Raw genomic sequence first — 144,179 nt, forward strand, 5'->3', positions numbered from 1 at the left:
GATATAGTATGTAACATCTCATTTCAAGGAAGGCTTTTTCAAAATCCTCTTCACATCCTGATTCGTAGCCATCAATAAAGTCGTCTGTCTGTCACTGTTGGGAGCGAGTGAATCACAAAAAAACTCTAGACAAGCTTTCACGAGGAGGGAGAGTGTGGCCTTCACAGTCCTAACCTTACCTTAACTTTTGAAATTGATACTATACTATTGAAACTATTTTAAAATGTAAAAACCATATTGAAGCCTCCAGATTCAGGATTGGAGCGGCACCATGACAGTTTTTGTAACCTGAGGTTCAAAGATGTCACCTGCAATCAGGCAATGCATATGTGTTTTCCTTTAAATAGGAGTGTAATTTACACAATTGACAGCATGTTTCATTGAAGACCTGAAACTGGCTATTGAGTCGAGGAACGCCTCAAAAAAACGTTGACTTATGTTTTAACTAAAATGAGAATTTGTCCAGATTGTACCCGGCCTTTTGCACTGTCAGTTGAGATTGGCACCAGCGCCACCTGCGACCCTCATGTGGTAGAAGATGAATGAATGAGAATTTGGTTTATTTTCCCTTAGACTTCCTGGCCTTCACTTTGTAAACATCCGTGATTATAAACAGTTTATGAGACACACACTTGCTCAGTGTCTGGCTGTGAGTTATTTCCTCACTCAGACATTATCCTAAGATCTGCCTGAGGGAGACGTCCTGGAGAAACTTCTGCAGATCTTTGCGTCCTCACACACAGAGCCTCAGACAATCTCTGGAAAATGAGTTTATTTGAAGCCGCTTCACTAAACTGGAGAAAAGATTTGAAAGAATTGCTACCCGATCAAGGTCAAGGGTCACGTTAGATCACATCTGAGCAAAATCGTGGGTCTTCACTCGCCTTTGAAGCTGAATCTCAACATAATCATCGTTCACATCCTTAGAGCTGAAGAATATCAACAGTCGCATCAGCAACAACGGATATCTGTTTCCTCTGGAGTCATTTTCTCAACTACTCTAACTAGAACACTTTCACATTGAGTGAAAACCACTTCCCCAGCACAGTGAATGCAGTGAACTGATGAAAATAAAAATCAGTCACACTTGTGTTTCCATCTAAACTCAAGAACATCTCACAGAGCACAGCTCACTCACAGATTAAGCTCCGGGAAACAGAACATATAGTCATACAGAAATTAGACCAAACTGTGAAGGGACACAAGGGAGCAACTTGCAAAGCAGGCTGAAGTCAGACACGCTTGACTTGTTCTGAACATCTGCCTCAAAGTGAAATCAATCAATCTGAATTTATAGGTTTCAATTTTAAGTTTGAATCATCCTTGTTTTTTTACTTCAAATGTTGAAGATAAACAGGATTTTCACATTTGTCACAGACTGCGTGACTCTCAGATGTGAACAAACATTGTGATCAGTGACATTCCCAGCGGCGATCTCTGACCTTGTAAACTTCCCCGTACGTTCCTCCTCCGACTCTCAGCAGGATCTCAAAATCGTCCTGAGGATTCCTGGTGGAGATATCCAGAGCTGCCCTGTGCTGGGAGTCCATATTCAACCAGTGCTGATACTATTCTTCCACGTGCATGTCTCTCTCTCTCTCTCTCTCTCTCTCTCTCTCTCTCTCTCGCAGTCTCACTCTCTCACACACACACACTCTCTCTCACACTCATTCACTCACTCACACAGACATACACATTCAGAGGCATTTATATCTATAAACAATAAAGCTGATGAACTCTTCGAGGTGAGACACAGAACGAAGACACTCACCACACACACACACACACACACACACACCTTCCTGTTTCTGTTTCTTGCTGTCAATCTTCCCTCCCTCCCCTGATCTCTCACACCTTCCTCCCCTCTTCGTTCAGACTTTTTTTTCTCAGGTAATTTGCATAATCCGGTTTCTTGTTGAGTTGGTGTGTGTGTGTGTGCATGTGTGCATGTGTGCATGTGTGTGCGTGTGTGTGTGGTATTTATTGTTTTCTTTAATGTGAATGAGTGAACAAGTTTGTGTTAAAACGTTTGTGAGAATCAAGGGACAAAATAATGTAAAGATGTGCTAAAATGATGCAGTTGCTGAGGTGCAGGAATAAAGGTTGAGGTGTGTGTGTGTGTGTGTGTAGCTGTGTGTCGGCTTCCTGTTCAGAAGCATAAATAAGGGGAACCCGTTACATCCTGTTGACTAGTTTTAAATGGTGTTATCAGTTACTAGTCTGAAAATCAGCAATCATGTAGACTTTTCACTGACTAATGTTTGAAGTCAGTGTGAAAATCACTGGTGTGTTTGTTGAAGACACAGCTGAGGATGAGCCTGCAGACCAAGAGTCATAATGTAATGTCACATAATGTTTTATACATTTTTATCTGAATAGAGTAAAAGTAGTTGAAGGAGGAATTAAAGTGCTCTGGCTGCAGAAAACAAGACACAGTAACGCAAACTTTGATGATTTGAAAAAAACACAATGCAGCAAAGTACAGAGGTGGAGAAAACTATTGTGCAGCCAAGTCTAATCATAATCAAACAGTGATCATCGAACGTGACCTTTGTGTCACATGAAAAGTCATCTGTATATTTTGGTCTGGATTCTCTGGAAAGCTGATGAGATATTTATTCTGGGGAAAATAGGAAACTTAGTCAAAGATGAGATAGAGATTACATGACAATACGACAAAAGCAGCTGAGCTGAGAGTGTGTTTCCCATTCAAGGGCTGAGAAAGAAAGAAAAATAAAGACCACATCTCTTTTGCCATCACATGACACCATCTCCACCGTTTGACATTTACACACCCTCCTCTCTCCTCCTGCTGTGCAGACAAGCAGCTGTCAGAGCGTCACTGCCTACACTCTCACATCAGCCACGAAAGCTTACAACACCCACATGTGACAGACGCACAACACAGGCCGGCTGACCACAGATAACTGCCTCAGAACGAGCAGGACGGATGAGGTCACTGATCGGGTCACATTAATGTCACTGAACATGGACCACTACCTCAAAGCTAACAAAGATGCCAGTGTTAGAAGTCAGCAGGATAATATAAACATAGAAAAATTATCAAAAAAAAACTTTATTTAACTATTCTATTTTCATTTCTCTGTGAAGGCTACACGTCTCAAGCTCAATCATACAATCTTCTTTTATCCCCATGAATATTTTACTTTTACTACTATTTAAAGAAAGGGACATAAACTAACCTAGAGAGTCATGGATGAGAACAAACACTTACCAGTCACAGACAGCATAAGGCAGGACATCTGGTTACTGGTAGAAGCTGGTACCACGAGGTCAGGGACGTCTCTTGTGGATTTCTTCCAGTCATTTTGCTCCAGAAGATACATGTCACATGTTTTGGTTTTTGTCTCCACTCATATTGTTGTTTTTTGCAAGATATTGATGAATCTATTTTCAAAATATTGACCCTGAAGTGTTGCTGTTGAACATAGTATGAAAATATATAGTTTGTTTTCCCTATTTACTCTTACACAAAGACAAAGCAGTACTACATAATTATTAATTTGATTGTCTTACTTGGTTAATCACACAACAATAAAGCCGAATGTTATAGCTATGCAAATTAATAAATCATACAATATATAAACCTAATTCAACACTGCACAAACAGAAAAGCGATCCACATTCTAAATGTATTTTCTGAGTTTGATATCTGGTCGACAGATCAGTAACCTGGCTCTTTCTTCACTTTGTCATTTAGTTCTACTTTTATGAACATTTATAGCTGTTTTGGTATGTTGACAAAATAAAGTTTTCTTTCAAAACTGAACAAATTAACCAAACAAATAACCCAAAAACTATGTCAGCTTTACAGGAAAAATAAGCCATTTGTACGTTTATTATGAAAGTATTTTTATATTGGTTACAGTTCTTCACTATGACCACTAGGTGGATTATACTGACGTTACCGGACACGCAAGGAGCATTCACACCATTTATGTGCTTACCGCCCCCTAGTAAAATTTGCGGTACACAACAAAGCAATTTCCGGTGAATGTTTTCAAAATAAAATGAGAACCCCACATTACTTCGAACAGAGAGGGGGAATAAAACGAAAACCACGATAATAAAACACAACTTAACTTGACTGACTAACTTAAATGTTAGTCAGTCAGTCTGTGTCCCCAATATCTACCAACAACACGAACAGCAAAGCTCACGTAGCAGTCCCTCGCTAATTTGGCTCCGTGTTCTTTCCGTTCCACCCTGTTCGCAGTCCTTTCCGTTCCGACCACCTCCTCTGCCCGGTGCCTTGTCTATACAGCGGCCCACGTGTAGATATAATTCGATTTTTCCTTCTAAGTTAACAATAAACATTTGGACCAGATGTCGTCGCCTATCGAGCAGATGAGGACGAACGTGGGGAAGCTCCTGCGGGGCATCGACCGGTACGGATGGTCCTCATACTGGGCAGATAACTATACGGAAAAGCTAACTATAGCTTAGCCTATTTGCTAATGCTAACCTGTTCTGTTGTAATGAACTGTTACTTTGTTCCCTTTTTAAACAAGACTACGCATAGAGGAAGTATAACCCGTGGAAACTTAATGTTTTATTTATCATTAATAGTTTGTTCCGTGTTGTGTTGAACTTGTGAACGCGTTTTATGGTGAAAGTCTGCTGCATCTTTGTAATCCGGTAAAGTCTGAGATGAAAAGTAGTACCAACTGTTTCCACAGTGCAGGTGCACAGGTGTGTTCATACTTACATCCTTTGACCCTGACCCTGCCTGGAATCATCAGGCAGTAATCTTATTTATGTTAAGGATACTAGTTTGTCTTGCAGATACACTTCAGCAGCAAAAGACTTTACTCACACGATAAAAACACTGATTCTCAATATTTATTAAGTATTAAGCTATGTAGCAGCTGTATATTTTTTCTGCTACTAGTCACACTAGAAATTAAGATCGAGACAGATTTTTTTTCTCAAAATGTGTTGAAATTACTGCTTCACTTTCCCCCCTTGAAACGTTTGACCTAAAATGCTATGAAAACAGAGTCATTGGCAACCATTACACATGTGCGTAGGAGATACATTTTCCTGTCTCTTCTCTCAGGTATAACCCAGAAAACCTTCCAACACTGGAGCGCTACGTGGAGACACAAGCAAGAGAAAATTCTTATGACCTGGAGGCAAACCTGGCTGTCTTGAAGCTGTAAGTCTCACTGTCACTATGCAGGGAACTAAACATTCATTTTGCTCTACTGCTTTATCTCCTTAGACAGGTCGCAGTTTAACATACGGAGATGAACAAACACATTCACAATCTTCACACTCAAACCGATATTCAATTTAGAGTGTCTAATTAATCTAATCTGCATGTTTTTGGAACATGAAGGAAGCTGGAATACCCAGCGAGAACCCACATTCACACACAGAGAATTATGCAAACTCCTCACCAGCTTGGCTCTTGGTCAAACCTGGATCCAAACCAGTTACCTCCTTGCTGTGAGGCAACAACTGAGGCACTTATAACAACCAGTTATTTTAAAATTTAGGAACATTTATTGGTTAAGTGGCAGCTGAATATCCCTCACCTCAAGCTTCCCTTTCAATTTGCACCACCTTGTGGCTGCCTCTGTTCACTCACTCACTCATCTTCTACTGGTTAATCCTCCACATGAGGGTAGATGGGGAGCTGGTGGCAAATTGAGCTGACATAGAGAAAAGTGTGTAATTATGGTCTTGACGGTATGTTTTCTCTCAATTATTTAAGCTTTTACACTTGTTGTTGCTCTATGTTGTGATACGGTAACAAAATGAAAGTCTATAATTCATGATTACGACATACTGTTGCACAGAAACTGTTATCGCTTTGTCACCTGCCTGTGCAGGTACCAGTTCAACCCCGCCTACTTCCAGACTCAGGTGACCTCACAGATTCTGCTGAAGGCTCTGACCAACCTGCCACACACCGACTTCACTCTCTGCAAGTGTATGATTGACCAGACACACGTATCCCTTTGGTGCTGCTTCATGTGTGATGTCACCTGACGTGCTTCCAGTTAACTGTCTCACCTGCAGTGTAGCTCTGACCAATTAGTTCACATCCTCTCTGTAGAAATTTCCTGTGCAACTGTAATAATTCACACACACAGGTTTGACTTATTGTCCCTTATTTAATGAAGCTTAATGTTTTGTACATGAAAACTCAATGTTTCTGAAAGAAAAAACGTATCTTTAATGACTATGTCCACTATGCAGTCTTGGTGTAAAATGTAGTGAGTCATGACAGGTTTCTGTTTTAGGAATATTCCACATATGATTTAGATTTGTGTGTGCGTATATAGTTCCCAGCAGTGGGGGGAGGGGTGGCGGGGTGGTTGAGTTGATTTGTCGGCCATTTCCTTGACTACTGTGTCGCAGCAAGAGGAACGCCCCATCAGACAAATCCTGTACCTGGGGAACCTGCTGGAGACATGCCACTTCCAGAGCTTCTGGGTATGATGCATGTATGCACACACACACACACAAATGCTGCAATTATGCACATATTGGCAGTTTTTTTGGTATTCACATTTGATGAAAATGGGTAGAGATTGACTGAGTCAAATGCATTCACTACGGCAGGGAAACGTTGGCCAAATCTTGGCAAGGAGTGACAGGCAGCAGGACACTCGCCCACTCAGTCATTGCAAATTATACATAGCTTTTCCTGCTGCATTCTCACATGTTGTCACATGCAGTGTTCTCTGAGAAACGCTGTGATGAACAGCAGAGTCAAACTAAATAAACAACACAATAAAGGAGTAAAAACAGCAAGTGGAGACACGGCACACAGTTATTTCTTATATGAACATCCCCAACTGTTAATTTGATAAGATGTCATAGGAACAAATTATAAGTGAAAATATGTTCTTATGACGATTAAAATCTAACAGAAACCTTTTGGTGTCGTTGTCCTTGAATCTGTTAAACCTGTAATAAAGTTACAGGAACAGATCAGGTTTTATGTTGACGACTAATCCATTATTAAAACAATTTCCTCTTGCTGATCAGAGCACACCATCCTTTATTTTCTTACAGTAACATGTGATTGTTTGTTTTTCCAAGCTTGTGCAAGACTTTTTTGAGTCACTGTCATTGAATTGTGTCCATGTCTTTGTCGTCCTGACAGACGAGCCTGGAGGAGAACAGGGAGCTCATCGACAGCATCACTGGGTTTGAGGACTCTGTTCGTAGGTGTGAGTGTCACCGTCTTCTGACTCAGTATTTCCTGACAGTAAATACCTGCTAATGACTTCACTGAAAAGGTTGTGGACAGAAAATAAGGAAGCAGCCGTACCCAAATACAAGAGCTGCTAATTATATGAATGAATAAGATGTTTGATCATCTACTTCTTCTCTCTCAGTCATCTGCCATGTTGTGGGCATCACCTACCAGACCATTGAGCACCGGTTACTGGCTGAGATGCTGGGAGACCCACTCGGTAAGACCTTTGACCCATGTCAACACAGTCTTCAACACATGTCCCTTCACTGTGTCAGATAGTTCATGACCTGTAAAATCCCTCGGATCCCCTGGTGTAAATACAGAGTTCACACCAAGTTCTGTTCTGTCTGTCTGAGGTTAAAACACTTCTCACTACAGTGAGACAGTAAATATGGAGCCAGAGAGACAGGTGTGAACAGTGTTGCTACAATTGGCTAAGTGACACAGCACAGCTAACAGATTTTACAGATGATTGGATCATTTATAAAGTGTCTACCGACACAGTTATTAAAAGATAAGTCATTAAAAGATTGTGTGTCCTTATAAAGACACACAAAATGACAACATTAAATATGAAGGAGATACAAGTTATGCTACTCTAAAGAGACAAGATGTAATAACCGAGAGAAATCAAAACATCTGAACACTAATCTGCTAACATACAATGCACAACCAGGTGTCCTCAGTGTCTCAGGCTTTGTGACCTTTCAGGAATTATTACTTGCTTAGCAGGGACTAAAATATTTAAATTTAGGATCTTCCATTTAGTCCCTGGGATGTCAATGTGCGCAGTTCCTGGTAAAATCCTAGTTCTGGTGAAAGTTCCTGTTGTGGGTTCTCCCTTTTAGAAAAAGCTGTAATGCTTCAGTAAAGATTATTTATATATTGTTTGATGTCAATACTGAAGCAAATCGTCTAATTGTCCCTCTGTCTCTGTGTGTCCAGACACGCAGGTAAAGGTGTGGATGAACAAGTACGGCTGGACCGAGAACGAGGACGGACAGATCTTCATCTTCAGCCAGGAGGAGAGCGTCAAGCCCAAGAACATCGTGGAGAAGATCGACTTTGAGAGTGAGTGTTGGCGTTATGTTAGACATTGAAGCATACTTTGGACAGGAATTTAGAGATTATAACACTGGATTAAATTAACAATTTGACACCCCTCTCTGCACCTCTTTTCACAGGTGTATCCAGCATCATGGCTACATCTCAGTGATTCAAACACACTCGTATGTCGTCATATTACACACCAGTCACAGCAGAATCAACCATTTGTCATCATAATAAAACTTTTCTCAATAAAAGTAATTTATCATTTCCACTCTGTTTGTTCAGTTATTGGTGCTATTCTCTGAAGGTTTTTTAAACATTATTTTTTTATTAAACTTATATCAGAATGTATTTACGTCCTCACAGAAATAATTATTACACTACCGTGTTTGGCAACAATAATAACTGAACAAGTGGCAAACGGTTGTGATGTCACCCACAAGAGACATTTTGCAAATGGAGGTTTCAGACTGTGACCCACAATCAGGCTCCTGTTGGATAATACAAGCTGTCAATCACAGTGGGGTTCAGTCATGTGCCGTTCTTTATTGTCTCCTCTAATTGGGAACATAAATGTCAAAGTTGACACCATGTGCTATTGAAGAAGACCACAAAACTGGCGATTAAGACCATTAACTCCTCAGGAAAACATTTTAATTGACTGGTTCATCCTTTAAATATCTTGGTGGAGGATCTGCTGGGAAAGTTCTGGTTCATCCACACAATTCCTTGTTGAAAAGGCTAGTGTGCTAATCCTATAGAACAGGGGTGTCAAACTCATTTTTGTTCAGGGGCCACATACAGCACAATTTGATCTCAAGGGGGCCAGACCAGTAAAAATAGCAAAATAATAGAATAATAACCTATGAACAACTCCTTTGTTTTACATTTAATGAAGGTTAATTTTACAAAACATGAAATTTCTTGAGAAATATAAGTGCAATTTCAACAATATCGTGCCTAAATTTACTATTTACACAGCACACTGGATCTATAAGGGCACAAACATTTAGTCACGGGTATCTGGAGCATTTGACATTACGTTTAGATTAGTGTGAAATTTTAACAAATTCATCCTGTGGGCCGGATTGGACCCTGTGGCGGGCCGGTTCTGGCCCCCGGGCCGTATGTTTGACACCCCTGCTATAGAACATGTACGAGTCAGTTTGTATCACCGTGTTGGCAGGAAAAGCCTCTGTAAAAATTAAATAGTTTGAAGTCAGACTGTGGAGATCGAACAATATATTGTAAAACCTGACAGACTGAATAGAAGCAGCCCTTATAATGTTCCCGGGTTCTATTCATGAGTATAGAAATGGAGTGGGTGAGTGTTGCATGATGGGATTGCGTGACGCCAGCCACTTGCTACTCCCAGATTAAGAAGGAACCCCTCGTAATTTCTAGAATATTCAGGTATACTTCAGCAGGAAGCCTGGTGTCACCTTCCGGAACCATATATGCATCACCTAATTCGGCGGCGTCATTTCTGTCCACTACCTTGCGTTCATTGCTGTCAGATTTGGCCATGTTCCTGTCATGAACAACCTCTGTCAGGATTGGCATCAGCGCCATCTTTGAGGTCAAGTAAACCACGTCACTACAACCCTTGTGTGCGACCCACTCTACTGTTCTTCCTCCTTCAGTCTGTGATGGTGCTGTGCTGCTCTCCTCCTCTCGTGCTGCTGTACACTGGCACTTATCAAGTTGCATGCACTCTGTTGTGTTTCGAACAAGAGTGATCATTGCACTTAGAGTGTGGTATTCCATGCAGTCACACTCGTTGGCCGTGCCTCCCAGATGCCAAGGGTTTGAGTTCAGCTTTTTCGCGACGACGTAGTTCACTCGTCCTGCTGTGTGTTTAGCCAGCAACCGGCAGAATTGGTTTAAGCTTGCACACTTGATCAGGGGAGCGCCGTTTACACATTGAGCGAGAAACTCTGACAGAATGTTCTTCATGTTAGAATGGATGTAGTCCTCATCCACACCGAAGAAACAGTGGTTGCTCTCTACAAGTGAGTAAATGTGCTGCAGTTTCTCAGTCCACTCTGAAATGAAGGGCAACATCTGGTCAGTGACGTACCGCAAGACCTCATTAACGAGGAGTAAGCACAAATCCACCAGCACGGTTCTTTCCAGTTGGCCTTGCTCCTTCGATCCCACCCCAATGGAGTGACTGCTGATCAGTTTGTTGAGATCTGGGTTGGACTTGAGGTGGTAAAGACACATCAGTTGGTACTTTACAGTGGCGATCAGCTTGAGTTCTGCTCTGTCCATGGTTGAATCTGACCAATCCCACTCACTGGAAGTCCATGATTCATTTTCTCAGAGACAGATGCCACTTTCATTCTTTGATTGGTACGGTGTATGGGTTGCACATACAGATCAAAAGGAGATAATGGACAAAGGACAACGTGTCTGTGATCTGTATGAGTTGCCATGGTTACAGGGAAGGTCTTGCAGATCAAAGGCAGTGAAAATATTAAGAAAAGACACTTTTTCTTGACTTACTTTTTGTTTTCTTCTGCTTATGCTTACATCTTTCCAAGCTGCCAAGTGTCTTTCCAGTCGTCGGCGGCCTATTCACGGTTGTCAGAAAGACTATTCCTGGTTATCAGGTAGTTCTTTAATACATCTTCTGATGCACCTGAACACATCTTCAGTGAAGCGAATGCCACCTGAACACGGGCCGTGGTCGATGGGTTGTCTGAAGGACTGTCTGCTATAGAAAGACCCTGATGAACCCAGGTTACATCACTGAAGATGTGTTCAGGTGCATCAGATGTATTCAATTAAACATATTAAACAACTGTCTTGTGTGTTTTGCAAGAACATATGAAGGAATACAGTATATCAATATATTCTGTTTTAATAAATAGTTCCAATACAGTAGACACTTGGTCACAATATATTGAAATAATGTAAAATAATCTATTAAATAATGATGTTCAGTGTGGCAGCTCACTAATTGATGTTGTTCTTTTCGATCAATATCCACTTATTCGCTTTGTTGTGAACTTTTGATTGAATCTGACAAGAAGTAAAGACATAGACATTGACTCCACCACTGCAGTAGACCATGGTACTGTATCCTAAACTTGTTTTATTAAAGTTAAATCAGAATGTATTTACTTCCTCGCAATGGAATTTTTTGTTTTGCTATTTTTCCCAGAAATAATCACACTTCCTTGTTTGGCTGTTTTCTTATACATGGATAATTAGGAACATTAAGAGCTAATATGAATCAACAGCACGCAATCACTCACTGACTGAGGTGTTGTGTAATAGTCATTGTCGTATTGTGCTTTCCTTGACTTTGTGTTCAGGGGTGTGATAGATAATGGGTAATTCACGCTTGTTCCACTGCTCAGAAGCATTGAAGCTTCACCCTCCATAGAGAAAATAATCAATAGAAACCAAACTGTTTGTTCCTCTGATCTCATCCGTCAGGTCAACACTCCTGAGCAGTTCAGGAAGGATTCAATGTAATTTTGAGAATCATCACATTTGTATGTTTAAATATTAAAAATGGTCAACGTTGAATTATTCGTGAAAAATAGATTAGGATTGTATTCTGTATCCCAGAACCTTATAGTGTTGTTTTATAATCCTAAACTCATTAGCCATAATTTTAAAATCGGTTTTCTATTTTAATAGAGTGACTGGACATTACATTTACATGTATACATGCATAATTATTATCTTATAATGCAATATAACTGCCATTTGTTTAGTACTTTTACATTTTCTTCTATCATAACATACATTTATCCTATATATATGTGTGTGTGTGTATGTATATGCGCATACATGTGCACATATACACGCATATACACAATAATGTGCACATAGGTATACATAGGTATGTGTTTGTGTGTATATATATACATATATATATATGTATATATATACATATATATGCACCAACTCTATGTATTCCTATGCATGCAGTCCTCATCAGATACACATACAACAACATCCACCATGAGAGGATGCTGAAAAGCTTTTAGAAAGCAGTAGTTAAAGGGCTAGTTCTATTTTTTCTAAATGGGAACATACTTTACAAAACTGACATCATGTGCTGAAACTTGTGATTGAGATCAATAATTCAAATCAAGTGAGAAATAATAGACCTAGTTTCCCATAGATTTCCATTCAGAGTTCTTCATACAACCAGCAGAGTCGCCCCCTGGTGGCTATTAAGTGTATAACTACGATAGAACGGTCACCAAGGCCAACATGAATCTATGGAGGGTGCTGGTTTGATTGTGTTGGCAAAGTTAAGAACAATAATAATAATACATTTACACAATATTGCTGAGTGAAAAATGAAGGTCAACAAACTGGAAACCTGTGGGAGTGTCTGACCTGCATTGCCTTCATTACCTCAGGTGAGCGTCCACTCCCAGGGGGCGTGGCCTCTGTGTACGTGTGTGATTATTACCTGCTCCAGTGAGAGCTTCACGCATTCTGGAAACGGAACAAAAGTAAAACAATATATCAAGCCGTGGACATGATAAAGTCTCCGAGTGTGTCGTCTGAGAACTCCTTCGACGATGTGGACTCGGTCTGCTCCGACGAGCTGCTCGGCTCTCAGTCCCGCCGCTGGCTGGCGGACCTGCTCAGCGGAGACATGCCTCCAGAGAGCGGGGAGGTGAGCGCGGTGGGGCGGGACGGGCTCTTCGTGGACTATCACTTCCCGCTGGGTGAGCTGGAGATGCAGCCCGGAGTCAGGTGGAAGCGACCAAAGGTACATTTAAAAAATAACAAACCTCCTTTATTAAGTGCTGTTATCCATTGTTTCATTTCATTTGAAGTAGAGCTCCACGATATTAGCAAGTCAGGCGATAAGATATACATTGTATGAGTATTGTATATGCATATATACAACATATGTGTATAGACAACACACATACAATGTATATTAGACATACATTTAAAGTTACTTATATTACAGTGTGGTTGTGTGTATGTGTGTACATGTAGTACATGAGTGTGTGTGTGTGTGTGCGTTATTGAGATTCAAGTGACTAATTCACTGCCTAAGAAGATGCTGTTTAACCAGTATTATTCTTATTATTCTTATCCCCTTTTAAAACCTTTTTATAGTATGCTAAACCAAACCACCCCTTAATATATTATTAATAGATTATTGGTATGAATAAATAAGAATCTGGGGGGGAAAAAAGTTGTATTTTAATTAAATTGAATTGCACTGTCCATTCTGGTCTCATTTATCTGCCCACCAAGTTTTGCGGAATGAGGGCGTTGTTGAAACCTGGTCCTAATGAGGCAAGACCTAATTTCTGACAAACAACACTCTATTTTTTTAATTTTTTAATTGTGGTTAAGTCAAGGTTTGGCATGAAGTGGTTATGGTTAAGTTGAATGGAAGTCAGGGCGTGCGTGTGTAGGTTCTTGTATTTGTCGTTTTGTGAGGACCAAACATGTATACACTTACATGTTTAATGGACTCTTTGGGGTTTAAGTCCTGGTCACAGACAGACACTCAGATCCCTCTGAAGGTGGGTACAGTGTCAGGTATGCACGTATCAGGCATCAGGCAGACACCTGTTGTTGTGTGTCTTCACCTCTGTTTGTTGCCTCAGGATAGTCTTCACTCACACAAATAACTGCAGGTCAGGAGGAGCTAATGAATGTGACGAATGCCTCTTCTCTTGAGTTAAATAAATGTGTGACACATTTAAAAGGAGAGATAAAAACTTCTTCACGTTATGACACTGAAGTGGAAATGAAAGACAAGCAGTTTAAGATAAAACAAGTGTCAAAGGTTGCATTTATAACATTATTCTTATGAGTCATAGCACTTTGTTTTTTTCACTTTCGCTTTAAAAGTAACTTTCATTGAAATTGTGAAAAATTAAGGAAAGTATTTCATCATCTTTCAGTCCTTTAAAAAAACAACAACTATCAGATAAATCTCCAGGATGTTTGTGATGGATTTCAAAGCATACGTGTTGAAACTGCAGAGAATGTTGTCTGAGCAAATGCTGAGCCTCTCCATCAATATCTGAAGTTGAATCATACATTTGTTCTTCAGAAATAAAATCTATTCTTAAAGACCTTTGTCATATTTTAAAAACAATTATTATGAATGATAAAAACCTGTAGGATTATATAACTGAAGAATTAAACAGAACGCAATACGTATGTCAGTTGTCAAATGAACCATGGTGTACTCGAGTTACCACATTGTTTTATCACCACCACAAAGTCAAGCCAAAGCCATTTTCATTAATTACAACATCCTGTTTGAAAATGAATGCATTTCTGGAAGTGAATAAATGTTATCAAAACAGCTGAACATAATCCAACAAACCGCCAGAGAATGTGACACTTGTGGCCTACTTGTTTTGCCCCTGGAGCTGTATATATACCATTTAATTAGTTCCGCGTCCCAGTGTTTGCATCTGACGACTTACCAGCTGTTAGCTGTTTTGTTTGAGACCAACGCCATCTTTGTATGTTCAGCACGTCAGTGACAGATGTGAGGAAAGGTCGGAGAGGTCATACGTTTGGCCTCTTGTCATTAATGAAACTTTTTAAGGGTGTTGCTGTTGAAAGTTGCATCAGATTTCTCGTATTGAAAAGGAAACAGCAGGCTTATGTTAAATATCTCCTGTGATGTTCACAGGTCAAACACAAACACTTTATGTGTGGAACGTAAAGTGAACTCCTCTGGCGTCTGTATGAATCCTTTTGTTCATCGTGTCACTTAATTTCCAAAATACACATTATTCCTGCTTTACTGGTACAGTGGAATGTCACTGCGCTCAAATGTAAACACAAACTCATTCTACAGAATTATATGAAGACAGACGAGTTGTCCTGAGAAAGTAAACTCCCACAGAGCATTTACCTGTCTCAGATTAATACAAGACAAGACAAAAGTAACAAAAAGGGAAAACGCCTCAGCACAGCCAGAAAACACAGTGATGTCTTATAGTATGCAGTGGTTTTTCACTGTTTTTGCTCATATGTATATTTATTTTTAGAGGAAAGTCAGTTTGTGTAATGTATCGTCAAAAATAATGTGCTTATTGTTGGAATATGTCCCTTAAATGCAGATTATATTGTACACGTGTATGTGTGTATTTGTCATTTATGCTGTGATTATGCTGATTATTACTAATATTAAAACTTTAGATCCGTTCATAAAAGCAGGTTTAAAGCAGTAACTGAAGAATTGCAGTAACTGAAGTTTAAGAGGATCATGGGTCAAATAATTAGTTAATAAAATTAATTGATTTAGTGTTTAGATCTTTTCTTGGAAATATTAATCCTCCTGTCAGACTCTGGACAAGACAATTATTTGAAATATTAATGCCACATTTTTACATTGATGGCATTAGCCGCCACTCCCTTTGTCAGGCCGCTCTCAGACAGGTTACATCCTGTTTTGTTTTTCATCATCTCATTTTTCTGTCTTTCATTTCTTCTCTCTTTTTTTCCTCTGCCATTATACTCACTGCTGTTCCCAGGAGATCTGTCCATCACCTCAGTTCATCATTAATGGAGCTACACACCTGGACATTCGCCAGGGGAAACTCAGTAAGTAGAATACACCTGTGGACATAATGGGCTCATTAAATAAACTGATGCACTCACAGTTGAAGGATCCAGCAAGAATAGATTCGAATGGGTTCTTTCTTTGTGGAGTTAGAATGGGCTCAGGATGGGCTCCAGTTAATTGGTGAAGGTAAATTGGTTTTGGGAGTGAATGTTGAATTGTACGGCTGCAACGATTAGTCAATTATTACTAAACTAATCGTCAACTACTCAACTATTTATCAAAAATGAGTAAAAACCGCTCAACTTCAGTTTACATTAAGAGGAGAAACAGTTCATGATTCTTCACGTCTTGATATTTGGCATGGATTGATTTTATGTGAAGTCATACTTGTACCGTGATTAGTATTGAATAAAATATACAGAGAAAACATGGAGAGGATAATCACAGCTGCTCACAGAGGAGGATATAACGTGAAAATATTTCCATATCCTCTGACGTAAACTTGTCTTCTTCAGATGACTGCTGGTTTCTCTCTGCCATCGCGTCGCTTGCTGTGCACCGATCTCTGCTCATCAAGGTTGTGCCTCTGGAACAAAGCTTCAAGGAAGGATACAATGGTAGCTTCACCTTCAAGGTAAATACCAGAATATTCCCTGACATGTTGTCTGTGTTGCACAGGTGTTGGTGTCATGTCTTGTCTTGTTGGTGATTTACCTGGAGTAACAGTAACAGGATTAGGAATAATTGTATGTATGTATGTATTCCTGAGCATGTTTCATGGTCTTTATTATAAAAACGTGCGTTTCACACTCTGTGTAGTTCTGGCAGTATGGTCAGTGGGAGGAGGTCAGGATCGACGACTTGTTGCCGACTCAAAACAACAAACTGATCTACCTCAGCTCCCCAGACCGCTATGAGTTCTGGAGTTCACTGCTGGAGAAGGCCTATGCCAAGTGAGTGTCTGTCATTGTGTGTGTGTGTGTTTGTATTTATGTTTTAATTTATTTATCCTTTATTTAGTCAGGAAGAGCCCATTGAGATACAAATATTTATGGGGACAAAACAATTTGAGATATAAAACTCACAACAGAACAGAATATAAAATCTGACGGGAAGCAGTTAAAAGAGAGTAAAGAAGAGAGACATAATAAAGTAAAGTGCAGAAGTATACAGGCCATACAGTTTTCTTTCATGACGGTCCATGTGTGTGTGCACATTATTTCATTTTATTACAGATACAGATTTAAACCTTTCCTTTCCACTTTGTTTGTGTGAAGGTCTATGAGAAACTCCTCACGTGAAACCTTTTCGTGAAGCTTTCCTATGGTCTCAATCACTAGTTCTAGGTGCTCACTACACACTGATGAATAGCCATTACATCAGGTGTAGACAGATGTAAAGTAAACTAGCTGTCAGTCAGACCCACCCAAATACAAGTGATTGGAATAAATGATCAGCAGTGCAGAACATCGTCTCTTTTGTTTTTATAACCTCCTCTAACATCGAGATCAAATTACAACATTCCCATGTACACAAACAAATGTCAGAAGGTAAATTCACACATACTAGAAAGTGCTTTTTTACCCTTTTCCTTTTGTGAGCCTTTGTGTGCAGAATAACATGCTGTCGACCCCTATGTCTTATTGTTGATCACTTGATACCGATCTAATGTTTTCTACCTCCCTGTCCCAGGCTGAAGGGCGGCTACAGAGCTCTGGACATGGGCTTCCCTCATGAGGCCATGGTGGATATGACAGGTGGGGTAACTGAGGTTTTGAACATTTCCTTGTTGCCTCAAGACCTCCCTACCATCCTCCAACACCTGCTTTCTAAAGGAGCGCTCATCAACTGTGCCAACTGCCAGGTATGGTGGCACAGGCGTGACAGCATGAAGACTTGAGAACAAGTTCCCTCTGACATTTACATGCTATATATGTGATGAGTCATGTATTTTCTTGCCCTGCCTGACTGTGGGAAGATGTTTTGTTCCTTTTTCCTTTAAGGGTGCTCTGGAAACAAGGAATGAACTCGGGATCATGTTCAGACATGCTTACTCTCTGACTGCAGTAGAGAAGGTAATCTCAATGGTTTGAACAAGTGTCAGCTGAAATTCTTCTTTTCTATCTATATTTCTTACAGTTTGACTCTAGCAGGCTTTGTTGACTTTTATGGGTTTAGATTAGGTTGTAGAATAAATCCCATTGTTACAATTAACTACAATTTAATTAAACAATCCTGAGCCTTTTTTTTGAAGGAATCCTGCTTAGTGTCCAGAGGTCTGGATCTGGAAATACTCCGTAGTTTGCTGTTTTACATATGATGACCGCAGTGGGACATTGTCCGGGTCAGATACTTTAAGCTTGGGGAATCTCTGGTGAATCCATGTAAGGGCTTGGCGGTTGGATTGAGTATGCAGGGGGCAAGACACTCTCTCATTCACTGGATGTGGATCCTTGCCCTGTTCTCACATGAGATCACTCAGTCATTAACTGTTGATTATACCAGGGAGAAGGCAGGAGGCTTTGCGTTCATGTGGCAGAGAATATAAGTTACCATGTAATAGAAAACTACTGTGCAGTCAAAGGATTGGTTAAGTTCAAGTAAAGTTAAAGTGTAGGCGTAGCGAGGGATCAAGACAAGTTTGGGTTCAATAGTTAGTGGTGTTTAGAGATTTTAGGGAGAAGTCTAAAGTTTTCCAACGTCTCAGATTCTTCTCAGTGTACAAGACTCTGGACTGAGATTGTCTTATGTGCAGAGAGGGCAGACGCCATTCCTCATTTGACGAAACACAGACATCTGGAAGCGGCCTATGTCTGTACAGTAGTGTTGCTGTACATGACTGATGCAGACCTAGAGGTCAGTCAGTAGGCAAAGGTCAGTGAGCTGAATTTAATTCCGGCTGCCATTGACTGCAAGTGAAGGTGGATGAGCAGCAGAGTGACATGGACCCTTTCAGATCGGTTTAAGATCAGCTCAGCTGAGTCTGTGAAAACTTCAATCATTAAATAATGTATGCAGGTAGGTCTAAGGTGACAGGATGAACTTCTATCTGGTGTGCTCATTTTAAACGGAGATCCAAGAGCTATGTTATCCTTTAATTGTGGTGTCTGGGTAAATGGAGTCAGAATGGGTAGATGAATGAGGTATGACAACATTACCATTCAGACTTCATTGTTGAGTTTAAATGGAAGATTTGTATACCTCCTTAGTAGAAACACTGATCCTTCTTTGCCTTTTCTTTCTACTGCTCTCACGTGTTCTGTTTTTCTTTGTCTCTGAAAGGTGAAGTCGGCACATGGCACAGAGGATTTAGTGCGAATCCTCAACCCCTGGGGAAACACTGAGTGGGAGGGGCCCTGGAGTGATGTTAATGGGTGGGTACACACCCGCATGAGCCAGATCAGACAGGTTTACAGCATGATTAGTATTGAATGATAAAGAAAACATTTTGCAAACCTGCAGGATTAATATAATCTCTGTTTCTAAATCTCCCTGAGATGGTTGGTTGTTTGTTTGTTTCTGGTTGTTGTTATCGGTGTCTTGGTCTGCTCAGTCTCATGTTTGTGGCTCTGTTGTTTCCTTGATTTAAGTTCAAGTTCAAGTTCAAATTCAAATTAAATTCAAAATTGACAGTGATCTGTGCTTGACTTAAAAAAGAAAACGTGAAACACACAAATGTTGCTAGTTATCCATTGTGGGGGGAAGTGAAGCCAATTTCGGCAGACACTGGGTCAGAGGCAGGGGTCACCCTGGTCACTGGCTAAACACAGGACTATGTTTTTTAACTATGGGAATAAGCCAGAGCACATGAATATGCAAACTCTACACAGAAAGACCTCAGTTGAGCTGTCATTTGAAAATAATCAGGCTGTGAGCCACCTCTGCTGAGCCAGTTGGTTTGCTTTTAGTCTAAAATGATTCCATGTGTCTTGACTCCTGTTGTTGATCTATTTGTCTGTATTTACATACAGTATTTGATATTTAATGATCTTTCTGTACACTGCTCCCCGTGTGTGTTCAAATATCACAAGGACAGAATCAGATGATTGAAGATGACTATAAATAGATAATCACCCATGTCATCTATGTGATGCGCAGGTATACACTGTTTACCCACAACAAAAGGGCCAGGATTTCTTAATAAACTTCTTAATTTCGGGGTGGAGTGGCTCAGTGGTTAAGACCCTACCCTGTGTGCGAAAGACATCATGGTCGCAAGTTCGATCCCACCCCTGGCTGATTGTACTTAATTCCATTGTAAGTCGCTTTGGATAAAAGCGTCTGCTAAATGACATGTAATGTAATGTAATTTCAAAATTTGCATTGTCACATATCGTCACTGGTTTTTGGCACTTGAGCAATTTGTTTTTGCGAATAAAAGTTAAGGACATTGGTCATTTTCATTAGATAACTAGTAAAATATAATAAAACATTATCATGTGCACTCCAAAGTTAGTCTGGTTCCCTATTATCATCTCTGAGTTTATGAATCCTGTGGTAAAATGGTAGATAATATGTAATATTTTGTGCATAACTAAAAACAGTCTCCCTTTCTTTTTGTGTCTTCACGTCTCTTTGCAGTCCAGAGTGGAACAGAGTGAGCCCTGAGGAGCAGAAAAGACTGCAGAGAATCAGACGGGAGGATGGCGAGTTCTGGTAAGTTTGTGTTGTCCTTGTGATTCAGCGTTGTCTCCATGTGACATGCATCATTTACTTGATTCTTGCTTGTTCATATCCGCCCTCTGTAAACATGAAACACAAACTCTGCCCCGAGTTTCGCCAGGAACCACAAGGCAAACACGTGTTTCGTTTTGAAACACAGTCGTATAGAAGCTACACAAACACAGCTGCTGTTACACTGTGCACCGCTGACTCTGTTGATTGAGTTGAACCGAGACAGTGGACTAAGAAGAATATGTGTTCTTTCAATCAGGATGTCAATATCGGACTTTCGACAGCAGTTTGAGGTGATGGAGGTGTGTCACTTGTGTGAAAACTTCAAAGATTCAAGCTTCAGTGTGCAGCCATGGTCCTGCATCATGCTTCATGGGAACTGGGTGCCACGCATCACAGCAGGAGGTTCTCCCCGAGGGGGTAAAGCAAATGATGACACATGATGTTTGATAATATCACCGTCCAAAACTGCCTTTAGATCATCTCAACTAAAGAGAGAACGGTTTTAAATTTGCACAATTGTTACACTCTTGCGCATTTCCTCTTTCAGGAGCATTCACAGAAAGTAATTGAATGTTACTGGTTTCCAGGCTTGGTTGCTAAGACCAAAAAGATAATCCCCTTTTATGCCTGTTTAGAATGTGAACTGTTTGTATAGTATTTAGTCCGATGTTTCGAGTTGAGTCAGGCTTATTTGTTCTGTCTTCAGTAACAGTTTTAAACAGGTACTATGTCTGTCTTTCTGTCTGTCGACCCAGGTCAACCTAGTTTACGGTGATTAGGTAATTCACTTGCTCCAGGCTCATTTGGCAACGCCAAAACACTGAATTACAACATTTATTTGCAGCTGTTGAAAAGAGAGGCACAAGAGCAATTTTTTTACTTATGTTCATTTTTTCATTGGACGTTCTATATAGTTGTGTAGCAGTTGTCTTTTTGTTTTATTTATAGTTATTTATACATTTATCTTACACACTAATTTATCTTTGCTATAACATGAAATTAATTTGTCCATCTTCCTCATCACCTGGGTAAGATATTCGGTTGTTTATGGCAATGATTTACTAAACAACATCACAATGGACATCACCCAACCATAAAATATAATAACGTTCATGTAAAACCATAACATTTCTATTTCTTTGTCACAAGGGATTGATTACAACATCTTAAAAATCTTTGAATATTTAAAAAAATTGTACAGTACAGCAACATGTTTATAGTTTATCTCCAGACCGAAAGGTCAATAATAAGACATTTGACAATTTATCAATTACAAGTTAATGCAAAGTATAGCATGAGAACTGTGTGTGTACTTGCTACTTTAGGACCTTTCCTGGAATAATGGTTAAAGTTAAGGTTTGGATTACTGCTTTGTTTAGGCTGTCCAAATGAATAAAAGTCAATGCCTAAAACTGTTTGTGTGTGTCACCAGGTTGGTTCTGGCAGAATCCTCAGTTCTTCTTCGATCTGTCAGAGGTGGACAGTAACAGCGCCGGCTCCCAGACCACCTGCTCTTTTGTTTTGGCCCTGATGCAGAAACATCAGAGACGTAGACATGCAGACCTTGCCATATCCCTGCATATATTCCTGGTACTCTCTCTAACACACACAAACTTGTTTTTATATCTTATTGAGGACACATCATTGACGTTATTCATTCCCTAGCCCCTTACTCTAACCTTAACCATCACAGCTAAGTGCCTAACCCTAATCTAAACCCAAATCTAACCCCTGACCTGCTTCCATCATAGCTACAAAGGCTTTTAAAAGTCCTGGAAAACACACATCACAAATATCAATGTCTGTGAACAGAAATGTCATATGATTGAAGTCACAGTTCAAGTGAAAGATGTTCAATGCCTCAGCTTTTAAGAGTAAAAACAGCAGCTTAATCTTCAGTTTGAGTAAAATATACTGCATGTTAAATTATAATCTAAATACTGTGTGTACATAATCCTCTTCACACTAACCATCTTGTTATGGCTGATGTCCCAACCATTTGCCGCTCTGCGAACAGACTGCATCAATAGTTCAACATCAGATCACAGGTTTGTATATGCACACTGAGTATAATTCAGTATCCAGTGCAAATACAATACCAGCCAAGGATATTGATATTGATGATATTATAATTATTTGAATTTACCTTAAACACTGAGTGATGCACTGGAGACGTCATTGTAATAGAAACAGACCTGCTATTTACATCTGTCCTGAATTACGTTAAATACAGAATACATCCTCAGATCTGATCAGAAACCACATTTGGAGGTTGCATTTGACCATATTCCTGCACTGCATGAACACAATTCAATTCAGTTCAATTCAACAGCTTTATTTATCTCCGCAGGGCAATTAAGTTTGCACACATACAGCAACTACTCAGTACCGCAGGTGGGCATGCGCAGTCGAAGCAAGTACAAATTTATTTAAGATATAGATATTAGAGAATAAACATACACATTAAGACTCAAGTTAAACATACCTGACCTGTGTTCTTTTAGCTGTCAGCCACATTTAAAAGCCTGATGGCCGAAGGATTGAATGAATTTGCAAATCTGTTTGTCTACCTTGCCCCCCCGAGGACACATTAGTGATCACCAGCTCAGCTAACATCCTCTGATGCCAATTGAGCAGTTGTGTTTCCCTTTCTCTCTTTATTATTGTACGGTCTTGGTCTTACTATATAAAGTGCTTTGAGATTATGTATATGTGATATTAGTGTTGTGTGCTGATCAGAGTTGTAGTTCGAGTGGATTTTCAGATTTCACTCACTTAAATTTAGGATGGCTGCTTTAGAAGATGACGGCAAATTACATCTGGTCTTAACAGTGGAATATCACTCTCATCATCTGTTTTACTTAAAACCACAATCGCCTGAACAGGGACTTGAACCCTGGACCCTCAGATTAAAAGTCTGATGCTCTACCGACTGAGCTATCCAGGCTCTTACCTTATTAATTTAGACCTGTGTGATGTTTCCTATTGGTACCATAATCATTATTGTTATGTGTGCTGATGATTTCACATACTCTAAATCAGTGCCCTCCTAACAGGCACAATCGTCAAAGACATACCTGTCTTCTGAGGACCTGAAGATTCGCCCTGTCCTCTCCTGCCCTCATTACTCCACACGCAGGGAAGTTGTTCTCCGTGGCTCCCTTCCTCCAGGTCGCTACATCATCATTCCTTCCACCGCTGAACCAAATCAGCAGGGCTCCTTCCTTCTGCGGGTGCTAACTGAACAGGGCAACACAGCCATGTGAGTCATTGGGTCATCTGTTAATTAATTTTATAGCCAATAAGTTTGACAATAACAACAAAACTATATTCACCCATAAATAAATGAGTAAATTAACACTGTACTATGTGAATTTATTTCTGAACCTCTGAGAATGTAAATTATTTAACATCCTCATCGGGCACACAGCAGCTTTGACTCATGACCTCACCATAATGGTTTTGCATTTTCTTTTTTCTGTGGTTACAAATGATGATTCTAACAATAGAATTTGATCCTTTTCAACAGTGCAGCTCAACAGCCGACGCAAGACATCTCCGTAGCAGAGGTAGGAGACAAGTTTAACTGGTTGTCGTTCACACAATGAAGTTAATGTGAAAAATAAAAGGCTGAAAAGTTGGACCCTATTCAGATCTGATGAATATCCTGGGTGATCAGGTTACAGGTGTGAAAGTACTCTTCACATCTTTATGTCAGATCTGATATTGTGTATTTATCATAAGCACAGCTGTGGCTTATTGCAGTCTATGTCAGTGAGATTATTCTATGAGCCTTTGGACCGTCAGTTTAAAAGGCCGTCCAGGCTCCTGTAAATAAGTATGTTTTGTTTCCTATCATGTGCCCGTGCTTCACGCATGAATGTTACTGATCAAGGTATTATTTTGGTGGACTACAGAAAAACATTTGACTTCAACAGCAGCACTAAACAAAGTGCTTATTTCATTGCGTGATTTACTAAATAATCCTAGATTAGCACAGTTTATAGTGTCTGTGTTGTCTGTGAATGGCCCAAACTCCTGCAGATTAATGTCTGTCAGTGCTGTCATGTTAGCTCTTTGTCACACTTTAAGGGTGTGTCCACTCCCCACCCAGTGCATGCTGGGATAGATGCCAGCAAGCAGATTGATTTTTGATTTTTACTTTAACTGCCAACTGAACCACGATGTCATGGTAAGCTGATTTTCTTTCTGCAGCATTCATATCCTCACCAGGCGGCTCTCCCTCCCCCTACATCTATGAGACAGCTTTTCTTAAAGCACTCCAACAAGGTGAGATTTATCTGCAGAGCTAGGGTCAGTTCACATCTGCAAAAATGTGCCCTTGGGTGGTAGAAAGAAGATTCATGGCAATAAATATGTGAAAATACTGGCTTCAAGTCCCTGTTTTGAATGTAGATGTATGAAGAGCAGTCTCTCTCACTCTCTCTCTCTGTGTACGCTACATCTTGTTTTATTAACGTTTCCTGTTTTCCGTTCATCAGAAGGAGGTATGTAAACCAGTGCATCTCTACTCCCTCCTGACTGAAGCCATACAGGGAGGAGGTCAGTGACGTCTCGCTCTGATTTCTGTCTAAATATCTTAACAACCGCGCAAACGGTGAAATCACTTCACCACGCGCAGCGTCACGCGTGTTAAAATGCTCTCTGATGATTTTAATCTGTTGTCTTCAGTGTTGGCCGGCAGTGAGAAGAACCTGGCTCTGGAGCACTGCAAGAGCCTGGTGGTCCTCATGGATGTATCCTGGAGAAAATACACTTTATATTTGACACACATTTCATTCAATTAAGTGCTTGTATATTTTAAAATATAGAAGTATGAATTACATTTCCACATATGTGTGTATTTACCATCAGGATCTTTATTTATACAAACTGTAAAGTGCTTACCACATCTTTGAGGCTATGACACAGGTGGCAGTCAGTTAATTATACTGTCTAAACCTTTTTGACTCAGAGAGCCATGCAAAATATTTGCAAATTTATTTCAGTGAGAGCCATATAATATATTTTAAGACTGAATTTAACTAAATGTGAGTATAATAAGCCTCTGAATTTATTCTTTTAAATAATGTTGTTATAATACTCACCATTAATGCGACTTCTGGTTCTTGTGGACCCTTTTATTGGCAGAACAGCAAGACTTTCTTCGCGCAGTGTGTCACCAGCAGCATATCTTGCAATCACACTGTACTGCGACAAATGACTTATGTCTGTTGACTCATCCAAAGCCAGGGAATAGAACGGTGCTGCATTTATGTCATTCACTTGCGTTTCCTCCACTTCCAAAATCGATGGATGGATTAAAACAAGTGATAATATTTTATGTTTTATCTGAAAAGCCGAAATCTGCGAGCCAGATGCAATCATCAAAAGAGCCACACCTGGCTCGCGAGCCATAGGTTCCCTACCCCTGGTCTAAACATATAAATACTCCCTTAAGTAAGAAACTTGAACTGACTTTAATTAAAAGTCTGATCTTATACAAATTGAGCTTTTCAGACTTGATACATTTTGAAATAACACTCACAGACTTCACTGTGACTTCACTCATTCTAGTAATTCTGATGTGTTTCTTTTCTCTTTATACCAGAAAACGTTAGTTCTGTTTGCTTTAGAAGAACACGGCTCTCCTTCACTCTTGAGTAGAATCTCAGTAGCTGTGTATGTTCCAGATTTGTCACTGTTCTGGTCTGTTGTGATGTGCCCAATTAATTTTTCCTTGACTTCCGTGGTTTATCCAGAGCCAGGGCATCGCTCGGCTGAGCTGGAATGAGTTCCAGGGTCTGTGGGATAAGATCAAGAGGTGGACGGTAAGCTTATCAACACACATGGATACAACATGGATACAATTTGTTATTATTTACTTTATCCTCCACATGAGGGTCGCTGGGCCAATCCCAGCTGACACTCTCACACTGACACCTACAATTTAGAGTGTCCAATTTCCCTAATCCCCAAATCTGCATGTTTTTGGACGGTGGAAAACCCACGCACACACGGGGAGAGCATGCAAACTCCATGTAGAAAGGCCCTTGTTCCAACCATGTCGCGGACCTGGGTCTTCTTACTGCAAATGGAAAGAGTCGAGTGCAACCGACATAATAGAACTTCCCTCACCATTCATTTCTGTATTGAAAAGCTATAGTTGCCAGGAAGTAACATTAACACAAACAAAAACGGTGCTGCTTTTTCATAATGATGTAGACGTACGGGGCTCATTCTGAGATAACAAATATACTGCTAATCTTAGTCTTAATCATTCTCTGTAAAACCATTCATGTTGGGGCGCTCGTGAGCAGGACATGGCGTAAGAAGCATTTTTCAGGGCTCCTGCAGAATTAACAACATTTTGTCCAAAAACAGCTAAAAAATACGTGAAACTCAGCCCAAACGTTTACGAAAGACAACATAGGGAGGCAAACAGCCGAACTGCACGCAGAGCGTCGATTTGAATGGCGGAAAAGCTTCAACAATACAAGTTCGACGGCCAAGCTAATGCTAACAGCCAACGGACTACTAGAACCACGAGACAGCATACACCACGTGTGCCAAGTCAACCCTCGCCCACCCGACCTGGATACTCCACCATGGATGCCGAAGATATTAAAAAAGAGGTCTTATCCTCCTTGAGGGGAGAGATTTCTAAAATCATAAGGAACGAACTAAAGAGTGCGCTGTCGGATGACTTTAACGCACTTAAATCGGAATTACAAGGGATGAGGTCTGAAGTCGCCAACAATATGAAAGCAATGCGGGCAGAAGTCGACCACATCAAAACAGACATACAGGATATGAAGGGTGGATTATCAACATGGTCTGACGAAGTGACTTCGCTGCAAACCACGGTATCCAGCCTTAAAAACCAGGTGGCAACTCTCAAAGATCGATGTGAGGACATGGAGGGAAGAATGAGACGGGGCAACATCAGGATTGCAGGCATAGAAGAGCAACCGAACTCTAGCTCCCCAACAGCGGTCGCGAAAATCATCAGAGAAGTCCTACAGCTGGACCGGGAGATAAAGGTGGACCGCTCACACCGCACGCCGGCTACCAGGAATCAACGAGACCGAGAGAAGTCACGGGTGATAATTGCTAAATTACACTACGATGGAGATGCCGTGGAGATCCTACGAAAAGCCCGGGACGGTGCTCCACTGTCTTATAATGGTCACCGCATTGCCATATTTCCAGACTATACCGCCAGTGTTGCCAAAGCTCGAGCTGCATTCACGGATGTACGGAAAGCACTTCGAGGTCGGAAGGAGATCCGCTACGGCTTATTCTATCCAGCCAGACTTCGAATCACACACCGGGACGAGGACAAGGAGTTCGTGGACCCTCAGAAGGCCATGGACTATGTGAAAAAAATCCTCCCAGCAACCGAGATAGAGGGCTGAGTGTATCCTTACCATGTGTGACAATGACAGTAGGAACCGGTTATGATGAGGAGTGACTCTTATATTATGAACGATGCTTTGTTTTTGTTTTTCTCCTCTTTCTCTTCCCCACTCTGTTATTATTCCGGTTCGCCTGTGAAATTTCATATGGAGTCATTAACAGTGCAATCCATATCTCATTTAACATACACCAGCATGCTCCATGAGCAATATAAGGTTATAGTAGTCCTCATTAATATCATTTATCCTAAGTTTCTTAAAGTAAGAGTAGACTACTTCAAACTCCTTTTCAGAGCTTGATTATACAAGTAATTTATGTTTACAGAGCTGTAAAGAGCTGTTTAACTTGATATATTTACAATATGCAGGAGCCTGAATGAATGAATGATGATCATTTTCTTTTTACTTTCTTCTTTCTTTGTCCTAGTGCACCTGAAGTACAGTCCAATTCAATCTAGACTGTGCACACTTGCTGCTTACTTAGCAGTTAGGGACAAGGTCCCAAGTACCATCACATCTTTTAATTATAGTTATAACTGGTTCTGTGTTCTTGTTCTGGTCCCTTTGTTCCCCAGGGTCCCTGAGTTATATATAATAACAAAGTCATTCCCTCTATTCATCTACAGCACTATCTTACTTGTTGAAGTCAAAAAAGCCTTACGCAGCTGCAGCATCTGCCTTTGTTTTGTCCACTCCTTTTGGTTGTATTATTCGATCACACTCCATAAGCAATGTCTTATAAAATTGGGACATGGCATACATTATGTCCACTGCTGCCTCCCGTTCCTCCTCAGAATCGAAGCAAAAATTAAAATTTTGTGATGGATAAGTTAAAAATCATAAGCTATAATGTGAGGGGTCTTCATGGTCCAATTAAGAAAAAGAAAATATTAAACCAGCTAAGACAATTGAACTGCCAAATAGCATTTTTACAAGAAACGCACCTGTCAGATGTGGAACACGAGAAGTTAAAATCATGGGCAGATAAAGTATACTATTCTTCCCATCGCTCAGGTAGGAGGAAGGGAGTTTCCATCCTTATACACAGACAAATAAATTTTACAAAAACCTTAATGCATAAGGATACAGAAGGGAGATATGTTTTAGTTAATGGAGTAATTGACGGTGTAGAGGTATCCTTAGTAAATGTGTATGCACCCAATGAAGATGAGCCCGGATTTATTAAAACATTGTTTAACATAATATTAAAGTATAGCACTGGTTTACTGCTACTGGGAGGGGATTTTAATTGTGTAATGTCTCAGCTAATGGATCGGCAACCGCCTTCTAAAGCTCCCCTGCCCAGAATGAGTAAAATGCTTAAATATCAAGTTACAGAAGCAGGTCTGGTCGATATATGGAGAAGTAAGTTTTCGAGAAGTAGGGACTTCACCTTTTATTCAAACAGACATGCATCTTATTCTAGGATAGACTATTTTTTCACCCCAAGAGCAGATTTGCATAGGATAACAGACATTGAGATATTGCCTATTACTATTTCTGACCATGCACCTGTTTTATTGAAATGGGATATAGGACACAGACCAACAACTAAACAATGGAGGCTCAACACTTCTCTCCTTAATGATAAAGAATTTATTTCCTTTATTTCAGAAGAATTCAAGATATATCTAGACACCAATGCCTCACCAGAAACCAACCCCCTAATATTATGGGATTGTGCCAAAGCATATATCAGGGGTCGTATCATTTCGTTCACATCTGCGAGGAAAAGAGAGAGGGGGGCAAGACAGCGAGAATTGGAAGATGAAATAAAAAAGTTAGAGGATAAACATAAACAATCTGCAACAACTAGTGTCACTAACGACCTAAATGCAACTCGCAGACAACTTAATAGCCTCTTATCAGAAAAGGTTGAGGGATGCTTAAGATTTACAGGTCAAAAATATTATGAATATGGAAACAGGGCAAGTAAATTATTAGCTTTTAGATTGAGAAAGCAGCAATCCTCAAATGTTGTACATAGGATAAAATCACAAGCAAATATGGCCACTAAACCGAACGAAATAGCAGGGGCATTTGCAGAATTCTACAAGTCATTATATAAGAAGACAGATACATGCGATGACGATGCAAAACTATGGGAGTACCTAAAACATATAAAGTTAACTGAACTAACACACTCAACTGCTGAGGAACTAGATCAGCCAATACAGGAATTGGAGATAAAACAGGTGATTTCGACATTTAAGAATAGCAAAAGTCCAGGTCCGGACGGATTTGTAAATGAATTTTATAAAACCTTTAAAGACCTGCTGGCACCCCTGTTATTAAAAGCATACAGTCATGCCCTAGAGTCCAAAACTATGGCACCATCTTGGAATGAGGCAACCATAGTCGTAATTCACAAAGAGGGTAAAGACCCCACCGATTGTCAGTCTTACAGGCCAATATCTCTGCTAAATGCAGATGTGCGTATACTAACAGCAATCTTAGCCAGACGGGTTAACAAGATAATTACTCAAATTATACACCCTGATCAAACGGGGTTCATCTCCGGAAGATATTATGGCGATAATATAAGACGTTTACTAAACATAATGTCCCATCAGAAGGATAAGAAATTAGAATCAGTGATCATATCCTTAGATGCACAAAAGGCATTTGATCGTGTGTCTTGGCAATATCTATTTCAAACACTTAAACGATTCAAATTCGGCCCCAATTTTATAGATTGGATACAAACACTTTATTCATCCCCACAAGCAGCTGTTAGGGTTAATGGATACAGATCAGAGAGATTCACACTACAACGAGGATGCAGACAAGGCTGCTCTTTATCACCTTTGCTATTTGCTATTAGCATTGAGCCACTAGCCCAGCTCATTAGAGATGATAATAACATAAAAGGAAATATAATAAATGGAGAAGAACATAAAATATCACTTTATGCAGATGATGTCTTGTTGTATCTAAGAGAACCCATTTCCACTATACCATATCTTAAGGAGCTCATTTCCAGGTATGGGTATTACTCTGGATATAAAGTTAATGTGGACAAAACAGAGGCTATGGATGTGAATAGTCTGGTTTCAGTAAATGTTAAGTTACAAAGTGGATTTAAGTGGCCTAAAGAAGGCATTAAATACCTTGGTATTCATATACCCCAATCCCTACACAATCTGTATGATGTAAATTACAATAAAATAATTCGGCACATTAGCAGTGACTTAGAACGCTGGTCCTCACTTCCGCTCTCCCTATTGGGGCGTGTGGAAAGTATCCGTATGAACGTCTTGCCTAGGCTATTGTATTTATTTCAGATGCTACCAGTGGAAATTCCTAAAAGAACCTTTGATGATCTTGACAAAATGATATCAAAATTTATATGGCAGAAAAAACGCCCCAGAATTGGACTTAAAACTCTACAGTCACTGAAATCTGATGGAGGTCTCAAACTTCCACACTTAAGATATTATTTCTGGGCTGCACAGATGAAGCCACTTATAGTATGGATTCAGAATGATACCTGTACACGATGGCTTAATATCGAGAAAAGTATGTGCCCAGAACCTTTGGAAAACTTAGCCTTTTTAGACGCTCCTACGAAAGAAATGGCAGACTGGACCAAAACCACTTTAAAAATCTGGAATAAAATACGGTCAGCTTTCGGGGTACCAAGGGTACTTTCATCATTAACAAATATTGGACTTATGAAGACCTTCACTCCTAATAATTTAGATTTTGGTTTTAGGAAGTGGTCAGCTCATGGCCTCAACTATCTGCACCAGCTAGTCAAGGATGACAATTTGAAAACCTTCGAACAGTTGAAAAATGAATTTGATCTTCCCAGGACAGATTTCTTCAGATATTTGCAGCTGAGATCTTTTCTGATGACCCACAAAGATTGGGGAAAACTTATAAGACCTACCCCTATAGAAAAGTTTCTCATTTCACAAATAAGTCATGGAGATAGGAAAATAATTAGTAAATTATATAATATATTCTTATTAACAAATGTACATACATCTGAACATACAAGATTGAGATGGGAGGCGGAGATGGACAAAAACATATCACTCGACACTTGGAAGGAGATATGTACTGAAGCACACTTTGCTACAAACTCGAACACATGGAAGGAATTTAAGTGGAAAGTAGTTACCAGGTTTTTCAGAACACCAGCTATAACATCTAAGATGGGACCAGCGCATGGTAGCTCATGTTGGAGGAACTGTGGCACTGAGAATGCTAATCACACCCATATATTCTGGCTGTGTCCCAAATTGAGCCTATTCTGGAAGGATGTTTTTGATGCTCTCAGAGAGGTTTTCAAACGGGATATTCCACGTACCCCCATAATAACATTATTGGGAGTGATTCCTGAGGGATTAGAAGGAAGGGATGTGAAATATCTCTTAAACATTTTGCTTACAGCAGCATTAAAGTGCATAACTATCAGATGGCTAAAGCCAGATCCTCCTACTTACAATGTATGGATCCAGAAAATTTGGGACATTTACCAGATGGAGCAAATTACATATTCACTAAGACTTCAAAAACTTATTTTTATTAAACGATGGAAACCTGTCATAGCTTTGCTAATACAATAAGTTTGTAGTATTAGACTCTTGATCAAGCATATGCATTACACATCACCATCACATCATGTAATTTGATACCTAGAGTGGATTTTTTCTCTTTCATTTATGTATTTATTATTTTATTTATAAATTCCTTTAAATTATTATTAACAATATGACCATTCTTTGTATTGTATTGTATTTTATTCCATTTCTTTTTTATTATTATTATTTATTTTTTTTTTTTTTTTTTTTATTATTATTTTTTTATTTATTTTTTTTTTCTCTCACTTTGGATTTCTGTAATTGATTTTATGTCTTATTTGATGTTTTGCTGCGCTGCTTTAAAAAAATGTACATAAAGGGAATGAATATGTTGTGCTGTCAAAATAAATAAAAATTAAGTTCTAAAAAAAACCATTCATGTTGCACTCTTGTGCTGTTCAGAATATTTTTCACTTACCATTTTAAGTAAAGCGAAAGAAATGATTTATGCCCATTATTGAGCACTTAGTAACACAAGTACAAAATGTACCCTAAACCTAAAAAGCACTACATAATTGTGTAGACCTCTGCAAATATGACGTTTATTTCAGTGCATGGGCAGTTTGCTCATGCTCTCAGTGTCTGAGTGCTGTGTGAATTCTCTCCTCAGGATATTTTCTTGGCTTTTGACAAGAACAAAACGAAGCACCTTGAGTATCAAGAGGTGGCTCCTGCTCTGAAGGCAGCAGGTAGGACTGAGGACACACTGTGACATAGATGAATACACGGCACTTAATAATGTTTCCCATCTGCAGTTAGTGGTTTATATGTAACTCTATGTAAAGAGAAATGTGACCAACAGGGGGCGCCATAGCACCTCTCTTTTTTTGACATTGCCATACAACATTGTTCATCAACAAAGTTGGAGGGAACTGGTGTTATTTTCAACAATACATGATAGATTAGGAGTGGGATTTTGACCAAAAATGAGCATTTTTTGTTTTTAAGACATGATATTTAACACCACACCATGTCTTGCTTTATGTAAACTTTTAGTGTCGCCTGGATTTAGTTGTTGCTTCATCAGGAAGCGACTCAGGAAGAGTGTTGACCATTATTGTTCATTTCACTAGATGTATTTGACATTTTACCTTTAATATACTAGATGTGTTGTTTAATATTTTCATTTTGTTTTTATTTGCATAGTCTCAAATCCTATAATTAAAGTTTCCTACATTCTTTATCTTTTGCCAGTCACCCATTTGTTTGATTGATTAAACTGTGTTTATACTAGCATGTGTGTTTACCCTATCAATACAGAAGTAGTAATTCAATAAAATTAAGCATACAGTAAATTAACTGAAATATTTCTAATTATACTTGTGTAAAACATGCATAATCACTGTTGACTGGGTCTTTTCTTTCCTCTGCTTCAGGGATCATTGTGGATGAGTTGGTGATGCAGCTGGTCGGACTGAGATACACAGAGCCTGACATGACCATCAGTTACCCCGGCTTTCTGTACCTGGTGATGAAAATGGAGACCATGATGCGTAAGGGAAACTTGATCACGTATAAATCACTCACAACCAAAATAATTTGAACCTTCCTGCTGCTAATTACACACGCATTTGACCTCAGGGAGAACAGAGGAGGAAGTGAGAGGCAGAAAGAGAGGAGAGGAAGGATGAGTGAGGTGATGGAGGAGGTGTGGGAAAAAAGATGGGAGAATATATGAGAGGAGGAGATAATAGAATATTTTCATGTGCATGGTAGAACAGAGACGATGTTTAGGACCCTATTGCAAACCACTGGACCCTTTTGCTTTTGTTTAAATTATCAAGTAACATGTTAAAAATAATGTGAGAATTTCACCTGGCAACAACAACAACTTAAAACATACACTGTGCGTAGTTTGATTTGGTTCATGAGAGGACAGGACAGTGAGTTTAAAAAGCCTTTCACAGTCAATTCTGTCCATAGACCTGGTTTTATTATCCGTCTTCAGTGGTCTGATCACACATCTGTGCTGTCAGTGATATCGAGATTTTGTTCTTGATGTCTTGAATAAAGGGGCCGGGACACCAGATGTAATGATAACGTAGAGACAGGAGACATATCCAGGATGCACTGAGTGTGAACAGATCACTGTGAAGTGTTTCATTAATGTTTATAAATATGTGTATTTTAAAACTTCTATCGCCTGAACAGGGACTTGAACCCTGGACCCTCAGATTAAAAGTCTGATGCTCTACCGACTGAGCTATCCAGGCCCTATGTGGGAAACAACTCAATTGCATTCTTCGCACGGACAGTAATCATTATCTGTATATCTGGGCCAACCCTAGAAAAATGTCCCAACGCAGTAAACATTTAAGGGTTATCACAGTTGAAGGTTCCTCTGTTTTTGCTCTTTTTACAGACAAATTTCAAGCGTTCGACATGGCAGGAATGGGAATGATAACCATCAGCTACAGACAGGTATGAACACAGACGCAGTAACAATGTGTGTGACTTTGACTCCTCCTCCTTTATCTGCAATACAGAAAATAAACCCAAGTGTTTTCTCTTTGGTTCCAGTGGCTCCACATGACCATGTACAACTGAGCTCACCTGGTGCACTGACACGGATTCACCGGGATTTGATTTGTTAAGTCTCTTGTTTTTATTTTTGCAAGCATGATGCCAAAGATTTAGATTTTTTTTTATTATTTCATACTGTACATATGTGAAGTAGAGAAACACATGTCAAACAAAGGACTGGGTTTGCGTAAATATTTCTTGTGCCATTAATTTCTCCTCTTATATGGTGTCATCATGAAGTCACACAGTAATAACAGAAAACATCTGTTATTTAAAAATATATTGTCATGAGTGAGGAAGGTTTATGATGATTCACTGTGTTGCGAAACTTTCAGCCGATGTCTGACAGCTCTGAGCTCAACTCTTATCCATGGTCCAATAACGATTTTATTTTTTACTACAGGTTAAATGAAATTAAATGTATTATATATGTAGTTTTAGCTTGACCGAGTTAAAATAAAGAAAAAAATGTGAAATTGCATGTGTATGTGTTTTTCTTCACTTTTCTTTATCTGAATTTTTGTTTCTTCTTTGGCTTTGTTAATTATGTTTTTAATTAAAATTAAATTTAAATGAGTCCCTAATTTACTCAAAAAAATCAACCTTTGACCTCAGAGAGATGTTTACACGAGTGTGTCAGACAATTGTTGAGCTTCTGTATGTAAATGTGTACTTATTATTATTATTCCTGGGCTGCTCTAGTTATGTTTTTTCTCCCCAGCTTTTCTTTTTCAAGATCAGCCTCCACAGTGACCCTGACCACAGGGAATATTATGAGAAGCGATTGTTTGCTGAAGTCTAGTATGTGTAAATATCCGTCTCCAGCATCATTCTTTAAAGTGAGAATGGTCAGTGATACACATACCAGAGGTTTGTGTGTGTGTGTGTGTGTGTACTTGTTACCTCTTTAGGAGCTTTTCTGCTATATAATCTGACCTTGTCAGGACCAGTAGTCCTCATGGAGACCAAAACCTGGACCTAATGAGGCAGAACCGTCTTTCTGAGGACCTGCTGAAGTTTAGGCTTAAGGTCAGGGATGGGCATTGGACTTCTAATGAAGGTTGTGAGCAGTTATTCAAAGGTTATGGGTTTGTGTCCCACTAGAGGTGACTCTAATTCCTTCCTCATTTTGGGACTAATAAAGGACTCTAGCTGTGCCAACTTGTGTGTGTGTGTGTGTGTGTGTGTGTACATATATATATGTAAACTTATGTTGACCCTGTCACGAGTGGTACCAAAACCTGGTCCTACTGAGGCAGAACCTAATTTCTGAGGAAAGTTAAGGATAACTTATTTGGCAAAGGTATCAATGTAGAGTCCTAACAAAGGAGGGAGGGATCTCACAAATCTGTTCACTGTCACATTTTTAGGGACTTATAAGGACAAACCGTACGTCCCGTTCCTGTAAAGCGAAGGCATATTTAAGATTAGGGTGAGTCTCAAGGAAATGAACGTAAGTGAAAGATTTCCTCTGAAGTCATGGAGACGCTCTCTCTCTTTCCCTGTGTGTGTGTGTGTGTGTGTGTGTGTGTGTGTGTGAGAGAGAGAGACGTTTAAGGGTAGTGTGTAATAATCACACATCAGCCACACCCTAACATGCTGTCTCTCAGATTTCCTTATTGCATTCATATAATACATTTGAAAGATTACACACCGGTGAAGAGAGCTGACTTTCAGTTTGTGGTGCTGTTAGCTTTGTGACATAACATTTGAATAGTTCACCAACATACAGTATAATGTATTTCCAGAAAGGAAGTCACTGATAGATAAATAACAGCAGTAAGGATAAAGTTAAAGAGCAGGTTTTAAGGGGTTTAAGAGAGTTTAAGAGGTATTTGTCTTGTTTTTGCACAATCATATTTAAATATGTTACTGTTATTCATATATGTAAATAATAAAATAAAATATGACTTTTTTTTCCATGTTGTTGTTGCATCAGTATCATCAGCTACATTTGAGACTCACTGCCTCTGTCCAGTCTCTTATTATGCACAGTTAATTCATAAATGGTTTGTTTCTGCAAATGAGTGCACAGCAGCAGGGAAATGATGATTCCTACCTGTTGTGACCAATCACAGAGCTGCTAATGGTTGCACTGAAGTCTATATGCTGCTCTGGGCTGTGGTGACACTAATCGACCAGGACAGCCTGAGCATGACCTACTTCTGTAGGTGGCTCCTGCAGACAGGACGGTCACTCTGAGCCCGGCAGATGTAATGGATGATACTGCAGTGCAGGCTCTCCTGTTTTTATGATGTCACTCCTCTGGGTCAGTGCTTCTAAAATGTTTGCATCACAACTCTTTATGGTCACAGGCTGCACACAAATCATCCATGAAAGGCTGATTTTCCCTGACTGTATTGTTTGTTTTTTTATTTCCACTCATCAGGCTGGGACACTTTCAATAATGCAGATGTTTGTTTCTCCCTTCAGAAGATGTATGTTCAGCATCTTCTTAACATACATTTGTTTTAAAGTAATTACCAGATATAATTATACCTGTAATGATTATTGTTTGTTCTACTTCCTTAAGTGGGTGTGGTTCTTGATGAAAGTGAAACATCTTATGACACCTTCTCAGTAACTACTACTCCAACTACTGAGCAGACCCACTGGTACAGAGCTGAATGGAAACAAACGGTAACTGGAATGGCAGTAAAATGTCATTTACAGTTGCAAAAACACAGCACAGAAAAGCCTAGTTGGGATTTTAGTATCAGAATCAAGAATGTTTCATTGAGCCAAGAGGATTTTTGCAGTTTAATAGTACAATTACTGAAAAGGAGGATTTTTTTTAAATAACATGTTAAACTGTATGTAAAAAATAACCTTTAGAATTGGAAACTATGCTTCATGTTAGATGATGATTTATGTATTTGTTTTATATGGAAGTTCTGAAACTTCACTGGTCAAACACTTGAATAGTTTTCAGAGTTCTGCAGCTATAATATTTCACATTTATAACATGTCGTTGTCTCAGCAGCTCACGTACAAACGCGACCTGAATATTCATAAGGTGTCTGGGGCTGGAGAGGCTGCATGAGATTTACACAGATACATACATTTATAACAGGAAGACGTCGATGACGCCTTCAAAATAAAATATCATCGCTTAATTTGAGAAAAACAAGTTTTTAATTTCATTCTTATCACCCAGTGTAACACTTGACGAAGAATTAAATAATCATGAAAAACATAAAACATAAAAAAACATATATAAAAAAAATAAAAATTATCAGATTTGTTTGGCTGGTTTGATCAAATTGTGGCTTAATGAAATGAAGAAAAACATAGAGGTGAGTGAGTATGGCAGCGATCTATCTTATTGTGAAGGGTCTAACCGGAAGTTTCGCTGCTCACCACGGGCAGCTTGTCGGTTCTTCCCGGCAGCCTCTCGGTGCAGAGGAAAGCTTTTCTTCTCACAGCGGCAGCGGGGCTTTCTCACCGCACACACCGGCTATTCATCACAGGAAACCGCGCACTCACGGCCCAGAAAACAAGGACACTTTCTCGGTCGTGTACCCTCCCCGTCCCTCCTTTCAGTTTTGGGACGTTGTTGCCTCCCTCCCCATTTTTTATTTAATTTTTTTTATTTAGTACGTTTTCCCTCTCTGACAGTGTCTCTGTGGCGTACTCAGGTTTCTTCTGCTGACATGGTAGATTATCACGCTGCCAATAACCAGTCGTCGTCCGGCGCAGTGCAGACCTACATGGAGCAAGAGAATGATTGGGACCGGGACCTGCTGCTGGACCCGGCCTGGGAGAGGCAGCAGAGAAAGGTAAGTCGACCGGAGTCGTGCCCAGCTGGGCCGAATCGAGCCGGGCTGAGAGGAGGCGGTGGCGGCGGGCGGAAAGAAAATGGCAGGGGAGGGATGGGATGGGATGGGATTGGGAGTGGAGGTCAGAGCCAAAGACTACGGGCCTCGGATTTGCTCTATAAACCCCGCAGCTGCACCCACCACTGTCCCACTTTATGTCACCCATGTCCTCCTCACAGCCCGGCTCCCCCTCTCCTCGCCCTCTGCGTCTCTTTCCACTGATCAGTCGCTGATTAGCTTCTTGTCTGAGACCGTGAATGAAAAAGAACGCGGTTGTAGCTGCTGTTTTTTTGCTTTCTGTCAAACGTGATTTATTCCCCCTCATTCTCTCGCTCTCTGACCGGAAACAGGTCGCCCCATTGTTGCACGAAAAACCTAAATAGTGATTGTGTGAGTGAAACAGCGTGTTTGTGAAGGGTGTAGTAGAAGCTTGGCCCACTTGTCTGCTGCTCTAAGGCTGATAAGATTGAGGCGAGGCTGACAAATCTGACTGATACCACCTGGTTCAAGGCCGATATTTAGACTCCGGGACTTTGATTTATCCAAGTCAAATTAAGACTAGGTCCATTCTGCTACATTTTATTTTGAAAAAGGTGATTTCATGTTTAAAAAAGAGAAAAGTTTGTGTGTTCAGATGAGCATTTCAGCTGCGCTTCAGAACACATGTGAAATGAATACATATTCACTGTAATTGTGTTGCTTAGTTTCAGAAAGTACTTCCTTTGAATGAATGGCCTTTCATTTACAGTTGATATTCAAGTTTTTGAATGATAAGAACACCCAGGAAGTGAGCGCAGAGAAATGTGTCAAAAACTCGGTCACCTTTTGTCTATTTAGACTCAAACACAGTCTCGGAGTTTTGAGCCAGCAGTGTTTTTTATGCTATCACTGTTGGGGCCTCTAAAATACAAGGCTAGTGTGGACAGAGTGAATGTTGAGTAAAAAGGAGTAGTATGGGTGTAGCCTGATGCTGATCTTCAGGTAGGGCAAGCACCTTAACACAAAGCAGTGCAGTTCAGTTTGGTTTTTCAGACGTTTATTTGTGTTCAGTTTAAAGTCGTGAAGGGTAACGTAGCACACGTCCATTCAGGCTGCTGTAGAAACATGTTGGTACAAGATGGTGGCCATCGTAAAGCAAGGGCCTTGTCTGGAGAACATAAAGTGGTTTATTCTATGCCTGGAAAGAAACCAATTGGTTTTTATTTGAAAGTGATTTATACAGCTATTGCAGTCCAACCTCCCCACCCCATTTACTTTAAAGCTACACTGGGGTTGACATGTCTAAATTCTATAGTGGAGAGTTGAACTGCACTGTTTTGCTCGGGTGAAACATAGCTTAAGTCATTGAAACAAATTCCAGACATTCTCAAGAACCTTTTCAAACCTCAGAGTATTAGAAGCATCACAGCTATGTTAACTATTTAAAAAATCCATGAGAGAGAACGACTGTAACATGTTTACAGATGCTTTGACAGACCAACACCTTCTCCACAAAATTCAGAACTTTTACTATTGGAAAAGATGTTGTGGCTAACATGAGCAATGCTGCATTGCTGTGGTTATATTTGGTGTCGCATAGAGTCTGAAAATTTAAGCAGTTAAAAAATCTGCAGTAGAGCAAGTGGGCGTTCAGTTCTGTGCTGTGAAACACAGGAAAATCTGACACCAAACCACTTGGCACCACATTGTGCACAGAGTCCTGTGTGTTTCTGCCTTTGGCCTAATACTACCCCAAACATCCCCACCGCTGTACTCTTCCCCCGTCTTCATCCATCTTCTCCTCATCCACCACTCTCCCCTTCTTGTCTTGTTTTTTTGTAATAGATGCTGCTGAGCTGTGATTGATGCCACTGTGCACTGCAATACTTTACAACCTGTGTGCACTTTCCCCCAGGATGGCAATAAAAGCCATCCACTAAAATTTACTAGACTAAGGTGACCTAGTTTTTAACACAGCATTTCTCCTTTCTCCTTCAGGCAGCCTCCATGCTGAATGAATATACCCTCAAGTAGAAAGCAGTCAAAATTCAGACCCATCAAAGGCATTGTGTGTTTCACACTGGAAATGTTTAAAGGGGACAGACGAGCAATCCTGATAAAATGTATATCATAAACATACCTTCATGACTTTACAACACCTCTGGTACATCAGATTTTTTATGCTGTTAAATCTCAAAAGGGTGTGGAGAGGCAGTATATCGAAGAGCAATTTGAAGAATCACTGCTCGACAGTGTTGAATGATTTGAGAGGGTGTGTATTTGTGTGTGTGTGTGTGTGTATTTGTGTTTGTCTGCTAACCAGGCTAAGCACCCTAATTGTTCACTAACCAGTCAGATGACTGGCATACCTTCCATTGGTGTGACAACATACCGACTTGCCAACATTGAAGTTTGCATATTCATTCGGCCACTCAGCGGTTTAGCCGTCATCATGAAACATTCCTGCCATTGATGAGGATCACACCTGGTATGTTCAGTCCTCAGTCGCTACCTGATGCCAGTTAAGTCAACTGTGCAACCTCTGCATATTTGTCTCACAGGGGTCAAAGTTTTTCTTCTCTAAAGGAAACTTTATCCTGCCAATCATTAACAGAGTGAGGCTGGTTGTGTAAACCTGGGCTGAGGTCCACTCCTGCATTCCCGACTGCACACTCATCAGTGGATGCTGATGGGTGTTTAGTGGACTGGGGAGGGGACAGGCTGGGGACACGTCCCACTGTAAAGTTTGAGCTGTCCTAGTCGCAGCGAGGCTGGGAGAACTAAAGGCGAATTCCTGCAGTGTATTCACGCTCACTGTGCCAGTTATTGCACAAAAGGCAGCAAACGCCTCCTGCAGTAACATCCAGGGAGAAGTGGATCTAATGAGTGTGGGAATGAGCTTGTCCTTGTAATGTGTATGAGGGGGCGAGTCTGTAAAGTCAGAAAGGGGAGTGGTTTGTCAGTGGCAGGTTTTTCTATCACACTGACTTTTGCACATTCACCATGTTGAGTAACACAAGAGGGGAAAAAAAGACAGCACTGCCTCGTGTGTGTTTTCTCTCAGTACAGGGACGGGAAAAAGTGAGGAGGGAGGCAGTCAGATGTCATGTGACGAAAGCCTCATTTGACATTTGAACTCAAAATACTGTGTAACTATACTGTGCAAAGATTAGAAACTTTTACACAGTAGAAAACATGATCCGCACAGGCAGAGCTCATCTGTCTTATCTGTTCAGTAGGAAGATATTTGGCTCCAAGTCTAGCTTGTTTTAGGAGTCTCTTGTCATTTGGATATTTCCGTGCTATGCAGAGTTGAACAGTGTGAGTGTGTGTTTCTTTGGCAATGACTTTGTCCTTGCGGTGTGTTTCCAGTTGCGCATTTGAGCCACGTTTCTCAACACCCCAGAGTGGAGTGGACTGAGCCGTGCAGAGTCCAGTTAACAACAGTTTGTTACAGGCAAAGCTTCCCTCCTGACAAACATGTTATTAAGTCTCTGTGCTCAGGGATCCACCACAGGTTCAGACATGTCAAAGTATGCTGTGACGCTATCATATTGTAACTCTCAGTGTGGCAGTGCTTTTCAGCGACAGTTAGGCTTGACATTCACTATTTATTGTGTCATGATTCAAGGAGAAAGTACAGTGAGGTGGGTGGATGAGGAGTAAAGTACACAAACCAAAGGGTCTGGCATAGAAGGCCTCATTTGTCAAGGTGATGCATTTTTGAAATCACCGGCACTTGTTCTGATATTCCCCTCTGATGCAGCTGTGTTAGGTTAGAAACTGTAGACGGTTGTCCTTCATGCAGCCAATGTTCAGTGTGTGGCCACTATTAAGTATGCAAATCAGAATAGTTGTGGTCCAAGCAAAATGTAACTAGATTCATATCAGAGTTGATGCTTTATTCCCAATCTTTAGTTTGCATCAGGAGTGTGCAACAGTAATCGTAGAAGCATTCCTCTCATAAAAACCAGCTGTGTTACAGTGTGCTGACTGACTGATGTCTTATCTGTTTTATCTGCCTTCATTTATATACATATACTGACAGTCTCTTTGCATGGCTGTGATGGAAACCGATTGTGATATAGACTCACAGCTGCACAGATTTGTAACATTTGTAAGAGATGGAAAGGTCAATGGAATAATGTGATTTTATGTGATGCTCTTTTCTTTAAAATGACCTCTTGAGGTCAGTTTGTGCCTGTTTTGTATGGTACATAAAAGAAGAGGAAGTACATTTGAGCACTTTGTTCACAGTAGCTGACTGAGGAAGCGTACTTGTCATGGTGCATTAAATAAATGAATAAAAACAAAAGAATTTTTGTTAATATTGTCCATGTCATGTACAAGCCTAAGCTATTTGCCTCATCTTAGATGGAGGATGCTATAGCACCGGGTTTAGGTTGGCTTCAGTTAGTTTTCTCCTGAACTTGATTGGGTTTAGTCTGAAAAATGTGGACTGGGCTATGTTCATTTGTGTTTATCATCAAAGAAATATTTTTGTTGCTGTTATTGTATGTCCAATGTCACAAAGTACAGAGATTTTGAGTTAGTCCACTGACCACCATTACCTCATCATTATCTTCACGTACATCACAGACAATTCTTTTCCGTTGAAGTCGAGGTGGGCAGCAGGACACAGTGTTAGTTTGTTCTTTTAGCGCCCACTTTCACATGCTTTCTCAGTGAGCAGGCAGGCCGCTCTGGTTCAGATGGTCTGCGTTGGCTCAGTCAGGACAAGCAGCGAGTGACATTTTTTTTCCAGGACAAATAGACCAAACAATGCATCCTGCAGGCTTTACTACACTGGCTAAGATCTGGCTGAATAATATGTGTGTGTGGATGTGTGTGTGTGTGTGTGTCTGTGTCTGTGTGTTCGTGATTGACTGCTCCTCTGGAGCTGTTGTAATTTAGCAGCTTAACTTAGTATTTATTTATTTTTTCTGCCTCAGGTAAACTGTAAGGTCAGATAAACACATACTGCTAATGTTTTTGAAGTTTTTGTACGCAGTATCATTGGTTGATGGAATTTTTATTGAAAGTTAAAAACTGACAAGACAGTTAGTTCAGGAACAGGGGTGGAATTGTAGGTTACCTCATGATACAAGGCAATATGAGATATGTGGCAGAATAATGTCGTAATACAGTGATTCTTAAATTGTTGATATATTGCACGACAATCATGGTGAGTGAGTCATCTTTGAACTGGAAAATTGTTGGTTCAATTCCTGGCTCCACTAGTCTACATGCTGATGTGTCTTTGGCCACGACACTTGAGCGTGACAATGGGTATGAAAGATCTGATAGAAAATGTGCGGCACGTAAATGAACGTGTGATGAAATTAGAGTGAATGCCAAAACAGTAGTGTCAAGCAGCTCTGACCATTTACCGTTTTCCATAACACTGCATCATGACATCTGTCAAATGAACCAAAATAAGATGCCGTTACAAATGTTAAGTACAGGATTTGGCGAAGTTGCATTCTCTTCACTGCTATTTGCCAGTATCAGTGTCGACGTCTTCAGCCTGTTAACATCTGTTCTGTTACCCTCATGTCTGTGATAATCTCCACCACCAGGAGTAGTGACGATGTAGTGACACTGGGGAGTCGATCTGTGAGGAAATCTGTTAATGGTGCCATATTTTTTCAAATTAAAATATCCATATCTGGAGCCAGCATATTGGTACTCATATTTTATGAGTCGGGACATGGATATGTTGTTATATATTTTGTCTTACCCCATTCAGGAACAAATTAGACAGCTTGCAAGAAAAGACGAACTTTATGACTTAATTGTTTTAACATTTTTTTTCCTAACCATGTATTTTGGGGTTGTGAGATAATGGAAGTTTCGTCTTTGGTCATCCCCTCACAGCCAGCTGATTCCAGGCCAGCTGTGGGAAAGCCCACTGCCTCAGCTGACCGCGGTCCAGAATCAGCTTGTGGACCTAAACAACGAAAGCAGTCAGTCAAGCAGACGGGCAGCGAGAGGACAGAGCACAGAGGAATGTCACCCCTCTCACCCCCCTTGTCTTTTTCTCTGTTCTGCCTTTGGTGGTGGTGAGAGAGCATGCAGGGGGAGACATTCCTTTGGTGGCCCATTATAGCCTGCTAGGCTAGTGGGAGGTGACTTTTTGCTAAAGGGGGGCGGGGTGTCCTGTTTTTTCTGCCCAACTAGGGGGAAGGGAGGTGGGCGGGTGTAGTTTGTCGGATTGCAGATGTGGTCAGTGAGGTGGAGACGAGAGGGTGAATCCTCCTCTGGGGCTGAGTGTGCTCACTCTCTTGGGGGATGCTTTCATTTCCAGCCTGTTACAATGTGGCGGAAGTTATGGCGCCAAGTGTTGCTCTGAATATTTGTGTGCAGAGAAGTTTTCAGGCACCACCACCCTGTGTTTGAATGAAAACAGTGTGGCAAACTTGATTTCACTGTCCAGTCATTTGAGAGGCTGTGGCTACTGTGTAGCCCAGAGCTGTTATTGACGATGGCCGGCTGTAAGTCTGTTTTTGTGCTGAGGTGGTGAAGCTAATGCGTTTCTCTTTCTAAGAGATTTCTTCACGGTCTGTTTCGCTCCCATTCTCCTTGTGCATGTTTCATTTTGGGGCAGAGAGGAGGACTTGGGTGCGTTCAAGTGTCACTGCAGCCACAAATCTCTGGATTCAGTTTGTGGCTGATAAAACTTCAGCTCTCTCACTAACTGTGGTTGTTCACAGGCCTACATCTTTGCCATTGTGTATAGTCATGGGGATTACTAAATGGCATTTCCCTCTGATGAATTGAAATTGGCAACAACAAGGACTAAGAATTTCCTTTTGGTTGGCTGCCAATATTCTTGTTGATGGTTTTAGCAAGAAGCTCAGACCCCACCTCCCCCTCTTCACATGTCTCAAAGTGTGTCCTGAACATGGCTTTTAAAGGAGTATATTGACTTCATCTGCATCTCTTTTTGATCCACATGCTGCTGCCTTTAAAGCACTTATCATTTAGTTGTCTATTGTCTTTCTTTCTTCAAACTCAGAGGGCAAACGGCTGAAAGCTTGTGCTGAAACCATTTGATTAATATTACTTCTTGCTTTTAGCTTCACATATGTGTACATTTGTTGGCGATATTGTAAACTAAACTGATTATCTTTTAGTCAAAGTCTTTATTAGGCCCAAATAACATTTTGAATATGTTGTCCAGGCCACAGAGGCCTTTCTCCATATGTAGATTAAACAGTTCATGCAATTAACTTGCTGCCGTTGTTGCAGTAACTACATAGTTTAATCTGTTGAGCTCTTTGTTGATGTGCTGATGCTCAGATCACTATTCTAGCAGACTCATCCCAAGGGGACTAAGGTAAGAAAATAAATGATCATAAAGCGAATAGACCAAACAATTTCCAAACTCCAGAAGAAGACAACAAGGTAGACAGGTAGAGACAGTGAATGTAAGAGCAAGAGAGAGGTGGGGCTATGACTTCACTGTTTTCCTAAAGAGGTGTATTGGTTGTATACATGGAAATGCATGGGTGGTGCTTTGAAATCAGAATCAGAATCACCTTTATTGGCCAAGTATGTGAACACATACAAGGAATTTGACTCCGGTTTAATCCAACACACGCTGTATATTAAACGTAAACATCAACATAACTTAACATACATTCAACAAAAGTGAATAAATAAGGTGAGCCAGAGGTCCGGTCTATTTTTAAATATATATATTTATGTATATAAACGGTAAGGTGCAAAATAGTGAATAAATAAATAAACTGGTCAAGTGTTCAGTAGTGTGACGGCCTGGGGGGAAAAAACTGTTCTTAAGAAATGTTCCTACTCCAGGACCCGTTGTCCAAAATACTGGTTCTGTGTTCTGTGTGCTTTGTTTTTCTGTGTGTGATTGTGTCTCTGTAACAACATGTGCGCTCTCATGCAGACCCAGTGCGTTTGAGAATGTGGAGGAGGTACTGTTTGTATGAAAGGGATGTGTGTTCAGGTGTTTGTGTTTAAATGCCTGTGTTTATGTGTGTGAGGTTGGGGGGACCATTATATTATGGCTCTTGGGGAGGGGGCGATGATTGCAGTTTTAAAGTGAGGTTTTGCCCTCCTCTAGCTTTCCAGCAGAGACACATTAATGTGGGTTTGTCTGTCTGTGGCTGTTGGTAAACACAGTGCAATTAAACACCTACTGCACAGGTGTGTTCTTGCATGCCTGAGTGCTTGAATTCGATTACGATTTTTCCTGAAGTTATTGTGCATCATCTTTGGTTCATTTACCATACAGGGAAATATAACAGTGAAAATGACAAAGCTGCAGTTTACAATAACATCACATCACATCACACCCCCGCCGTCTGTGGGTGTGTAATTTGGCTGCAGCTATGATGACAAAAAATAAATAACACCATACTGTGTTCACCGCTGTGGTTTCCAGATCACACTCTGCACAGTGCTCTGAGAAAATGAGTTTATCTGCAAATGTAAGATATGAAACAATATATCACCATTATCATTGTGGCCATTTAATGAGATGGCAGCATGAAAATGTGCCAGTGCTGTGCATCCCCAGCTTTGTGAACCTGTTGTCTAATGTGTCTTTAACTATCTCTGTGGACCCTTTCCTCTCAGTGCCGTCTCCATGGCTGCACAGTGCAGATAGTGTTCATACATGTGTCTGCAAGGCTGCAGCCTCTCTCTGCTTACAGGGCTATGTATTTTTGGCAACAGTCCTTCACAGCTCTGCTGTCTTCCTGCAGCATAGAGAACGATAGTGTGTGCATGGTCAAATTCAATGAAAACTAGATATAGAACTAGAAGATAGAAGCAACGGTGTTAAATCTTGTTTTTACTTCTACTCTGGTTTGTCTTCAGAAGCAACCAATAGATATGCATTGCCTACACAATCACACTTTTTTCAACCTCTTTATGAAAAGCATATGAAGGTGTTGGTGGGCAAGCTGCTGCTTGCTGTTTAGATGTTGCTCTTGACCAATGGGAGATTTATTTTTAGATGATTGGTCTTATTGTTCTTCCTGTGTAGCTCACAGTAATTATATTCTTTGTAATCCTCCGTGTCTCTTTGCTGTTGACTATAAAAGGTTTTTAAGGGAAGGTGTCTGTTCTTTTTATAAAATGGTTTACTTTCTACATGTTGGACAGCATACTTTCATCAGCTTGTGTGTGCGTGCGTGCATGCTGAGGATGTATTTTTAGCGTCTGAAATTGTCCTCAATCTAATCGGTCAGTGTGACCGTTCAGCAACATCTGCTGGAGTGGACAGACCCCACGACTCAACAAAGAGATTATCTCCCAGCTCTCATTGCCAGATTACACACCAATATGCCATCAAAGTAGGAAATGATACATGTAGCATATCATATGCATGAATGTGGCTGCTGATTTCTGAGTTTGGTAATGAATTGGTAGTTAATGAATTGTTAGTGGGAATGGAGACACCAATAAGAGAACTTGTATCATATGTATCAAAGTTAGTGTCATCAATATAATCTATAATGTTTCATTGTTCTCATTTGCAGGAGAGATTATCTTGCCTACACAGATTTAGGGTAAAAGTGGACCAGAGGATTATGTCTTTAATTCTACCACACTCTTGCACCCCATAGTCAGGTATGGAATGTCAGCATGAAGACAACAATCTGACTGGTTAGTTAAAATTTCCTCATTCATCTCATTCTTCTTTCATTCTATCTCTTATACGTTCAGATAATATAGAAATGAAGCCAGTGTCAACATGACAGTTTAAAAACAAACAAACAAACAAAACCCCTCATTTGTGTCTACATGGGTTTGATAAATGTTACTTAGCTGCCGGAGTTGTGCAACACTTCTTATCACTGGTTGTGTAATATGTGAAATACATGTCATTAGAGGTTGCGATTGGCTCCAGAGTGTGATGGGTTGATTATTTGATTTGTTTGTCTGTTTTGGATTTAGATGGACTTAGTTTCATATGTGTAGCCTCATTGTATCGAAGCTCGTAATGTATCGTATAAAGACTCTGAAGAGTCTGCTCAAGTCCTCAAGAACTGACAAAGTAACGCTTTGTTACATATTCAGATGTGTGTCTTTGTGATTTTGCACCACCCCTACCCCACCACTACCAGTTGTAATCAGCATTTATTTTGTGAAACAGACAGGTTTTTATCAGTAGAATCCACTTGTGAAACTTGTCTTGCCATTTTCAGGTCAATTATTTCCATTTATCTTCCTTTTCATGTGATATGTTGCCGTTGTGTTTCTGCCTGCCTTGCCACCATCACTTGTGATGTAAACGCAATGTGGGCAGTGCAGAATGTTTCCATGTGTCACAAGATTAAAATCACCACTACACTGAGAGTCGTTTCAACTCATTTGGCAATAACTTGAATGAAAAAAACATTCAGTTGTATTTAAAAATTATCTTTAATTAGATGACATGTAGAGTGTTAAACAATTTAAACATGAACAGGATGACTAGCATAGATCAAAAGCATGCAGAACTAATGTATAATCTTAGTTTTCTTCTGTGCATTCACATACACATGGCAAACCACGTTCTTCTTCTAATAATAATAATGTTGTTCCAGAATTATCCTTGATGCACTTGTGCATGCATGGCCACACCTAAACAGGTTCTTCTCCCTCTGGGCTGGGTGTGTGAGTGACAGACGGAGCACAACAACAGGCAGTCTGGTAGTAAAGGCTGAGCTGGGACACAGTAAGTCGTCATGCTATATCTGGGACATGTATGTGCACACTCAGCAGGCATCTGGAGGGGATGTTGGGCTGATTTAGTTAGTGCTACGTTCATTCTGAGAGTCACACATCTGTGATCGCAGACCACACCAGGCCACAATGAGGCCAGCTTTAAACAGTCACTCTGATCATCTACAGTTCTTCACCAAACGGTTGCCACTGCAGGATTGTTCCACCCTCCACCATTAAAAATTATTAATAATCTATGTTCAAGTTCTGCTGGATAATGCAGCTACTTGACAGTAAAACTGGGCTTGGTATTAAACCTTCATACTTTTTCAGAATGAATGTGATTAGCAACCCTCACTATGAGAATCTGACAAACCCTGGCACTAAATGTTAAAAAAAACAAAAGCAACATCAGTGTTTGCCTTCTTTTCGCTGTCTCTTGCGTATCATTGTATGTTATTTATTTGTCATTTGTGACCTGATTAGACTTATTATATTATATATTTTTATTCCAGTCCATTGCATTTGTCTTGTGAAAACTGTCTGAATTTGCTCCGGGAATCACCTGCTGGCAATTGTAGGTATTTACAAGAGTTTGTTGTGGTCTCATGACAAAACCCTCTCTCCTTCACAATGAGTTTTCAAACATTGTAACACAAGTGACAGTGAGCAGACAGACCACGGTCAAACTATGTGTGTGTGCTTGTTTCCTCTGCGGCTATCTCTGATTTCCTCAACGAGCGTCTGTTGTATTATTTAAGAGCTTTCAAACTGGGGCATTGGGCAAAGAGGTGAAGAGGAGAGGCCTTCTGGGGCACACACACACATGCATACATGCTCACAGTGAGTGTACATACAGTTATTTAAAGTGCATTTCTGTGAGATGTGCAGCTAACACAATGGAGATAAAAGTGTTTTGTGATGTTGCTTGAATTTGACTTTTTATAGATATGCACTGCGAATGCTAACTTATTTCAATTTACTCAACATAAACAAAAGAAAACACAACACTTCTTGAATATTATTGCCCTAGAAAATGATTTCTGACATTGAAACGGTACAAATAAAAACCTCATAATACTGATATTTAAAAAAAAAAAACATTGGAAGAAACAACAGAACAAAATTGTGAAAACCGTCATTAGTTCAGATGATTTATGTAGAACCTTTTTGAATGGTTCTGTACACGAGGAGCAGGAACATGGATGAATGGATGAACGAAGCAACCAGTGTTGGTTTCAGTGCACATAACGGCAACATTAAATATTTACTGATTGTGCATGGCCTTCAGGTTTCCTGTGCTGCTCTCATTTAGAGCGTGCACGTTCTGCTCGCAAGATAATCCCACTGTAGCAGCACTACTTCTCTGCCTCGCTCTTCTTTACCACAGTTGTTAAGGAAACAGGCTCAGAATAAGAAGTCTCTGGAGTGTGTATGCTGCTATTTTGAGGAGTTTGCTTTTGACCATTGGTGTTGTAATGCCAAATTGTTTTCTGTGTGTGTGTGTGTGTGCTATATAGTGGTTTAGCTTGGGGCTCTGTCTACTCAATGTTGGGATGCTTCTCCAGCATCAGCCTTTGTTGATCCTCTTCATAACTTCAGTCTGTTTTAGTTTTGAGCTCCCTGTGAGACTCCACGCCTAGAGCTTCTATGGGGAGACAATGGATGGGTGAAGGTTTTCGTTCAGGGCTGTGGAATCACATCTAATCGGTGTTTGAGCTCAAATATGATGATCCTGGAATGATTGGTCAGTCTCTGGTCATGGGGCATATTTCCCCAAGGCTGGAAACGAACTCTAGATCAGTTGCAGACGTCTGGTTCTAGACCACTTTGTTCACATTACACTGAAGGATTTTTATACCCCAGCTTTAATGTGAATTTGTGTTTTTTTTTTACACTGTATCTGAATATTTTGGCTCTTGTTCATCTTAAAAACAAAAGAATCTCATATTATTCTGCACCATGTGAAATGAACATTTAAAACACATGCAGACAAACACGTTTTTTGGGGAGATTATGCAGCCTGTATGTGTAAGACAGTATTGAGACGCACATGCAGGCCAGCAGAGAAATGCACTGAGCTTGAGACAGATGGCTGAGGAGCACTTACTGCAGGTTCACTGCCAGTTTATGCAGCTGAAAGGACAGACGATCCAGATACACTGCTCCTGCTGAAGGCCTCAGGGTCCGAAATGAAAATGGAAAACGGGAGGATTCTTTTCGTCTTCCCTGGTTTTTCTGTTGTTGTGTCTCATATTTTACCCAGTGACAGCAGTGAGAGCAGAACATCTTTCCAGGAGGTGGTAACATGAACAAGATGGAATAATAAATATTGAATGTAGTTGGCTATTGATAAATCTGACTACTGGGCTCATCAAAGCTGAATTTACTGAATAAGACGGTAGCTCTGGTGGAAACATATGAGACAGGGATGGAGTGAATTGAGTTGTTGATGAGTGTCTGCAGAGCTGTGTTCATTCTCTTCTTTCAGCTGGAGAGAGAGAGAAAGAAAGAAAGGGAGGTGCTGAGGTTTCTGTGGTTCCAGATATAAAGTCACCACTCTGGCAAACAGTCAGGTGTGGCCTCTGAGGTGTGTTTGACACTTAATGTGCCAGATGACAAATCAAGACAAAAGAGAATTACTGCAGCCAATTGTATATTCTTCTTTTTATTTGGCATTTGCCTTTGTTTGACTTGACAGGTTAAACACAAGAATTCAAGATGCCCGTCTGTCCATACAGAATAATTTGTCGTTTTATCTTAGTTGTCAGTTCATTTTCATGAAAGTATTTATTTATTCATTGTATAAAAAAAATCCATTTGAGCTGTTGTTGCCATTAAAACTAGAGTTGACATTTCAGTCAAACCAGCAGCTACAGCAGAACGTTGCCTGCTGCTGCTCGTCTTAATGTCAGTCAGGAAAGTCCTCTTCCCTCACCGGCACCAGCCACGAGCCTCCTCTCCTGTCTGATCCAATCAAAACTAGCCCGAAGAGGATTATATAGCTACCGTTCCATCAGCTAACAAAGACTCCTCTGTTGGCTGTCCTCTGATTCACAGCGCTGTAGGGAGTGCACAGTGGCATGCATGTAGGGTGAACGCAGACCCTGGTACCCTGCAGCAGCTTCACAGCAGAACAGTCTTCTCTGTTGTATGTGTGAATGAGCTCAGCGCTCTGGTTTTGACACCGCTGTAGTGGAGACACGACGACTCAATGCTGTAGTGTGAGAGTCGTGCTGCGTTGTTTCCTGCCGAGTGTGCCGTTATCGCAGGACTGCAGTTTCTGTGCTGACACGTTTGAACACAAATACAGTATTTGCTATTGATTATTATTGCCCTCACTGTGGTAATAACAGTATTAGTTAATAGTTGCGTTTCACACCTTCCAAAATGTAAAAGGCTGTTCCCTGGGCCAGAACTCACCACTGACATCTCAAATCCATTTGATTCTGAATCACAAAGTCTCTCTTTCGATTTATTCTTCAATATTTATTTTCCAGTCTTTGCTTAAAGATTAAAGGGATTCTCTGAGAACACGTCTGTCCTTTTAAATCCAAAATGAAACCAGACATCTGCCTTTAGGCTTGGTGGTTCCTTCAGTGGAGCTCCTGGTGGTCACTATCCCTTGCGTAGCTTCATCTGGTAAGACCAGCAGTGGAACATTACCCACAGAGAACAGGCGTTTATGAATCAACTGTGTTTTCGTATTCAGTCAGAATTTTTTTTTTAAACCCTGCTTAAGCTAAACACCCCCAAGACAGGGGTTTTGGTTCTAAAGTGGAAGCTGTGATATCCGTCTAAGTCTGCATCTTTTAAAAAGCAAGGGAAATATCACACTCACACGGCCACTACTGTAGAGCTACCGAAAATCTAATTTGAAAGCAGAGATGCAGAACCACTTGCTTTAATGTGTGAAAAAATGAGAAGTGCCGATTTCACCCACAGAAGTCTCCTTATTCTTTAAAGTGGAAGGAACTAGTTGAAACTTGTTGTGCTTTAATATGTGTGTACAAGAGGAAGGGTTTTTTTGTGTTTTTTAACTTCTTCCTCTTATTTCTACACCACACTCCTTTGACATCCATCAATGGCAGTTATTCAGAATAGTCAGAATCACTCCCCTCACTAGGGATGGATATTTTTAGGATTTTATCGATATCAATACTGATATCGTAATGCTTATTGATGCACATACTTATCAATACTTTTACTGATACTTTTCTATAATTGATGTTGAGGAAGTGAGTCCATACTTTGGAGTGCTTATTTTTATGATGGCCAGAGTAAACAACACAGTGCGATGTCACATATAATAATGTCAGTCCAGACATATTTCAGTATCAGTTTAATTGTATACTGTAGTTACATCCTATGTCTCATTTGTTTTTATCATAGTTTCATAGTTGGTTCCGCTGTTTATCCATACTGGATGCATAGTTGTTTTTCCTTCAGACTGATGGGTTTAAGAGGGTCAGATTGACACTGAATCACTGTCCGGACATGCTTCTGCAATCCATGCACATGGCATGAAATCACTGTATGAAAAAGTTTTTTTTAGGATAGTTTGGGAGGAGTGTGTTGTTGTATAAATGTGAGTTTGGGCAGTGTGTGGGTTCATGATCATCCCTGTGAAACCATTTTAGGTTTTGCAAGTTGTTTGTCTGTCAATGTGAAGGATCCTACGAACACTGTATGAAAGACAGATGCTGTTTACATTCTAGGTCTCGGGGAATTTCTTTCTTTTTTCTATGAAATTTAATCAAACAAATTGCTGCTGAGTATAATTGTTAGTTACAGTGATATATGCTGCAAACAGACAGCAGTTTCCTTCTAGTAGCATCACAGATGTTTGAATGAAACCGTCTGACTGGAAACCCCTGACCGCTACTCTCTGATGTGACACTCTCAGCGGTTGATTAATGTCCATTTGTGTGGTGATTTGCTTTGGCATCCTCCTGACTGTGTGTGTCAGACAGGAGTACAGCCAGTGAGTCATGAAGCCATAGAGGGCAGGGTGAGCTCTGGAATGTGTGACAGATCTGTGTGTACTTGGATTTGTTACCTCTTTTAGGACCTTTTCTAGTATAAATCTTGACCTTGTCAGGACCAGTAGTCCTCATGGAGACTAAAACCTGGTCTTAATGAGGCAGAACCTGGTTTTTGAGGAACTGGTTAAGTTTGGGGTTAAGATATGAGTAGTGGTTAAGTTAGGGTGAGGCAATCACCAATTATGTATATGGTTTGGGATAACACTTTGTTATCGCTGTCCAAATGAATGGAAGTCAGTCCAGTGTCCTAAGATGAATAGCTGGACAAACCTCTGTGTGTGTGTGTATGTGTATGTGTGTGTGTTGCATGGGTCATCAACAAGTGCAAACTCAGAGGAACAAACAATGTGTTGCTCCTTGTACTGGATCTGGACCCTCTTTCAGCTCCATTTTTTACGAGGTCTCCTTCCTTCCTCCCTCCCCCTTCCTCCTCTCCTAATGACTCGCGACTTCAGGAAGTCTCTGAAAAGTCTGGAAACAGTTTGAATGATTTAACAACATGACCTTATCTCATCTGATCACATTTTTCCCACCATTAATCCCCCCCAAAAAACAAAAAAAACGTGATGACTGTCCCAATTTTATTACAATATCTTAATTTCCGCAGTAATTGAATATCTTAAATAAAAGGTTGATCTGCGTCCTGTCATTTTAAATAAGACAGCCAAACTCTCGTGTGACAACCAAACTGTCAAAAAGTCTAGAGAAAACCATCATGTTTTTGTTCCATTTTCAATGACCAAATAAAGTGAGAAACCTGCAGTAATTAACCAAAGCTGGAAGGTGCTTGTGCTGAGCAGTAGCACTTTAAAAATGTTTTATTTCTTTATTTCATCTGCGTTAACCTGCCATCTCACTTCCTGTGTGTGTTGCCTTTCCTGTTTGTTTCTGCTGCTTCATAGGAAGCAGTGTGCGAAGAAAAGAAGGTGTTTGTGTGTGTCATGTTTCACATTCCTGCACTTCAGTGTACACACACACACACACACACACACCGCAGACATGTAACTTAAAAGGATCAGTAGTGTGATCCTGAAAGTGTATGTTTTTCTACATACATCTTAAAAGCCTTCATTCTTATTCAATTGTAGTGTGTGTGTGTGTGTGTGTGTCAGCGGGGGGTGGTTGTGCACCTTGCTGCCCTGTTACATCACAATTGTCGCTGTGACAAGCAGTTGAATACGTTGCCTTATAAGGTGAAAGCGTACAAGGAGGAGGGACAGGAAGAGCCTGTTACCGTGACAATGCTGTCAGCTGCCAGGCAACAGGGCCAGCCTGACTCTCCCGTTTGGCCACATTTTTCTTTCACACACATACCCACACACACTTATTCCTCTTCATTTTCCATCTTTAATCTTAATTTGTCTCAAGTGATGTATGATTCAATTATTTAATGGTGGTGGTAATTGGTTTTTAATTTTTGGAAAATATTTTTTGTGCATTTTCAGTTTTTGTTGTCTGCGTTTCCCACATATTGTCATATTGCTATTGTCATCAGTTTTGTACGAGATCGACTCACAAGCAGCAAAAAAACTCAGAATGCCACTTTGGTCGAAATGCCAAGAATGATGATTAATAGCTGTTGAAATATCGTGCTTCTAATAACACACACACAATTTTCAGATCTGCTTTTAGTTGTTTTTTTCCCATGTTTCTTTTCTTTCTCCACCCTCTGTTCTCTCTTTCTTTCCTTGTACCAAGAACATCATGGCGATGGAAGCCGGTCAACCTCCCATCATCTTAATTTCGAGTTGTGTGTTTGGTTTTAGCTGATGAAGCGAGATGAAGTGATGCTGCCAGCTCAGCTGCTTTTGTCTCGTGTCTCTGGTGTGTAGACAAGTTTATTTTTTACCCTGTAATGATTAAAATTACCCAGTGCTGCTGCTGAGTAACTCTGTCTCGGGTGCTGAGTTTAGCACTTACTAATTTTTATCTATAGTGGCGTATTCTCACGCAGAAGCAGACTCACACACTTGACAGTGATGAGGAAAGACGAAGCATTTTATAGCGTTTAAAGATTTGTCTAATATTTGTAGAAGGTTGAATTGCCCTGTGACTCTTGCCTCTTGATGTGTACAGTCTCTCATGCTTGTACTCTGATAACGACTTCTCCTTTTTGACCAATAACTTCCTCTAACATGCTTCAGTTATTTCAAATGGTTTTTATCAGTCACTCTTTCAAATAGACTCATTAGTATGAAGAAAACCTCTTCAGGAGAAAAATACCCTTCTCTGGTTTCCTCAACAAGTCTGTCGGGTTACGACACATTTCCCAAAAACAAAGGCCTGTGTTGTAAAATAGTTGCGTGACATGAGAAAACAATGATACAAAAGGATTGACATCTTTGTTAATAACGCAATATTCCTCATTATCAAACTGAAAACTAACTCTGGACATATACTGGTCTGTGGTCTGTATTGATTGTACAGGTATTGTGTAGCAGGGAAGTTTGGAGAAATGTTGAGATTAATCGATCAGACGTACACCATCATCAGGAAGAGCTACACTGCAGTGAGCATTGGTGTCCCGTGGATTCATAATGTCAGATGTTGGCACATCAGATTTGTTTAATAGAAGCTGTTTTTGTTTATACGTATTCATCGAATAAAAAGCTTGTAAATAAAAACAACCCAACTCAAGAGTCCAGTGCGATACAGATTACTGTGATGCGTGTGACTGTTCGAGCTGATCCTCTTGTTTAATATGAAGGTGATGATGAGCAGTTAATGCGGCAATGTCCAGCAGATAGTGAGTTGTCATCATTTATCATGATATTATCATCACACATTTATTTCATGTGCTCACTCCCTCCCTCCTGACATTTAGGGTTACACTCTGAGTCTACATCCACACACACACACACACACACACACACACACACACACATAAAGAAAATAACTTTCACATGTTTCCTGAAACACACAGTTCATAAAACATTTCAGCTCTATTCAGCCCAAACAAATTCCCATAATAATTGAATCTCTTGATATTTTTCTGCTGGTCTCACACAGACTCGATTGCTGCTTGTTGTCTTGTGCACCACACTCGGCATCATCTGAATGTAATTCTGAGCCTAAACAAATCACATTAACATTGAATATTGTATGAGTGGGTTTATTTATAAAAATAAAAGTACTAGATAAACAGTGATTTCCAGTTTAAAGCTGTTTTACATGTCAGGTTTATCAGGTGTTCCCCATTTTCCCCAGTAGTTGCACATCTTAAAACACCTTATCATGCATCACGTATACTAAAATGTGTGTTTGTGTAGTTTATCTCTGGTTCGTTGTCACACTCTGTGCCTGAGAAACATGCTAACATATTTATCTTAAGTTGGATAGTGAAAACAAACACCTTTAGCTGCTGTCATTCAGTTTGGTGTCGAGAGAGCTGCAGGCCTTTTAACACAACTGGTGGATTGGTTTAGTTTCCTCCTGCCTGCTCTGATTAACAACATAACCACAGAACTGTCCTGGAGATCTGGAAAGATTCAGCCAGCAGTAAAAAAAAAGGCCGACACAAACAGCTGAGGCCTGGCCCTGCCAACTGCTTTCAGGCCTGCCAAACTCCTGATTGGGACTGTAAAAAACACACACACACACAAAAGTGTGGATGTAATAATAATGACCTCATCTCATTCAGTGATTGTAGGGCTCTGGTTTTGTAATGGGAGGTCAGGCTGGTGAAAGAAGAAGTTCTGGCTACTGGTGGTTCTTACCGTTCAGACCGACTCCTGTAGGACAACTAGAAAAATGTTGACGTTTGTCAAGGTCACAGACCTGCCTGCTGTTTCTCTCTCTTGACTTTTGATAATCTAACCTGGTTTGCAGCCAAGCGGAGGCTTGAAAGGCGAGAACTGAAACGTCTCTCTAATGATCTCAAGGTCATCACTGTTTAAGTTTCTTAGCCAATAGGAGGCTACACTTCAACAAAATGGAACTGATGTACCTGTTAACCCTCTTATCAAAGGCCCGCCCCGTGACTGTATTTCCTCACAGGCAGGGTGTGCGTTGGTCAGCAGGTCGATGGTGACAGACAGTCGTTAGATGTGGTCTGAATGAAATTATTGATTGTGTTTATACACTACTGCAAATGTTTTCTTTTTTCCCAGACGACTATATTCACTGATGGCTATGTGAATGTCGAATTTTGACATAAACCTGCTTTCTAACTTTTCTAACTGTCGTCTGTGGTGCATGATCCCCTGGCAGGTTCCAGGTGTTTGCCATAGCTGTTGCTTGGTTTTCAAGAGATCCTTATCTGGATTAAACTGTGTACAGAGCCAGGATTAGAAAATGAGGCCTTGTTGACGGCAAAGCATTTATTTTACCCAGGAGTTTTACCTTTGTTTAAATGAAGGGGTGACATTTCAGAGATGATTGCTAATATTAAGTGACATATTTGGAATAAAGCAGTTGAAGCAGGTGATGTGTTTGTGAAAGCTGAAGTCATGCTTGGCTGTATGTGTCAGTTTGAGAACCTTTCCAAACTTGTGAAGCGATTGTCCGGTTGAGTCATAAAGCTGCTGCTCGTGGGCGACATTTAAAGCCCTTGATTGTAAAATGTGTGAATCTGCAGCACCTGTTCATGTTAACTATACCACACCTTTTCATCTGAACTTTTTCTGTGTCTGAGGTGTGGTTTCTAACAGTAAGGACTGTCTGTGAGATATTTATCAAGTATGTATTTTACTCTACAGCTTTCCGTGTTAACTTCATGTGGTTAGCCTGTGAAATCACTTGGCCTGTGAGAATACCTTCACCGGAGGCACCATCAAATAACATTACTGATATAAAGATGCCTTAAATGTGTGATTATGTCTTTTTATGCAGTATTTTCAACCTTACTGGCTTTAATTAGGATGAAGAATATAATCCAGATCAAGTTGGAGAAACAGGTAGAATGCCATTACTACTACTACTACTACTATATAAAGACATAAACCCTGAGCTCTGGAAAGTTAGGGGTGGGGGAAATGATCCATTAAGTTAACCATTTATTCAGATATGAATGAGGGTTAATTTTAGCCTTAGAAATGTCAGTTCATTGTTTTGTTACAGTTACTCTGTTGAGGCCCTCTGACTCTACTCCTGTTTCTACATGAGTCACTGCAGTTATTTGAATCATCACTGTGGGTCAGTGCTTTACAAACCAACTGTTTACTTTCCTTGTAGAGCCCATTGTCACTGTGATGTGACAGTGGGCTGTAAAATCCTCACAAGGCTGCCTTTTCACAAGCTCTCACCTCTTGCTCAGGGGTTAATGTTTTACTTCTTGTACAGTTGGATATATTTACTGCATTCCTGGAGAATTAACATGGACATCCTCCGCCCCCGCTGCTTCCTGTGCTGTGCCTCTAAAGACAGGAAGTGGACTAGTTGGCTGCTGATTGGCTGACTAAAAGAAGTGATGGCGTGATATGAGAGAAACAGATGCACACTAAAACTGAGAGACACTAATGCTGAGTAACGCTCACTCCCTCTTTTTGTCAGTCGACTCATTCTCTCGTGTTGTTTTCTCTCATCTCTTGATCTTATCCATCTTCCTTTTCTGTAAAACGTCCTGTCTCATGATGTGTGCGGCATCACATGCTGTTAGGTGACGAGGGAGTGGACAGGAGGAAGACAAACAGTGAAATGAAAGCTTCATATCAGCTCAGAAAAAGCACATTAACCTCTTAAAACTGCTACTACTCAATCACGAGTTTCAGGACTTCTTCAGTACACCATGATGTCCATTTTTTTAAAATGAATGGTCACATTTAGAGATGAGAAAAAGCAGTGGATGCTTTTGGGTGTGGCTAAGGTAGAATTGGTAGTGTGTGTCACACATGGTGACCAGTCAGGGCACTTGAACATGAACATGAAGCTGGATAAACTGCAAAGCTTCAAAACAGCAGTTCACAAACCAATGGCTGCTGTCATGATAGTTTGACACTTACAGGTTAAAACAAGGGAGCACACATTAAATCTGCATGTACTTAATATAACATAGAGTGGTTGATGGTCATCACTCTTTAAGCTTTAAAGTGTCCACTTCACTGTAGGTCAGAGGGACACGGTGCTGCCAGACAACCCCAAAATGACTGATCTGTTACACTAACATAGATAGTTTCAGGAAATTATGAGACAATGACCTGAGCTGATCCACAAAAGAAAGGAGAGGAGTGAAGTGATGCAAAAAGAAAGGGAGTGAGCAGCAGGAAGAGCATAGCTGACATTCCTGGCATCTCTGTCATGTTCAGCAGGGTTGATGCTTGGTCTCCTCCATCTTTCTCTCCATTCCTCTCTTTTACCTTCTCCTTTTTTCATTCCCTGCTGTCCAGACTTGGCACAAAACAAAAACAACATTTTAAATGATACAGTTTTCCACATCACACAGTGAGCATTTATTGTCTCTGAAATGTTTTAATCTGGAAAGTCATGATCATTGATTCATTTCTGCATACAGACAAATATAGAACAATAGTTTATTATATTTGCTTAACAAACACAAACACATTCATTTAATTAATCCCAGGAAGACTCCCAGCCTGTGATTTAATTTCTCTTCCCCACCCGTCTTCTCCTAAACAAAAGAAATCATGCTTTTTTTATTAGGAGTCATCTTAGAGAAGGATTAAATACAGGGTGGGACATTGATACGGCAGTATATTGATTTCCTAACCCATGATATACGATGATTGGTACGTTAATGACTCAAAAGTGTCACTATTTTAAAACACCTCCTTAAATGTTTTTTTTTTTTTATGTATTTATGTTTTTGAGCCTTAATGATCACACATTTGTGTCAAATAGTTTTGTAGTGAGACACAAATCAGTACCGTTATGCAACTGTGGCACTGTGTGGTGTGGAGCAATGTGCCCCAAAGTCAGCAGCCAGTTTTATTGACACACAGCAGGAAGACATGTCCTAATGTTGAAATATGCAAACACAATGGGTTAGAAGCAATAAAAATGTTGTAGAGTCTAACGTCCAGTGTATAAGATTTTCGAGGGTTTATTTTGGGAACTAAAATACACTACCCATAAATATTTTGTAATAAGTGTATATGTTTTTTGTAGCCTTAAAATAAGCTTTTATACATATTTAGTCAAAGGGTCTTGCTTTATAGAGGCTGCCATATTGTGCCAAACATAATGTGCACTTGAATGAATACTTTGCAAAAGGAGAAGTGAAAACATCCTTTTTAGAATGTGAAGGCCACCGTACTTTAGTTTCCTAATGTGTCACCAATTCTTACACACTGAACCTTTTTAAATGTGAGGAACTAGTGCAGTTATTCATTTCAAGTGTCTTTCCATGATATTTGTGATGCACATAGTATTAAAAACCTGTTGATACTAAAATGAGTTGAAACATTCGCAGGCCTTGTTCAGTTTGACTTTGGCTGGACTCTTGAACAACAACGACAGGAAGAGACGTAAATAAGTGGACAAATCACCACATTGCTTGACACTTAACCCCCTTCCCTCCTTTTCGCTGCCCTCTTCCTGCCCCCCCCCCTCTTCCTCTCAACCTCCTCCAACAGTTGCTCCTGATTTGTTAATGGAACATTTTTTTGCAAATGAGACATATGAGATTTTTTAAAATGTGTAAAGCTTTAGTAGTGTGAGGAAGATGCAGCCAGTGGTGGTTAGGTCTCTGTATGTACGTAGGTATGTATGTGTGTGTGTGTGTGTGTGGTGTGAGAGTCATTTCAGCAGTCACTGGTTCTCTGGTTACTCGGTCTGCTCCTACACACTTGCCTCAATGAGTCCTCGTGTCACGTCTCCTCTCACTCATTTCTTCCATCTTCCCCCGCAGCAGCAAACTCGGGGTCAGAAGGTCACTGGCCATTTATAAATATCACTCCTCTTCCTATGCCTCCATGATCTTTCATCTTGACAAACTGCTTTATTTTATCCTCTTATCCCACATGCATCCCTCTGTGATCTCTCATTTAGTGTTGCTCACACCTACTTTTTATTTTAACCTATTCATTACATGAAGAGTTGATGCATTTCCTGTCACCACATTACAACAAGGCTCTTTACCAAGAACATAATGCAACTTCAACTATAATAAATGCTTTTTATTTACATTTTACTCTCTGTGCCTAGCATTTTGTGATATTTAGGGTTTGGGTTTAGGGATTGATGTTTTTTCTAAATGTGTCACTTTACTTATTATCCTCTTTCTTTTATCCCCTCTCTTTTTTTAACTTTTATCCCCTTTTTCTTGCATTTCCTCTCCCTCCCCTGCTGTGTTCCTTCCCACAATCCTCCCTTTTCTTCTGTTTACCTTGGCTACTATTTTAAGGCACCCCTGGAGAGTTGTATGTCTGGCTGGACACAGTCGATGGAGCTTGTTGAAAACAGTTGGTGTTAAGGTGTTGACTCACACTGTTGCATATGTAAAAGGGCATCAGGCCGGCATGTTTTGTCAGCTCACTCTGTGAGGGGTGTGTGTGCTCTCTGGTGACACATTGTCCCCATATTATAGTTCTGGTTTCCTGACTGTACCTGTCAGCACATGAAGCAACAAGAGGGAGGCTCCCTCCATCTGTGTGTGTGTTTGTGTAAATGTTAATGATCACCTGTCCAGACTTGAGAGGATAATTAGACGAGAACAGGAGTCTGCTTCGTCAGTCTTCTGCCCTCTCCTCCTCCTCCTCCTCCTTCCTGGCTGCATTGATTCATGGTAAACAGTGGTCACTCTCTGGTGACCACTAGTATGTTGGACATGAACATCCTGGCCAGCTCTGCGTCTCTCTGTAGAACCACTACACTTGGCTTTGGCACTGCATTTCAGTTTTTTATCATTAATCATTTGAGAGATGCTGCCAGTTTTTGTGGGAAAATGTCGCTCTCCAAACAGCTGTTTACTTATTTATGCAACAGAGCCTGGTTCTTCCTTTCTCCGACTGTCTGTGAACACATTCATGTACCGTAATCTTACATTTATTGTGATAATTGTTGATTTTTTTTCCCATGAGAAAGTTTCTGGCCATATTGCTCAGTCCTATTTTTAAGTTAATCTCACAGTAAACTCAGTGATCTTGTTGTGAAGACGTTGTTTGTCTGTTGGTTTGTTACAGAGAATAGATTTGATAATAAAATGGAGAATATGGTTGACTGAATAAAGAGTGTATATCATTTGTGTGAATGTTCGGCCCTGATGTTGGTGAATTAGTTACATAGTTGGTATGCACCTGAGGTAAATGGATTACTCCAATGGTTGTACATCCTACATCTATATGTATGCTGCTGAGTTGAGTGCAAAAACACCAACCTGTCCTCTGGAGCATTTGAAGCAAAAGCCTGTGACAATAGCCAGCGGTGCTACTGGGTTGCACACCACAACCCTTTTTTAATTGACGTCCCTCTAAGAATAGGAGGCTTTGTGTCAGACCAGGCCAGACCAGACTAGTAACTGAGCTTTATTCACGTGGCCAGACCAGCTTGGTTTTGGCTGAACTGAGTCTGGTTGAGCTGTCCAGTTTAGTAAGGCTTTGTCCAAGTCCCTTGAGGTTGTACCTCCTGCCAGCATGTCCACATATAACTCCATTTTACTTGCAGTATAAAACTGCTCTTTGCCATTTGCTGCTCTTTTACATTTGTATTTTCATTGCCTGACGTTGTGTTGTGTCACGCCCATGCTTCACATTCATGTAACGGCCATATTTACACATCAGTCATTCTGTCAGAGGTGCTGAGCCTCCGGGTTCATTCTTCCATCTCTCTTGCATTTTTTTCCTGGTGGTACAATCTCACAGGGTTGCCAGGTTATTGATTATAAATTAGAAAATGAATACAGAAGCACAGAGATTGTCATTTCTTGGCAGCATGCTTCATGTCATGCAATCTCTTGTTTCCGCTGTCTGAACTCACCTCGCTGCATGTCTCTGCCTGTCCACCTGAACCTGCGTGAGAGAGTGCAACTGACAATCTGTGTGAAGATTTCTTTTTTTCATGCTTGTGTATGTGTGTGTCTATGAGATTGTGAGGCGTGATGAAAGTCCATGCATCATAGATGCAGAGCTTGAACAATGTGTGTGGTGTGTGATATGTGGCATGAAACTTATTTTGTGGTACAATCTCGGATAGATGTGTGATGTAGGAAGATTGCCTCAGAAGCAACAGTGAGCGTGAGTTGCTGTAAGTGTGAGCTCATTGGTGTTGACAAGAATAGCGAGTATGTAATTGTAACATGCACTCACACACAGCTGACATGCACAGAATGTGACGCAGCTGAGCAGTAACATTGTGTTCAACCTGGCTCATTCTTCTCAGGTGTAGTTCTTATTGTCTATTCATTTTTATTTATACTTCTAATTTGGTAACACAAAATAATCTTGTTCTAGGGGAGTAATGAAGTTATATTCGAATGTATTCTATGTGCAAATCAGTGTTTGTATATATATATATATTAGTTATACTGTGATATGATAGGTGTGTGTGTGGTTAATGTGAAATCTTGTGTCTGTTAAGCACATTCCTGTAAAAGGAGTGGTGTATGCAGATGGACAGCATTAGTTTACATAACTCCCTGTCTCCATGTTTTAATTTCACATGCACGTTCCTGTATAGTTGTGTATTTATGTGTCGTCCTTTCATTGACACTGCCCACATGTTTGCGTTAATCTGTGCGACACTTGACCTTTGACCCAGTAGGCCCAGTTAGGGATGAGAGATGAAAGACTGTGGAGGTCACACTGTGTGACTCTGCTACAGGTTTGTACATGTGTGTATGTTTTTAACAACACATCAAACAGTTGACCCCAACAGACCCCATTAGCCTTCTTCTATTTTCCACACCCTCTGCAGTAAAGCAGCGAGGCGGCAGCGGCTGTATTTCTGTCAGTAAAGTTGAAATGTCGGACAACTTAACCCCGCATTGGCGTTTCCACGTCCACAAGAAAACAAGTTTTCTCCTGGGCTTGATTAGGTCCTGTCAGAAAAATGTGAAAGTTTTTGTACCAGCTCTGCATGAACTAAAAGTTAAAACAGACGCTGCATTCGAAATGAGTTTGTGAGAAGTTCAGGCGGCAAATTTTCACTTCTACAGTTGTATTTCTAAAAGAAAACAAACACCACAGAAGAAAAGCTGATGCGTCTTCTCACATGCATGTTGTTGTTTTCACATCCTTTATGCAGAATATACTACGAAATGTTGCATATCTGCTGTGCCTGCAGCTGTCAGTGTAGACATTGCAGTGAAATATAACTGAGGCCTTAATCACTTCCAGACGCACTCGCAAACACAAACAACTGACATTGTGCACCAGCAGGACCTGAACAAAATCCTGTGTGTGCTTTTAAGAATACCCGAGATCAGTGGAAACTAATTAGCTTTATTTGCTAAATTGGTGACCTAAAGTAAATAAGTAACTGACATAGTTTTTTTTTTCTGGAGTTTGGCTAATCAAAGTTGACCCTAGTTGACTTTTAAAGATCTTCATGAAAAACATCCTGCTGCACAGACTGCAATTTTAAACAACTACAGCTGCTTGTTGTTGGTAACTGCCTCACATTTAGCAGCCAACAGGTTTGTAATCATGAGTAAACAGTGTCCAGTTTAATCTGATTAAAGGGTTTTACGTAATTAAAAGTCAAAGGTTTCATAATAGTGATACATTTTCCGATATCAGCTTTAAAACACATTCATTTGATTAAGACTAAAGGTTGAACAGTGTCAAGACAGCGATCAGGTCCCTGTTTATGCATGTAGCAGAAAAAACATTTCACTGTTTTTACAGGTGTTATGTAACCTATACAATAGGATGAGAGCACTGGCTTCATGCCTAAAATATAAACTTCTTTATACTCAGATCCAGCTTTGCTCTCTTTGGTGTCTCACAGCCGATCAGCTTGTTATCTTTGCCCTGAGCTCACGTCAGAAATCCTCTGATCTGATGTGATGTGTGCAGTCAACACGCAACAGCCACAGGGACAGGTTTGGTCACTCTGGCCTGGAATCAGTTCACTTTTAATTTGTCCAATTAAGACAGTGGATTATATTTTGGATAAAATCAAGTTCCACTTCAGGAAGGAATACCAGGTGTGAACAGGGCCAAGTATTTAAATTTGCATTTCACCTCATGTTTTTTTTTCACAAGATAGTCTAAGTCTTTGAGTTAAGTCATTTATTATATTTAATTTATTATAAGTCATTATAATAAAGAGACATGGTTCAACAGACATTAAGTTTGGCTGTTTTACATGAAGCATGTTGGCTTAACTTGCACAGAACATACACTCCCTGCAAGTCCTGGCCTGTCACTGTCACCACTCCCTGTGTCAGTGGCTCTGTTGGAACAGGGCTGACAGTGTGTGTGTGGCTGCTCTCTGATACAGTTCATGTTCCCAAACTTGCAGCTGTGATCTCAGTTTTTTTTTGTGCTAATCTGGTACTTAAATATATATACACATAAAAGTGACACACTACGAGTTTGGATGAGCCTGTGATAAAAAAAAAAAAGTTTAAAGGGTAATTTAAGCTCATGTGCCTGACTGAACAGTCGTGGTCGTATATTTATCTATCCCAGCATCTTGTATTTAAGATTTATTTATACTTTTTATCATGGTCTTCATGTTTATGCTCCAAAATAATCTTTATTTACTATAATCTTCTATTTTTTTGTTTTTATTATTTGTAAGACATGATTCAAATGAAGAAATTGTAAAATTACAAGAATACATCTGCGATGTGCTCTAATTGCTGTGTACTATACATTTTGTGAGTAAATGTTGTTGCTGTGTTTGTGGTGTTCTGACCTCACAAGGAACTACAGATGTGACTTTACTCTCCGCTATAATCTGGTACACTGCATCAGATGGTAGGGTTTATATTTTAACTGTAAACGGTCACTTTTTAATAAATAAACAATACTTATAAACGTATCGTTGAACACAGAGTAGAGACCTTCGGTCTAAAATCAATCAGTGTTTGAATCAGTGACGGTGATGAATACATCTTCACTTCAAAACATAGCTGGAACTTCCTCTCATTGCAGTGCCACTTCCTGCTGCATTGTCCTGACCTCTGTGAGGGAGAGGGTGTGTGTGTGGAAGTGGTGGTGGTGGGGGGGTGTCTTTCCACTCCCCCTCTCCTGCCCCCTAACTTTGTCTGTATATCTGTTTGTTTAAATCTATCACCCCCACCCTTCTCCTCCTCCTCCTGTACTAGTCCAGTGTCAGTGTAATTGTGTGTAAATGTGTGAGTTGGGGGTTGGTATTGGCCTAGGGAAGGGTCACAGAGTGAGGGAGAACCGTCTGGGCTAGAGTGAAGGCTGCTATTATCCACCCCTTTCAATGGGAGCTTTGTGCCGGCGGCTGCAGTAGGACGGTTGGGAGAGGGGCAGGGCAGTGAGTGAGCAGCACCCAGCCCTAATGTTTTCCAACACACTGTGCGGGAGAGAGGGAGAGAAAGAGGAGGTGCACTGGTGAATGTGATTGGTCCCTGCCTTCTTGAACTATCACTGATTTTCCTCCTGAGGCATTTCTGTGTCCAGTTAGGACAGAGTACAGAGAGGAAGCAGTTTGTGGCTGATGTGAGTCTCAGTTCACTGGGTGTTGTGACACGGTGCACAGTTGTATAAAAGATTTGCTCACTCAACAGAATACTGTGATATTTTTACAAAAAGACTTGTACTTGAGGCCAAGACTTGTGCCTGGACTTGTACTTGTACTGATAGAATTTGATGGAATCTGACATTTTTCCCTCTGTTTTGCAGTAAGCCATAGTACAGTTACAATTTGGCCTGCAAATTGAAAAATTCCAAATATTAATTAGGGCCGAACAATTTGATTTAAAATGTCTTGTTTTTTATGGCATGGATTGCAACTGTGATTTAGATTTAAGTTGAGCGGCAATAAATTACTCTGTTCATAGCTTTAAAACAAGATACAGTATTACGACATGACCTCATCAAATTATAAATTATAGTTTTATTCTCGTAACACAAGGAACAAACACTATTGTTTCCCACATGTATATGATACTTTTTTAATTGGCATACAACAATCAAAACCATTATTTTTTTGCTATGAGGATTTGAAAACAATTAAATATTCAGCAGAAATATTAATGCTGTAATTTGACCTGCTCTATGTGTTCACAGCCCACAGTGCTAAGGTGACTAGATTCCCAGAATCATTTGCACAGAAACACAGATTTTACTCTGAAGTCCATTTATCGCTTTGGTTGTCAAGTCACCTCCTCTGTCCTTTCTCCTACTTCACCTCAGATTCTGCTGAGAAAATGCATCACAATTCATCCTTTAGTTCACAACAATGAGACCTTTTAAGGAGCAAGTCATTTTTTATCATGCACTTAAACAAATTTCACTCAGCTATTTAACATGTATTTTCTTGCCCTTGACATTTTGAGAGATTTCACTGAAATGTTGTAATAGGTCAGAAACACAATTGCCTCTTGAGTGTGTTTACTACAGTGATTGGTGATGTGCCATAGCTGAAGTCTGTGGAGGGTGGCGTGACAAAGCTCGTGGAAAACGCTCACCCGCCTCTCTGTAGTTCCGTTCCTACCTTGGTGCCACAAGCTCCTTCAAAATAAAATGATTCAAAACACATTTTGGAAGAATGTTGGCTAACCAGAAGCACAAAAACACAGATTCCAACCCGCTATTGATGTGTGTGATTTTGTGCTGGTGTGTGTCTTTTCCCAGATGTCTTGTGTTTGTGATTTGGTGTACCATTCTGATATTTAATTACATGTGTCACAGATGTTTGTCAGTGATTCCCGTTTAGGTTTTAGATCATTGATGGATCTCTCTGTTGGGTTTTTGGGATTAATGGCAGTGTTTTATAACCTGTGGCTTTTATGTCAGTGTGGGTTACGCACTGGTAGTTTCTGATGTTACACGGAGTGTATTTTCTTTCTCTTTTTGGGGGACTGAGCCCAAAAATAAAACAAAGACTGAATTTATTTACTCTGTGGTTTTATACTAAAAATGTAAAGGAGCATATGGTGGTAAATTGAAAGTTGTTTCGCTTGCGTTGCTACAAAGAGGAATTGTTACCAATGACGAGTTTCACCTTTGTGACATTTAGATCAAATTGTACTTTGATAGCAGTAGTTGTACATATTCACATTGAATTTTCGTACTTTTCTTCTGCTACTTCCTGTCTTATCAAAGAGACTCTCTGGCCTCCCTTCCTGCCCATTCAATTTCATTTTCTTTGATTCTCAATTCAAAGTGGTTTATTATTTTAACAACTACAAAAAAAACCATGCAGGCACTGGGCTGAGAATAATCAACCATTTGTGTCACGTTTCTGTGTCCTCGTGCAGACATTCACGGCGTGGTGCAACTCCCACCTACGGAAGGCTGGCACGCAGATTGACAACATCGAGGAGGACTTCAGGGACGGGCTCAAACTCATGTTGCTGCTCGAGGTCATCTCAGGTAACCCATGTGTACGATCTGAGAGCCGCGAGAAGATTTTTTTTAATAAATTGAAATGGCTGTAATGATATCTGATTAATGATTAGGAATGGTTCATACAGAATCCACATGGGGAAAACTGCCCACAACACACATGTACTCATTAGTTAAAGAGCAGTGACCTCATTTTCAAAGCTGCATCTGAGCTGTCACTCAGTGGAAAATATTTTCAGATGTTTAAGATGCACATCCTCACTGTCCCCCCCTTAGGGTGTGGTCACTCACAGATTCCCGCCTCTGTGTGGATCACAGGCGTTTAGGGAACACCCTGCTTCACATCTGTCATCTGTGTCTCTGTTTCACCCCTCAACGATGTTTTGGGGAAGCTGCTCCTGTTGGCACAGTAGATAATCATTTAAACTACTGTCCTCTCATATTGAAGTTTGGGCTTTGATGCGGCTCCTTTTTTTTTTAGATTCACTTGAGTGTTTTTCCTGCTGTGAACGATGCTAATGTCACAGCTGTGTTTTGAACCATTCTCTGACAGTTAAAGTGTCTTTCTGCTGAGCCTGTGAAAACAATGCAGGAGCTAATACACTTACTATTCCTGTGTGTGTGTGTTCGTCTTTGTGTTTGTCTTTGTGTGTGTGTGTGTCTGTCTGCAGGCGAACGGTTACCCAAACCTGAGCGAGGCAAAATGAGGGTCCACAAAATCAACAATGTAAACAAAGCCCTGAACTTCATCGCCAGCAAGGGAGTGAAACTGGTGTCTATTGGAGCAGAGGGTAAGCACTCACACACTCACTTAACATGGAACCTGGAATTGATGCACACTACACCAAATGTATCCAGTTAAAGCAACACTATGCAACTTTTCACTTGGATGATATTAGAAACATCAGATCGACATTGGACCATTGAACCAAACAACCTAATTTAATAATCATGACCATAATTGACAGATAATCACTCTTATGTGAACTATGTGACTTTCTCTCTTAACTTTTTCTGATGTTAACTGCAGTGGCAGACAGATTAATCAGTTGGGCTAACTGATGAATGATAAACTTGAAGTGATATTTATTAATTTATTTGTTTTATAATGTATTTGTACATTAAATGTTGTTAAATGTTGATTTAAGTTCAGCAGTTTATCAAATGACGATATCACTGACTTGTGAAGATGGACATCAGCCTTAGAAAGACTCATGTCTGTCCACCGCTTGCATATAATTAAACTTCTAACTGAGAGAATCTCTGGAATAGCTGGAGGAATACAACCTTTGACCTTCTTTATCAGGACAAATGTGAAATTCCTGCTGCATTGAACTGCTCAGACTCGCCATTGAACTCAAAACAATGCAGTCGTAAACACATACGCAAACAAGTTTTCTGGCCTCCTGTAGCCGGCTGAAGGTCATCTGCTGGACAACGACGGAAACGAGGTCGGCACATTCCCGGGCCTCCGTTTGATCTTAAAAGGACTTTACTGTAATAATGTAAAATGACAGTTACAGAAAACAGAAATACCTTTTGTATTTATGAAATGGTGACAGTTGGATGGAATGAAAGTGACGGATGACTGAGTGAGTGTAACTGATATACTGGAAGACATGTAGGTATGTTTGAACTATGAGTGGAATCTGACCCAGTCTACATACCTGCTTTACTTATATACCCCTGCACATGTGTCTGTCTAATGTCTCTATCCTAATGGGACATAATGATATTTTTAGGTTTCAAAGGATTAAATATGTAGGCTTGTCTTGCATACGCCAGTTTGACTGTTCTTTATTTCTGGCAAAATTAAATGTATTTAGTGAGAGACATAATTAACATCACACTTGCCCTGAAAATTCTGTGCACGTAGTTGCTGTATAACACTACGTGAACCTGTGTGGGTGTATATTGGCATTATTAAACAAGAGGAGCAGATGTAAGACTGTACAAACAGCAGTGACGGACAGGATGGTGTTTACTGCAGAGTGATTCAGTACGAGACCAACATTAAGTTTTGTTGTGTGTTGTGCAGAAATTGTGGATGGAAATGTGAAGATGACGCTGGGAATGATCTGGACCATCATCCTCCGCTTCGCCATCCAGGACATCTCTGTAGAAGGTACAACTAGTTTAACATGAGTCATTTAATTACAGGCATAAATGCACTGAAAGACCAGCAGAGGCTCAGCAGGGTGATGCCTTGCTGAAGGGCACAATGGCAGTGTGACTGTCAGCCATGTTTGCAGGATTAATGAGCTGACAGTGACAGAAAGTTTTCTGGTGCTTACTCGCATGGTAAAGATGCACTGTGGGAATTAGAGTGGAAGTAACTTGGCTATGCACACACGCACGCACACGCACACACACACACACACACACACACACACACACACACACACACACACACACACGCACACACACATACACACAGGTTAATGCCGAACCTTAAATCTTAGCTTTAAACTTAACCATTTCCATAGAGCTTAGTTTTTGCCTCTCTAAGACCAGGTTTTGGTCTCCATGTGGACTACTGGTCATGGCACGGGTCAGTGTTTATTCCAGAAAAGCTCCTAACAACGTAACAAATACAAGTACACACAGTACAAACACACACCCAGAGGCGGGGTTGGTAAATGTTACTAAATGGTTTAAATTTTTTATATAGCATTTTTCTAGTTTTGATGAGCTCTGAGTTTTATGCCATTCATAAAGCACATCTATACATGCAGCACAAGTTTTTTTATTATATCTAACATCACTCACATGTCACTGGTCCTGTCTGCAAGGAGAAATTTGTGTTTACTGTCTCTATAGTCCACAAAATAAGAAAATATTTATTCATTCATTACATTTTCTTCCTTGCTAAGATGAGCTTTCCCAATCAACATTATTGAATATGTATCAGTCGTAATTATGATTAGTTTGGACATTTTATGTCAAATTGATTAGAACTTTCATTTCTTCTTGTTCATGGATGCAATACATTAACACAGCACTGAGGCAGTGACACGTCACCATGTGACAGATTTACATTTCTGGAATGTAGGTCATTTTTCTCAACTTGAAAATGTTTTTCTTGTCACGAGACGTGGCCTGAATTTGGATCGAGGTAAAACAGAACGGCAAATAAACCTGAGCCAAGCCATTAATCAGCCAGTGATTACATTATCAAACAGTCAGAAATGTGTGTGCTTTATTGCCTCCAGTTTCCACAGTGTTTTTGTTTTTCCACTGATAAGTCAGGCTTCTGTTAGAAGTGTGATGACTGCGAGGTGATGACTAATTAAAACTGTCAGTGTTGCATTAACTCAGCGGAGTTTGAGTCACCATAAGGAACACTGAGTCAGATTTTAGTTTCCCCAGTAAGTGATGCTTTTTTGGTGTCTCTTTATGTTGTAAACAAAAACATCAGCACTCTCTACAGTTCACCGAGGAGCAGTTTATATTTAGCACAGTCAAAACTGACGCTGCAGTATTTTGCTGTCTGATTTTGCTTGAAATAAAAAGAAAATGCACTTGAGTCACCTCCTCTCTCTCTGTCTCTCTCTCCTTCTCTTCTGTCCTGTCTGCAGAAACGTCTGCAAAGGAAGGTCTTCTGCTGTGGTGTCAGAGGAAGACCGCTCCCTACAAGAATGTCAATGTGCAGAACTTCCACATAAGGTAACACACACACATATTCACATTTGAGGCGCTGAGAAATCAGGGAACTTGTTTTGATTATTAAAAAAACCAAAACCTTAAAACCAAGTAATTGATTAGTAATGCAGCCCTAGATGAAAGCTGTTGACTTTCACTTAAAATGTTGGAGCTTTCAACTCTCCTGACATTTAAAATGTCTGATGAATCCCTGATAAATGGTGATATATGGTGAACTGTGCTTTACAGGGAACTTGTTGGTATATGACCACTGTTAAATATGACCAATAATTCTGTCTGTTAAACACACAAAAAAGCACTTCACTTGCAGACACTCAATCTTAGGTGTGGCTGTATATGAGTGAACATGTTTGTTGACTCTCAGCTCATAAAGTATTGATATATGTACAGCTGACGTTGAATGAAATCTCCCTTAATTTCATTCCTGACCTAACCTACCATAATTCTACAAAAATGTTGCCCCCTGCTGGAGGAACCTGAACATGATTCTTTACTCATCAGAGTAGAAAAATGCATCAACATTGTAGTCACAATGTACCTTGTACTTACAAGAGAGGAGTAAGCTACATAGAAGAAGTCTTGGAAAGAGGAGGATGCAAGTGTAGAAGATGCTCTTGGAAGAGCTTCTTGAAGATAGACATCACATGTGTGCCCTGATGCCCCACTCACCTGTTTTCTGTCCAACAGCTGGAAGGACGGTCTCGCTTTCAACGCTCTGATCCACAGACACAGACCTGATCTCATTGATTACGACAGTCTCAGAAAGGTACACACCAGACTTCTGTTAATCATTTGGTTCCACATTTTCTGGTATCAGTGAAGCTATCATATAAAAGCATTTAAGTTGAATGAAACCTTACCTTCCAGACACCTTTTATTATCTGATGTCACTGTGATTGGTTGTATAGGATGACCCAGTGACTAATCTGAACAACGCCTTTGAGGTGGCTGAGAAGCACCTGGACATTCCTAAGATGTTGGATGCAGAAGGTATGTGTGACTTTTTCTTTGAAACTGCTGCTTGTGAATTGAATTGTATTATATGTACTGGAACAGGGCTGAACATCCAGAAAACCTATAAGTGTGGCAAGTATTATGATATATATATATATATATGTATATATATATATATATATATATATATATGTGTATATATATATATATATATATATATATATATATATATATATATATATATATATATATGTATATATATATATATATATATATATGTGTATATATATATATATGTGTATATATATATATATATATATATATATATATATATATATATATGTGTATATATATATATATGTGTATATATGTGTATATATGTGTATATATATATGTGTGTATATATATATATATATATATATATATATATGTATATATATATATGTGTATATATATATATATATATATATATATGTGTGTGTGTATATATATATATATATATATATGTGTATATATATATATGTGTATGTATATATGTATATATGTATATATATATGTATATATGTATATATGTATATGTATATATGTATATATGTATATGTATATATGTATATATGTATATGTATATATATATGTGTGTATATATATGTATATGTGTGTGTATATATATATATATATATATATATATATGTGTGTATATGTGTATATGTGTATATGTGTATATATGTATATATGTATATGTGTATATATGTATATGTATATATATGTATATATATGATATACTTTTAGTCGAAGATAAGTTAAGATAATCCTTTATTCATCCTACATTGGGAAATTTGCAGTGTTAGTAATGGTCAATTTTATATGTAATGTTGTCGTCTCGCTCATCAAAATCATGTTCCCTTTAGTCTGGAGAAGATAATTATTAATAGATATAGATAGATAATAATTGTTTTTCTACTGTATATTGTGTTTTATTGTTACTTGTTGTTCAGCCCAATTCATGAATTCACTATAATGAAAACGACTGTATTTACATGCACACAAGAACGTGACTGTGGCTCATAATGTGTTAGATACTGAGATATTTCTCCACTGAACGCTGAATCAAATGTGATTAAATTAAACCCATATGTTGTTTGAATAACATAAACTGCATAAAACTGTCTTTGCAACTAAAATGTTGATTTGTTTAAAATCTTTGACAGCCAGTGAAATCGCTGCCACTCTTGTGAACGTTCCAGTTCACGCAGTTATAATTAAATGATAGTGCCACTTCAGTCACTGTGCATGTAGACGCTGCTCGTGTTTCAGGAATCAGCTGTTGAACCTGTTGCCGAAGGAGACGTCTTCGTCAGGATCATCCGTGCCTCTGTCCTGTCCCTGCATTTCGTTGTAGCTCCTCGTTTCCTTTAATGCCTTGGATTGTAGAGCATGTGTCCCTGTCTGAATGTCATCTGTGTGTGGGTCAGTCTATATAGAGATGATGTTAGGGCACAGTTTTTAGATATTCTTTTTATTGACATTTAATCATTTGGTCGATTAGTGTTACTCTACCTTTTGGCTTAACTTTATTATGATTACACAGTGTAATGGCAATAGAAACAGCTGTGTTTATACTGAGGATGGTGTCAGAAAGCTCTTTACAGCATAAAGTAACGGCAATATACAAAATACTGCAGTGAAAATCGACTTATGTATTTCATGCAGTGATGCTTACGATGTCACAAAATCACCTAAACACTTACAAGTGTGAGACGCAAAAGTTGTCTTTTGCCCCTTTTTGGTTTACAGGAACACTTAGATCTTTAAGAAAATCAGCAAACTTATAATATGCACAAATACAAGTCAATTGTCTCTAAATGTGTAATTTTGAGGATGGAGAAATCTCTATAGAAATCCCTGTCACTATAGAAATATTCAGCTTTCTCATCGCTTTCAGTCCACAATGATTTGCCACGTCTTTTCTCTCGTAGAATAATGTGCCTATTCCACTTGACAGGAGTTCCTGAACAATAACACAGATTTGTTTAATGCAGTTATACAGTGGTTGACCCTTGCTTGAACGTTATTTGTTTGTGTGTCCTTGTATTTGTGTATTTATAATTTGACTGTGATTGTCCTGAATGGCTGTTAACGGCTATGGCAGCTTATTAAATGTGTGTGTGTGTGTGTTTGTGTTTTTTCCTCCAGCCTGTTCAGTGTTAGTGTATGTTTTAATATGTGTGTCGTGTTATGTTGTGTATAATCACAAGTCCACCATCTTGCCTGTGTGTGTGTGCGTGTGTGTTCATAACCTCCCCTTCGTAGACATCGTGAACACTGCTCGTCCAGATGAGAAAGCCATTATGACTTATGTGTCCAGTTTCTACCATGCCTTCTCTGGAGCACAGAAGGTACCCTCTGACCCCAACCTTTGACCCCTCTGTTACTAACATGGTGCTGCTTCTTCCTGTCCAGCATGGCGTCGCTCTCCCGACAGCGCTGCTAAGACCTGCACTTCTGCAAACACTCTGGATTTGTTGGGACACAAACACATGAACTCACGCACTGGAACACAGATGGTGTTAATGTTAGATTGTAGTTAGAAAGCAGTTCATGTTTTATTCACGGTGCAGTTTAGCTTGTTTCTGTGATTGATTTAAAAAGTGATGTAGAGATGAAAAGAATTTAAATAATAGATGAATAGTCATTTAAATAATCAATATTAAAATCTATTTTGTGCGTCCACAGTTCCAAATAAAAGTTGGATGAGAGATTGTCTGTCGCGGCAGAGGAGCGAAATCTTCTGACTGACTCTCATCATAGGTTTTATGATGACTAGAAACTTATTACAAAGTTTGTTGTTCATCCTAACAAACAGCAGGACAGAGACGTGTAGTTTGATGTCCGAGTGTCAGGATGTAATGGTGCGACCATCACTGGGAAAACTGGGCTCAATTCACACTGACAGAAATTCGACAGCTGATGTGTTTGTGTCCCAACTGTGACCTTGTGGCTTCACTGTCTCTCAACTGCCCTCTAGAGGACATTGGTCCTACTCCTGTCCCCGTCCATCCTTGTATCCTACCATGTCAGTGTGGTGGTGTAACAGGAGGAAGTCAAATCTGTGGATCTAAAGAGGGGAGGCGTTCTCTCCACGTGCTCTCATGTCCTGTGGGCGGCGAGGTCCTCGCAGCTTTGGGTTACTTTGGCTTCACTCTTTCTCTTTCTCTCTCTGTCTTCCTCTCTGTCCCGCTGGGTGATGCGTAGACATCGTGGGTACTCTGAGGCCAGATGAGAAGGCCATAATGACCTATGTGTCCTCCTTCTATCACGCCTTCTCTGGCGCACAAAAGGTGAGCTCATGCTTTAGTCTCACATGAACACTTCTAAACCTCTGCCTCAAGAAAAGTGATCCTTTTATAATTCTAAACACGATAGTTTCCAACAGGCTTTATGATTTAGAGGGTTATTCAGGACAGATCGGCCTTCTGGGTAATGTCATAAATATCAGGTAGTGTTAAAAATGTGTGAAATCACAGGAATATTGTGAAATGTTTGAATATTTGAAGTTTAGTGTAAAAAATAAACAAGGGTTACAATTGTTTGACCACAGTTTATGGTCAAAGATGCCCTTGATTTTAGATTTTTTTTTTTCTTTTAGAGATTATTAAATGAGGACAATATGGAAAACCAGACTCAAATGCTGATGCTTCTGTTTCAATATTTAATATATAAACTGTGTTTCCTCCAAAACAAAATAAAAATAATGGGCTGGACTTAAACTCCCACACTCATGTTTGTTCTGTTTTCTATTTGTGTAATATTGAAAGCCGTCGGGCTAAATGAACACCAGGCTTTTTATGGTGTCACATTTATATTTACCATAAGCCAGAGTACAAACAGTGAAAAGTGTATTGATTCAGTGGAAAACAAACATGATTCATTTTCCATATTTGGTTCTAATAAAACCAAATATGAAATAAAACATTTGAGAGTAAATGAAAAATAAACTATTTGGGGGAAACACATGTTGACATCTTTCCAGTTTCTTTTCAGCTATTAACATTTTTCAATTCCAAATGTCATATTTTCATGTTATGTGATGTGATTTATATATGAAATGTGTTAGTTTAGCCTTCAATATTTTTTCTCGTGAGATAAAAAAAAGTATTCTCTAAAAGCAACACATACAACACAAAGAAATAATTAGATGTTTACAGAATCTATCCAACTTAAATCACCTTGTCAGAGTGTGTGAGCTGTTTTCTTTCCATTTCCAGTGGTACAGTAGTGTAATATCCTAGGCAGACCTACTGACGTGGACGACAGATCTCCATCAACCTGTAACTAGACGTGTGGACTGACTCCTGAGTTGTGACGGGAGACGCATGAAGCTTTAAAGCGCACACACACTTATTCTGGCACATTGAACTAACCACCAATAGCTGCAGCATGATTTACAGTATTCAGACACAATGACTATTCGTCCTTTTGCATTTTTTAATAACGCGTGTCTGAGTGTGTGTTTTAGGTTTATTTCAGTTCACTGCCTGTGTGTGATCTCAGGTTTAGTTACTAATAAAATTTGTTGCCACAGTGAATGCTCTCACTAAGCGTTGTGCACCGTGATGGTCTTTTACTGTGAGTGCCGCTCATCACTCTGTTGCCTGATAGGCTGAGACGGCGGCAAATCGTATCTGCAAAGTGCTGGCTGTCAATCAGGAGAACGAACAAATGATGGAGGAGTACGAGAAACTGGCCAGTGATGTGAGTTCATAGCATTCTGTTTCTATGTAGTTCTGTCTTGTTCCTAAGATCCAGTTGTATTTGCTCTGAACAAGAAAGAACTTGCATCATTGGTAAAGATCCTTACATTAACTTTGACCCTGTGGTTGTTTTACCTGACTGGTTCCTCCTTGTCTCCCTGACTACCTTCAGCTGCTGGAATGGATCCGCCGCACAATCCCATGGCTGGAGAACCGAACACAAGAGAAGACTGTCAAAGATTTGCAGGCGAAACAGGAGGACTTTAGAGATTACCGCTGTGTCCACAAACCACCAAAGGTTTAAAAAAAGCTTCTTAAATATGGCAGTAATTAAAGACATTTTATTTTTCTTAGCTGAATTCAAACAATCTGAGCCAATTTGTTTGATTTTCCTTTAGGTCCAGGAGAAATGTCAGCTGGAGATCAGCTTCAACACTCTGCAGACCAAACTGAGACTCAGCAACAGGCCTGCCTTCATGCCATCAGAGGGACGCATGGTGTCTGTATGTATTCAGACTGAATATTTAAAAATGATTTGAAATATATAACTGTTTTTTCATTTAATTGTAAAACTACAGTATTTGATTTAGCAAATTGATTATAAACTCTGGTAGATTTCAATTTCTGTCTTTCTACTGGCTTGGGTATAAATGCCTTTTTTTGTCAAGTGTTCTTTTGGTCATAATATGTGATCCATCATCTGCTCAGAAACATTTTATTTAAATATTTAAGTTTTATTTTTTCCCATGTGCATAATACATGAAAACTCACAGGCAGGGAACACAGGTGTTGTACTGTTTTCTATAGTGAGGGTCAAATGCCAGTAACGCTGCCGTTTGGTCTCAGGATATCAACGGAGCGTGGCACACTCTGGAAGGAGCAGAGAAGGGCTATGAGGAGTGGATTCTTAGTGAGATCAGACGTCTGGAGAGACTGGAACATCTGGCGGAGAAGTTCCACCAGAAGGCTGCCATCCATGAATCCTGGACTGATGGTATGTCAGCGTTCTCTCTCATCTCCCTCTCACACACATGCACACAGAAAGAACAACATTTTATATCTCCTGAAGTATGAAATGTTGACATATTTTCAGGTAAATTTCCAGGAATAAATCAAATGTGTGTGTCTGTGCAGGTAAGGAGGCCATGTTGACCCAGAAAGACTACGAGACTTCCACCCTGGCAGAGGTCAAGGCGTTGCTAAAGAAACACGAGGCCTTTGAGAGCGATCTGGCTGCCCATCAGGACAGAGTGGAGCAGATTGCTGCCATTGCACAGGAGCTCAAGTAAGAAGAGACAGAAGACATGGAGATATAAGCCAAGTTATCTGCCTGATTAGTTCTCATGTCAGCAAAGCCATTTGATTCCATCAAGCATCAAGATGTGTTGTATCCTCCGTTTTCTATATTTATGCACATCGCTGTTTTTCTTCAATCAGTATAAGCACTCATATTTATTCAATAAATATAAATGTAAACATTTCTTTACATATAAAATTGAAATGCTCCATCCCCATAAACAAAACTAATGCTTAGAACTTAAGTCAACAAGCAGTGATATGTGTATAATTGATGATTAGACGTCAGTGCAGTCAATGCATCTTAGAAACAATTATTTTCAACACTCCTTACCCTGGCGCTAATGCAAGGTTATGTTCAGTTGCTCTGTTAGAGTGTGAGTTCATGTCTACAGCTGCCTGTACCTGTCGTGCCATCACCAAGCTGATGAAAGCACAGGATGATTTGTTAGTATGAGTATAAACTGATTTCCTCTGTCCATGTGATTTCCAGTCAGCTGGATTACTACGACGCCGCCAACGTCAACGCTCGCTGTCAGAAGATCTGTGATCAATGGGACATCCTGGGAGCCCTCACCCACAGCCGCAAAGACTCACTCGAGGTAAGACGCTGTCTGTCTGTCTGTCTGTCTGTCTGTCTGTCTGTCTGTCTGTCTGTCTGTCTGTCTGTCTGTCTGTCTGTCTGTCTGTCTGTCTGTCTGTCTGTCTGTGTGTGTGTGTGTGTACTGAGGTGATCAGGTGACATTTGTAAGAGATTTGTAAGATTGTAACTGATGCATCTCTTTCCAGTTCAGTCAAAGGTTGTAGTTTAATTTTAAAAAGTAGCCTCTATAAAACATCCAAACAAAAATAAAATGAGTCTTCCTTTACTTGATCAAATTCACTTTAAGAATTAGGTATTTTTTCTTAAACTGAGGTTATATTTCTTGCTTGCTGAGATCATTGTTTTTAGGCTAAAAATAGAATCAATTTCCCAGAAACGTGGCCTATTTTACTTTCTTGGAAATCAATTTTTACAGTACAGGAAATATCACATTAATCTTTGGAATAAAAAAACACCCAACATTGTCTTATAACAGCTCTAAAGGATTCACGTTTTGTTAATAAACTTATTTCCTTGTCTATCTTGTGAACAGAGGACAGAGAAGCAGCTGGAGTCGATAGATGAGCTTTACCTGGAATACGCCAAGAGGGCGGCGCCCTTCAACAACTGGATGGAGGGAGCGATGGAGGACCTGCAGGACATGTTCATCGTCCACAACATTGTGGAGATCCAGGTAACTGGAAATGTGGACTCTGTAGTTCATGGGTGGTTTTCGACAACTACATACAACCGTTGTGTGGAGGTAAAAGCAAACATGTCTCCTCTCTCTCTCTCAGGATCTGATCACAGCCCACGAGCAGTTCAAGTCCACCCTGACCGAGGCTAACATGGAGCGGGAGGCTATCCAGTCCATCCAGGCCGAGGTGCAAAAGATCGCCCAGAGCAACGGCATCAAGCTGAGTGGATCGAACCCCTACACCACCATCACACCTGAGAGCATTGACAACAAGTGGGAAAGGGTAGGCTGCTGTTTGGATTCGGAAAAAAACGTGTAGTATTGCGTTTCTTTTGTGTTAAGAGAAGACACCAACTCTTTTGTGTTGAGCAGTATTTACCAATTTAGCTGCACTGACGCAGTGACATGCTCTCTGGTTGCTCAATGACTGACTGTACTACTATTGAGTGTTTCTAATCTGTGTGTGTGTGTGTTTGTTGTGTATAGGCAATGGCCATGGTGCCGCAGCGTGACAACGCCCTGCAGGAAGAGCTTAACAAGCAAAAGTCCAACGACACTCTGAGAGCCACGTTTGCCACTCAGGCCAACGCCGTCGGTGCTTACATCAAAGACAAAATGGAGGTAATGGTTACAGAGTTCATGGAATTTTGGAGCTGAAAAATAAATATTTTCAAAGAGTTCTGATTTTGCTTTAACTTATATTATTATTTTATTTATATTTTACCATTTATAATCTCTGTGTGTATATCTATTATCAAAAAAAGGGGCTTTATTTTCAGGCTTTTGAATAATTCAGTTGAGCTGTTTTGCTATAGTGATAGTTTTCATCCAGGCCAATCAAATTTTAACAAAAATAATGCTTAATATCTAATGATTTGACTATATATAATAGTGAGCATTTGGCAATTTAACAGGCAATTTGTCGTTGCCTGTTGACGCTCGACACCATTGTGTGCAGTCATGCAGGGCTCAAGGTTTCCCTCTTTCATTCTGTGACTGTCACACGGCTGCGGCAAAGAGCACATTGATTTCATGATGCTGTGAGGTTTTACTGCCAGCCATGATAGACGTACTCACTGCGTTACTCACCTTGATATCTAATGTTTTTTCAGGCACAATTTCTGTGCCTGGAAAAAAAGAATTCATGGGAAAACACTTTGACGTCTTATCACACATGCTCACACTGGAAACAGATGGCGTTTGCTGCATGATAGCTTTGGTCACAGCGTCTTCTAAAGATTTCACACTGTGCTGCGTGTGAATGGTGCATCTGTGGCGTCAGTAATACTGTGTGTTCGTGTCGGCAGGAGATTGGCAGGATATCCATCGAGATGAACGGCACCCTGGAGGACCAGCTGACCAACCTGAAGGAGTACCAGACCAGCATCATGTCATACATGCCTGAGATCAACAAGCTGGAAGGATACCACCAGCTCATTCAGGAGGCTCTCATCTTTGACAACCAGTATACTAAATACACGATGGAGGTAACGCACAAAAACACTGATATTCTTCTTATTTCCTCATGATTTAATCCGTTTGTCGTAAAGCCTCTTGAAAATCATGGAATAAAATCTTCCTGTCCCTGCAGCACCTCCGTGTGGGTTGGGAGCAGCTTCTGACCACGATCGCTAGAACCATCAATGAGGTCGAGAACCAGATCCTGACACGTGATGCCAAGGGCATCAGCCAGGAGCAGCTTTACGAGTACCGCGCCTCCTTCAACCACTTTGACAAGGTCAGGGGCCCGAGCTCCGAGCTCACAGCTTTTTCTTATGATACTGTTTCGTACTTTTCATACTCACTGTGTCACAGTGGTTGTGAATGTATATATTTCATAATCCAACACAGACTCATGCGTATTGTACATCAGTATACATGCTATATAACGTCGGCAATGGCACACCAGAAATAGAATTATATCGAATACTAATATTTTATCCACAACATTACAGTGAATGTCAGTTGTGTAATTTTATGAATGAATGAATGAATGAATGTTTAGACGTTAACCGGCGGTGAGAGAGGAACCAGACGTGTGAGTATTGATCCTGGTGTTTAACACAGAGGAGCACATGGTGAGAACACTGTCACTGTTTCTGCAGAAGATGATGTGAATATTATCAGTATTAGCAGAGGACAGAGTATGTGAACACAGATGCTGTGGATTTCATTAACCGAGAGCGAAGAGAGTGAGAAACTGATGTTGGCATTCAAATCTCAGAAAAATGACAAACTGTGTTCGTTGAGGTGAATTGAAAGATAGAGAATTCGGTGAATTCAGTGAATCTGAGGTTACATTTTACTTCAGGTCGCTAATTAATAAAGGGATTATGGGGTCACTGTTTATAAATCTGGTGCTTATTTTAGTGTCACCAAAACCTTTTTGTGGTTGTTCTCAAACTGATCATTTTTATATCTTGTGCCTCATGAGGATGAGAAGGACGCACCATTATTCACCATGTCACTCCACAGCATGTGTGTGTGTGTTTGTCACTGTCTTGTCGTGGTGGTACATACACACTCCAGGTGTCTGTGGTCATAACACAGCAGCTTCTTTTCTTAAACGTTTCAATATTTCATAATAAACAAGTTTTTTCTGAGGCTGCACACACACACTGTATGCAATGATGATGAGATGTAAGCATTATTGTCCCATCACAATGTTGAAGGTGCACTGCTCGACTTGATGCCTACTGTACAAGCCTGTGGTGCCAGTGTTAGGATATGACCACAACTTCAATCATTTGATAATGAAGCAGCTTAGTTCCACACAGATTGGTTCTTCCGTCGTCCACAAAACAAATACTGTGGCTTTCATATTTGCAAGGCTGCCTGATGAGTTGTATGCATTGACAAAGGTCTAAACATCCATGATTGTCTGTCTGTCTGTCTGTCTGTCGCTCCATCCTCCGTGTCATCATCTCCCTGCATGCTGTGGATTGCATGGTCACCATCCACCATCATCATCCCCGTCATCCTCATGATGTGGCGCTCTGTCATTGGCCGTTTGGCTGATCTCAGGACCACAGTGGCGCCCTGATGGCTGAGGAGTTCAAGGCCTGTTTGATCAGTCTGGGCTACGATGTGGAGAACGACAAGGTAGGAGCTGTAGGGACACAGTCTGTGTTTGTCAGACATCTGAGCAGGGGAGCAGAGATCACTGTCAGTCAAAGACTGTCAAAATAAAATAGAGACTAAAATGAAATGGAGGTATTTTTGTTCCAAAACAGTTTGATGTCATTTGGTGGTAATATATGAGCAACACATTCAAGTTTTCCATTCAAATACAATTAAATATATTTTTGTAGCACCAAAACACAATATATATTATCTCAAGGCACTTTACAGGGACAGGTTTAGACTTTGCAATATTAAGCGAGAAAGAGAAACCCAACAGTTGAGCAAGAGAATAAACAAAAACAGGTTATATATATACAGTATATGTATATATGTATATATATATATATATATGTATATATATATATATATATATGTGTGTGTATATATATATATATATATATATATATGTGTGTGTGTAAATATATATATATATATATATATATATATATATATATATGGATAACTCACTTTAAATTACACAGTTAAATGTATCTGAATACATTTCAATAACTACTATTGCAACAACACATCCTAGGGTAAAACTAGTTTATTTAGATTGTGGTTTTCCTCTGCTTCATGTTTTGTGTTAGTTTGACAAACTTTAAACTGGTCAGAGATCAGTCTGTGCTCCTGCTCTTTCACAAGCTGTGGTTCAGGCAGGGTTTAGTCGTCCATCCGCATGAGAGCAGAGATGCTGTGTTTCTCTTTGTCCACTGGGGGGCTCTGTTGCTTTGTGCTGCTCCGCTCTTCTCTCTCTCACCTGTCTGTCAGGTTTTACTTTGCTCTGAGACTTTCTCTGTTAACTGTTTGTGCTTTTTTATCTTTTTTTCTCTATCCTCCTAAACATAAATCACTTCCTCTACATATTTTTTTCATATCTTTATTTCTGTTTATCATGCTCCTCTCTTTTCCATTTCTGTCCTTGATTCCTTCATTCCTCTCCCTCCTCACCCACTCGTCTCCTCCCCTGCTCCGGCCTGTGCTGTGCTGTGCTGTGGCCCACAGAAGCGATCAGGACAGATGGTCTCAGATGATTTCCGGGCTCTACTCATTTCTACAGGATACAGCCTGGTACTGCTGCTGACGTGATGCTCTATCAGGGTGTCTACATGTCCAACAGTTTTCCAAAATAAAAGCCTCAAAAGACTTTGAGTTTTCATTCAGCTAAAGATTATTTTCCATTTTTCGGTCGATAATTGATCTGTTCATGATCAGGGCTGGATAAGCTCATGTGAAATGAACATAACCCGCTCTTTTTTTTATTCTGGAATCAAATATCTGTCATAATCATAATTGTTTAACGATGTATAGTTTTTCATAGTTAGGTTGTAGCTGAGTTATGTCTGTAGACATTTAAATGTTACCAAGTTAAATGGTAAAAAGGCAAAAGTGAGTGATGTTGGACATGTGGACACCCTGCTCTCTCTCCCCCTGTTTGTCTCACTGCTGCTCGTCTGACTTTATTGTGTCTTTGATGCTTTTGTGCTTTGATTCATTTTTCATGTAGATAATTAAGACTGCATGCAAGCAAATGTCCTCTGTGTTTATGTGAGTGAAAGTGTGTTACTGGATCATCAGCTCAGTGTGTTTCATTGTGATTAAAGTTTCACACACTGTGGATGTGTGTGTGTGTGTGTGTGTGTGTGTGAGAGAGAGAGCATGAGCGTGCATCTGCGTGTGTGTTTAGAGTGTTGTCTTTTCCGGGTTAACCTGTTTTTGGTTTCTTATTTTTATTTTATCAGGGCGACACAGAGTTCGCTCGCATCATGAGCATCGTGGACCCCAACGGCAGCGGCGCCGTCACCTTCCAAGCCTTCATTGATTTCATGTCCACGGAAACCACTGACAGGGACACTGCAGACCAGGTCATCGCCTCCTTCAAGATCCTGGCCGCTGATAAGGTGAGTGTGCATCTGTATGTGTTGTTTTTAGCATCAAGATTTCTTACATTTTTGTTATACAGGTGAATTTATTCCTTGTCATGCTTTTTACGTGGATACAAATTTACAATAAAATATCACAAAGCCTGAAAATTGGAAGCTAAGAGTCTACATGTGTAACAAACGGTACAAAATGTTGTGACAACCAACTCCTAACAAAAATATAATATTCAGTCTGCTTTTGACCACACTGCATAGGAAAATATGCAAGGAAATATTCAATTTCACACCACAAGTTAAACAAAGTTTAATCTGATGAGGATAAAATGAGCAATGAGCGTTGGGTTCTGACTACGTTCTCCATAATGTAATGTTGTTTACATCGTTATTAAATGTTTTTCTCGTTTTAGTTTTTAAACCTCACTCACTGATCCTCCCTCTCTGTGTCCATCAGAACTATATCATGGCTGAGGAGCTGAGGAGAGAACTCCCTCCCGACCAGGCAGAATACTGCATCGCCCGCATGGCACCCTACACGGGGCCTGACGCCGTACCCGGCGCCCTTGATTACATGTCCTTCTCCACCGCCTTGTACGGAGAAAGTGACCTGTAGAGGAGGAGGTGGTAGGAAGAGGAGGGCTGGATAGAAGAGGGGGGAGGGGATGAAGAGGGAAGGAAAGGTAGAGAGTTCTTCTGCACGTGGAGAAGGTGCCGGGAAAGTGGGCGCTAGGTGTGTGAGTGGTGTTTGTGAGGTGCCCCTGTGTGTGCCGGTTTAGAGGTGATCTGAGCTTGTTGATTGATCTGTAGTTAGGTTTGGCCTCTGCTGAATGTTTCCCAGCTCCATTATGTCATGAACACGATGACAGAAATGACATTTTGAATCAAAGCTTCGTTGGAACGGGCATATCCAGGGGCAGCTGTAGGACGAACAGCTGCTCTGTAGTGTGGGTCCTTAGCTTCACCCTCTCTGCCTTTTTTTGTGGGGTCAAACGTGGGTTAGGATTTTTGGGAGGGGCATCAAAAGCTAATCTGATACTTATGCTAATTTTTTGTTTATTTTATTATAATTTCTTTTCTTCTTGCCAGGGGTCCAGGGCATTAGGGGGGAGCAGGGCAGTGTGGGGATTGAAGTGGTGTCTGGCGAGGTTTGTGTATTAGATCCTAGAGAGATATATGCTGTGGGGGGGGAGGGAGGGGGGCGGGGTTTGACCAACCAGACATGAAAATTACATATTTACCCATAATTCCCATTTTGCTGGATAAGGTGACCTGTTTAACCTCCTCCTGTCTTCATTTATTTCTCTTTTCTCCTGCAGTGGGTGGGTGGTGGGCTCGGGTGGGCGGGCATAGACCTGTGTTGGTGGGCGGGTGGGCGGGATTCAGCGCTGTACATACTTATTTTTTCAGTGCGAGGAACGACACACACACACACAGTCCCAGTTGTTGAGAAATAAATGATCAAAGTCGTTTCCAGTTTGGTTATGCAAATTGAAATGTATAAAAAAAAAAGAAGAAAAATAAGTAAATACAAGAAAAACACAATGATCGCGACACAGAGCAGTTTCACCAGTGGATAGGTTTGAGCTTCTGGAAGTCTTTTCTCATTTCATTTCTTTTATCAATGGAAAACATAAATGGAGAGAAGTTTGTCACCATGGTGATGAGGCCTTTCTGTATAAATCCCATGACAGGCAATACCATAATAATCCACAAATATTTGCTTCTGTGAAACTACTCTCCTCCAGTTGTGGGCATCAGGTGCTTATTTAAATACAAAACTATACATTTATATGATCGCGAAGATAAGTCGTCTATGTTGGTTCACTTTTATGTACCACAGCTCATACGTGCATTTAGAACTAGATCTGTATCATGGATGCATTTGATTGATGGGGGTGAAGGTTTTTTCTTGGACTTTTTCCTCTTTTTTTTCCCCCACTGTAACCATGGTAACGGCAAAGGGAGTACTCCTGGTTTGACTGTTGGAGGGAAAAAACAAAACAACCAAACAAATGCCTATTGGTGGCTGAAGCCCTGTCCCTCTCTCTTACTCTCTCCCTCCCTCACTCTCCCACTCCCCCATCCCTCCATCTCCTCATTTGTCTCTGAAGAGAAGGAAAAGAAAATTTACTGCAAGAAAGAAGGAGAGAGGGAGGCAAAAATCAGGGAGGTGTCTTTATATAAACATTCCATTCGTTACAAATACAGAAATATTAAAATTTAAAAAAGGAAATTGTGTAAAAAAACAAAAAAAGAAAACAAACAACTATGCAATCATGATGTGTTGAATATCTGAGTCCAGGGGAAAGATGTGATTATCAATCAGGCTGTGATGTTCCCTGTCTAAATTAAACGGGACAGATTTCTCCAGTGTTTGTTGGCTGTCTATGAGGGAGATGGAAGGAGACAGAGGGACAGACAGACAGACAGACAGACGGACGGACAGGGAGGGAGCAGAGAAGGAAAGACTCGGACCAAAACCTTGTTTCTTTTCTTTCTTTTTGTCTTTTTGTTTCCATGCCAGGTTGGAGAAAAGTGAACTCTGGAGTTGTGATTTTCCGTTTTTTTGTACTCTTTAATATCAAACCTTATCTGCTGTACTGGAAACTGCAACGCCTTCTGTCTCTAATGATAAGTGAGTTTCACAAAGCACACATAAAAGTTTCCTTATAAAATACCACATCTGCTTCATGTCTTTCTTTCGCTCTCTCCTTTCCCTTGTGTGACTGTGTACATGTCTTAAATAGACTGTGGACCAGCTGTCAAACTTAGAGGACATTTTGACTTTGTGAGGACATTTTGGCTGGTCCCGTCAACTTTAACAGGCTTTTTGAGGGTTAGCATTAGACGAGGTTTAAGTTAGGCATTTAGTTGTGAGGGTAAGGGTAAACAAGGTTAGATAAAGCTTCAAGAACTGTTAAATAACATTAAACATTGGACAACGTTACAGCTCTGTGGTGAAGACCAGTGATAAGAGTTTCACTGTGAGAAATGACGAAGAAAAGCTTTCAATTCAACCATAATTGTGACGTAATAAACATTTGTTTCTCATATGCAACACATTAACATCTGCGCATAACAACATTTGTGACTTGAGCTGTGATAAGATTTTACAGAAATAAAAGATGGTATAAAACATACAAATGTAGGTTATATTAGACACTGACGTGCTATTAGTAAATGTTTGCATTTTTAATTTTTAAGTCAGACTTTTTAAAAGCTTTATTAAAACTTTATGGCAGTTAGTATTTTGTCAGATGTGATAAAGTGGCATGATTGTTTTGCTCATGTTTGTCACATCACTGATATGTGGGTTGGAGTGAGTGCTCTTAATTCAAATGAGTGAAATCTTACATTTAGTTCAACCTGAATTAAATGACTTCATCATTTTAAAAATATTTGAATGGTCTTAATGTGCAGTCGTGGGCACAGGAACTGTCTCAAGTGTAACTCCTGAAATGAGGCAGCACAGGAGGCAGAGTTTGCTAACTGCCACTGCTTTATAGTGCAACACACAATACAGTCAAAATAAATTTCTGTTGCATCCATCCCTGTAAAGATAAATGCAATATATGCTGTCAATAAAAGCATTGGTCTCTTTTTCTCTTGCAGAGGTGCAAAGTAAAAGTACGTTTTGTTTGAATCACATCTGTGATTGAGTTCAAGGAAGAAAAGGTTTTCATTTGATGAATGGTATTGTTAAAACATGTGTTAATCTGGGATGGTTTGCACGAAAATAACTACATGATATACCTAATTAAAATATTTAAAGTCATTTTGACATGTTTTATCTTGTTATCTTGATGTTTTTTGTTTACTTTTACTGATGTAGATTTGTCATCACAGTAACAGCTGTAGTTATTAATGAATCAAAGTTGATGAGAGCGAATGCTCACTTCTTGTTCAACTCCCACCGGAAATGGGCAGAACTGCACTGAAGGAGGAGAGTCCAGTGTGCGCGTGCAGAACTCGGACTGCACTCGCGTCGTGACCGTGAGAGAAGGACGACATGAGCTGTTCACTGATATCAGCAGACGTGACGGCCAAGTCGTGACGTGACCCGCACTTTGTTTTGTTTTGTTTGTTCGTTCACAGGCCGTCCCGCATCAAAATCCTGCGCCGCGCGCACACTTGCGGCACGATGCTCGCGCTCACCTTCACCTGCCGCGCGCTGCTCGTCTCCCTCCTCTGTGGTTCGGTTCAGTCCGACAGAACAGCGGTAAGAACCGAACTCTGACTCCTGTTAGCTGTATTATACTCGCTGACACAAACACTGTGATGTATAATGTGAATCCTCACAATAACACGACAGTGAAGTTTGCTCATGACAAGATAAGATAATAGTCCTTTTTTTGGGGACATTTACGTTTCCACATGTGTGAAACTATAGAAAGATATTAACAATACACTATAAAAACAAAAAATTAAAATGCAATGTACATTACAGTTACATTATCTATACAGTATGAGCTTGATATTTACATTTATGTAAAGTATATTATATATATTGTATACATTGGGATGAGTAACCTGTTCTGTGTGGTCTACTGAGACATGTTTAAAAATGAGGCAAAAATAAAAGTTAACATTTGATTTATGTAAAGTTATAGGCTACAATGTCGGATGCTTGTTGTGCTTAAGAAGGAAACTGCACTGTAATCAACATATATGTGATGGAGCAACTTCACCGACCACTTTATTAGGTACAGGGGACTTTAAGACGTGATTATTGATTATTGATTATTCTCCTCTGACCTCTGACATCTGGGAGGCGTTACCTCCCAGAAAACCGCTGCTGAATGAACATATTCTCTTTTCTTGCATCATTCTTTGTAAACTTCAGTAGTTGGCTGTAGGCGCCTGGACTTGAGTTGCTTGAGTTGAGTTGAAGACGTTTCACCTCTTCAGTTCTGATAAGAGGTGAAACGTCACCTACAGTTAACTGCTGAAGAAGACCACAACCCGATGACTGAGAACCTTCACTGACTTTCTCTGTAAACCACTGAGATGATTGTGACTTAAAATCATATTATTTATGTGGGAGATTGATCAAACACTAAGACAGGCGAGTAGAAACAAAGCAAAGTCAAAGTCTTTACACTGACGTCTGTAAAAGTTTAAACCTTCAGGATGAAGAGAAGCTGCTGTCAGCTTTACTTTATTTACTAAACAATTAAAGGTTTAAACCTGTCTAATTTGGTTACCGTGTGCAGAGGAATGGCTCTAATTTGTCAGGTCACATTGACTTTGGCCTGTAATTGGTTCACTTAAAGTGAACAGAGTTGACATCACGGCGCGCTGAGCTTATTCAGTGGAAAAGACCACAAAATTGAGTCTCAGGATAAAGAGACAGATCTCATGTTTGATTCATTAGTTGTCGTTTTTGAGTGAGAGAGGTTTTAATTTCCCTGGAGGAGGAGGAGGAGGAGGAAGAGAAGGAGGAGGAGGAGAGGGAGAGGGTAACGCCAACCAGCAAAACACACACACACACACACACACACACACACACACACACACACACGCACGACTCTGCTGCTGAGTAAATGTTTAACTTGCTGCTCAGGGGAAAAAGACCTGTGTGTGTGTGTGTGAGAGAGACAACATTGCTGTACTGGTATATTTATCGGAGTACGTGTAATGACGTACCAGATGAACTGTGGTCATGTCTAAATATAACATAGAAAAGACATAATGTACATCTGTTTATGTTCATGGACAAACTCAGTGATGTTACCTCACAGAACCGGAGCTGCTGCCCTCTTTGGCAAGTTTGTGCTACTGAAGTCAAAAGTTAGTGAAAGCATGAGAAGTCACAAAATAACACTTTTGAACTTGGTGATGGAGTCACCAGTAAATTAACAACTCCTGTGTTCCGTGAGGTAAAATCACTGATTTTCACTGTGAACTTCGGTGCAGAGGAAGTAGTGACTTTGAGCTTCCTGTTGAAAAAGCCTGTGAAACAGCAAGGTTAAAGCTCCAGTGTGGAACTTGTCACCTCCTTCTTAATAATAACCAAAACAATCCACTTTTGAAACTTTTTGTAGGTTCTTACACCAACTGTTTGTGAAAGTCTGGCTCGTCTGTTATCAGCCGCCTTTTCTTTTCAGCTGTCTATGGTAAAGACAGATACTGGAGATACTTTCAAATATTATTTTAAAATATCTCCACTGCACGTCCTCTGGTGGAGATATTTTTTTGAGAAGAGTAGTGACAATGTTTAGTTTTGCTATTGTTCAGCATTTGTTTAAGTATTACGAGCTGTATTTTAGGTGTGGATGTGGTGGGTGGCACGTCGTGGCCTGAAAATAAAAAAAGATAAGTTGAGAATACACTGGCTGCTGCACCATTATTGTTATCAGTGATGCCAGTATTTCAGTTTTACATTTTCTTAGTCTCTGTCGCTCAATCAGCTGAGTGCTCAGGTTCTAGCTCCACCCGTACTGTACTGTACCATTACCCTGGTACTTTTATTGTACAATTTTCATTTATTTTTGTTTGTAAGTTACGTGTTGTATATCTGACTTTTAATGTTGCGTTACTTGTCCAGACTGCATCCAGGAAACTTGGAGCTGCGTGTTGAAGGAACAGCAGCAGCTGTCATGGAACAAGCAGGTCAGGCAGATGTTTAGGGAGCCCTTAATTTGCTTTGTGTTCCTTTGGCATTTCTACTATTGTATGACTGCGTTCATGAGAAGCCAAAAATCGTGATTGTGATTAAAATCCCTTGTGCAGTTTTACTGGACGTCCAGGTTTATTTTTGCGTAGCAGCCAAACTGTAAGAGTCCTGCCCCTGAAGATATCTCAGTACAGGGTCCAATATCTTATCAAATAAATCTCCTTTGTCTTCGTTATAAAACCTTGACCTCTCAAGATGCAATGTGTTTGACATTTATTCCAACCTTAATTCATATGTAGACACAGAATCCAATTTCCAAACACACACGATCAGTTTTTTCACAACTACCATTCCAAATGGAATTATTATTAACAAAGTATAGGACGCTTGCAGCGCCAGAGGGTTGCACACTGCAGCTTTAATATCAGACATTTCTTATGCACCTTTAATAATCAGTTCAATATTTGACTGTGTGTGTCCATGTCACACTCCTGTACAGCAGACGTTAAGTTCAGGCGCTCCGTCTTATTTCTGCAAAGCTGTGGAGATGAGTCTGTGTGTGTGTTTTTTTTATCTGGAAGGTGTGAGGCACGAGGAGACAGTGGCGACTTGTTCTCGCGTTCTGTGCTGCACACTCACTTCCTGACCCCTCCCTCACACTTACACACTCATGGCTGATGTTTTATAAGCGCAGACACACTGGTGCTAATTGTTTCAACACTGAGGACATTGTAGTGTGTGGATTTTCTACCTGACTGACAGGAAATCCCACGTCTGCCCAACACTTTGCACCTGGACTCCTGCCCTCCACTACTCCTCATTTTTTCCTTTTCGTTTACTCCACCCAGACTTTAATTGCTTTCTCCATTCACCTTTCTTAATTCCTTTCTTTTTTTCGTGTGAGTGCCTCCTTTCATACTTCAGCGTCTCTCTTCGCAACACTCACTCTTTTTTGATTTCATCTTTCTTTTTTTCTTTCATTCTTGCTCTCATTAAAATTTTCCTTTTGCTGCTTCTCTGTCAAATATTCTTCGATTCCTTTCTTCCACATCTGTGAGTCCCAGTCCTGCAGCCTTCTGTCCCTCCCTCTCTCCTTATTTTCCATATTCATTCCTTTATCCCTCACACCCATTTCTTCTTCCATTCCTCCTATTTCCTGGTCCCACTTGAGTGTTTTTGTCCTTCATACCTTCCATAACCATACCATCATCCTCTACTTTTCTCTTTGCTGTCCACGTCTCTCCCTTCTTCCTGTTCACTTTTATATAAACCCACTGAGACACATCAGACAATTTAATTCGGTTTCATTTATTATTTTTACCTTGACGCAGCCTTGAATGTCATACAAGAGACAGATATTCATCTTAACAAGTCAGAGCATTTTTCAGTGTGTCAGCTGTTTGTCGAGTTAGGCTGCACCCGTGTGGTTCACGGAGGATTTGGCCAGACGGTATTTTCTGCTTTGCTTGGACTGAAGCTTTACTTTTCATGCACTGTTCCACTTTCCCTCCTCCTCCTCCTCCTCCTCCTCCTCCTCCACCTCCTCCTCCTCCTCCTCCTCCATCGTTTCAAAACATTTTTATAGAATGATAGATTTTCCATTTGAAATGTGAACTTCATTATACTGGAGCTTGACCTCTTATAGAGTATGTCCTAATAGAATTGTCATTTGTTTGTGCTCATATGCAACAGATTAAATGAATTGACCTAAATCAGATCAATCAGGTAATGTGTGGACATGAGGACACACATGTCTCATTCTGCCTGTCTCCTACAGTTTGTCCACGCATCTCGGTGCCACTTGGAGAGAAAGTGTGTTTCCCAGTGTGTGTGCGTGTTTGTGCGCACATACTCTTGCACTAAGTTGCGTGTCGTGGGTGTTTTCACAGAGTCTGTGTGGGAGCGTGACAAATCTGATGTATATTTTGGAGACGTATGCACGGCTGCATATGATCCCTGAGCTGATGTTGTTTCTCATGTGGGAATCATTTCAATCATCACACTCACCACACCTCTTCTCACACCAGTGGTGTTGTTATCATCTGTTCCATGACATGACATTGTCCTACATCTTCAGTTTATCTCCATTTAAAAAGCATCACTATAGAAATGTCCCAGAAATGACATAGAAAAAATGAATAAATACTAAGTCCAGTGTGTAAGAATCACTAACATCTTATGTTAACTGCAATGTAAACTGTAACAAAGAGTTTGGTCAGAAAGTGTGTTATTTTTGATGTCCACTGTAGATTAGGATTTTAGGAGATCTCTGTGAAGATAGTGGAGTAATTCTTAACAGGTATTTTTCAGTATTTTTCATGGATTTGGGCCTGGAGACTCCAGGGTGGCACAGAAGTGATGGAAAGTGTTTCTTCCAACCAAAATGTTTTCCTCAGTGTCTCCTCTGAACCTCTGTGTTTGATAGCTTTGATATGTTTGTGTGGTGCTATATGAAATCCATCATTGAGACTAATGAGCCACTGAACTATTTTTCCTCACTTATGATTACAAGTGCTTTGAATATATTTGGTTAGTGAATTGGTCAGTGTATAATTAAGGAAACCTTTGTCCATAAATCTTTGGGGAGGAAATGTTTTTCCATTGCATGTCTGGAGGTTTTTATTTTCTTTTTATAAGATCCTTCCAAAAATATTTTGCAGTCACAGACTCGTATGACGTTTGTGAAAAGTCGGCGTCCTGCTGCCAAACACCATCACTGCTCACCTCAGACAGGAATGGAGCATATTTCTGCAGGGAAGACTTCTTCCATCCGTTAGTGACATTTATCCGCTCATTAGTTTTGCAGCGTTTGTGCTCTCACAGTTAAAATGTCAGGCGTAAAAAAAGAGACTTTTCCTCACTTTCTGCTCAGCCATCCTGAAATGCTTTCATGTGTCAGATGTGTTGTTCCCTCCCCGTCTCTCTTTCACACCCTCTGTCTGCCTCTTCTCTTTCTCTCAGTTTTCCAGACCGAAGCCAATTTTTATGCTACCGTGCATAAAGTGAAGCCTTTTTCTGCTTCCCTTCTTCTCGCCTGCGGTTTTATTTGTGCACAGCCTCACTCAGGCGTCAGAAATCAACCATAAAGCTTGAACAGCCTCTCCTGTTGGGTTTTGTCAATATAATATGGGAACAATACAAATAATATTAATAACCATTGTAATAATCATCATTTCTAAAAGTCCTATTTTTCTGCTGCACAAAAGCTTGAGTTATAATATTTATTTAAGTATTTCTTTTCTAGCCCTTTTTGATCACAGAGAACATGTGGCCCCGTGGGTGTGTCCTGGACTGCCAGAGGGGGCGCCACAGAGCAGTGTGCGGCAGCAACGGCAGGTTGTACAAATCACTGTGTGCCTTCCAGAGGGCTCAGTGCATCAACACACATCTACGGCTCGCTTCACGAGCACACTGCTCAGGTACACACACCTCTATATCCTATATCCTATATCCTATATACTATATACTATAAATATATTAAATACTATGTTGTTGTGAGTGTGTCATTTCTGCCACCAGGGGTCTCTCAGTCAATACAATAATAAAAGACCTAGTTTGATCATTTCAGGATTTCAGCATTATCTTATTGACTTCCCCTATGCCTTTGCACTTTAAGGGGAGAATTTGACAGAATATGCAGCGAAAGGCAAAGAGTCATGATCCATTGGTGACAAATAACCAGTAGTACTACATATCTCCTTCCTCACTCTGAAGTTTGTCCTGGAACTTTTAGCATAGACAGATTAAGTGAAGGATGTCATGAAAAGGTGACCAAAATGAAATGAATAGAATAGAAATGTGGATTCCTATGGATTTAAAGAGTGTTGGAAACATTTTGGTTCATGTAAGAACACTACTCAACCAAAAGTTGTTTGTAGATCATTTTAATGCAAACATGATGTCTCTAAGATTTAAAAAAGTTTCCCTCATTTGAAAAAAAGTCGAGTAATTGTGAGTTCATCTGTGTTTATCAGAGTAAACACTGGTCACCATCAGTGGAAGTACATTTTAACCCTGATTTCTCTGTCGTTTCAGATCTGAGTCCGACTCAGTCCAAGTGCCAGCTGGCTCGGGCTCAGGCCCTGGAGCCTAACGCCCGCAGCGGCGGCAGCCATTTTAGCACGGCAGCTGCCACGTTTGTGCCAGAGTGTCACCCAGACGGTCACTTCCTTCCGGTGCAGTGCCACAACCAAACTGGGTACTGTTGGTGCTCCACACCAGACGGCAAACCTGTCAGTGGGACGTCAGTCCTTCATCTGACTCCCAGCTGCACGGGTCAGACATACACTAAACTATACATTCATTTCACTTCATCTGTAGCATCTGCATCTAAATGGTTTTAACTGTCAGATTTTTGACTTTTTTAATGAAGGTGATTAACATAAAGAATTTTCTCAGTATTTTTTGTATTACTTTTTAAAATGAAGTCCTGTAGAAGTACAAATGATAAAAAAGTTGCTGACCATGAGGTGATTATCATTATTATTACTGTTCCTCTGAGTCCAGAGAAGACGATTGTTTAGTCTCAGTAAAAACTGCTGTGATCTTTGGGGAAAACATTTAAAGCCATGATTCTGTTAAATCTGTTCATCTGCATGTATGACTGAGTCTGTTTTAATATCCTGAACAGATCATATCTTTGCTCGGATGCCAGTCAAAGGTGAGAACGTTTCTTTATTCTAGTTTTCTATACTCTAATCTAATGATTCACATTTTTATATACTGCAACATAACTTTTATATACTGTACTGCATCTACTTTTAAACACTATATGCTTGAGGGAAGGTTCTTGAACATCACGGACAACGTCACATGACGTGACTCTCACTCTTGTCTCTTATGTTCCAGATGAAGTTGGTGAACCTGCGGCTACAGTGGAACCCAGAAAATCTGCAGGTGACAAAGATCTGTTACATTCAATCAACATGTAAATAGTTATATTGTGTTTTGATCCTCCTAAGACATTAAGCCACAAGTGTATCGTATGTAGTCAAATAATTGGCCACAATGTATGTATAATAGGCGTCATATTAAAGTGCATGTAGTGCAAGTTAGAGCTGAAATTACTCGATTAATCAATTACTCAACTATTCGACGTATTATCAACTATTTTTTTCTGATTGTTTCAGCTTCTTAAATGTGAATATATTCTTTATTTCTTTGCTCCTTATAACAAAGAAATCATTAAAAGTGAATCATTTTGGTCTGTGGACAAAAACAAGACATTTGATAACGTCATCATTTCCAGGTTTGACAAATAATGATCAACATTTTTTAACGTTTTCTGATATTTTATGGACCAAACGATTACTCGAGAAAATAAATCACAAATAATCCATTATTAAAATAATTATACATGTTAGAAAATATTGGCTGTGAAAATTTTTTTGGCATGCATGTTTTGGTAATTTATCAACAAATATCTGTATTAGTATTTAGTATTAGTCTGTTTATCATAACTCTTACATGTTCTCTGACAGTAACAGTCTGTCTCACTCGCTTGTCCAGAGCTCACAGCTCCTCCCATCTGGGTGACCATCCTCATGAACTCCGTCAGACGACCCACTGGTAAGAAAGCGCTGGTGTGAAGCTGAAGTCATGTTTACTTGTGATCGTGAACCACATTCTTCAATATTCTTTATACTGTATATATAACACGACTAGTCTGACCTTGTGTTTGTAAATGCAAACTGTGTGTGTGTGTGTGTGTGTGTGTGTTTGCTTGTGTGTAGACAGTCCTCAGACATGTGAGCGCGAGCGTGCATCACTCCTCTCACAGATTTACCCGGTCTGGCAGGACCAGCGTTTTATCCCAGTATGCACTGCAGACGGCCGCTACAACCCCGTGCAGTGTTACAATGCCACAGATTACTGCTGGTGTGTCAGAGTGGACAGCGGCAGGCCACTGTCCGGCACCTCCGCAAGGTAATCACTGCACCAGTGCCCAGTCATGTGATGTTTTCACTTTAAAGCTCCAGTGTAGAACCTCTGTCTCTGCCTTTGGAATTCTGGGTAATTACCAAACCACTGCGGCCTCTGTGTGACCTACTTGTCTCGCCTTCTTTTCACTGTAGAATCCACTTCTGACAGTTTTTGTGGCTGCTTCTTGGTGTTTTCAGCCGTATTCCATCTGTTTGCAGCCGTTTGGCTTTACTCGCACAACGTAGCTGTTGTCGACTCTGCCTTCACTTCATCAGTTGTGACGTAAAAAATGCCTCTGTCAATGTTCTGCACTGTAATGTCGCCATAGACACAAACCAGAGAGTAATTGTGGAGCTGATAGGCTTAATCAACACGTTGTGAAAGCATTTGCTTTTAGCTAAAAATTACACACTACAGCTTTATGTAAGTCTTTCTTTTTTTCCGCACCTTGACTTTAATTTTATTTCTTTTGCTTTTCACTTCTCTTTAAACCTGACTGGTTTATATAACCTCAGGTGTAAAACACACTAAGGCATTTAATGGTAATTATATAGTTTTGCACCACTTATTGTTTCTGTTCCCTGAGTGATCTTCCCATCAAAGGAAAGACAGATGAGAAAGACAGAGTGAGACTCTTTTGTTCTCCAGAGGTTTTATTAATGTTGTTGACGCTCAGCTGCTCACACACTCCTCAGAGGAAAGTCTGGGATGTTTTCATGTGATGATTTTCTTTGGATCAGTGGTGTGAGGAAAACTCCCTGTGGCCTCAAGCTGTAAATGTGAGTTTTTTCCTTCTGATGGGCAGCATAATACTCCTTCTCGCCCCCACTGGTTGTATTTAATCAACAAGAACAAATTCACTGTTTACAATTTAACTATTTAAATAAAATAATTCCTGTAATGTTTTCTGAGTGGACAGTACATTTTTTTTATGACCAGATATATTTGTTTACTAGATGATTATTTTAACTATTCAGTGTTCCACTGTGTAAGAATTAGTGACCTCTCCTCTGCTCACTCTTCTCTTTCCCGAGCGGAAATACTGTACCAACAAGGATCTTTACACTCTCTCACAGCTCCTTCCACTTTCTCTGCCATATCTTGTTTATTTGTTACCGGGTGCATTATTTTGGTTCTGGTCTAAAATCTACGTCTGTTCTGGCTGTAGAAACATCTCACTGAGAGATGGCGGCCTATGTAATTCAAAGGGTTTATTCTAAGGCTATGCAAACCAGATGGTATTCATTTTAACTGTTGGTTTCTTGACCTTTTACATGTTTTCTGTGTCTCTGTGCAGGAATCGGGTCCCAGACTGCGCTGGTGCAGAGGAGGATCCAGACAGAACAGTTCTTCCTGGTGAATATGATCAGAAAAAAAACAAAAACCGTTTGTTTGTGTAGTGATGAAATAAAAAAGTAAAAGTTGTATGTGCCATTTTTTAGATATTTATGATTAAAAGAAAGAACTTCTGACAGTTTAATGTGTCACGAGTGAGTAGAAGCAACAGTCTCAATGTTGAGATGTCACCATAGTCTTCTCTCCTTTGTCCACAGGGTGTCCTGGAGCTCGTAAGGAGCAGTTTCTACAGAGTCTGGTCAGAGCTCTGCAGCTGGAAGCAAAGCATGCTGGGAGTCGGAGTCTCTTTCAGTAAGTCTATCTATTGAACATTGCATTCGGTTCAATTCACTTCTCCTACATATATGATTGTGATGCACACTAATCTGTCATTGTAGGGCCCCTAAAACCGAGAAGTATACAAATGCCACTGGCTCCGTTTTAGTTTCTAAAATTCCGAGGATTCCATTTTAGTCTGGACAGGCAAAATGGTGGAAACCAAACGATGACACAGTTACCAACATTCACTTCCTGGTTGGTTCTATTCGACCATGACTTTACTATCAGCTGTGAAACAGAGGTTTAATTCATTCTCAGTTTCACCTTGTCATCAGTCGTAAAACTGGACTCCCTGCTTCAGTGGTCTTCCTCTTTCCCTCCTGCCCAGCAGCTCCACCTTTAACATCCTTTAACTCTCCTTACTGGAAAATGCTCATTTCTAATCCTGTCCATCTTGGTCACTTTGTATGAACATCTGTCTCCACGCCATACATCACAGCAGGTCTCAGTACCTCACTGTAGACCCTCTCTTTCACGTTTGCTGTCTTCTTCATCACCTCTCTTGTGCACTGTCCATTGCTTTGGATGGTATTCAAACTCATCCACTTTCTCTATGTCTACTTCTTGCATCTTCACTGTACCACGTGTCTCACTGTCATTCACACACAGGTGTTCTGTCTTGCGCCTATGAACCTTCATTCCTCTTGTCTCCAGTGCAGACTTCCACCTCTCCAGGCTGTCTTTCATCCGTCGTCTACTCTCACTACAGATTACACTCTGCAAAAAACATAGTCCACAGAGACTCCTGCCTGACCTCATCTATCAACCGGTTTATCACCATTGCGAACAAGACAGGGCTCAGAGCTGATCCCTGATGTTATCCCACCTTCACACACAGATCACTTCTGATACAGAGTTGAAATGCTCATCTGGATGCAGATTGCAGATACACCATTTTATAAAACGTAGTATGGATGTAGCGTTCAGAGACAGACAACTGTTCACCCACTCATCTACACCTAAAGTCAGTAAGAGTCTCCAATTCACCTAAGCCCCAATTTGCTTGTTTTGGACTGTGGGAGGAAGCAGCAGAACCTGGAGAAAACCCACACACACATATCAGAGAAAATGAATATATTCTATCCTTAACCCTTAAAAAACTGCTCGTAAAGGGTCCTCATAAGGCCAAAATCTTTTTACAAAGAATGAAAATGTGTCCATACACACTCACACACAGGTCAGGTTTCCATCATGTTTTCCTCCCTGATATCTTTTGAGTTGAGTTGTGTTGTTTTTGTTTTGTGTAGCAAAATTCAACCTATGCTTTTTTGCTCTTTGTATAATTGATAAGAAACGCAGGATCCACCATGGTGATGATGTTTTTCAGCATTCAGCTGTGTCCGTGTGAAATGTGATGTTCATTGGGTTCTTCAGGACGTTGAATAGAACTGCTGCGTTAAATTTAGTCAAACTGTCAACAGAAATCTGATTACAGGTGTTTTATCTGCTGAGTGTAAATAATAAACCAGCTGACCTAAAAAGTGCTGACCTTACAGAAAAGAAAATAGTGCAGAACAGTGTGTTTTTAAAATATGGAAACTGATTTGAAAGAAGAACCTAAATGTATTCCTGTTAGTCCTTTAAAGTGGGGTATTGTCTGATCTTTTTCCTTTAGGGCTTCAAACACACCATCAAACACTTCCTCCTCCACAACACCTTCCTTATCCTCCTCCTCCTCCTCACCTCTGAATGCTGCTTCCTCTGCTGCTCAGGGCGCTGTAGACTCCTCGAGCCCAGAGAAGGTGCTGCAGTGGCATTTCAGTCAGCTGGACGTGGACGTCAGTGGGGTGCTGAGCGAACGCGAGGCTCGTCCACTTCGTCAGTTCCTGCGGCGGAAGTTGAAGCCACGACGTTGTGCCAAAAAGTTTGCTCAGTACTGTGACAGGAATGGAGACCGAGGCCTGACACTGGAGGAGCTCAGGGTCTGCCTGGGCCTCTGAGGTGAGTCAGGCAGAGTGAATTTTATTTTATATACAGTGTACAGTATGTAGTATACAGTATACAACACCATGCCTCGAAGGGCTTTACAGTCTGTAGAGCAAACAACATCTTCTATCCTAGAAAAAGTTCGTTTAACCTTTATTTATCCATTATTTAAAATCGATTCTCATTAAGACGCCTGTGGACAGAACAAATTGAACATATAAATTAAAGCTACGGTGCGTAGCTTTTGGTGAGTTTTGTTGTTGATAATGTTATTTTTCTTTCTCTGAACATCCATCCATCCATCTTCTGCCGCTTAATCCTCCACCGGAGGGTCGCGGGGGGTGCTGTGCCAATCTCTGCTGACATAGGGCGATAGGCGGGGTACACCCTGGACAGTTCGCCAGTCCATCACAGGGCCACACATAGAGACAAACTACCATTCACTCACACATTCACACCTATGGTTAATTTAGAGTGACCAATTTACCTAATCCCCACATTGCATGTTTTTGGCCTGTGGGAGGAAGCTGGAGAAAACCCACACACACACATGGAGAGAACATGCAAACTCCAAGCAGAAAGACCCTTATTTCCTCTGAAAAGTTACGCTCTGCAGCTTTAAAACAAAAAATAAGGAACATTAATGCATTAGTACATCATACAGAAAAGAAGCCCCACTCTTAAGTTGATTAAAAACAAAAAGTTTGCATGTTTTTATTGTGTTGCTGTCAGTGGTGTCGTAGCGAGACACACCCTCTTACTCCGTCTGCCTTCATCTGCCAAGAACCACAGATTGTACGGTCCGGTACAGATGGTGAACCAAGTCCCTGCTCCACCTCCAGCTGGTGCTCAGCGCTTCAGTGGTCACACTATATAAAACAAAAATAATGTGTTGCGTTTGAATCAGCAAGTTTGTGGTCAAGTGACATCTGACATCAACATTTCAAATTTAGGACATAAAACACAGTTTCCTGTTTAAGACATGGATTATGGACCAGAGTTAGACTTAAGTGTTAAGACTTAGTTCAAGAGTTAGAGTGAGGTTAGCTTTAGCTTTGGGTCTTGGCATTGAATTGACATATTACAGGTTAAATCTAGAGGCTAGAGATTGTGTTATACCGCCAGGATGCTGACGAGCGTATTACTGACACATCAGCAAAGTTAAAACACATCAGTTTCACGTTATAATCTGATAAGTTTATCGTTTCATGTTATATAACACTAGCGTACAATGACAGACAGACACGTGTGTGTGTGTGTGTGGGAGAGTTTTCAGACTAAAGACCAGTTAATTTGTAACATCTTGTCAACATGAAGAGAAAACAGTCTCCATTTAGGGGAAAGGAAAACATGATTTTTGGGTCAGTGGTTGTTGGTGAGTTCATTTTTAGTCTCCAGGAAATTAATACAAGTCTGTGTAATGACCAAAGTAAACATGTGTGAATGTCAGCACACACACACACACTCAGCTACAGTATCCCTCGCCTCATCACAGTGACACCCTGGTTCCTCATTGGTCCACTGCCTCTTCTAACGGCATCGTTTTCTCTGGCTTGTTGCTCGTGTTGATCCCAGGAGAGCCCTGTGTTTCAGGCCGGCTGCCAGACAAATTACAGCCACAGCTGTCTGAGTGTTAGTTTACCTCCGTGAAATCAAAACAAACGTGGGCAGCGGTGAAATGGCCTCCTTGTCAGTGAGCTATCAGTCACAAGTCGGCCGTGACATCGCCACGCTAATCAGCCCACTGACAAAGAGTCTTTCTCTGTGTGTTTATAATATTTCTGTTGACCTGCACTAAACAAAATATCTGGTCGTACAAAGAATTGAGTGTCTCACTGCTCAGGTCCTGACGTGCACTGAAACACTGTACAGTGTCACACTGTAGAGCGGAGACAGAAACCAGTTAATACACCAGTATGTAGAAGCTCTTTCACTGAAATGATCATTCTAATGCTTAAATATAACTATTATTGTTATCCATGAATTTTCAAATGTACTGAATAACAGAAAAAGTACTTTATTATTTCTTGATTAAGACGTCAAACTATAGTTATTTACTTGCATTCTTGAACAGAAACATTGGCGTTTGAATGTTATGCTTTATTGACACACCAGCGAAGATGAGAGTCCAGAGTTACATGTTATATGTTAGAGGTTGATACTCCACAGTAGTGTGTTTGCATGAGTGCGTAATCGCTTTGAAATAAAAAGCATTTGGTTTCGTAGCCTGAGAATGAGACTTGCTTTAGGGAAGGCACCATGTGGCGCTGCCATGTTTCTTCAGCAGTTCAGACAGACAAAACAGCGAGAATCTGTGTTTTCAAGCAGAGGCTTTTATGCAAATAAAGAAGAACGACATCCTTTCTTGTATGCAAAGGATTTCACTCTGTCGTTGCCTGACATTCTTAGGTAAGCGAGGAGTTACAATCTGCAGTCTCACCATTAGATGTCACTAATTCTCACACACTGGAACTTGAAATGCTTTTCTCTTTGTCTTTCTCTCAGGTCAAAGTCACAAAGACAAATCCACCGACGCCAGCTCGTGTCTTGATCGACCACTTCACTGTTTATCTGTCAGTGCTGTCAGTCATTCCTCATTCACACGGTCTTATTCAAAGACCAAACCTGATCCTCGTCCATCATCCTCTTGTCATCACTGTGACACTCTCAGGACACTTGAACCCATCGTTCTCTTATTCGTTATAGTAAATGTAAAAACATGTTCATTTCCTGTCGACATGATAAACAAGTTTTTAGTATTTATTTGTCATGTTCAACACAAGAATGTTTGTTTACATCGTCTCTTTTCTATTACACGCACTCATGTGTCTGTCACTTTCTTTCTTTCTTTCTTTCTTCCATAAATCAATCGTCATTCCCATGTACATTACTCTCCTTTAGTCCTACCTCCTTCCCTTATTCCCTTCCTCCTCCTCCTTTTTGTCATCCCTTCTTTCTAATCTGTTTCATTCACAGATTTCTCATTTTTGCATGTTGCCAGGATTGATCACTTCTTTCATTTTTACTTTATTTATGACACAGATTCAGTCTGCGGTGCTTTTCCAGACACTTCAGGGTTTTCTTTGTTCTTATTCTGACAGACGCTAAAATAGTTTCATTAAAAAATGGTTTCAGTTAAATGAATGTGTCTCCTTCTCATAATTGACTTCCCTTGTGGATTGTTGGTGGTTACAAATGTCTGATCATGACTGACGTGATCAGTTTTATATGTGTTGAAACCCATGTTGTTTTCAAACACCAACTGTTTTTAGTCACACGACAGATGGGTCTGTTGTCTGTGCGATTGTAAGAGGGAGATTAATCAATGCTGTAATGAAAGTAACCTTTCAGGTTTGTTTGTTTGTTTGTTTGTTTTTGTGCACAGAAAAAAATGAAGCCTGGAGAAAAACGGAAGAGAAACACATTCCTGCCTCCAAAGATTGACCTGGTTTCATCTTCAAGTGAAATAATCTCATGAATACAAACATTGGTAAACAACTTCAAAGTGGATTTGTCAGTGGCATTTAATTTGTTGTGTGTTTAGGGAGGTTTTTTTTCATTAAACTTTGATAACAGTGTCTCCCTCAGGGTGTTGTTTCCACAGACATACATACATATATATATATATAGATATATACGTAGGTGCTGGATTCATTGCTGGAGAGTGAGTGAATGTTGTTGTCATCTTGGGAACGACATTGAGAGCAAGATGGATACTTTACCCTTGTGCTGTTCACACATCACTGCACTTTTTAAACAAGATCCCAGGGAATTAGCCTCCTGCATGTTTACGTTGTTTTCCCCATTGAATGTTTATAATTTTATGTCACAGAGTATGACGTTACAGATACAAATGATAAATAAAAATCAAGGCCCTCATAACCACAGCGTATTACTCTCCTATGTTAGAGTGTTAGGGAACTTCTGCACCTTGCCGAAAAATCACCTGCGTTTGCCGTGAAAACTAACTGGATCCAGTGTTAACAGAGTTAAAAAAAATGTTTAAAATAAAATAATGAATAGATACTATTTGTTATAAACTTGAGGAAGTATAAAAATATGAAAGGTATTTAAAATTGTGGAAAATAGAATTGTATAAACAAGGTAAGCAGAACACACTTAGAATATGCACAATGTGGCCATAATATGTACAATGCATTTATTTATTTAATTAATTAAAGGTGACGTTGAATGCTTGTATCGCACATATATGTTAGTTATGGAGGTCTACTTACATATTAACTTGTTTTCATGGTTAAAAACCTCCTACTCGCTGCAAACAAGCCGATCTAAATATCTCCTCACTGACGCTCTCGTCAGCCGCGCTTTTTCAGACCAAAACCACACCCCCAGAATGTGGACTGTGTTGTGATTGACCAGCCAACAAGAGTTTTCCCACTGTCCTGTAATTGGCCAGGTACCTGGAAGTGACGTAATTGGTAGGCCAGCTCTCAGATACACAGCTCCCCCTCTGGCGCGGTTGATGCTCTGCATGTCAGCAGCTACGACGAGAGTAGTTCTTCTTCTTCTGCGGTTGAATGTATGCAACCGGATGTGCCCGGACTAGTGCCGCACCAGGAGGCGCTACGGTGGTGAGGATTTCTGATGACAACATCAACCTAGGAAAACAATAAAACACTATTTTCTCAGCAGTGGCTGAACTGTTTGTTCTAAAACTTTAGGGTTTCATAAACGAGGTAATGACGCAGATACACACACACACAAACGCAGCGTTACATAAAAATGTAACTTTTTACGTAAAAAGTTACATAAAAACACTTTCACAGGGCTTGAATTTGAAGTTCAGATTGTAACTTGTTCCTTGCATCAGGTGCTGAAAATCTAAATACTAAAAGATTCATAGATCAGAGATTGGGACTTCCATGTTTCCCTGTTCAAAGACAATGTAAACAACATTAATCAGGAAAGAGAGCACAGTAGATGATGGAATTCCACATATACAGCAATTATTTCTCTTTCTATTTCAATTTTAGTTTTGTTACTACAGTTATTGAAATCATCAGCAAACTTTGTTTTTCTTCATATTTCTTCATCTTTCATCTCAGATGTGTAAGTTAACACCACACCCTGACCAGTGCACGAGGACGTTGTGGTGTTTGTGTGACCAGTAGATGGCGCACTTGATCTGAATCAGCCAGAAGGTATGTGCTGCAGCCACACACACACACACACACACACACACTGACAGTATTGCTCCCCAGACACACCCTCGGTAATAAAATGTGACAAAGAGGTTTTGATGATGAATCTCACATAAACATGAGTATAGATTTCTATAGTCATAGAGACTGTGGGCGGAGTCAGAGCGTAACAAGCAGAGGGGGAACATGGAGCCTGGTATTGGAATGAATAATTGATGAGCTGGAGCATTTAAATGTATATGTTTGTAATGCTTACTGTGTGTGTGTGTGTGTGTGTTACCTCTGTAGGACCTCTCCTGGCATAAACACTCACCTTGTGAGGACCGGTTCTCATGGAGACCAAAACCTGGTCCTAATGAGGTCATAACCTCAGTTTTGAGGAACTGGTTAAGGGTTAATATTTGAATTGCGGTTAAAATTAGGGATAATGCTTTGGTTAGGAGAATAGGTGTGTGTGAGTGTTCTTATAGTTGTGCTTTGAGAGGACCAACAATCGTATAAACCATACAGAATGAGGACATTTTGGCTGGTCCTCACATCTTTTAAGGGCTTTCGGGGGTTAAGACTTGGTTTTAGGGTCATGGTAAAGGTTAGGATTTGGCACCTAGTTGTGATGGTTAAGTTTAGGGAATGCATGATGTCTATGAGTGTCCTCACTATGAATGAACAAACGTGTGTGTGTGTGTGTGTGTGTGTGTGTGTGTGTGTGTGTGTGTGTGAGAGAGTGCACTGAACCTATGACTATCAAAAAGGGAATGAACTGCAATTCACACACACGTGCATCAATCTGTCAAAGATATGTGAACACACACACACACACACACAGAGTTACCCAGGACGTTTGTATCCTTTAGATTAATCTATAATTCATCAAGTAAAATCCATATCCAAATCCACGATTTCCCTCTCCTGTCTATCACGTGTTCACAAGGCCAAGCTGACAAAGCAGAAGCAGAACCATCATTATAATGAGAAACATGCTGACGGACCATATACTGTATTTACACACACACACACATCGTAGATAAAAAAAAATAAATGTGTTGTTGAGTTGTGGTTCATCACAATGATTCATGTGGTCGTGCACGGCTCTGAATGAAAACAGACACACACAGAAATCTAAATGTTAATGTTGATGTTTTTTAGGAACAGAAGAGGGGTTTGTCCTGATGTGTGTGCTCTTACAAAGACAACAACAGACCATCACGATGACAGAACTAGAGCTAAAAGCTATTTCCCCACTGTCTCGCTGAGAGTTGTTATTTTGGCGTCAGATTCTTAAAGGTCAAAGACTGTGAGATTATTTGCTTCTCTGTGACAGTAATTCATACCTTTGTTTGTAAATGAAACAAAACATTTGAGAACGATGTTATTTTCAAACTCTTTTTGTTTTAACTAATGAATGCATTCACTTGATAATTGACATTTTTAACAAACTTAGACTTTACCTTTTAATAATTTTAAAGCATAATTGTATAGATAGATAGATAGATAGATAGATCAGATTCTTGCAGTCTTATTGCTTCCTCTCTTCATTCTGCTTTTTGCAGTGTTGCTGTAACTAAGCGTGTGACTGTGATTGATTGAACTGTGACACTGTGGACATTTATCAGCTACAGACATATATCATCGCCCTCTCAATGGTGACAAAATACAATAGTGGGATTTACAATCAGCAGGAGCAGGTATTCAGCTATTATAAAGAAATCAATGAGGACAGTGAAGCCTGGAGGCCTGGAGGAGCAGGGACATCCTGAGAGAAAGGTGTTGTCATAGAGTATTTCATGGAATAATTGGCGACCCTCATTTCATCAACATGCTACGGTGTTCTTTGACCATGGAAACGGTTCCTCTGGGAAATATCAAGGCGCTGAACCTGGACCTATAGCAGAGCCTTGTTATATGTTGTTATACACATCAGTGACTGTTAATGGTTTGCTTCCACCGCAGGTTCAGGCATGTCGTCCCCTGTGGGACACACAGACGCTCACACAGACACTCACACAGACACTCACACAGACACTCACACAGACACTCACACAGACGCTCACACAGATTTAATTTCTTGCTAAAAACCTTTATGATTCCTCTGCCACATCCATCAAACTTATCCTCCAGTTCAGATTCAAAGTCAAGCAATATATTGACTACATTATTTATGTAATTGAAATATTGCTGTTCATTATTCTCCTGGTGCCAGTAACTACAAACCCAAACCATTATTTAGCAGTGCTACTTATTGTTTTTAGTGTAAAATATTTGAATTATGGATTTTAGCTGTCCTCTCTCTTCTATTTTAGTTGTACTTTTTATTTTATGTTATGAATAAATAAATGAATCACACCCACTGTGTATTAACTTGGTGAACGCTAGCGTTTGAATGATGCAGCGATGCACAAACTGAGCGGCTGTAAACTCCACGAGACCGAGGCAGGACAGATGTTGGGATCCAGAGGCAGCGTTTAAACCTTCATCTGTCTTTCAGGAGCTTTGCTTAATTAATCCAGTAATGTAATGATGTAACTAAACCTTGAGGTCATTAATGTGTCTACCAGACTAAATCAATTGAATATTTGGAGTCTCTAAGTAGCACAGTGTTTCCTCGTGCCTCAGAGACTTTGCTCCTGAAAGATTTTAGTTTCACATTCAAAGAGACGAAGAGAGTGATTAAAGACGGCTTAATATCTGAAAATGAGTCGTGTCCTGGAGTTATTAATCATCTTTCAAATTGATGGTGATGAACTTCACTCTATAGTTACCAGCGTTTTAATCATCATTTAACAAAATGAGGTTTGGACTTGAGGGAAGTGCTGATCTGAGAACAAAGTTCAAGCAAAAACGTTTTCAACCTGTTCCATTAAAACATTCTTAAACCTCTTAAAGAAATTCTTCACCCAGTTGCATTTAACTTTGTATTACTACAAAGTAGCGTAAATACTTTTGAAAAATTCCTCCCAAATATCTTCATTATTGTCTTTGTCACGTGCCCACCAGTGACACTTGTTCCTGTTAGCATAACTGTTAGCAAAGATGGCGGACACTGTTTACATTCTGGGAATGAGTGGGTCTAAAAAGTGCTGAATTAGCGTTGCACTTTCAAGCCTCGGACCAAGTGTCACTGGTGGGCACGCGACAAAGAAAAGAAAGAAGATATATCTCAACTCAGGGGAAACTGAGGTTGCCCAATTGTTCCTAAGATAAATGCAAATCGGTGAAGTATTCCTTTAAACCGCTGCACTGGCTGTGTTTTCAGAGACATTTGGCTCAGATTAGGGTTAACGTATTCAATCAGCACTGACGTACAGCATAAGCAAACATGTCCCTGATGTGGCAGAGATGACACTTTTTTAATGGAAAGAAATTAACCAATTATTGATCATTGTCTTTGGCTTTTGTTGAATTCATGTTCACGTCTGAAGTTTAAGAAGACTATTAGACTTTAAGACTGGATTAAATGAGCTTCTATGAAATTTACAAAGAACTTTGGTAAAGACCGGGTGCTCAAGGCATGTGCTGTCATAGAAGTGAAACATCTGTGTTGTTTTGACGAAGCAGTTATTTACCTCCATATACACGTATTTCTACTTATTCTGCTTCTAATGTTAAAATCAAATATATGATTTAAATAATGAAGAAAGAAAGAAAAAACACTGCCTTTTTAAAAAAGAATTATATCTGAGGACAGAATTAGAGTCTAATGTCTGTAAGTAGCTCAGAGTGTGGGAGGTGAAATGGAAAGGAGCTGAATTACAGAGTGAAACCATCTTGGAGTTGCAGTGTGTGAACATCAGTGTTGCAGGTAACAGATTCAAAGGGATTAATGAGGCGCCTGTGTAATTAAATTCTCTAATAATGACGCGCTAATTGGAATGAGGAAGCTCAGTCACATTGACAGAGGTTGAGAGTTTGGTCACATGGTTTCTGCTGAATCTCATCCGAGAATAGACTCTCACATAACCTCTGTTATCTCACAGATAACAGAGGTTATTCCTGCTGACAGGAGGGAGAGTCAATCTGTATTTAACATTGACCTGCTCAGCCTCCTGAACAATGTCTTACAGCAGGGTTCTAAATCCTGGTCCTGCTCCAACACACCTGATTCAAATGAAGGGGTCGATATGAGACGTCTGCAGTGTTTGCTGATGAGCTGATCATTAAGAATCAGGTGTGATGGAGCAGGGAAACCTCTGAAACATCTCCAGGACCAGGTCTTATAGAACTCTGATAGCCGACATCATGCAATCCCATCACCTATTGTGGCATGTTCAGGTGTAAAGAAAACATTAGACCCTGATGACTCTTCACTTCTCCTCTGAGCTGATCTGATTCAGACCTAATGCCATGTTTCCTGCTGCTGTTCAGAGACTGTTCCTGCTCTGTCCACCTGTGTCTGCTGCTGTTCAGAGACTGTTCCTGCTCTGTCCACCTGTGTCTGCTGCTGTTCAGAGACTGTTCCTGCTCTGTCCACCTGTGTGTGCTGCTGTTCAGAGACTGTTCCTGCTCTGTCCACCTGTGTGTGCTGCTGTTCAGAGACTGTTCCTGCTCCGATCCACCTGTGTCTGCTGCTGTTCAGAGACTGTTCCTGCTCTGTCCACCTGTGTGTGCTGCTGTTCAGAGACTGTTCCTGCTCTGTCCACCTGTGTCTGCTGCTGTTCAGAGACTGTGTCCACCTGTGTCCGTCCTCCGGGCTCCGACTCTTCATCATGGTGGTGTCTCAGGTGAGTGTCCTCGTGGCTTGTATCACTGCTATTGTGAACTGCTCACATGTGATTTGTGGTGAGACTGAATGTTGTGGTGTTTACACGTCATGTGATTGCTTAGAATATGCAACCGTTAGTTTGTTTGAGTAAAAACTACAGCTGTGCAATAATAGGATAGCGTGTTATTTGCAGCCTCTCCTTGTTGAATATTGCGACAACAAGGTTGCGATAAAGAAGCAAATACTAAAGCATACAATGTTAATGTTTTTCTACTTTGGATTTGAAAACCCTGACAGCGAAAAACCAATGCAGCCATTGAATAAAATTATTAAATTATTAATACAATTTAAATCCAGCTGCAAAGTCTCTAATTGCAGTTGTCTAAACCATTTTCTTTCTCATTTCTCTGAGGGGGTTGCAGTGTGAGTGGTATTTTAGTTATATGATATCAAACAGACTGTCCATATGTGATGATGACATTGGGAGCTGTAGGTGAATGGGTAAAAGACGGATTATCATACCTGTCAAAAGTCTCAGACCCAATCAAGCTGGTTTGGTTTTTTATCAATCATCTTATTAGGGAATCAGTTCATGGTGATGTGTCTGGTTTTTACATCACAGTGAAATCTGTGGCTGAGCACTGGTTTGTTTTTAACTTGATTATCTGGTGAGGCGGGAACGAGACTTTCTTACATTTCATTCTTTATTTATTCAGTTCTTTGATTTCCATGCTGTTATTAGTGCTTTGCATGTCATTGTGGTGGTAATCAATATTAGTGGAGCCTCTCACATCTCACATGAAAGATGCTTTTCTATTAAAGAGAAATTGCCATGTTGTTGCATTGATCCCTGTTGATATTTATAAAGCAGGTTTAAAAAAAAAAATAATAAAAAAAATATGACTATTGGCTCTAAATCATCAATTCCATCTTGTTGACATAAGCGTCTCTGGGTTAATATAAATAATGATTGTGTCGACGAAGAAACAGAAATACATGAAGCTCTACCTTCATGGTACCAATTCCAACTGACATAGGGCCAAAGGCAGGGGACACCGTGGACAGGTTGCCAGTCCATCACAGGAACACGTATAGGGACAAACAACCGTCCACTTTCACACCTTAGAGTGTCCAAGAGTGTCCCCCCCCCCACACACACACACACAGGGAGAAGATGCAAACTCCACACAGAAAAGCCCTTGTTCTGACTGGGTTACAAGGGTTCTTGCTGCAAAGACATCAGTGCTAACCACTGCACCCACCGTGTGGCTGTTATATCCTCCTCAAGTTTGGGTAGATTTCCGCAAAATCTCCCATGACCCGACCCCGACTCATTCAGTGGCATCGAAAAAATTATTAGTGCATGAATATTCATACATACAATACAATTCAAGGAGAATTGGCCACTGCAGGTTTGGGAAGATGAAGGTCTGTAGATTGATGAGTTAAATGAGAAAGTTTTGAATAATTTAAAGTAACTGCTCAGGAACTCTCCCCTTGTCTTTGCATGTATGTGTGGCCACAGGAGCACTAGGAGATTCTTGCACTGCACTTTGTTTTTCCGCAGCCCTTCGCCTCCTCCTGGGGCCTGGCTGCATGAGCTGACTGCAAACACAGTCTTCTTGAAAGGTCCTGAGGTAGAGCCTGTTCTTTAGGCAGCCGACCTCTTGCCATTTCTCAAATGCCTGAGCACATCTCTCTTCCTCCGGCTGCTGCTGCTGCTCCATTGTTTTCCAATTTCCATTTTTAACCAGCAGCAGATGAGCTTCACAGGTCGATGTAATGACATGAATTGATACAATACATGTTTTTATCTCTGGGGCATAATTCAGGTTTATTAGTTATTCATCTTGCTGCTTAGTATTTTAACAGGATTATTGTTTGATGCCGGCTTCTCATATTAATGTGCCTTAAACTTTTTGTAGCTCGTCAGACGTGAACTACCCGATAGCTGATGGATTTTCAAGGTCCACAGTTTTCATCTGCAGAAAAAAACACTCAAACATCAGCTCTCCTGCTCCCTTTTATTGTCGTCTTCTCTCACAACCCACTTTCATCTCCTCTTTCTGCCAACTCTTCCTCCTCACACTCTCGTTCCCCGCACATTTGTCTTCACATTTCAGCCTCATCGTTCCATTTTTCTCACATTCTGCAGTTTCTTTGAATCCATTTTCTTCTGAGGGCTTTTCCAATTTTCACCTCCCTTGACATCTCACTAACTTCTGCCGCTTTCCTAAGCTCCCTCGCTCTCATCTTCGTCTCCGGCTCACACCTCATCTCTTCATTCTTTTCTTCAGTTCGACTCTTAACTCTCACCTCACTTGACTCCACATCTCGTCCTCTTCATTTGTCTGTGTCCAACATTGTGCGTCTCTGTCTGAACACTTCTCTGCCTGAGTCACTGCAGCTCATTTGAAAACCCAAACACAACCAACTCCCACAATCAATAAACCATGTCTTCTGTGATCAATCACCCTGACCAACAATTCATTCATCCATTCTTCACCCAGAGCAGAAGGGAGCGATGACAAATTTGTTGTATTTTGAATCTATAGTGTCGCTGATGGTGTATATGTTTCAGCTGTGAACAGTTAAAACAAAAACTGAGGACGTTCACGTGTCCATCCGTACGTGAGAAGTATGTCCTGACTTAGCGAAGAAGTGATTTCTGGTTTTATAGTGTTAACCAGATGTGTATACAACACAGACGAAGGTCCACATAATGTTTTTAATGAATTCTTATTCAGTTTTGTTGCTGTTTTTGACTCTGTTTTATAATGAGAGGGGTTTTCGTTGTTTACTTCATTTGATTTGAAGTAAAAAGCCATACATTCCCAAAAGTAATAATGCAATGCAAAACATTTGCTTCACATTCGGTGTGAACACACCTTTACTGTGTTATTCAAAACTTTTACAGCCTCAGATCAAGTGAAGTATTTGTTGTTGTGTATTCCTAGGTCCTAGGTTTACAAATTATTGTTCTTTTTCGTTCATTCATTCATTTTTTATTAACTTGAGCTCATAATGATGACAATCATCACTCCCTAACAGGGTTAGCAGCTGTTAAAATACAACATAACATAGTTTATTTATTAATTGAGTTAGATATTTTTTAATAACCCTCTGCAGTATCAGTATCTGCAGATTTTTCAAAGTTCATGCATCTGTTTAACTGTAAGAGGATAAATAAGTATCAGACATCTCTACCAAGACAATTCATTTGAAACATTCAGTAGAGAACATTTTAAAAATGTAAAAATGACAATAGTTCTGTGTAGTGGTTAGCACTCTCGCCTTGCAGCGAGAAGACCCGGGTTCGAGCCCCGGTTGGAACAAGGGCCTTTCTGCATGGAGTTTGCATGTTCTCCCCGTGTGTGTGTGGGTTCTCTCCAGGTTCTCCGGCTTCCTCCCACAGTCCAAAAACATGCAATGTGGGGATTAGGTAAATTGGACACTCTAAATTGACCGTAGGAGTGAGTGTGAGAGTGAATGGTTGTTTGTCTCTAGTTGTGTGTGGCCCTGCGATGGACTGGCGAACTGTCCAGGGTGTACCCCGCCTATCGCCCGATGTAGCTGAGATTGGCACAGCACCCCCCGCGACCCTCTGGTGAAGGATAAAGCGGTTAGATGATGACTGACTGACTGACAATAGTTCTAACTCCGAGCTCGATTTTACTTTCAGGGTGAAGACCTGCAGACTGACTGTGAATCATTGATCTGCACTGTAATCTGTAAAGACTTACTGTCAGTGTCAGTGTGCAGGTCATCACACACTGCGCTCCCACAGTCCAATTCACAACAACAGTGGATACACGTCCACTGACAAACCGACAGGCCTGAACGCTGCCCCTTCATTTGTGAATATAATCCAGGCTGACTTTGTTCTGCCACAAGATTAAAAACCAAACTGAAAATGAATGAATGGGTGATTTCAAATGAATGAAGATGTAAAAACAAACATCTAATCCAATACAGCAAAGTCATTAACGCGGCTGAAGTCCAAAAGATATGAGGTTAATGAAAGTTGTCTTTAAAGAGAAACTGTAGTAAACCATATCACACAAGTTAAATTCATTAATAGACATAAAAAACAGTCATCATACCATACCAGTCATCATTAAATACCGTCCAAGTGTTTTAGTTGCATTTGAATTATTGACATACACAAGTGGACTTCATGGTTCCCCCTGCGCTCTGACAACATGTCTGAAGCTCTGCTAGAAAATAAAAACTCTAACATTTCCTGCTTGTACGACAAACTCTGCACAGAGAACTGTATCCTTCTGTTCATCACACTCTACTGGTTCCTTGTTCTCCTCCACTCTTCCTTCCTCTCTGTTGACATCTCAGTATGTCAGAGATTTATTTTCTCTGTCCTTCCAACACCTTTTGTACCCAGAATCCACCTCCAGCAGTGTCATGCCTACTCACACGACCACTTAGTAGATGTTAATTTGCACCCCACAAGAGCTTTGAGCATCTTTTGTTGTGTGTGTGTGTGTGATTGTGACAGAGAAAAGCAGGAAAAAAGGCAAACTCACTGAGATGTAATAGGAAATGGCCTCTTGGCATCTGACGTCTGATTTAATTTAGATATAAGTACCACACTGTGCTTTCTGCTGGTCAGAGCGAGGATGAGGATGAGGATGAGGATGAGGACAAGTCTGGTCAGGCTGTGCAGTTACACTGAGAAAGTTGGCGTTTAAAACCTACATTTTAAAATACACGTAAACATGTGATAAAGCCAGACAAAGACAAATATTCAGTGTGATTTGAATGAAATGATTGGTGGTTGTTGTTGTTGTTGTTATTAGAGTAACGTTTACAAGAACTACAAACACCATGTTTTTTTATTGTCTCTATTCCTTTGAAGACAACTTTATTTATTGATGACTGTCAGAAAGTGCAAATAGTTTCTGTACCTGGAGCTCCATCAAAATCTTCATCTGTTTTTATTTCATCCCTAACCTACATCCCCAGAAACTGTAATCAAAATCAGTTCTTCTGTTCAGACACAGACACACAGATACCAGCAAAAAACTTCCTTGGAGAAAGTGATTTCAGACACAAACTTTAATATCATTGAAGTTCAGGATTCTCTCACATTTTATATGGAAATGGGAAAAAAACATGGAAAACACCTGATTCTGCATCAGTCAGTGGTGTGTGTGTCATTGTCAGACATTTGTAAGATTGACGTGGACGCTCTTCACTGCGTCTTATTGAATTCAGGTGCTTTTTACATGTATGTCTTTAAGAACATGTTTAACAAAAAGAATTGCTGTAATGGTCAGCACTCTTGCCTTTGCAGCAAGAAGACTGGGGTTTGTGACCTGGTCGGAACAAGGGCCTTTCTGCATAGAGTCTGCATGTTCTCCTCGTGTGTGCCAAAGGTCCAAAAACATGCAGATTTAGGAGTTCGGCCAATGAGACACTGGTTCACTCTCAGTTGTAGGAATGGTTGTTTGTCTCTATGTCAGCTGGGATTGGCACCAGCACCTCCCGTGACCCTCATGTGGAAGATAAAACAGTAGGGAAAATTATAGCGAAAGCCTTCACAAACAAGATTCACATATTCATGTTGGATTTCAAAGCTCTTTTGTTTTGTTTGAATATTTTTTATTTGAGTGCTTTTTGTTTAAATGAATATAAATATTTTAAAGGTGATGCCAGCACCATGAAGTAGAACAGGCCCTGCATGTAAACACAAGTTAGTTTTCTTCAGCAGTGTAATAGACAGCTGAGTCGCACATTCAGATAACGATAGTGCGTGTGTGTGTGTGTGTGTGTTGGTAGTTTGGCAGGGGGTAAGTGGTGGTAAGCGTTGGCTCATGGGCCTGTTCAAAGTCCTCTGATTGTAGAATGAGCTTCCACCGTCTGTCGCAGAGAGAGGTTCATGATTCTGTCAGTGAACATGTTGTTGAACACTTTTCTCTGCAGCTCTCACAAACAGCAGCCAGTGGCACATGAGCCAAAGAGCTGAGTGGCGAGACAAACGGAGACAATCGCTGGGACAAAATGTCGTCGACAACCACTTTACTTTACCAGAAGGAGCATTTTTTGAAATCAAGGAAAAGAGAAAAACCCAGCGAATTATTAGCGTAACATCTGTGTATCTGACATGAACCGATATTAACCCACGTTATAGGACAATAATCAAGCCTCCATAACGTAAATCACTACATTTAAGGTGAAGACATGTATTAAAGTTGAGCTGAGGTTGGGGTTAGGATGAGGCCTGTAATATTTATGCTTAAGGAAATGAATGCAAATCAATGCAATGTCGTGTGTGTATGGTAATGGTGTGCATGTGTGTGTGTGTGTGAGAGAGTCGTTTAGGGGTCAAACAGCCGGTCTTCTGTCTTTGCTTAATGATGTGTGTTTATATTATGGTCTGTACAACACACATCTGGCATCTTTAACCAAAGCTAATTTTCACTAGTTTTCCTTTAATGGGGTTCACTTTGATCACTTTTTTAAAAAAAGAAACAAAATGTTATTCATTTAACATCATTGATCTGGTTTTTTCCCACGGTTTCTCACTTTAGAGTAGCTGCAAAGTTCAAGTCAAATCAAATAATATTATACATTTGTTGAGAAACTGTTTATGTTCAGACACAGAGGGGGGTTTGATTTTTGTGGCTATGATGGGATATAACTTTGGTGACAACTAAATGTCTGTACGTACTCTTTTTAGTATATCAGGGCTGCGAGAAAAGAAAGACGTCATTATTTTCTTGCAGCTTGTTCTTGACTCATTATCTGGCAGAACTTTTTTCTTGTGTTGTACGACAACTGTTGTGTGATTGGCCAGAAATTTGAAGTGGGCGTGGTTAATATGGAAATGCTTTTGCTAACTTTGTTGTTGTTCTTACCATCTGGAGAAAAAGAACACATTTCTCTGTTTTCGCAGAGTTTGTACAGACCTTTAGTCAGTTGACTTCCTGCTGTATTGATGTGAACTCTTCAATACACACATTTCACTTCACTGAGGGTCAGTTTTCACTGAAATTCAATTTCATCACATTCTGTTTGTTTTATTCTATAATTATAAGCCTCAACAGAGTTCAAAAATACTAATTTACCATTGGCATTGAATTGAAAAAATAAACATACTATTGCCAAAACAGGTTTGTTCTGAAGGCTACATTCATATTAGCATCCACACTGATTCATTACACATCAGATTTGAAGTGTTTTGAATCTGAACAGGACTGTCTTCTCACACTACATACATATTAACATGCGTCAGCCACAACAAGACAAGATGCCATATTTGAGACGTATTGCTATTGAAGCAGGAGACTTTTATGATGAGATGTAGTGTTATTGATTCTCAGGAAATAAAAAAAAACAAGAAAGCTATTGTATTGAATTTGTGGGTGAGGTTTTTTCTCGAGAGGAGAGGATTCTCCTCCACTGTGGTTTGATTGTTGCTGCACTTGCTCTGCTTCAACCATCACTGTGTGCTGCGCGTTGACAATGGAAGTGCACGCGTAAGCGAGAAGCCGTGTGAATTCTGATTGGATATATATCTGATCTCGGTCCACAAAAGGAAGTGACACAGATCTGAATTGAAATTCACAGTTGACGATGGGATCTGTGTGACCTCTGTGTAAATCTGAGTCACTCTAAACGTAGGCTTAGTTTATGTGGCTACAAAGTCCTGTCTGTAACATAGAAGAGGGTTTATTGTTAGATATTTGATATAGGTATGTTTGTATGTGTATAATTGCTTTAAAAATAACATTTTTGGCACTGGGCCTTGCTTTATGGAGGTCATCTTGTGCTGTCGTGTTTCTGTGCGCAAACACACAAACCAGCCACAGTGTGTGATTTTCATTTTGAAACATACTCTTATGACGTAAAACAGAGAAGACTAACACCTATCTGATGTGCCGAGTGGGAGGAGTCTGATGTTTGTTTCAGTCTGCAGTTCCATCATTAATCACAGTTCCTGTCTCTGAGGACAGTGTCGCCAAATCGTGTCAAACAAACGATGGCTGCTATTTTATGTAATAATGAGGTTGAGTAGAAACGTCTCGGGTCTGATTTCTCTTATGAATTTACATTATTTTTTACATTATTTGTTACAATGGCAGACGATGGAAATGGTATCATGTAAACTGGAAGCTGAGTCTAAAGTGAGAAATTATGAATTGCAGCAACAAAAATCTGCCGTTCACTGGAGATTAAAGTAGACTATAAAGCTGCTGTGCAGTGTACAGTGGAATGTGGGGTTTATAAACTCCACCAGTGAACTGTGGGAGGTCGATTGAGCTCAGCCTGTCAGTGCAGAGACAGACTGATCCACTGACTGACTGACTGTGTTTCCTGGCTGCTCAGTCAGCAGATTGCAGCAGTTCAGCGCAGCCTGAATGCCTGACAGTGGCCTAAGTAATTGTCTCTGCTCAATATTCTGATTAATGCCTCCTCCTCAGCCATTCTCTCTCTCTCTGGCCTCCTGTTCCCTTGCTCCTTTTATTGGGTTAACTGGGGAAATGTCAAACTCTAGATCCTGCTAATATCTAAATTTAGACAGAGTGTCAGGATTTGAAATGCATGATGTGGTGTCTAATGTTGGACAATGTGGAAAAGTGTGCTGCTGTATGGTTTTCATTGTCTTGATTTGCTTGTATCTTCTTCTTACTTGTCCTTTTATAATTCTTCTTACATCTTCTCATTCTCACTTTTCCTTGCTTTACTTTCTTTTTGATCTCAGCCAAGACAGAACCATCAGTTTTCTCCATATTTTCCTCTCCTCTTATATTTTCACGTGTGTGTGTGTTTTAATCTCCTCGGTTCGTGTAATGTTGCCTCCTGGACTTTCCTTCTTCACCTCTCCTCTCCTCTCCTCCTCTTTCAGACGCACACACACACGAGGATGAACCGCGCTCCTCGGCACCCCGCCCGACTGCGCTCTGGCTGTGTGTGAGTGTGTGTGTGTGTGTGTGAGATGAGAGACCGCGGGGAGGGTGAGAGGGAGTCGCCTTGTGTGTGCGCGTGTGTCATGGAGATCGAGAGAGAGAGAGAGTGAGAGTGAGTGGGTGAGTGGGTGAGTGAGTGAGGGAGTGAGAGCTGAGCAGAGCGGACGCAGCGGCGGAGCGCAGCAGCACCGAGGACACTTTCTTTCTCCTTCACCCTGAGCAGCTGATGTGACGCGCTGTGCTTCGTGTGCGGGCTCCAGCCTCTCAACACAAGGTAGGACACATCTCATGTGCACTTGTCCTCTGTTTGCGCTGTTTGTTGTGCGCACTTGCTCATGTGCGCCGGCCCAGCGCCATGTGACTCCGCGGTGTGCGACTGTTGAATGAGCGTAATTTCTCTGGAAAGTGTTTTTCTGCGCTTTTCTGTCACATGTAGTGAGAAAATGTGCTCGGACACGTTTCCATCATGATTTGGATGATGAGACGCGGATTAGACTCCGTCAGTTCGTCAGTGTTCTTCCTCCTCTTCCTCCTCCTCCACCCTGAAGCAGCTCTGTGTCCTACATTGCCCTGAAGTTTTTTAGGAGCGTGAGTGAAATGCTAAGGATGTTGCGGGTGTTTTGTGAGTGATGCACGCAGACCGCATTGAGCCTCGTGCCTGCCCGGCGCTTTCATCCAAACACTGCCCCCAGGTCTAAACGAGCGTTTCTGTCCCGGAGCGAGTGCGCGCGTCCCGGGAACACCTTTGTGCTGCGGAGACAAAGTTGCACATAATCAAACTCATTCATCTGATACTAACAATAACAATAATGATAATAATAATGATGATGAATATGATAATAATTAAAAAACAGAGGTTTCAGATGTGACACCAAAATAAAATCAAACCTAATTGTCGGGGCTGTTGTTTCACTGGTGAAGCAGGTTGTTGTAGTATTTCCAGATCGTCAATGTAGCGCGAAAAAATCACATACTTCCGGCCACACTATCAAAGTAAAGTCACTCTGTGGACGTGTCTTTGTCTCATTGTTTGACAGCTAATGCTTTCCATGATCAGTTACTGTATCAGTTAATCAGTTTGGTGCATAAATGGTGAAAAATGTCCATTAGTGTCAAATTGAAGTTGTCCTCAGAACGTTGTGTCCACAAACACAATTATATTCAGTTTACTATCACAAAGGCAAATATAATATATAATATAATGTCTATAGTCTATAATGATCTCAATGTTGCAGCCCTCGATTGTAAGGATTCATCCTCATCCTTGTAAAATCATTCTGAGGAACCTGAAATGGAACCTAAACCCATTCATGTTTTTGCAAAACCAGATTCTGGTTGTACAGATTCTGTGGTGAGGTTTAACATTTATCTCAGTGTGTTTCGATATCATCCCAATAACTTCTTTCTATACCTTTCTATTTTATGACAGGCTTGTTTTCCAGTTTCCTTCTGTGTCTTCTGCTCTCAGCCTTGACGCAGGACAGTGTGTGTGTGTGTGTGTGTGTGTGTGTGTGTGTGTGTGTGTGTGTGTGTGTGTGTCTCTTAGTCTCTTCAGTCACCAGAATCCATGTTAAATTTCAGCATATTTCGTCCTCGGTGACGACTCTTGCTTGTTAAAATGACTTGTGGTTGCCTGATATGCATGTTGTGTAACTATGTTTCTCAACCATCAGATACAGTTCAACTACAATTTGTTGACTATATTTAGAAGTAATGAAAAAAATCATAAAGGAAATAAAATACATGCATACAAATTCTGCAGCATATCGTAAAGCCGTGACTTCTGAGATAGGTTAGTACAGACAAAATTGACCAGACTGTGTGATTTCTAATTCATAAGATTTCAGCTTTGAGCTGGAGGCAGATGCAGCTCCTGGTTACAAATAAATGTGAAACAGTTTGTGTGCAGAGTCTTAAGTAGAGGGAGCCTGGCTACAGCATGCAGGCTGTGGAGAGAGAAGAAAAGGGGATCCTCTCCTCCTCCTACTCCTCTTCCTCCTCCTCTTCCTCCTCCTCTTCCTGTGTACAGAAGCTGCAGCAGGGCTTCCCTGGTCTATTCCTCTCTCTTCCTCCCTCCCTCTCTCTCTCTCTCTCTCTCTCTCTCTCTCTCTCTCTCTTTTTCTCTGCAGTTTTTCTGGGACTTCCCTTGTGTTCCCTGCACCAGACGTTAGCCCAACCCTTCCTCCACCCAGCTCTGTGTGTGTAACGCTGTAAGCCCCCCCCCTCCTTACCTCCATCCATCTCTGGAGGAATAGGGCTGTAGGAAATTGGTGCAGCTGCAGAACAACAGAGATCCCGCACACTTAGAAAACGTCGCAGAAATGTAGTGGAAGTAAATGTCATAAAGCATAATAAGGCAACGGCAGACACCCACGTTATTCTCCGTGCTAATGTTTGAGAAACAATTAGAGTCATGTTTCATCACTTCATCAGTCTGAGCTCGGAGTGAACAGTGTGTTCTTTTTCCGTGACGCCGTGTTTAAACAGCAATGATGAGACTTGCTTTTTCTGCCTTTTGAGACGTGATATTTGCTTTTTGCACAACTCAACATGTTTGGTTTCTCGTGAGCAGTGTCTAAAAAGGCTGCTTTACCTTTTTTTAATTTTTTTTTATTGGTTGATGGATTATTCATTAACGCCCCTGCTTTCTCTCTCTGCCTCCTCTCTCCCTCTTCTCCATTATCTCCCGTCTCTCTTCCTCTTGCTTCCTCACATCTTCTCTCCCCTCCTCTACTCCCCCAGCATCTCCTCCCTCCCTCTAGGTTTTCCCCTCTCCACGCTGTAATAGAATTCACCGCTATAAGGCATTTAGCCCAGTATTGTATTTGCTGTCCCTAACACACAGAGAGGGAGAGAAAGTATTGCATGTATGTTTGTTCTCCTGCATTTTCCTTAAACCTTTGTTTACCAGAGGGTTAACAGCTGCTCTTTCATCACCGCCTTTACCCACACACATACAAATCACACTTGGGAGACACTGTGGCACAACCACAGCCCCACCCCATGCTGGTATATAACACTATACGGCTCCACTCAGCTGTTAATGTGTTGATCATATATAATGTTTTATCCTACGCTAATGACTTCGCAGAAAGCCACATAAGGAAACCTCCCCTCCTTTTGTCATCGCTCTGAAGCCCTGATGTGATGTAACGTACTTTGTGTTTGCAAAAAAACAGAAGCAGGAAATGTAAAGATGAACATTAACACAATCGAGCACAGTCTCATCACTGGATGAATTCAGTGAAGAAGCAGAAATTAGTTGAGCCAATGGAAAAACAACAACAACATGCTTTATTATTCATAATGTAAAATCTAGAGTGAACGACAGATAGAATGCAGCAGTTTAATAATAGTAAATGATACACACTAAACAATTACATTGCTTAAATTAATTCATTATACAATTATCATCCGTCTCTTCAATCTGCTGTCTGTGTCTGCACTGCAGTGCACTTGTATATCATCAGTCATCCTCTACTGCTTTATCGCGGGGCTGCTGTGCCAATCTCAGCTACATCGGGTGATAGGCGGGGTACACCCTGGACAGTTCGCCAGTCCATCGCAGGGCCACACACAGATAGTGACAAACAACCATTCACTCTCACACTCACTCCTATGGTCAATTTAGAATGTCCAATTTACCTAATCCCCACATTGCATGTTTTTGGACTGTGGGAGGAAGCCAGAGAACCCGGAGAGAACCCACGCACACACGGGGAGAACATGCAAACTCCATGCAGAAAGGCCCTTGTTCATATATGCACTTGTATATATTTTATATAAAATTAATGTATCAATTAAATATGAATTCAAACGTAACCTAACTTTCTCAGTAACAACTGGTGAAAAGATAAATGGAGAATCACTGGTCACTTATTAACAGAAACAGACCAAAATAAAATTGTTGTTAAATTGTTTAACAGCGATATCTAACAGATGGCAGTTACTTCCATTTTTAGTGACTTGCTTCACAGGACTCCCCCTCAATAGTCGTATTATTGTCAGTACGAGATGCCGTCGCTCTGCATATGTCATTCTCTGGATCATTGGTCTGATTGTTTGTAGGTTTGTCCAATTGCGTCCCGAGGTATTTCCCTCTATGGCTGTTGGTCACACCTCTTAGATGTGGGAGGTGACTCGCTCTTATGGAGACATCAGACCTAATTACACCACGAGGAGCTAATGTGGCTGTTTTTGAACAATGATTCCTGTTTGTCTGTTATTTTAGCTTTTCAAAGTTTTCAAAGATCAATATGTTATATGTTAAGGCGCTGATCGACAAACGGGTCAGTGAAAGACCAAAATATAGAAATTATAAATGAGCTAATTAAGCAGTTTAAATAAATCTATGAATAAATGAAAGGATAGATGGATATTTGTGTCATCTGTCCTCTAATATGTATTGGTTCTGCTGAAAGATAGATGGAGTGATCTGGTCTCATACTGTTTCTACCTGAGCTGCAAAGTTAGTCGATATTTTATTGTTCTTAAATCTCATATATTCAGTTTTTATTGGCTGTTGTTTGAACCAAAAAATTATCTGCTGCTTTTGTAAGAGATAATGTGTTTGTACACTTTTGGTCACACACTCTTTAGCTGTAAAAGTTTAGGAGAGATGAAATAAAACATGTCACACTAATTAAACAAGGAGGGCTGTCACCGAGTTTAAGTGGAAGGTTATTTTTTTCCTTCAGAGATTTGTGCTTACAAAAACCCAGACAACAGTAAGATACCGCACTGATAAACAAACTAAAAGGCTTCATCATAGAAACTCTGGCTCTCAACATCTCATTATCTGTTTGACTCGTGATTCTGAACTCTCCTGTGCTTCCTCTGTCTGCTTGCTCTCAGGGGAAATGTTTCCATACCTCCAGCCTCCTCACTGTTTTAAATGATGTGTCTATTTGGTGCTGAGTAGAATAGCAGATGTCTGGGCGGAGGCTGATAAGGACGGGGGGTATCGATTTTTCTTGCACGGGACTGATCGCCTGGCAGACGGTTAAGGTTTGCATAGAAGTGTGGAGGTCTCTCACGTTGGTGAATTGAAAATGTGGGAGAACTAATGTGTGATGCATTGCTCGCGCACGCTTTCTGAAATTGGAATCGGTGTTGTGGGACATAAGGTGAGCACAAAAAAAATAAATAAATACATGAGCAAACGGGTTGATCTCTTCCAATCCCTGCACTTCCAGTTTCTTCACAGACCATTAGAAAAGCAGGAAAATTGCATTTAGGACTGTCGTCTATAAGCTCCAGGAGAGAGGCTTAAATATGGACAGAAAACAAATGTTAGGGTTCAGGTAAACACAAGCTCAGAGAAGAGATGTACTACAGATACACGCTGCACTTAAATGTCATCTATGATTACTTTTTTTCATACTTATTTACACACAAGAAATAGGAGATTCACGAGTTAGGACACCTCCTATTGACTGGTTTGCTAAGCAGCCGCACACACGGACATGGATGCTGCACTGACCACATTTGTCTTGATTTGGGCAAGTCCACCCAATACATGGTGATGCAGAAACCATTACATTTCATGATTTATATTAATGTCATACTCCAAGGAAGACAATTATTGTATTTGTCATTGTTATATTTTCCTGGGATTTAGTTAGTTTAGATGTGTACAAACCCATGCAGCACAAGAGTAAGACATCCTTCCTGCTCTTAATGCAGCTCCTCAGATGGTGGCAACGTTGGTGAATGTCTATATCTGTACATTCATGTCTATATCTGCACATTCATGTCTATATCTTCACATTTATGTCCATATCTGCACATTCATGTCTATATCATTCATGTCTATATCATTTATGTCTATATCTGCACATTCATGTCTATATCTGCACATTTATGTCTATATCTGCACATTCATGTCTATATCTGCACATTTATGTCCATATCTGCACATTCATGTCTATATCTGCACATTTATGTCTATATATCTCTGCACATTCATTTATATCTGTACATTCATGTCTATATCTGCACATTTATGTCCATATCTGCACATTTATGTCCATATCTGCATATCTCTGCACATTCATGTCTATATCTGCACATTCATGTCTATATCTGCACATTTATGTCCATCTGCATTCATGTCTATATCTGCACATTTATATCATGTCTATATCTTCATGTCTATATCTGTACATTCATGTCTATATCTGCACATTCATGTCCATCTCTGCACATTCATGTCTATATCTGCACATTTATGTCTATATCTGCACGTTCATGTCCCTTCAGTGGAAAGGTTGCTATTCCAGCATTGGTAACAGAATAACCTGAAAAAATTTAAGTCAAACTATTAAACACAATAAAATACGTCCATATGGGCGGAGCCTTTCAAAGATGGAGAGATCTGTGTGTGGCTCAGCATCCCAAAATGTTGGTGTGAATATTCTGTACAGACTTATTTATTTTTATTTATTTTTTTATCAACTTAAGTGAATGACATCATGTGACTGAGCTTTGCATTATTAGCTCGCAGCGTTGACTCCAACTGAGATTTACTTTCTCTTGTTGCAGCAATCTTCCAGTCACAGTCACAGCTTCAGCCACAGCAGAGTCGGATGTGGTTACTGCGGCTCAGCCTCTTGTAATGAGCAATAAATATATAATGTAAAGTGTCACATTATCTCTCCTTCAGTAATATCTACAGGTTATTTCCATAAACCAGCACATTATAATTTATTATAGCGGAACTAAACCAAATACCAAATATCTGTTACCTTGGATGCAACAAAGAAAAATTTATTATTGCCAGTTAGTGTTTCTCAAAGTTAAGGATCCTTCCTTCTAAAGATCCTTCTAAGTCAGATTGTACAATGATGAAGAAAGACATAAATGGAGCAGGCCAGATAGTGTGTGTCATTATTTCATTGAGAAAGTTCTGTCCTCAACTGATGCTGTAGTTTACATATTTTACTTTATGTTAATGTAGTAGTTGTTCAAGTTCTAGTTCCAGTTTAGTGTTGGCACAGAAGACTCTTGCTTGGGTGGAGTCCACACTGGAGGTGACTGTGAATGTGAACGTGAAGCGGCTGCAGTGCGAAACGTTTGGTTTGACTTGAAGCTGACGTGAAGCTGAAGTACAGAGACGGATCAGAAACCGGGCAAAGAAAACAAGTGACAAGATGATGTGAAACTAAAACTGATGAGCTGCTCACTTCTGTGGTGCTGTTGACTGATAAAGGAGACAAAAGGCTGTTAAAGAGACTGATCGTCTCACAGACTGCAAACGTCTCACAGACTGCATCTGAGAGCACAATAGATTCTTCAGGCAGACAGGCGAGGACAGGCTCTGTGTGTGTGTAGTGCTGCAGTGGCCTCCTGCTGAGAGGCAGCTCCTCAGTTCTCCTGCTATGAACTCACTCGCTTACAGACTGTCCACACAAAAACGAGTGAATCTTTATTCACACGGTAACTGCTTCATGGGAGACCTGAAACTGTCTCTATTTTGGACACGTGTCCCAGAGTGAGAAAATGGTCTCGTTGTTGTTGTCATAATTCAACAATGTTTGGTTGATCACACTTCATGAAAAACTTTTATTGATTTTCCTTAGTCGCACTGGCTTGGTCCATTCTGTCTCATTTACACGTACCAGTTTTTTTGAAATTGAAAAGTTAGCACACAATGCACACATGCTCTATGCACATGCTCAATGTCGTCACTCAGTTTTTGGTGTAGCAGCGTTACTGCGCCACATACAGGCCTGGCCTATGTACTACATCGTTTAGGGTCCTTTTGGGCGTCTTGTTTAAATGCCAGAAAACGTCGTAAAGATGTAACAAGTATGTGTCCATGGACAAAAACACACAGAAGACAGTGATCTCGTAAGCAGCAGTGTATTATGGGATGCAGTGAGCTGCAATGTGTCTCATGATGAATGCCATATTATGTAATGAGCAAAAAAAATGTGGCACGTTTCAGTTGACATTAACATCTTCTCTTCCCTGGAGCTCTTTCCTCTCCTGACCTCACTGTGGCAGCTTTTGTGTTTCTATTAATTAGCACAAATTCATTTGTTACCAACTCACTCAACCTTTTCTTTATTGTTCGTATACGTATGTGTAAGACCCTCTCTCTCTCTCTCGTTGGCCTCATGTAGCCTGAGTCTCATTAGTGTAAATGACAATATACAATATTATCCGATTTAAAAGCACTACAGTAAGTAGACGGTTGTGAATTTCTGTTACCAGGACAATCGTGAATGGGGGAAAAAAAACTGTAAATATTTCACTCAGTGAGTTGAAAAATGCTGTGTAGCCAACATACAGTCCTAGTGATTTTTTTCTGACCTGCCATAGGGAGAGCATCCATCTTTCCAGGAATTCCAGCACTTCATGATTTGTAAACATGAAGCTTTCAGAAAATGTGCACAAATGTGGAGAACTCGAATGGAATCACAATATTATTGGTCAGGATTAGCGTAACAGGAAATGTGTTCACATCATTCAGTGTGTAGTTGTAAGTCTGTTAGACTCAGAAAACAGGAAAATATTTTCCTCCGTGTCTGTCTGTGCCAAACACACACAGATTAGTCAGTGTTTGTGTGGGTGTAGGTGTGAACATGAAGAATTAAGTGTGAATCAATAATTTGACCTTTTCAGTTTTGGTCGAAATGATGTGATTTGAGTTAGAATATGAACTCCTGCCATTTGACCAGTTTTCAAACAAATTCAGTCAAAAAAAGAATCAACAGGCTCCTGTTGGATGCTACAGCTGTCAATCATACTGGTGTCCCATTATACTCTACTGTAGTTCATAATATGCATAACTGACATCATGTAAAGAAAAAAAGACCATTATTTTGGTCACAGTTTCATGCAGGTACATTTGTGTTGACGCAAGTTAAACACACATTCTTATAAATGAAATAGCAGCATTTTGCACATAAAGAAATAGACTGAAAATGAGTAGGATGAAGCTAAAGCTTATTCTGTCTACCCTAAGTACATTTGTTACCTGTCAGTGTAAAAACAAAAACAAAAAGAAGATTTATCTCCATAAAAATATGACTCTGTATGTATAGTCAGAAGTGATTTGATTGAAGTTTGAAAAGTGCATCATTTGAATTACTCGGTGCAGCTGTTCCACAGATCCACACCCTTAAATGCTGTTTTGTTGATATTGACTCTCTGGTTGTGAACAGATTTTGCATCATATTTGGCAGGAGATAACACACAATTTTTAAGTGCACACTTGATGTTTGTAGGTCAATAGAGACATTTACTCCTCAGAAGTTTACTTATGTTACAGATCAGTGAGACATTTTCTAGCAATGGAGTTGCCCCCGGTGGCTATTTAATATATTCTTACTTCCTGATTGGCCTCAACCAGCAAACCAGAAAACTATGTCTATGGTTTCGGGTCAGGATGGTAACTTTTGCCGTCACACATGTGTGATTGAGTTTCTCCTCATTTCTCTGCTCTCTCCTGTTTCTTTATGCTCGATGGATCGTGTATTAATAGCCTGAGTTTGCCTAAGTGTGTGTGCTCGCCCGTTGAAAGCTCAGCAACCTGGCGTCAGGACTCCAGAGGGAGTGACACTGATGCAGGGAACACCACAATCTACTGCAGGACATTTAATGACTCCTCTTTCACCTCCCATTCTCTACATCTCTCCATCCACAGCATCATCTGCATCTCTCGGTCCTGTTTTTTTCTGTAGTTTCAGTAAATGACTTCCTCTCCCTTAAATCATTTTTCTTCTTCTTTTTCCTTCTTTTTTCTGTCTGATGCTCACTTAGGTCTCATCCACCAAACCACTTGTTCCTCTTCCTTCACTTTACTGATTCATTTGTCATCATCTTCTCTCTTCAGTCCATTCTTCACAGGCCATGTTTCACTCCTCATCTTTTGCCATCGTACTTCACACTTCTCTTTTATCAGCTCACTGCTGTCCATTTTTCAGTCCTTCCTCTTGTCTTCCACCATCTTCCCTTTGTCTCTTTTCATTCTTGTCTTCAAATATCTTCTGTTGTTTTTTAATCCTTTATTACTTATCTCATCCTTTTCATCCTCAGCTCTCCATATTCAAATCCTTCTCTGCACACACTCTACGTCCATCTTATCATCTTATTTGCTTAACTGCTTGTTTTGGATTGGAGCGTCTGTCATCTGAGGGTGTTGATGCAGCGTGGACGACCCACACTCCACACAGAGGTGGTTGTGGACAGTGTCGAGCTCTTGTGCAGGCAGTTGTAGGTCAGATTGGTTTGGAGAGCAGAGATGATGGTGATTGTCTCCGCTCACAGACCTGATGTATCCACAATGACTCTCTTCCTCATTACCTTAACTCCTGAGATGGATGTTTAAGAAACTGTATTTGTCCAGTCTCTTTAAAAACTGTATATCAAAAGAAAACACTTTTATTCTTACTACTTGACATTTTGATTGCTGTGTGTTCAACACTGACAGAAGATAATCACATAGTGATGCAGCACAATATCTAACTGAAGAATACAAAATTACCCTTAAGAAAATAGTTAAGTGCAGGATTCAGTGGAACTTCACTGTCCGTCATTATCCCTTAGTCAACTCCTTTTTGAATCAAATCTTTGGGGGTTTAATCTTGTGCATTGAGAGCATAACATAATGAAAGCATAGCATGATTTCATTAAAGAGCGTCAGTGCCAAGTTCACAGTGTGCGATCAGATCTTGTTAAGCCTTGTTCCTGCTCATGTGAGTCAGCGTGGGGTGAACCTCCACAGATGGCATGTGCCCTTGAAGCAGCCTCAGAGGCCTCTGCTCGTGTCTTCATGCTTGGTCCTTGGCATTAATTAAGATAATGAAGACGTAAGAGCCCCCAAAAAAAAATATAATAGACATAAATACTACATAGGATATTTAGGTGCCACAGTGGTTTTCTTTCTCATTTCTTGAATTTTCATTAAAATATGTAAAATGTTGATCTCATGATCCTCATCTTTCACCTGATCCAGTATCTGCCTCCTCGTCATTCTTTCCTCCTGTCCTTTTTAATTCTTCGCCTCCATGCATCATCCACCCCTGAGCTGCGTTTCCCCCGACTCCCGCCCTCTGCTCTCCACTCTATATCCGTGTGTGATTGATAGATGGTAAATGTGTCCTCTCATGCATTTACTCTTATTCCACAGGGATTTGGAGAAAGAGAGTTATTAGTGGTTAGTGATGTCATAAGGCATCATATATCCTCTGTTCTCGCTCTAATGTGACGGTGCAGGCTGAACATCAACCTGTAAACCGACTCGTACACACATCTAAAAATCATTTAAGAGCACAATGATGCTTGTTTCTGTTTCTACATCTGCGATTCAGCTAAGGGAAGAACATTTTGCCAATTCACTATTGGCAAAATGTTCCCCAGTCTCTTGGATGAGAGGAAAATATGAAATGTCCTCAACCTCCCTAAAGTCTGCCCCAAACTAGAGGATAATTGACCAGATTTCGGTCCCAATCTGGTCCTTCAGACAATCGTGGGTGCCTGCGGCCGGTGTTTCTTTGACGTCCACGGTCTATTCTCATACAAAGCTTGACTTGTATGGCCACAAACCAAGCAGAAATACACAAGCCGCGCCGTTGTGACACGCCATCGAGCACAGCGCACACCCTGCCTAGCAAATAAAGGTACTGTTCTCAGTCAGAACACAATCCTGACCGAAGGCTTTACCATCCCAAACTGAACTGCACCATGATGGAAACACGCCATTAGTTTAAACACAAGCCTTAGCTTGGAGTAATACAGTTTAAGGTGTTACATCGCCTTCACTTCTCAAAAATTGTAGACTCATTATTTCCAGATGTAGACCCTAACTGTTACCACTGTAAGCGCTTACCCGCCTCCCTAGCACACTCCTCATGGCATTGTCCAAGCTTGTCCACTTACTGGAATTCCGTCTTCAAAACTCTAGAAGACGTCTTCCAATTGACAATTGTATAACAAAATGTCACCCTGTTGGCCAGAAGGTTGATTCTCCTCCAGTGGAAGTCTCCCCAGCCCCTGAGCTGGACTGGATGGAAGCAGGATGTGTTGCAACATCTCAGCCTGGAGAAACTGAGACTTAGAATGCATGGCTCCTTGGCCACATTTGCAAATGTCTGGCAGCCACATTAAGATTCGTCTTTAGCCGCACTGCTCCTGGACATTGGCTGTAATGTAGTGATTCTGGAATCGTCCAAATTTGGACATCATTTTTGGACTGGATTTACAAGCAGGACACACAGTCACGCCGTAAGGAAGGACTGTCCCCGTGCCAAAGCAGAGAGGAGGTGTGTGTTACACTGTTCAGTGGAGATATGGCAGCACTTATTTTTATTTTTCACTGAGTACAAGCAAATGACACAAAGATTTAAAATGAATCTGTGTGTGTGTGTGTTTCTATGTTTTGTTTTTAGGGAGTGAAGCATCACATTAGCCAACAAGTAAACCAGTGCAGAGCAGTGGGTGGTTTCACTGAGCAGCACGCACGACAGAGACAGGAACATGCAGCTCAGACAGAGCAGTCACTCATGGATTCACTCAGTTCTCATAGTGAGTCAGTGGCAGGACAAATTTTAAGAGGAAGCAATGTCTTCATTTGTACACAAGATTACTCGCATTGATGTTATCATGTTTCCTTTACCATTACATTAAACACACACACACACACACAGCACCATGATACCATGATGTCCACCCACTGTCACTGGTCTGAGTCCAGGAACTGTGACACCAGCTGTCCTCCTGTTGGCCTTATCTGCTTAAACACTGACTTTGTAGGACCGTTTGTCCTCATGAGGCAGAACCCCATTTCAGAGGAACTGGTTGAGGGCTAAGATTTGAATTGTGGTTGGGTTAAGGTTAGGGATAACGGTTTTTTAACTTTGAAATGAATTGAATTGAATACATTGTCCTCAGAAGAATAGCTGCACAAACCTGTGTGTGTGTGTGTGTGTGTGTAATGCTCTCCCTCTTTAGCTCAGATGCTCATCAGAGCAGCTAAATGATGGTAGCAGCAGCGGATTAAACATTGTGCGTCATCGCTATTACACAAAACACATTGAGGAGAGCAAGAGAAAACAAACTGCTAATGTGTAGTAGATGAAAACATCAGTGATCTCTTTGTCATCCTTGTTTTGCTCTGTGTGTGTGTGTGTGTGTGTGTGTGTGGATACAGGCAATGGAAAGTATTTCTTTGTCTTTGAAATGTGCTTTTGTGCAAAGCAAAGTAGTTAAAGCCTTTATTTCACTCCTGACATAAAGAGAAACACCTTAGGCCGACCATAAACAGCATCAGTGAGCAACATAAATGAAGATTATCTTTTACATATTAGATTTTTATAAGGTTTAGTTTTCATTCCATTGGAAAGCCCATAGATACAAGTTATAGTCTGTGTGTGGTGACTTATTTTCCTCTTTATTTTTAAGCAGAACATTGACCATTTTGATTTAAGCTGTGGAGAAGCTGCCATGAACATATTATTTACTGTGGGAGGAGCTGATAAAAATGGGAAAGTTGGGTGATCAACACATGAAAAAAAAATTATTATTTTATCATTGTTATTATTATTATTGTTGTTATAGTAACATTTACAGTTTTAACTCACAGCAACATGAATTTGACTACTAACTACTACTGAAGGACTACCAACAGACTTCTAACCCTAGAGTTAACCTTCAAAAACCCTTTTAATGTGTGAGGACCTAATGGACCCAAAATGTCCTCACAACTATGGGTTAGACACTCACTCGCTCCTGTAGAAGCTGTCAAATTGCATCTCACACCCTTCAAACAAACAAAGATGTTTGATGCTGGGAAAAAGCCCAGAGAAAATCTATTCTGAAACATCGGTAATAAAATGCTTCTTTTCCCCATCAGGCCTGGTGTTACATGATTCATTTCAGTCTCATCTCACTGGGCAGATATATGATATGATTTGTATGTGTTTCTACTGCAACCTCACAACAGAAGCCTCAGCACGTTTCCATAGCAACAACAAAATAAAAAAAGTTAAATTAAACTATCAAAAGTATACTACTTTAAAAAGTATGTTTAATCTATATCAGTTTATAATAATAAGTATCAGATTTCTGTATCAAGACACTGCTGTATCCTGACAGTATTATATATATTTTTTATTTTGTTCTATTTAAACCTTTGTCAAATCAAATATACTTTAATGTCCCTGGAGGGAAATTTCTCTTGGGGCATAAATGCAACACCAGCTGCAGAACAATACTCAACACAACAGAGACAATAACACGGAACAAAGGAAATACAATACACAGAATAAAAATAAAAGCTGAATATCACACCTGTGAATTTAGTCCAAAACACACACATACTGTACTGTATTTATAATAATATGCCTGCAACGTGAGTTTAAAGGGTAGTTTTACTCGACACACAAACTAGAGGCAAAGAGGTGAATTATTTTAGATTGCCTGCTAAACGGAACTCCTCATAGCGTCTCACTGAACAACTGCAGAGAAGTAGTAACTGGTGAGTTTACCCGGGTGTTTCCCAGTGCAGAATTATTTGAGCATCATTTGAATGCTCTTGTATTCATTCCCAGACACAAGGCAGATGTTGTGGGTTGTTGTGGGTTGTTTGGCCTGTGACCGTCTGTGTGTAATTGTGCAGTAATCTGCTCACTGTATTTTTAAAGAAATGTCTTATTTTCTGTCTCTGTTGTGCTCGTCCGTTTAGTCTTAAATGCTTTCAGCATCTGGTGTCCCTGCTGTAAGCCCTGCCATGTGTTTCTAAGCAGCTTTTAAACATCGCACAGAAACAGTGTCAAATCTTTGGGTTTGTGTTGACGTGAAGGTTCCACTGCTGCTGGATTCAGTAAATGAGTGTGTTGTAAGCTCCCTGTGTGTGTGCGCGTGAGTGGCTGTGTGGTCACCAGTGCATCGCTTTCTCATCAAGGATAAGTATGTTATATAAGATGTTAACACTTGTCTCGCAGCACTAAGCTTGTGTGACCTGTGACCTCTGCATGTTTCTATCAGAAACACATGACGCCCTCAGGCTTTTTTAGCTTGTTAGCTTGTCTTCTGTAACTGTCGCTGTCATGTGTTCCGTTTAAAGTGTTAATAAAAACAGATCTGCCAACATTGTTTCTGCTATTAATAGTAGAAATGTAAAATGTGAATGTAAACAAAGCTGTTGGTTTGTGATAAATGTATCCAGAAGCCACGTTTAATTCAAACAGATCGTCATTTCATTTGAGACATTTGTACGTAACGGAACTCTTTCTGCAAACAGAGAGAGCATATTTTCTCTCTGTGCTTAAAATTAATTAAATGGACAATTATCCTCAACACCCCAAAGACCTGCTGCTGTCACTGACTCCCCTTGGCGTCAGACTGTGTTGTTATTTTTATTTTTTTATGTCGATGAGGTCAGAGGAGGTCATTTGCTGTGACCCCTGGGTCCACTGCCATTGTTGGCACAGGATAATGGTCACACTGCTCTGGCGAACACTGCTGTTATTTAGCATAATGATTCACACACAAACACACACATTACACACAAAATGATAACTATTTTCTTGATGGATTTGTTTTAATCCTCTGGACACAAAACCGTGGTTAATCTGATTGTGAAGAATATGTTTTTAAAGAGCAGCTTCCACAGTGATGCATCAAATGCCGCTCCTCCGCTGACGCACACCGGCGCTGTGGGGCGCTCCCTGTGTGTCGGCGTGAGAGATTGTTTTGTTTTGCTGGTAGTATTGTGTTGGGATTTGCCTCTCTTATCTGGCCTCCTGCCTGCACCAGCGTCTGGCTGCACTTCCTGATAACACTTTGTTGTGCAGCCACAGCATGTTGTAGTGACCTCTTTTACTGTAGAAGCACATTCATACTACAGTTTCTGCAGCAGAGACCGTTTCCAATGAGAAACATCAATGCATCACGTGTGAATGCAGCTCAGCACTGGAAAAGGAGCAGAAATAGGTGATTCATTAATTACAAAATCAAATATGATGTTTTTCACATAAATGTGAATGAATTCTCAATATTTTTTCCTCATTTTAAACTCTGCCCTCGTTTTGTTACAGAAAAGCAAAATACCAAAGCAGACAGACAGCATTCACCATAAACTATCACTAAATACTGTTTTATTTTAAGTAAGTTCTAATTTCTAATTACACAAGTTATTTATCAGCACCAACAAAGTCAACCTGACATTTAAAGAAGACAATAATTAAATCCAATAAATCCAAATATCAAAGATCAGACGCCAAAGCTAAAACATGATATTTTAAAAAGCTACTGCATCTCTGCTGCCTTTTCTTTACTGTGATTTAAAGTTATTATTACGGCAGGTAAGATCTGCTCCCTGAAGCCCCAAACATTTATTACCTAAAAGTCAGCGTTTTGTGGATTAGTAGCAGAATATTTTTTTTAGCTGACGACTGGGGATGTTTCAGTGAACGGCCTTCATGGTTGTCAAGATCAAAACAGAGAAAATTAACCGTTACAGCAAAAGAAGTGAAAAGAGCGAGAGGTAAAAGTGAATCACCGTCGGTCTGTGGGTAAGAATGTCCTCAATGGTGGACGCAGGAGTAAGAGGAGAGCGGCGGTGCAACATGGACAGAGTGTGAAGAGAAGAAAAAGAGCTGGTCATTGTAATGGCAGCTTTACATGGTGCCGTGGCCTTGCAGCACCGAGGACATGACGAGGCGCAAGAGACAAAGCAAATTATAGGTTTCAGTAAAAAAAGTCACAGTCTCATTAAAACATCTCTGCTTCAGCAACGCATGCGTGATTGTAGCACGAGTGTGTAATTAAGAACACAGACTCACCTCTTACACGAGCGTGACTTCACTCACTGTCACACACCAAAAAGAACTGTCTGATGTTCTTGAATCTAACAGGAAAGTGCTTTTTATGCGACAGATCAGTGGACTTGACGTGTTCAAGTGCTAGCACTTCACTAGCACTGCATGCTAATCACATCACAGAGCTGTGGTGAAATGAGTGTTGTCAGCAGTCTGCTCCTGAATGTGTGTCTTCACAAATGTCCTGAAGTGTCTTCAGGACAAAAAGCAGCACATCCTGATGCTTCTTATGACTTTCTTTGATGTTCAATGCTACTTTTCCTCAGTTAAACGTCAGTAAACCCAGGCTGGGCACTGTATTAACACAATATCCCCCCTGTTCATCATATAACCAGCAAAATACCATAACCATAGACCAGTGGAGGGCAACTTGCGGCCCTTGGGCCAGAGGGGCTCAGCAGCAGTAACGTATATGTCCTGGCAGGTGATTTCAAAAATCCTTAAAGAGCCTTTCATTTTAAAGAGATTATGTTGCTCGAACTGAGGCCATTTCATACTCTATGGAAGTTAAATGTCAAAAAGATTTGATGTAATTGACCTTATGTAACGGCACATGTCCCTGTAATGTGACTTCTACTTCATTGTCACTGCTTTAATGATATATTATGAAGCTTTATTGGAATTGCAGAATGCAGAGATGCAAAAAAATGCCAACTTTAATTTAGCACCATCATCATCATTGATTGCAATATTTCACATGGTGACATTATCCAGCCCTGCTTGGCAAAGCTTCCAGGAAAAGGTCGGCATCAGTGGGAGGTCTCAGTCTTTCATATCCTGCTGAGTGTTGACTGTGATCATTTCATACCCAGTGAAACAATGATGGTGTAGGAGGTGAGGACGATGGAGCTCACTGGTGTAATTGTTTCCTCTCCCGCTGCGTTAGTTCAAGTCTTCTCTGAAGTTGCAGTGTCACACGCAGTTTAGTTGCCTTGAAGTGTGAAATCTGGAATAAATAAATCTCTGACACACAAACACACACCTGCTCCACAGTGTGCGAGTGTTTCGCTCCACTCACTCTTGGTTGGGCTGCGTGAGGCAGGATTGTTCATCAGGTTTGTTTTAAACGACCAAAGCAGTATTTTTGATTATTTCCGTGTGGTTGAATTCAAATAGATTTTTTTTCCAGCTGGCAATAGAATGAGTGCTGTTTTCACAGTATTAAAACCGTATTAATTTGTCCTGCTGTGCTTTATTAAAATGCTCGTCTTTGCTGCTATGAAGCACTTTTCACTTTTGCCAAACCAGCAGCAGGAGCAGTAAATGAAACTGTCCATCAGCTGCCATTTAAAGGTTACTACCACACTGTCTGCACATGCACCGGTCAGAGTGAAGAAATGAAGATCCTGTCATTTCTTCAGTAGTTTTTAGAACATACACACTCTTTCTCTCTCTGCATGAAACTCTGCTGCTGCTGCTGCTGCTGCTGCTGCTGTGTAGATCTGACGTCTGTGCTGAGGATTACAGTGTGATGTGAAGTTTCCATTTTGTGTTCAACTGAAGTGACAGACGGACATAAACAGCCAGACAGACACAACATGGTTGAGGGGCTGCTGTCAGTCAGAGGGCAACAGATATACACTGACAATGAGACACACAGAGAGAGAGAGAGAGAGAGATATGGACAAGTTCCATTCATCTTCCACCTCCTTTATCCTGGGTCACGAGGGGAGCTGTGCCAGTCTCAGCTGACATAGGGCGAAAGGCGGGGGACATTCTGGACAGGTCATTAGTCCATCACAGGGACACATAGAGACAAACAACCATCCACTCTCACTCCCACACGGGAGGAAACCGGAGAACCTGGAGAAATTATTATTATTAATTTATTAACACACTTGCTGAAAGAGTAACTCAATTCAGATGATGAAATTAAGATGATGAAACATCTGGAGTGAAAAAAACATTAAGATGCTTAATTTACAAAAATACAAATTCTCTATCTCCAGATTCTAGTGAAAAACCAAGCTCAGTGTAGATATGATTTTAATTTTAGAGAACATATATATATATATATATATATATATATATATATATACATACATATATTACAACTTAATAATAACAATAATGATAATAATAATGATAATAATAATACATCATAGTGCTTTTCTGGACACTGCAAGACTTCTTTCCTGGCACTAAATCCATCTCTGGATATTAATCAGAAAATGATTCCACATTTTATGATAAACCTCCACAGATTACCTGACCAGAATGTGGGTGCATCATCTTTGAAAAACCAAAAAACATGAATTCATAAATATATTAACTTGCAGATGAAGAAAGTGTTTATTATAATATTACATTCACTCCAGAGGAAACTGACTCAAATGAATCAGAGGAGGTTAAACGTCTACAGTAAATTAGTGTCTCTGATATGAAGTCACCTCCGTGAGTTACACTGCTTTTATTTTATTTTATAATATGTATTTTTTTTTATCCTTCTTGCATTTGCACACATGTACACATTGCTCTGTGACCAATATTGGTAACGACAATCTGGCAACGATCTGGCTTTCTGTCCATACGCAAACCCTTGTGTACGTGTGTGGGGATGCTCTGAGAGGAGTGTGAGAGTGAAAAGTAGAGCGGATTTTACGAGCATCAATGCATCGAGAAACAGAAACATAGCTGTGAGTCACAGAGGAGACAAGAGAGATGTGCTGTTCTGACAACACAGCGGTGCAGTGTCCCCACCCGTCTTGTAACCAAACCTACGTCCAAACCTACGTGCCAGACTCTTAAAATAGACATTTATTTAGCGAACACAAGCACATTTCTATGTAGATAACTCAGAATGTACTGGACATGATATGAAACGTTTTGTACGTACTATTCACACCCACATTTATAAACATAGGGCTCAGGTCGAAAAATACCGGAATGCCCCTTTAATGCATCTCTGTGTATCCAGTGTGTGTAGATCTGCATCTTCCTTACATCAGTATGTGTTTGCTGTTTACAGTGCAGTGTTTCTCTGTCCAAAGTCTGTGCTCCCCCCTTGTTATGCAGTCTCTCTCTCTGTGTCTCTCTCTCTCTCTGTCCCTGTCTCACAGCTTGTTCACCCTGCTCCTTTCAGTCTCTCACTTGTTTTCTTTGTAATTCATTCACCCTGTCATCCCTCACTTCTTTTCAGCCTGTCTCACACAACTCTAAAGCCTTTGTTTTAGAGAGTTGCTGCCTGACACTGAATGGAACTCGTCTCTCCCTCTCCCTCTCGCTCTCGCTCTCTCTCTCTCTCTCTCTCTCTCTCTCTCCCTCTCTCTCGCTCTCAGTGCCCACATTCATGCCCTCACACACACACACACACACACACACACATACACATAGGTTACATTTGGTCACTCCACTGGTTGAAATGACAAATGAATGACAATAAGATAAATAGATTCTCATCTAAAGTTGTTGACACTGTGATTAATTAGGAAAAGACACACTGCTGTTGACTTTGTCAAATGTCATGTTTGGATGCATTAGTCATCCCACATTAAGGAGATGAATGACATAAACTGTGAGAATGCATATCATATCATATATACCACTCTTATTCTGAAATGTAAGGCTTATACAACATGTTATACAATGCACTAACTTTTCAGGCGACACCAAAGTAAAGTGACAGAAAATAAAGAGTGTGTGTGCGTGTGCGTGTGCGCGTGCGTGCGCGTGCGTGTGTGTGTGCATGCTCGTGCGCGTTCATGTGAGATGAAGTGTGATGGAGGACGTCACCAAAGATTCTCGCCTCCTCGCACCACAGCTTAAACTTTACCTCCATGATTGACAGCCAAGGGAGCAGGGACTCAGTCAGAGCTTAAAGAGCTGTTGTTTGTGTGTGTGTGTGTGTGTGTGTGTGTGTGTGTGTGTGTGTGTGTGTGTGTGTGTGTGTGTGTGTGTGTGTGTGTGCATTGTGGTGAGAAGAAACATCTTGTTGAGACTGTAACTGCCATTTATTGCTTTATTTTTCTTTTCATTTGTTTTGTTTTTTAGAAACTGTTGGTGACACTAATTGGGTTTTTCCACCACACAGTTCCAGCACGAGTCGTCTTGGCACGTTGTGTTTTTTGCTTTTCCATTAGCGATAGCACCTGGTATCTGGTGCTTTTTTAGTACCTGCTCTGACAATGTTCAAAGCGAACTCAGCCGATACTAAAATGTCGACTGCCAGCCACTGATTGGTCAGAGTCATGAGCGCGACGTCTGACACAAGAATCAAACTGTAGATCAGTTCAAATCTCTTACAATCTCACTAGTTATGTGTCGTGTATAAAACGACGTCAAGGCAGTTTCATGGAGCTGTGCTATTATGACACCGCCCCCGTTGACGTTGAGGCGGTACTTGAGTAATTGAAAGCCATACCAAACCGAGTAGAGTCGAGCCGTGCAGTGCCGGAACTGTAGTGTGGATAAAGCACCATCATTTCCTTGAGACTTTCTCTAACCTTATCCATAACTACTTGTGGCTTAATCCTAACTCTAATTTTAACCTGATCCTAACGATAATCATACAACATTTCTTCAGCTTAAAATGTAATTGTTTACATTATGGAGACTTGCGTTTTGTCCCTAATACGAAGACATAACAGATGTAGGTCCTCACAACATTGTTTTGCACTGTGTTTATAAAAGTTAGACTTGGTTTGATGATGCGTTTGTTGCTGCGTGCTACGATGCATCAGGGAAGAACAGGTCTAACCTTAACCTTAACCTCAAGGTCAGTGTTTATGCCAGAAAACGTCTTACAGAGGAAACAAATACAAGTAATACGCAAGACAGAAACGTCGGCAGACTATTTTCCACTTAATTAACTTCTGCTCAGAATTATATGAACTAAACGCATTAGCATTGACCTCACAAAACCATCTCAGCAAAAAGAGAGAGAAATCTTTCACAGTTTCAGAGAAGCTCCACTGTTCAATAACCATGACCTTTATCACGGGGTCAGCAAAGCAAAACAGCTTCTCTCCTCCGAGTGGCTCAGTTATTGAAGCTGCTCCATTTTAAAACAGCGTGAGCAGAGAGAGATAAAAAGAAGGAGGCTCGTTAAACAAGTAGTTTGAAACCCGAGCAGAGGACTGAGCTCCAGCATCTCTAAAACACAGAATGCTGCTGCCTTTTTTAATCTTTCATATTTAGCATGGTGGTCAGTAACATAGTTTTCATTACTTTACATTCACATTCAGAACAAGCCGCATATGAAGAAACACTGATGAAGCAGAAACCATTCCCAGAAGTTAGTGAATGAGATAAAAAAGCATCCAAAATTCACAGTTCTTCTTTAGATAACAGATAAGTGTTTTGGGGGCGGAGCTTTGATGAGAGTGTCAGGACTCCTGATTTCTTCAGGCACTTTATGTTTGGACAGTATAAATGTGTTCTTACTTTATTCTTTACACTGTGATTTGGGTCTTTTGTTTGTGGTTTTTCCTTGTTTTACTTCCTGTGTTGTCTTCACTTTAGATTTTCTGTGATTGACCTGTGATCGAGTCTTATTAGTTTCACCTGTGTTTGATTATCCTGCCTCCCTCGTGGATTTAGTCTCTGTGT

At 40.3% G+C, this 144,179-nt stretch overlaps 6 protein-coding genes and 2 non-coding genes across 16 annotated transcripts in view; 5 read left to right on the forward strand and 3 right to left on the reverse strand.

Moving 5' to 3' along the window:
• The window catches only part of LOC122773897 (mitogen-activated protein kinase kinase kinase kinase 5-like), a 20,370-nt gene extending 18,737 nt beyond the window's left edge, over nt 1-1,633 (reverse strand). For both annotated transcript variants that reach the window (XM_044032877.1, XM_044032876.1), the window contains exon 1: nt 1,443-1,633. In XM_044032877.1, the coding sequence (XP_043888812.1) occupies nt 1,443-1,550 (108 nt within the window). In that variant the 5' untranslated portion in view covers nt 1,551-1,633. The remainder of the gene's footprint in view (nt 1-1,442) is intronic.
• A 2,585-nt stretch (nt 1,634-4,218) lies between these two features.
• On the forward strand, nt 4,219-8,558 carry eif3k (eukaryotic translation initiation factor 3, subunit K). Of its 2 annotated transcripts, none has more exons than XM_044031288.1 (8): nt 4,219-4,409; nt 5,081-5,179; nt 5,859-5,979; nt 6,391-6,465; nt 7,142-7,208; nt 7,377-7,454; nt 8,183-8,308; nt 8,422-8,558. In XM_044031288.1, exons 1-8 carry the CDS (start codon nt 4,348-4,350, stop codon nt 8,451-8,453), a joined length of 660 nt encoding a protein of 219 aa, XP_043887223.1. In that variant the 5' UTR covers nt 4,219-4,347; the 3' UTR covers nt 8,454-8,558. The 2 variants fall into 2 exon arrangements, with proteins under 2 accessions (XP_043887223.1, XP_043887221.1); XM_044031286.1 differs by having other exon boundaries at nt 4,220-4,409; nt 6,388-6,465.
• Nucleotides 8,559-12,709: 4,151 nt separating this feature from the next.
• On the forward strand, nt 12,710-35,460 carry zgc:85932 (uncharacterized protein LOC405875 homolog). Of its 2 annotated transcripts, none has more exons than XM_044031924.1 (20): nt 12,710-13,034; nt 15,787-15,856; nt 16,334-16,452; nt 16,638-16,771; nt 17,511-17,682; nt 17,822-17,893; nt 19,101-19,192; nt 20,400-20,474; nt 20,752-20,912; nt 21,928-22,085; nt 23,552-23,757; nt 24,025-24,064; nt 24,711-24,785; nt 24,998-25,058; nt 25,188-25,252; nt 26,249-26,326; nt 33,113-33,191; nt 33,879-33,995; nt 34,865-34,923; nt 35,023-35,460. In XM_044031924.1, exons 1-20 carry the CDS (start codon nt 12,798-12,800, stop codon nt 35,047-35,049), a joined length of 2,097 nt encoding a protein of 698 aa, XP_043887859.1. In that variant the 5' UTR covers nt 12,710-12,797; the 3' UTR covers nt 35,050-35,460. The 2 variants fall into 2 exon arrangements, with proteins under 2 accessions (XP_043887859.1, XP_043887860.1); XM_044031925.1 differs by having other exon boundaries at nt 26,258-26,326.
• Nucleotides 23,370-23,442, reverse strand: trnak-uuu. Its single transcript has one exon. It is a non-coding gene; the product is annotated as a tRNA-Lys (tRNA).
• trnak-uuu lies at nt 34,643-34,715 on the reverse strand. Its single transcript has one exon. It is a non-coding gene; the product is annotated as a tRNA-Lys (tRNA).
• A 2,961-nt stretch (nt 35,461-38,421) lies between the features above and the next one.
• actn4 (actinin, alpha 4) lies at nt 38,422-87,983 on the forward strand. Of its 5 annotated transcripts, XM_044031747.1 has the most exons (23): nt 38,422-38,804; nt 69,846-69,960; nt 70,605-70,724; nt 71,972-72,058; nt 73,512-73,599; nt 74,284-74,362; nt 74,505-74,586; nt 77,803-77,888; nt 79,210-79,302; nt 79,474-79,599; nt 79,700-79,804; nt 80,148-80,295; nt 80,436-80,586; nt 81,091-81,199; nt 81,734-81,874; nt 81,978-82,160; nt 82,364-82,498; nt 83,185-83,364; nt 83,469-83,615; nt 84,902-84,979; nt 86,006-86,071; nt 86,743-86,901; nt 87,335-87,983. In XM_044031747.1, the coding sequence occupies exons 1-23, from the start codon at nt 38,679-38,681 to the stop codon at nt 87,491-87,493; spliced, it is 2,763 nt and encodes a 920-aa protein (XP_043887682.1). In that variant the 5' UTR covers nt 38,422-38,678; the 3' UTR covers nt 87,494-87,983. The 5 variants fall into 5 exon arrangements, with proteins under 5 accessions (XP_043887682.1, XP_043887678.1, XP_043887680.1 ...); XM_044031743.1 differs by lacking the exons at nt 77,803-77,888; nt 86,006-86,071 and adding an exon at nt 76,861-76,946; XM_044031745.1 differs by lacking the exons at nt 77,803-77,888; nt 84,902-84,979 and adding an exon at nt 76,861-76,946.
• A 2,845-nt stretch (nt 87,984-90,828) lies between these two features.
• Nucleotides 90,829-106,158, forward strand: LOC122773145 (SPARC-related modular calcium-binding protein 1-like). Its single transcript, XM_044031558.1, has 11 exons — nt 90,829-91,099; nt 96,741-96,915; nt 97,532-97,771; nt 98,127-98,156; nt 98,345-98,392; nt 99,005-99,064; nt 99,229-99,421; nt 100,716-100,774; nt 100,972-101,065; nt 102,708-103,033; nt 105,524-106,158. The coding sequence occupies exons 1-10, from the start codon at nt 91,022-91,024 to the stop codon at nt 103,030-103,032; spliced, it is 1,302 nt and encodes a 433-aa protein (XP_043887493.1). The 5' UTR covers nt 90,829-91,021; the 3' UTR covers nt 103,033; nt 105,524-106,158.
• Nucleotides 106,159-121,939: 15,781 nt separating this feature from the next.
• The window catches only part of slc8a2b (solute carrier family 8 member 2b), a 108,012-nt gene continuing 85,772 nt past the window's right edge, over nt 121,940-144,179 (forward strand). For both annotated transcript variants that reach the window (XM_044031624.1, XM_044031625.1), the window contains exon 1: nt 121,940-122,080. The gene's annotated coding sequence lies outside the window, so the exon portion shown is untranslated. The remainder of the gene's footprint in view (nt 122,081-144,179) is intronic.

This window comes from Solea senegalensis, linkage group LG8 (assembly GCF_019176455.1).
Source record: "Solea senegalensis isolate Sse05_10M linkage group LG8, IFAPA_SoseM_1, whole genome shotgun sequence".
Lineage (NCBI taxonomy): Eukaryota > Metazoa > Chordata > Actinopteri > Pleuronectiformes > Soleidae > Solea > Solea senegalensis.

What these genes read in the sequence shown, in the direction of transcription:
- actn4 (XM_044031747.1), top strand. Translation starts at nt 38,679, where the DNA reads ATGGTAGATTATCACGCTGCCAATAACCAGTCGTCGTCCGGCGCAGTG. An exon ending in ACGAGAAACTGGCCAGTGAT is followed by an intron (nt 79,303 to 79,473) that starts GTGAGTTCATAG and finishes GACTACCTTCAG; the next exon opens with CTGCTGGAATGGATCCGCCG. An exon ending in GCCGCAAAGACTCACTCGAG is followed by an intron (nt 81,200 to 81,733) that starts GTAAGACGCTGT and finishes TCTTGTGAACAG; the next exon opens with AGGACAGAGAAGCAGCTGGA.
- zgc:85932 (XM_044031924.1), top strand. Translation starts at nt 12,798, where the DNA reads ATGATAAAGTCTCCGAGTGTGTCGTCTGAGAACTCCTTCGACGATGTG. An exon ending in TCAACTGTGCCAACTGCCAG is followed by an intron (nt 17,683 to 17,821) that starts GTATGGTGGCAC and finishes TTTTCCTTTAAG; the next exon opens with GGTGCTCTGGAAACAAGGAA. An exon ending in TAACCATCAGCTACAGACAG is followed by an intron (nt 34,924 to 35,022) that starts GTATGAACACAG and finishes CTTTGGTTCCAG; the next exon opens with TGGCTCCACATGACCATGTA.
- eif3k (XM_044031286.1), top strand. Translation starts at nt 4,348, where the DNA reads ATGTCGTCGCCTATCGAGCAGATGAGGACGAACGTGGGGAAGCTCCTG. An exon ending in CTCCTGCGGGGCATCGACCG is followed by an intron (nt 4,410 to 5,080) that starts GTACGGATGGTC and finishes CTCTTCTCTCAG; the next exon opens with GTATAACCCAGAAAACCTTC. An exon ending in TGAGGACTCTGTTCGTAGGT is followed by an intron (nt 7,209 to 7,376) that starts GTGAGTGTCACC and finishes CTTCTCTCTCAG; the next exon opens with TCATCTGCCATGTTGTGGGC.
- LOC122773145 (XM_044031558.1), top strand. Translation starts at nt 91,022, where the DNA reads ATGCTCGCGCTCACCTTCACCTGCCGCGCGCTGCTCGTCTCCCTCCTC. An exon ending in GGAACCCAGAAAATCTGCAG is followed by an intron (nt 98,393 to 99,004) that starts GTGACAAAGATC and finishes TCGCTTGTCCAG; the next exon opens with AGCTCACAGCTCCTCCCATC. An exon ending in CTCCGTCAGACGACCCACTG is followed by an intron (nt 99,065 to 99,228) that starts GTAAGAAAGCGC and finishes GCTTGTGTGTAG; the next exon opens with ACAGTCCTCAGACATGTGAG.